Source organism: Salminus brasiliensis, chromosome 5 (assembly GCF_030463535.1).
Source record: "Salminus brasiliensis chromosome 5, fSalBra1.hap2, whole genome shotgun sequence".
NCBI classification, from domain to species: domain Eukaryota; kingdom Metazoa; phylum Chordata; class Actinopteri; order Characiformes; family Bryconidae; genus Salminus; species Salminus brasiliensis.
Window position 1 is genome coordinate 12096851 of NC_132882.1, and position 123001 is coordinate 12219851.

Below are 123001 nucleotides of genomic sequence, written 5' to 3' on the forward strand. Positions count from 1 at the left end.
AATTAAAGTATATAATTGATATAATTAATATAGCTGTACAGTGCAGTATGTAATTAAAGCTTTAACAGATTTATACATTTACGTTTCACAAAATGAGCCCGATCTTCATCCCAGGACTTGAAACCTGACCATATATGTAACATTACACCCGGTATGTAATAGTAATGAGGGGCTGGCACCGCTATAGCAGTAGTACACCTGGAAAAAAAAGTCCACTCTAGCATTACACCTCGCCAAACGTCCACTGACAGTCCCATCGGAGTGAATGAACACATGTAAAAACAGGCATGAGCACTTCAACCCTTTACAGCTGTTCTAGTGAACATTATTATTTCTCACCTCAGCCTTTCCTCTGACACCTAAGGCTAACTTCAGATACTGTGTGATGAGAGAGTAATAATAACAATCTCTATCTGCCATACGATGCTTGGCTTTGGTCCTCAGTGCCGATGAGGTGTGGACGGAGGTGCCAGGCTGTTGTATTTCTTTAGCTTATATATATATATATATATATATATATATATATATATATATATATATATATATATATATATATATATATATATATATATATATATATATATTTCATTTGAGCTGAAGGATGAGCCTACAAGAATATAAGTGCTAATATCTCCTCAGATGATGGACAGCGCTCTAGGCGAGAAAACAAGCTCAAGACGTCCAAGAGGGAAAAAAATATCTCCTGGCTATGTACTAATGAAAGTGCCGGAATTAATGCAAGAAAAAAACAACACCACATATTTCAGGGTCTATGGTATACTACACTGTTATCCAATTTAAATTCTTCCTAATCAACACCGCTTCAACTCCAGATTGTTCGGTCTGACTGCGGGACTCAGATCTGTGTACAGCTTTTTGATTGGACACACAGTTTCTGCATGGTAATGGATTTGTGCTGATTTTTCCCCCCATAGGATTGAATGGGGTGCAAGCAGGTCTTGTGCCACGATGATACCAATACAGCAGTGACACCCATCCATCTGGAATCCCATAGCAACTGCCTACCTACACCCTAGCAACCATAAAACAACACCCATAGCAACTCCCTAAAATACCATTAAAATCACCTTCGCAACCATCTGGGATGCCATAGCAATCACCCAGCAACGCCAATGCAACCAGCTACCAACCACTTAGCAACATTCTCGTAACCAGCTGAGATACCATAGCAAGCAGCAAGCAATACAACAGAAACCACATGGAATGCCATAGCAACCACGTACCAACAGCCTAGCTGGAGGTGGGAGCCATTTAAGCTGTGCAACCAGGGAACGTATTTGAGCCTGTTTGGGGCAGAAAGCCAGCGGTTTTGACCTTCTTCGGGGAACTCATGAATAATCTAATGAGCTCAGCGTCGATTGGCTGGTTTACAGTGAGGCACCACAACGGTTCACACCGAAAAAGTGCTGTCAGTGCGATGTGCGGTTAGCCTGGCCCGACTAGCTAACCGATCTCATCTGGAACGCTGGACTCTGTAGTCTGAGGGATTCTGGTTCCAGGAGAAGAGATGGGTAAAGCTGGTCGGCTAGGGATAGCTTTGAGCCTAGCACAGATCGCCGTGTTTCACACATTCGTCCTTGTGCACTGCTTTCCATGTCCACTTCCCTGACCACTTCTCAGGCAAAGCCGCGATCACAAGGCCTAGTTCAATTTCCGATATTTAGCAGAGTCTGCCAGGACCGATGGGAACATCTTGGGAATGACTGTGACAGAAAACAGGCTATATGTAACACACGGGTTAAAAAGGATTCTGGAATTGCTCTGAATTTGAATGAAGAGAGAGCAGCGTTTGAGGTTCACAGTGTGTCACCTCTGTGTACCGAACTCTCATTATCCCACCTTCCCAAGGTAAATACAGGCTTCCATTCAAGGGCCCCTTTAAAAGCCTGACGAGAACAGTGGACCTACAATCAGGGAACCTGTCACAGTAAAAGATGCTTAGAGTGGAGTTATCAATAATATCGATTTCTTTACACAGTTCAATAGGGACGTATGACTGTATTTGGCTTTTAATACAGAACAACGAGAGGTTTTAGTAGGGCTTTTAGAACTATGACATAACCCCCTGTTTGCAATTACTGTAAGCTGATTGCAACTGTTTTCCACAGCTATTAGCTTTCACAATGATGTGCTCGCGTCACAGCAGACGGAACGAGGCGCGAGTGCGTTTTCATCAGCTGAGCTGAGGCAAATACATTAAAGTAGAATAAAGTAGAAAGTGCATTTATTGAGCGATGGCAAAGGTCTTACACCTGACTTGGTGCGATAGCGTTCAGAGGGCGATATGGCGCACATATAACATCTAAATGTTGACAATAGGCCAAAAACAAAAACATACAGATTATTTATATTCAGCATTTCACACACCGTTCTACACGGCTCTGAATATAATTAACCAGGACTAATTATGCTCTCTTAGCAATGAAACGTTCAGAAAAGCATAATGTGACATGCTGTCATGACATTTATCACAGTAACAAAATTATGGTTATATTATCCAGGCCTAGCAGTGAGCAATGTTTGTTTATTTGAGCTCAAGCTGTGTCTGCCATCAGTTGGGAGATATCAAAAACACTTCCGTTAAAAGTAGTCAAAGGTATTACAGTCGTGTGCAAAAGTTTGGACACCCTGTTGGACACCCTGTTCAAACGACATGTTTAAAATGAGAAAATTGAATTTAAAGGCGACACGTTTCTGCACATTTTTATTACATAGGAGCTGAACTGAATTATTTCTATTGGTAAAATAAATAAAATAAATGTGTTGTGAACTAGGAATGCATCGATCCGATACTAGGACCGGATATCGGTCCCGATACTAACAAAATTAGCTGGATCGGGTATCGGATAATCAGTCTAATCTAAGGGGCTGATCCATTCACGGAAAACGACGGTATTCTAGGCTTCATAACTCAGGATCAGAGTAACCTACAGACATTAGACACAGATCATAGCAAACAGCAAGAATTATCCTATCTAACATCAACTATCTGCGAGTAATCCAGCTTGTCATATAAGGACAACCGAGAAGGGAGGGGCTGCTAGCTGCTCTTTAGTCTCACAGACTCCCAATTTCAGAATAAAAGTTCTGCCCAGACAACACTGTGCCGAGGTCCAGCATTATATATATATATATATATATATTTTAGTACCAAATAAATAGAAATTGAGTTTATTTATATCTGTTCATTCGTTATAGTCTGTTTTACAAAGTTAGTAAAGTAATGATTACGTCAATCCTGATGCCTTAAGTCTTTCCCAGACGGTGAGGTATATGGTTTATTAATTCAACAATGGTATCAGATCGGTATCTAGTATCATCCGATACGCAAAGTTTATTTATCGCTATCAGAAAAGGATGGATCGGTGTATCCCTATCGTAAACCTTGTAGAATCTACATTATTTTGTTAATTTTTACTATTATGATAAACTCTGCTAATACACAGTACCTGTAAATTAAATAGGATGTAGAAGCAGATTCTTCATAGACAATTTGTTCCCTCACATTCACTTAGAAAATCAACAACATATGTAATCTGACCACGGATGCCTAAACGGTTGCATACTGTAGCTAATTAGCCAGTTTCTGTTAATCACCATGTTAAGCTTGTACTTTCATAGTTCCATACAATGATCAAAAGAGACAGTTGACATGTCCAGGTCTAAAATAAACAACATTGTAATCTGGTCACTTTTATGGCCTTGTTGCACGAGCCATTGTTGAATACTGTCTCTAGACATAGCATGAAGGACCAACACTTATCTAAGGTGGAAATTCCAGGATTGTGAGTCCACCAGCTTTTACGGAGGTGCAGGGACTGTTTCAGCAAGACAGGGCATGTCCAGCTGGCCCATTTTTTTGCACAGATAGAGATCGTCCAGTCTTTTCTCTGCCTCCACCTTTTCCCCGCTATCTCACCAAGCTGAGGCTAGGTTTCATTTCACACACTCTGGGTCGGAGTGAAGCAATCTCTGTGAAGCTCGCCAGCTGATGCGGCCCGGCTTGGTTTCTTATAGGTTCCTGAGCAAAGCTGTGCCTATAGGCGAGAGGAGGAGAAAGGAATGAAGCGGAGGGGAAATGGTAGAGTGGCGCGTCACGTGGGCTCTTCATCAGTGCAAGCCACTCCCTACTCTCCAACTCCTTGCCTTCACCTTCGTGTGCCGCTGAATTAATTAGCCTCTTCCACATCTCCTGGCAGCCACAATCGCCGCTTCTCCGGCTGGCTCGCAGAGACTGGAAAAAGAACGAAGTGCTGTGCAGCGTTCACGTCAAGGGGGGATGGGGAGAGGGTGTTATGCTAGCACTTGTGTGCTGCAAACACACTCGCTAACCATGTGATTCCTTGCTAGCGTCCCCTCCCCCCCCCCACCAGACCTCACGACTTGAACCCCCTTTCCATCAGAAAAGGGAGCCCAGAGTCATTTCCATAGGTCAGTGCCCTGGCCCCTTCCCCCTTCTCACCCTTTATTGCAAAACCTTTTGTGGAGACAGATGTGCATTTGGATGTGAGGAATCAGATGGATCAAACCATGCTAACCTCCCCCACACAGTCTTATAGCCTACTCCATCACGGCTCTTTGTTCGTGTGATGGTAAAGAAAGGAAAACGCTCTCACGGACCACTAGCCCCTCGCTGATGTTGTCTAAAACATCTCTGCAAGGACGCGTCTTCTACCTATCCGCACACGGCAGACGTCAGCCAGGTGGAATGTCGTCAATAAAGCCGTAGCTATGGTTCCTGATCCGCTGCTTTTGGTCAGAATTTTCCACTACACGAGGCATTGCCATGCAAACTGTACAGAATTCCCTAAGAGCTTTCTTTACAAACACGGCGATGGCTGAACAGCTTCCTACCTTATAAATATGTGATCAGGTTTATTTAAGAGAGAAGTGGCTCCTGAAGACGCCAGCTGTTCAGCCGTTCAGAGCTACAGTGGCACAGATATCGCCCGGACTCGGTTAGTCACTGACATTTATTTCTTTAGCGAAGCCATGGGCCAGGGCTATTATCAGAAAAATGAGCTGCTTGGAGAAGCAGGAGGAACCAGACTGTTCGGAGATATCTGGGAGACGAGTGAATCAGACCACTACAGTGTCTGATGACAGGTTTGTGGTAGGACAGGAAAGAATGGGATTCAATAGCTGGCTGATAACGACCCAGCTCCCTCCGGATGGCAACAGCCGTCAATACTGCCAGGTCTGTCCGACAGGCAGCCCCGGCCCAGTCACTTCAGGCTGTAGCTTCACAGTTTAGCATGAATGGCACTGACATGACTACACACTTTCCGGGGACATCAGCGCTTTACTTCGCTGCCTGACAGCAAGTGCACCTTGTTCCACGCAAGTGTCAACCGGAGAAAGGTCTCTTTTTAGGAGACCCTAGTATAGCACCGTCAGCAGCACTCCAAAACAGACTCATCACCAGGTACGCGGCAGCGAGTGCAACAACCCGACATGCTAATGAGCCCTGAGAGAGAAAGGAGTAATAAGAGTACATTTGCCTGAACGCCTCGGTGCCAACTTTTCCACTACTCTTGTTGCTTCAGGCGCTGCTAATTGCTAGGGAGTCAGAGCACATGACAGGCCTTTTTTTTTTAATAAATACCCAGAGCACCAAGAAGGCTCTGAAGCACACCAGGAATTGTAGACCTGCCACTTGCATTGGGAAAGCTGAATGGAAAAGCACATCTTCTGTTTGCTGCAGTCAGTCGGTTGTAAGACGGGAGTAGGTGTGGTCGTAAAACCTGCAGCATTCCTTTTCAAAGAAGCCAATAAACCAAATGGTCTAATGGGGAGGCGCGCCTACGCGAGCTCCACCAAACCGGATGCTAACGTCTCCTGGAAGTGTGAAGGAACACTGTCCAAATGTGAGGCACGCTGAGGATGCTAGGGATGCATGATGATATCAGAAGCAAATCAGCATGGGCAGACAATTGGTAATATGTATAATAATAAATCAGAATGACTGCCATTAAGCAGCTGTTTAGAATAGGGATGTGCATTCTGGAGACGTCCAACATTTGAGTTAGCACAAGAATTAAAGAAAAGGAAAAGAAAAATGGCAGATCACTTTTTAAACAGGGAAATCGGTTGGGTTTCTTGTGGGATGAGTATCACTAAATAGCTACCTCTTCAGACAGGCTAACACTACTAAACAGGGCCCAGTTTCCCAAAAACTCTATGTAGTATTTAGATTAAATGTAAGACAAAGTGATTTATAAGTGATATATATGCTAAGTGATATATATGCTAAGTGATATATATGCTAAGAGGCCTTTTCCGAAAACCAAGCCCAGTACAGCGCTGACAGCTGCTGAGAACTCCTCTACATGAGACCCTTTCTCCTCAGTGGACGATGTGTCTGCATGTTCATTTGTCAAAGAACATATTTCAATGTTTCTGGATCAACTAAACATTATCTGGAGTAGTAAAGAATGAAGATACAACATTAGAGCTAACATCATCTACTGTAGTTACCATCTAGCTAACATCACTTATTATCTAGAGAAGTTCAGAATGGAGATACTGTCAATTAGTGTAGTTACCATCTGACTTACAACAGCTAGAGTAGGTAACATCTAGCTAACATCACCTATAGCAGCTGACATTAGAGCTAACATCAGCTAAAGTAGTTAACATCTAGCTAACATCAGCTAGAATAGTTAACATCTAGCTAACATCAGCTAGAATAGTTAACATCTAGCTAACATCAGCTAAAGTAGTTAACATCTAGCTGACATCAGCAAGAGTAGTAAACATCTAGTTAACATTAGCTAGAACAGTTAACATCTAGCTGACGTCAGCTAAAGTAGTTAACATCTAGCTAACATCAGCTAGAATAGTTAACATCTAGCTGACATCAGCAAGAGTAGTAAACATCTAGTTAACATTAGCTAGAACAGTTAACATCTAGCTGACGTCAGCTAAAGTAGTTAACATCTAGCTAACATCAGCTAGAATAGTTAACATCTAGCTGACATCAGCAAGAGTAGTAAACATCTAGCTGACGTCAGCTAGAACAGTTAACATCTAGCTGACGTCAGCTAGAACAGTTAACATCTAGCTGACGTCAGCTAGAACAGTTAACATCTAGCTGACGTCAGCTAGAACAGTTAACATCTAGCTGACGTCAGCTAGAACAGTTAACATCTAGCTGACGTCAGCTAGAACAGTTAACATCTAGCTGACGTCAGCTAGAACAGTTAACATCTAGCTGACGTCAGCTAGAACAGTTAACATCTAGCTGACATCAGCAAGAGTAGTAAACATCAGCTAGAATAGTTAACATCTAGCTAACATCAGCTAGAATAGTTAACATCTAGCTAACATCAGCTAGAGATGTTAACGTGTAGCTAACATCAGCTAGAATAGTTAACATCTAGCTGACATCAGCTAGAATAGTTAACATCTAGCTAACATCAGCTAGAATAGTTAACATCTAGCTAACATCAGCTAGAATAGTTAACATCTAGCTGACATCAGCTAGAATAGTTAACATCTAGCTGACATCAGCTAGAATAGTTAACATCTAGCTAACATCAGCTAGAATAGTTAACATCTAGCTGACATCAGCTAGAATAGTTAACATCTAGCTGACATCAGCTAGAATAGTTAACATCTAGCTGACGTCAGCTAGAATAGTTAACATCTAGCTGACGTCAGCTAGAATAGTTAACATCTAGCTGACGTCAGCAAGAGTAGTAAACATCTAGCTGACGTCAGCTAGAACAGTTAACATCTAGCTGACGTCAGCTAGAACAGTTAACATCTAGCTGACGTCAGCTAGAACAGTTAACATCTAGCTGACGTCAGCTAGAACAGTTAACATCTAGCTGACGTCAGCTAGAACAGTTAACATCTAGCTGACGTCAGCTAGAACAGTTAACATCTAGCTGACGTCAGCTAGAACAGTTAACATCTAGCTGACGTCAGCTAGAACAGTTAACATCTAGCTGACGTCAGCTAGAACAGTTAACATCTAGCTGACGTCAGCTAGAACAGTTAACATCTAGCTGACGTCAGCTAGAACAGTTAACATCTAGCTGACGTCAGCTAGAACAGTTAACATCTAGCTGACGTCAGCTAGAACAGTTAACATCTAGCTGACGTCAGCTAGAACAGTTAACATCTAGCTGACGTCAGCTAGAACAGTTAACATCTAGCTGACGTCAGCTAGAACAGTTAACATCTAGCTGACGTCAGCTAGAACAGTTAACATCTAGCTGACGTCAGCTAGAACAGTTAACATCTAGCTGACGTCAGCTAGAACAGTTAACATCTAGCTGACGTCAGCTAGAACAGTTAACATCTAGCTGACGTCAGCTAGAATAGTTAACATCTAGCTGACATCAGCAAGAGTAGTAAACATCTAGCTGACATCAGCAAGAGTAGTAAACATCAGCTAGAATAGTTAACATCTAGCTAACATCAGCTAGAATAGTTAACATCTAGCTAACATCAGCTAGAACAGTTAACATCTAGCTGACGTCAGCTAGAACAGTTAACATCTAGCTGACGTCAGCTAGAACAGTTAACATCTAGCTGACGTCAGCTAGAACAGTTAACATCTAGCTGACGTCAGCTAGAACAGTTAACATCTAGCTGACGTCAGCTAGAACAGTTAACATCTAGCTGACGTCAGCTAGAACAGTTAACATCTAGCTGACGTCAGCTAGAACAGTTAACATCTAGCTGACGTCAGCTAGAACAGTTAACATCTAGCTGACGTCAGCTAGGATAGTTAACATCTAGCTGACGTCAGCTAGAATAGTTAACATCTAGCTGACGTCAGCTAGAATAGTTAACATCTAGCTGACATCAGCAAGAGTAGTAAACATCTAGCTGACATCAGCAAGAGTAGTAAACATCAGCTAGAATAGTTAACATCTAGCTAACATCAGCTAGAACAGTTAACATCTAGCTGACGTCAGCTAGAACAGTTAACATCTAGCTGACGTCAGCTAGAACAGTTAACATCTAGCTGACGTCAGCTAGGATAGTTAACATCTAGCTGACGTCAGCTAGAATAGTTAACATCTAGCTGACGTCAGCTAGAATAGTTAACATCTAGCTGACATCAGCAAGAGTAGTAAACATCTAGCTAACATCAGCAAGAGTAGTAAACATCAGCTAGAATAGTTAACATCTAGCTAACATCAGCTAGAATAGTTAACATCTAGCTAACATCAGCTAGAGATGTTAACGTGTAGCTAACATCAGCTAGAATAGTTAACATCTAGCTGACATCAGCTAGAATAGTAAACATCTAGCTAACATCAGCTAGAATAGTTAACATCTAGCTAACATCAGCTAGAATAGTTAACATCTAGCTGACATCAGCTAGAATAGTTAACATCTAGCTGACATCAGCTAGAATAGTTAACATCTAGCTGACATCAGCTAGAATAGTTAACATCTAGCTGACATCAGCTAGAATAGTTAACATCTAGCTGACATCAGCTAGAATAGTTAACATCTAGCTAACATCAGCTAGAGACGTTTGCCTAATCCTCATAAAAGCGTATCCACTATTCCTCAGTCTTTAATAATGCATCTTTGGCAACATACATGTTTAATCGTAAACAGGAGCCGCATCATCACATTTCCAGTCCTGTTAAAACACAAAATCACCGTCTGGTCTGTTTATGATCTTCTGTTTAGAAGAGCCGCATGCGTAGCCAACACTGAGCTGCTGTACCCACACATACATGTTCTTCATCATATCTTCCTTCACTATCTGCTGCGGATGAAACAGAGGCGCTGAGCTAGCGCTGGGATCGTCGTGTGTTTTTTTAATGCAGCCATGTTGCAATTTGGAGCTGGATTTTAATCGAGGGGCAGAGCCCATAAATCACAGAACAACCGCTCGTCTTGAAAACCGCAGACACCACAGTCGGATCGCAGCCGGAGTATTACGAGCTGCGGAGTGATATGATCCCTCAAACAGGTAGGACTCGTCTAGGCACCGATCTGGTTCACACAGACTGAGAAAGATGACAGCTGTGGTCTACGGGACGTCCTCGACAGGGCCTCGGCTGCGCTACGAGATACAGGAAACGGGAGTCTTGCCGTGACAGTGTGGACAACAACCCCACGGCGGATGTGCGCAGATGTACGGAAAGAGGGGCTCGGGGCTTTAATGAACGGGGTACGTGGGAGGGGAGGGCTGCTTTTCCTTTTTTGTGAAGAATTTATTAAAAAATGCCTTTTAAAAGAGCCCAGCCGAAATGGTTTTAAGAGCCCAGAATGGTCATTAACTGGATGTGCACGGTCAGAAATACATGCTAATGAGGTTCGATTGTTATCTGTAAAGGAAATAAGGACACTCTGCCTGTCCTGGCTGGACAAAAACACAGATTTAGCTTCTAGACCCTACAGCAAATTGACCTTTGAGTACAGTACAGGGCCATGAATGCGATTCTAGACACCCCCCATCACCATCAAACAAAAACGGCACACGAAGGCTTGTTTTTTGCCCTTCTTGCCAAATGTTTTAGCCTTTTTTTTCAAGCAAAATTCACAGTCCCGCCAAAAGCGAGGCAGTTTGAACGCATCGATGCCCCTGAATTCAATCACAGCTGGCACAAACACAATTTCTCAAATTAGTTTTGGTTCCTTAAGCCAGGACAACAGGCAGTTTGGGGTCACGCAAATGCTTCGGATTCCTGGGTCAGAAAAGGCAAAATTACCGTATTCCCTATGTATCAAGTGCTTACTCTGGCAAGGGGGCTTTCACGGCCCTTTCTCTGGGCCTCCATCTGAACCCTGGCTCAGAGCTTGCTCCCCAGAGCGTCTGTGGATGTGAGCGTAGTAGACGTCCTCAGCATGACACGAAGGGTTAGGCCCTGCTCGTGTGTCGTCCTGCTGTCCAGACAAACACTTGCCTGGTCTTTCAGCTGTTTCTGGAAACTGAAAGTTCTTGAAAATGCTCAGTGTCGTCTAAGAGTTTTAAGAAGTGGATCTTCTAGGTTGTTAATGGGCAGAGCTTCTCCGAAGACTCGAAGACTGTGTTTCAAGGACAGTTTATCATCATCTGTATTCAAAGCTTGTGTTTTCGAGATGCTTTCCAGATGTATCATATTTTTAAAAAATAGACCCGATAGCCTGTAGCTCAATTTCCCAGCAATTTATTAACTGAATCTGAACACCTTGTATTGAATAAAGAGCACAAGGGTTGTCTCTGTGCTACATCATCTTAACCTTGATTTAGGAATTCATCATACGAAGCTTAGAATACAAATTATTGAAAGACCAACCTCAGCCCTGAGAAATAAAAAACACCATGTTATCTGCGAGAGTCTGATTGCTGCTGCCGTTAGCCTAGTGAAAGCATTCAGGTATGTTACCTACTACTGCGCCCAAAAGACCCTAAAAACATTCGCTTTGGTTCTCGCCATGCATTCCTACTCTCATCTTAAGCATTTTGAGCCATGCACAGACTAAAAGGGACACTATGTGGACGTCCTTGGTCACATTCCTACAGCCAGTGCTGGTAAATCCAATTTTCCAGATACAAAAACACTTTATATCTGCAAACTAGCGTCTAAATTGTGTTAAACTGTTGCCCGAAGAGTTCTTGAGATAAGGTTAGAGCACAACGGCTCTACTGATGTGCAAGTCACACAAGCCGAGTATGATACTGCAGAAATCAACAGCGTTAGAAATCAGAAAGGAAGACGGTCACGGCAAAAGGACCAACATACTGAGCTTTGTCACTGGGTTGACTTCAACCTCCAACGTTGTACAGACGTTAAATTTTGGTTATTTAACATCATGTCTTAAAACCAACAACATATAAACGTCCAACGACTTTTACATTTGACGTTGTGCATGACTTTATGAATTGACTTTATGAAGACGTTTAGCAGACGTTGGGTTTTGGTCACCATACCTGACAACTAAACGTTGGTAGATTAGGTCAATATGACACTAGCATGTGACGTTTGGAAGACGTTGGATTTTGGGTATTTAACACCACGACTTAAAACCAATGTCTAATGATGTTTGAGTTCACACTGTGTGGGCGTCAACATTACAAAGTTTACTTGATGTTATTATGGGATGTTTGGATTTGGGGTATTTAACACCATGGCTTAAAATCAACAAAATAACAACTAGCAACATTTAAACTTCATGTTGTGTGGCGATTAACACTAGGAAGACGTTTATCAGACGTTGGGTTTTGCTAACCATACCTTACAACTAAACATTGGTGTATTACATCAATGACGTTGGCATGTGACATTTGGAAGATGTTGGATTTTAAGTACTGAACATGACCTAGAAACAACAACATATAAACATCTAACAATGTCTGAATTTCTCATTGTGTGGACGCTAACACTATGAAGACATTTAGCAGACATTGGTCTTTGGTCACCATACTTTACAACTAACTGTTGGTAGATGTTTGACATTTGAAAGACATTGGATTTTGGGTATTTAACATCATGACTTAAAACCAACAACATATTGACATCTCACAATGTCTGAATGACGCTGTGTGGGCGTCAACATTACAAAGTTTATCTGACGTTATTAAAGGACGTTTGGAAGACGTTGGGTTTTGGGTATTTAACACCATGGCTTAAAACCAACAACATAACATCTAACAACATTTGAATTTCACATTGTGTGGACGCTCACACTATGAAGACATTTAGCAGACATTGGTCTTTGGTCCCCATACTTTACAACTAAACGTTGGTAGATGTTTGTTTTGGGGTATTTAACACCATGACTTAAAACCAACAACATATCGACGTCTATCATCGATTGAATTCACGCTGTGTGGGCATCAACATTACAACGTTTACCTGACCTTATTATAGGACATTTGGAAGATGTTGGATTTGGGGTATTTAACACCATGGCTTAAAACCAACAACCTATCAACATGTGGACGCTCACACTATGAAGACATTTAGCAGACGTTGGTCTTCGGTCCCCATACTTTACAACTAAACGTTGGTAGATGTTTTTTGGGGGGTATTTAACACATCCACGCTGTGTGGGCGTCAACATTACGAAGTTTATATGACCTTACTGTGGGACGTTTGGAAGATGTTGGATTTTGGGTATTTAACACCATGGCTTAAAACCAACAACCTATCAACATGTGGACGCTCACACTATGAAGACATTTAGCAGACGTTGGTCTTCGGTCCCCATACTTTACAACTAAACGTTGGTAGATGTTTTTTGGGGGGTATTTAACACATCCACGCTGTGTGGGCGTCAACATTACGAAGTTTATATGACCTTACTGTGGGACGTTTGGAAGACGTTGGATTTTGGTTATTTGACTTCAGAACGTTACCCAACGTCTATCGAACGTTGGTGGCCAGCCGGGACTGTTCGGATAAGCATCACCAAACACGTTTGCTGAGAAAAATGAGCGAAGCAGTGCCGGAGAGGTGTCTCTTTAACGGGTAACACGGCTCCGAGTCAACACCAGCAAACTGTCGCCAGTCTCCTCTCTTATTTACCTTAACTAGTTAGCTAGCTTAGCCAGCTAAAAGACACCGATAGGCGGTGCGTGTACGAGCTGTTGAGCCCCAAACAGTTAGCTAAGTTCTGCTCCTGGTAAATAACAGGTAGCTACAGTTATCTAGCCAAGTTACAAACCCAGCATTTAACACCACAGGAACATCGCTAGCGGCAGTCCAGCTGGCAGAGGGGCTAGCCGGGTAGGTTAGCCATAGCTATCTAGATAGCTGGCGACGGGTAGACGGCTGACTAAATGTGCTAGTGCTAGCTACCAGCTAAATATACCGGCACTACACCCCACTAAAGATGTCTAGTAACCGAAGGAAGAGCATATAGTGTCGGGATTTCTTTCTGGCTGACTGGAAAAGGTCAGATTTAACGCGAAATACCAACAAATCGTTACATCTGCTTAGCCAGCGAGCTAACCTAGCTGCGGTAACGCTGTAGTTACTACCGAGGCAGCGGTCCTCTGCGCTGTGTGTGTCGGCGTCGCTCGAGCACAATTTGCGGGTGATTAACGTTAATTAACGTTAAATAAAGTTACGTTTGAGCGTTCAGACGAGCGTATGGACGTTGCGGGACACCTTTCTAGCTATTTGGTCAAATGTCAGCGCGTTGAGTCGTGTGTTTTTACTAAATCTAGCGCTGGCTTGTGAATCACAACATCGCTTAAGTAACTACTTAGATATCCACTAGCTGCCAAACGGCAGGGGGTCGCGGCTGTGTAACGGGGATGTAACGCGATGGGTAAACTCGGACAATTACCCAGTTAACTCATCAAACCCAAACTATGGGGGGCTGGCAACTTTTGTAGTACCGTGGGAGCGTTAATCAGGACCCCCAAACTCCACTTCCACAGCGCCTCGCGGAGAGGACCGTGTGTACGGTATTGTGGCTGGGCGCTGTTGATTCCTAACCGGGCAGGTCGCCTGCCTGCCTTCCTTCCTTCCCTCTCTCTCCCCCTCTCTCTCCCCCTCTCTGTCCTGTCTCCTTCCCAGCACATCCCCCTTCTTCTCCCAAGGAAAAAAAAAACAATAAACATTCCTCGGAAAGCTCAGCTCTCTCTCTGACCTGCGCCATCTTTGAAAAGAGTCTTTGGGGCCGGAGCTCCTTGAAACAAAGAGCAAAACAACGGACTCTCCTAAACACCAAACTTCCCGGAGCAGACCCAGAAATACGGGGTCCCAGCTGCAGCACGGCGGCGCCTCACCTTCAGATCCGCCGATCCGCGTCCCGAACAACAGGGCTAGAAGCAGCAGACAACACGGTATTGCATCCATCCTTGGATCGGACTTATTCTACACTGGCTGGCTGGCTGGTTGGTTGGTTGTCTCACACACACACACACGCACAACTTCTCTCCAGCTAATGTGTGTGTGTGTGTGTGTGTGTGTAGAGAGAGAGAGAGAGAGAAGCGTGTGATAGGCTGGGACTGCCACTCCCCGCCCAGACCGAGAAGAAAGCCCCACAGCAGACAGACAGCGTTTCTCCTCCTCCCGCTGTTCAGAGCTCTCCTCTACCGGAGGATGTTTTCACCTCATCTCTACAACTTCCAGAGGTCTGACACAGAGGTGTAGCAGCTCAGGCCAGGCAGGTGGAGGAGGACACCTCCTCTGAATCTGGCAGCAGAGTCCTAAAGTAGACAGACATATCTCAGCATATTACAGAAGAGCATTAATAGCATAGATTAATCACTTACTTTCTATATTTTTTATAGTTTATTTATTTTTTATTGAAAACTTAAAAAAAAAGGCCTAAAACAAAATTCGGTGTACCGACATATCAAATTGTTGTCTTAAGATCACAAGAAATGACATAGTTTTCATGACATAGCGACTTTTGTTATCTTGAGATAACAAGAAAATAAGTTGAGATAACAAGATAATGGGACAGCAAGCTATAATCAACTCATGGTCTTTCTGCACTTCTTACATTTAACATGAAGTCATTATTTCAGGACCCAAAATATTGAGAAAATAACTCAAGATATTAAGTCTATATATAAAGTTATATATATATATATATATATATATATATATATATATATAAAAGTACTATTTAAATCTTCTAAGATTTCTATAAAAAGGTGATTTATAGAAATTATTCAATTTTCTGACAGTAATTATTTTAAGATTCTGCAATAAAAACTGCAGGTGAGGTTGGGGTTACAGTCTTCTGCCAAAGTCGACACATTTAGTTAATTTTCTAAGTGAAAATGTTTTTGTTTTTTTTGTTTTTTATTGGACAAATTGGGAAAAAATAGCATATTTAATGTGACATTACTTTTGCACAAGCACTTTTTATTTTTACTTTTTTATTATTGATAATTACATGTTTGAATGTGTGGTAGTTTTTATTAGAGAATGTGAACATTACCAACAATCCACAACACATGTAATTTGACCAAGGGTGCCCAAACCTTTGCATTCTAAAAAAAAAAAAAAACATTTGACACTTATGTGAAAACAGTTTCTTATTATCCCACATGTATGGCTTAGTGAGCAGAAATATGTCGGTACTGAAATAATGATTTATAGAAATCTTCATAAGTAATAATGAGAAATAAGACATTTGACACAGAATTATGAATAAATGCAGCATACTGAATCTGCATGTTTGGGACCAATGGTCCAACATTTTAGTCATCACATCACCTCATAAGCTAAATCATGATGTACTGGGTTCTACATTTTTAAAGCTATTTTTGATTCCCTCATCTTCCTCAGTGTGATCAAGTCAAAGTGGAGTCTGAACTCAATGGGATCATGCTAAATGATAAGGATTTGCTTTATTGTGTACAGTACCACAGGACCAGTTTGGTTGAATGTGTGCCGACCATCATCTTAAAAACATTCACTGTAGTTAGGATGTCATGGCTGAAGGGTTTTGAGTAGGCCTAAGTTGTGGGACCATGGCAGTGTGTATGTATGAGGGTGGAAATACCTCTCAAACCATGCAACTGCAGTTTGTTAATGTACATTAATACATACACATCTACTCATTCAGCAAGACCAGTAAATAGCCTTAATGGCCTATATGGCTACCTAATCTCCTTTTTAAGTTCTTACAACGTAGGCATACTTGAAACCCCCCAGCCACGAAATCTTAAATACCTGTGTGTCCCCAGTGTCCTCTTTTTTAAATATAATCAACCTGGTATTTGGATCAGATATGTTTGAGATGAAGATCAGCACACATTCAACCAGGTGTGTTCAAACTTTTGATAGTTACTGTACTTTTCTATTGCATTTCCCTGAGTGAAGCCGCAGACAGGGTTCATAGCAGTCTGATGGTTGTGAAATACTGCGAGACAAAGAACAGGTCGGCTCAGCAGCTTTCTAGATGAAAATATGATGTCTGGGCAATAATAGTAAATGAAGATGGCTGGATATTCCTTCAGCGTAATCAGGAAAAGTGTATAGAGTCTAGTTCCCTTCATTCACTACTGCCAGACAAATCAGTGGTCTGGAATGACTGAAAACCTTCATACCAGTCAATCTGTCAGGAGATAGGCCTACAAGAGCAAAACCGTCTTATAGACTAAGTGCATAATAGTTCAAGACGACCTATACAAAGACTGTCCTTTACTGACAGAGACAATAAAGCAGGCTAAGGCAGAAGTGGGCCTTTATGTGACTCCTATACTGTCCATATGTGGAAACTAAGCTGTAAAAGTAGGCAGTTTTGAATGGACTGGTTTTGTGACGTCACCTACGGCAGTTTAGACCCACCTCTCCACACTCAGGGTTGAGCAGTAAGAGGATACATGTAAGAGTGTTATGTAATCATGATAGAAATAAAATTTAAGTAATTAGATTACTTTTGCCTTTTAAAAATAGAGTGATTACAAGCAGGATTACAGCCTAAAACAATTACAGCCTAAAAAGGATCAGTACTCTTGCCTTCTTTGTTTCTAATCGAGTGAGCGAGTGCAGATGAGTGTAACAGCACCCTCGGTGGAGCATCTTAAACCATCCCAGTCTAGCGTGCACTAAGAACTAGGTGGAGATTTGAAAAAAAAGTAAGGAAAATAAAATCGCTCTCCAATGTAAAGTGGGCTTTCCAGCAGTGAAAATTCCCTCAGCTTCAAAAAAAGGCCCCTCAAAAAAAACAAAAAAACATTTGAAGGTAAGAAAATCACCATTGGATCCAAGTAGAGGAACTAGCACTTCTGTATGGTTAGCTGACTGCTGGACACATGGCTTCATTACAATAACTTGTAAGCTTAATCTTATAAATCCTCAATACCTTATGTCATCCTGACCTTCTCAAATTCTTAATTTTAATGATTTGTTACTTACGTAATCCAAACATAGCCCTTTACACTCCCCGGTTAGAAAAAACACCATACACCAGCAAACCAGACAAGTGTAAATCAGTTTAGAATATCATTTTAGATGAATATAGAATCCATGCTGGCCTAAACTGTTTCTTTCAGCCAGATGTTTGAACATTTTGTAATGAATGGATCAATGAAATCAAATCACCCAAAATCATTTCCAGCAGCAGTGGTGTATATATAGTGTAGTAGACCGGGGATTTGCTTCATGAAAACACAAAATATATTAGATATTAGATGTGGATATGAAATGGTTTGGTATTTAGTATAGACACACAGGACGGTTTCATGTGAATTTGAGCGTAACATTATTCTGTGGTCTTGACAAGTAATAAGTCAATAATAATAAGTGAAAAGAAATAATAAGATAATAAGTAATTGAAAATATATCAATAAATAATCAGACGTAATCATAGATCTGTATCTGTAATCCGTAAAGGGAATTTTTAAAGTAGCCATCCGAACCCTGTTCACAGGGTTATAGGGAGTGATTCAGCCCACACTGCTTAATGAATGAGGTACAGTACAAGGCAGCCAATCAGAACAGACATCATTTACACATCAGTTTTAAAGACACAGTAACATGAAAAAAAATAGAAGCAACTGGTTATCAACAACTGGAGCAATATGACTGTTGTACAGTATTATATCATAGATTTAATGCTAGTTATCTGTCAACTATATATTGCTAAAAATGTCAGTATACTGCGTCAGTATCACAGTATACTGGTCAACAGGATATCGTCCAGCACACCGCCTAAGTCATCACTGCAGTGCCTTATGCATATATTCATCAGGACAGGACAAAGAGCCTGACCTCCTGAAACCTCTAACTCCCGTTCACCCTTCTACGGTGACAGAGATTGATGACTGCCTATTGTTTGATCTCCGTCTGGGCCTCCTAGGCCTTGGATACAGGGGTTTGCACACATAGCATTGGCCCCATCCACTTCTTTTTTCTACTCAAAAAACCCTTGTGCTTAAAAACATAGGCTATCAACTAGGGGGGCAGGGGAGCAGTGGGGTCATCAGCAGGAAGCAGTGTCCTTTACATATTGCAAAAGACTATATTTGCCTGTCCATGGACTGTGCACCCTTAGCACAGCAACACAAACACAAACGGCAGCGCTTGGCCGATTGAGCTTGGCCAGTGGAGGCCATGGATGGCCCGGTGCTTTCATCTACCACCCCTATTTTTGGTGGAGTGGAGTGGAGTGTAACGGGGTCCTAAACAACCCCCATCCCCAATCATTGGGCTGCCATCTGGACGACGGCCATTGCGGTGTGCCGGCCCCAGTTGGATTTGAGTTCAGACCTATCAGCGTCATATCAGCTGGCTGCACATTTAGCCAAACGTTCAACTTATCAGGCAGTAATGAACCCTTATTCAAGCGTGCACAAACTGTTTACGTAAGTGCTCAAAAACAAGTAGGTTTGTGTGGCATTAATTTATTTATATTAATTTAATTATTAGTTATAAATTTCATACCTTATTCACAAAGCAGCTTAAACAGAGGAACAGTGGGGAAAATGAGAGGCTAAAATATTAAAATTTTATCATGGTTGTGTGATGTGTAAATAATAACCACAACAATGACTGGCAGTAGAAGCACCGAGAATGACAAAGTGAGCAACTTTCCGCCACATAATGTTTCTCTGAGGCCAAGAGGCAACAACTGAAATGAAAAATGGAAAATTTATTTTTAACAAGCAACAGCAATACGGTATAATATAATGGGAATACATTCCCATAATATTGACTGGAATATTCAAAACACAACAACATGTAAATTCTTATCTCTTTTGGGAAGGTCTTGGCATACCTTTGAGCTATACTGGCAAAAGCCTTTGTCGTGTCTTGCCTAAATTTGTGCCGAAAGTCCGTAACAGCAATTAATTTCCATTGTGCAATTTCTAGTGTGATATTCTAAAAAAGGAAACACTGGCTATTAGGCAATAATGGGAGTTAGCGATAAGTAGGGCAAACACAAATGTGTAAGCTTAAGGGAATATTTTGCCCTGGAGTGCCATTCTTCAGCAAAGTACACGGGCCAAAAAGATAACAGCAATCGCTGGCTAATTAAACAAATGCGCTGTGTTACATCATGAATAACAGTGCAGCAGCTGAGAGGAATTAGCTGTCTTTAAAAAGCATTGTGAGCTCTGGGATCCTGCAGGCTCAGATTATGGCGCAGTGTTTAGATGGTATGTAATGATAAGAGATGACATTACAGTTCATCCAATAAATCAACAGCTGAGCTTATCTTAGATTTATTACTGTGAAGAAAATATTGTGTGTCAGTGAAGCCTCAGGACAGACAGACGTTTTTCAATACATAGAAAAAGGCAAACGGACAAAACCCCAATCTGTACCTATAGCCTTTTGACCTTTAAGCAGCTGGACATCCTTCAAGATGCACCCAGGTGGTGGAAGGAGTACTGACAGTTTTTGCTATTAAGCAACTCAGGATCTGGTTGAATTGTAGATTTTCATAAAAAATACAGCCAGTTTTTATATATTACTTCAATTTTTATACTGAAAATTGACCAAACTATAACATTTTGTTATTTTGGATGCAAATTCAAGCAGTCCATGAGTGCCTTAAGTCTGAAACCCATGGGCATTAAAACAAGCCCCACCTTGAGATTCTTTGCCAGGCCTTACTGCAGTGGGCTGCAGTTGCTGCTGTTTGCTGTTTGGGGGTCTTTCTGCCTTCAGTTTGTCTTCTGTCTTCAGTAAGTAAAAAGCATGTTCAGTTGGGTCGAGGTCAAGCAGCGATACCATTTAAGAACATTCCATTTGTTTTGCATTCACATGCTGTTGGGTTGCTTCACGGTGTGTTTTGGGTCATTATCAATCTGTACTGTCAAACATCATCCGTTCAGTGCATCCATTTTGCAGCATTTTACTTAATGTCAGCAGACAGTATAACCTCATATCCATTAGAATACCGACTGCCTCTGTTAACAGTTGTTAACACCAACAAACACCAGTGACCCAGTTCACTTTGCAGCCATATATGTCCATGCCATGACACTACCTTCACCATGTTTGACAGGTGATGTGGTATGCTTGGGATCAATAACTCTTTTTTGATGATTTCTATTAGTCTAAACAGGCCGTTCACTGTTCTTGAGTGGTTTGCCTCTTGAGGTAAACCCTCTGTGTTTACTTTCATTAAGTAGTCTCTTGATTGTAGACTCTGGCAATGATACACCTACCTCTTAGAGAGTGTCTTTGACTTCACTAGATGTTGTGAAGGGCGTTTTCTTCACCATGGAAATAATTCTGTGATCATCTACTTCAGTAGTCTTGCATAGATTAGTTCTTTAGGCTCTTCTAGGCCCTTTGGGCAGCGCATTCCTTCTTTTTACACAGTTTTAATACAGTTTCTATAGTTCTATAGTTCTGCTTGTTTTTTCAGCCTAATAACGGCCTCCTTCACGTGCAATAACACATCTTTGGACCACATATTGAGAGTTCCCACGAAGAGCTACCAAGTACAAATTCAGCACTTGGAATCAACTTCAGTATCTTTGTCACCTTAATTTGTCATGAAATAATGAGGGATCAGATCATTGCCATGAAACTACCAATCAGTCTGCTGTCCTATTACTTTTGAGACTGAAGGGACTGTGTAAAAAATGGGTATTATTCCTAAACAGTTAATGCAAATATTTTATTAAACCCTTTGAATACATTTGATAACACTAAATTAACAGTTAAGTAAAGTAACAGATGTTGAAGTCCCTCTGAATTATAAGTTATATAGTTGCTACACTTTATTACTGTCAACAAAAAGTGGAATTCCACTGATTTGTGTCAATGTCTGCATTATTGAACAGTTAAGCTGTTCAATGACAGAGGCATTCAAAGTGGAATGAGGTGAAATGAGAGAAACATACAGACTCAGACCTGTTTACAGTGGTGGAAACCAGACATGCCTTACATAGAAGGTTATTACATGAATAGATTAGACATAAAACAACGAGTCACACCACCCAGCTTCTTCATTTTGGTATAGGAATGGCCTAACACTCATTTCTGAAATGAGTGCTTTTTTGTTTTGAACTGTTTTATTAGTCATGATCTTCATTTCCAGGTTGTGAGGTTCTCTTCTTTCGCTTTTGAGCAGAGCCACGAAGAATGTCTGAGACGTGTGTGTGTATGACTCATGTAACTTCCCCTCAGAAGGTTGTTTGTTGTCCCGAGTCTGTCGCGAGCTTTGGCACTTTCCTGTTTTGGCAATGTGCAGGAAAAGCTCCAGCCTTCCACTTAATTGCTCCCTCTCACTTGAGCCGCTAACCGACGCAGATAGCATCACTCCTGTTGCTAAAGTGTTTCCAGTGCCTGGTTTTGTTTAACTTATCGAGCGATATCTTGCTCGTGGTTAATGAGAAGTCCTGGGCTAACCCTCCCTCCCCACAGACATCTGAGCGGCTCAGCTTACGATCATTTCGTCTGCACGAGTCGCCTGCCCCTCGAAGTACACACTAGAGATAAGTTTATTTAAGCCTCGCTGGTGAGGCCGTAGACTGAGAGGAGGTAAGGACAGGAGCCCTCAGCCGAAGAAGCCTCTCCAGCACTGAGGGAGAAGCTCGTCTGTAATTTCAGGAAGTGGGCTTCACACAGACATGCAAATCAGCACAGCAGACTGTGGCAGGGCTCAGCAAATTACCCACAATTGTCGCCACACAAGCCCTCGCGCCTCCCATGTCTGTCTGATAGCCTGTCTGTCTGTCTGCCCCGAATGACTCGGCTTTTCTCACAGGTTGTTGAGGGTCATACCTCATTTATCTTTAATTAGTCCTGGTAGAATCACGAGGCTTGCTGACACATGCTCTTGGCTGCTGTCGAAGGTTGTTAAAGTATAAGTAAATGGAGACGAGCGAGATTGTAAGAAACTGGTAACTAATGGCCGGTCTACAGGCTGTTATGCTGCTCTTCTTTGCAAACAGATTTACATGGATGGTTTTCTGTCTTAATTAGCTAGAATACCGCTCAAGACATGTGGCCTTGAATTATTGTAGAACTGTAGGCTTATTATTGAGTTACTACTTTAATTTGAATTATGTATTTTAAGATGATGTATTATGTATGAATTTGAGATTAGGCCGGATATTGTAGGACTAGCATATCGCTCTCTTGTTGAAAGTGTTATAATATGACAGGCTGGTTTAGGAATTCGATCTGCAGGGGAAAAGGGGAAAACTCATGAGAATAATACAAATGGATAGTAAATTGCTAGGAAGAAGTTATATGTCAGATATATGAAAGATGTGTCTAGGGACCGTACTAAAAAACAAAAAGGCGTTGAATTCACAATTCAAACAGCTCCCATCAGGCAGACAGTATGCCAGCTAAAATGGGAACCACAACATTTTGTCCTTGGGTTCAACATTGGCCCCATATATGGATCCTCACCAGGGTCAGTGATGGGACCAGACAGGGTTGAACATGGGCCCAATTGGGTTGTGCACTGCATACAGGGTGGAAGCCTTATGAGGTTAAAGTGGGCTGTAACAATGCAAAAGCTCAACTGTGTACATGTAACAAAACATGTAAAAACACATTCAGAGCCCATGCCCACCTGGAACCTACCTGGAACCCACCTAGCCCACGTTCCACCCATGTGAGTGCCACATGAGCATGTTGACTGGGATAGGATTCCAGAGCTTCCAGGGATATTAATAATGTGGTCCTTTTTACCAAATGCAGTGGAAATGATGAATTTTAAAGTGGGGTGATGAAATAGGAGCCTATAATCAGGCCCATGCAGGTGACAGGTAAGAAAAAGGCAAAATGATGTAGCTGTAATATATATTCACATGGGACTGATGCACACATTTGAATCATGTCAGTTTAGCTCATTGCAATCTTAAAAAAATAGTGTTTATTTAAAGAAAATGATTATATAAAACATGGCTCAAAGATCTTTTGTAGCCACGCTTGATGTTTGAGTCTGAAGAGCCTCTTAATCCTAAAGAACCACCACAGAAACTCCATGTGGTGTATGCTGGTGCATTAGATCTTCAGTGAAATCTTAACCAATGATAGAGCTTGTTTAGGTGTAGCTACCTTGGTACCACAATGGACAATTGGACAGTTTAGTGTTTAATGAAGTGAACCTTTTAGTTGCTAACCAACATGTAATAATCAAGAAGAAGGCTTTCTACCCAGATGGCTTGCATTGTTTTGTTTGTTTTTTAAGAAAAGTTCTGTAATGCTCTATAACAGGGATGGGGAACAGGGGCCAGAGTCCAGCACAGTTTGTTGAATCCCCTGCTCTAACAGACCTACTAAACCTGGCAATTAATAGATGAGTTGAATCAGGTGTGCCTGAGCAGGATAAGCACAAAACTGTGCAGGAATCCGGCCCTGCAGGACAGGAATTGCCCATCCCGCTATAATGTTCCACATAGTCAGTCTGACTAGACTTACTTTGCTTTCCAAAACCTAGGCTGCTACCAAGGTAGGCTGCATTTCCCGGCCAGTACATCAGAGAACGCTGTTCCAAAGTGAAGGATTCTTTGTTTACAGCCCAGAAATGCAGCCTACATTTAGAGCAATTTGGAGGACGCAGGTGATGTGTCCTGTCCCAGGCCTCGGTTCCCCACAGTTCTTGCACTGTGTACATGGGAAAAAGGAAAAAGCAAAAAACAGCACCATGAAAACAATGGAAAACAAAGCCTCCAGAGCGAGAGAGAGTTTGTTTAAAAATAATTTTCATAACATTATAACTTAATTTGCGTGACGAAATGCAAAAGACAGCCCCTTTGTGGTGGCGGCACCATGCAGCCTGGTTAGCCTATGTTTGTTTGACCCGTAGGCTACTAAGAGGGAGTTTTCGTAGGACAGTTCTACTGAGGAGCCGCCCTACCTCAGCTGCAGCCTAGGCTTTGGAACACAGCTATAATCTGATAATCCACTACAGGAAGTGCAGGGTGTGATACGAGCTTTGTGGTTTAACTTTTATGACATTATCATAAGAGATCATTAGTTTAGATCAAGGTCAGAAGATGAAGGTTAGAAGAAACGTAGCGCTGGTATTGAAACTGAAGACCTAATATTGACATATAAGCTAAAGTGAAGAAACTGAAATATGTATCTGTCTTAGAAACAATCGAAAGGAGATGAGGTATATTCTTAAAGTGATACTCTTTACACAAGATAAATCCTTGAGATTTATCTTGAACATCCTGTTCATTCATACATTGCATTACATTTAGAAGACCTCTAACAGCGGTTGTTTTACAGCATTGCACACACAGCCCCTTTTTGCACCTTTATTTTTAAGAGGAACCTTTACCTCCGATAATAAACCCAACAGCAACCAGCCTTACAGACCTGCAGCACATGTCCAAACACCGTTTCCTTTCTGGAACCAGAGTGAGCAGTAAGTGTGGGGATTTTTTTTTTTCTTCCTCATTTTCCAGATTGCTGTTTTGACACAGGCTGCCAGGGCCCCTCCCGGTGCTCAGGTGACAGTTGGGGACACAGAGGCGGCCCTCTCTTTAAGTGTTAATGGGACGTCACCAGCTGTCCTCACAGGTAGATTCAGAGCCTTGCTCCCAGCCATCTGTGCCTGCTCCATCATTACTGGGTGAGCAGGGCTGAGAGGAGAGAGCGAGAGGGAGAGCTGGGCGAAGAGAGGGAGGAAATGGGGGATGAAGGTGGATGAAGGAAGCAGGGGAAAAGAGAAGATAAAAGGACGAAATACAGAAACCGAGAGGCAGCAAACAGAGAGGCAGATAAAGGCATATGGAGAAAAGAGTAATGAGATGTACTTTGATGGTCAAGTGAGTGGAATACACTGCAGCTGTCACTCACGTCCCTAAGGGCCACCCTCCACCACCACCTGGGTCTTTTTCCCACACTCCCACCCAGTGAAATGCATCCGTTCTTCTGGTCACATGACCCGGCTTCACATCAAGGAGCTGTCTAAGCCTGATATAGGATCGCTCTGTATGTTAAACCCCATTCAACTGCGATTGAATCAGCGGTAGTGACGCATTGTGTGGACGGTCACCTAAAAGCTGAGTCTTTTTTTTTTTAGATGATTAAAAGGATGTGGTTTATGTTCTTAGACAAGCCAGAAGATTCTCTGGAGTGGATATTTAGATATTTACAGCATCGAGCAGAAACATGCTATTGAAATAGATCAAATTCAGAGTTTTGTGAACCCATTAAGATGAAACACTTGGTAATAGTAGTTCTTTTTAATTCAGTGTAATTGATTAAAGTGACCACTATACTTTTTCTAGCAAAGTGCTGGAGGGTTTAGCAGAAGAATGCAATTGCTGAAGAAGTTAAGCAAGGTTTTTCCAGGAATCATTGTCCGAGTAAGCAGAATGTTTGAGGATGCCAGCAGACGGGGTTTTAACACAGACAGTTCCATAATCATTCTTTGGCCAGCGAAGATCCCTCCGAGATTACACACAGACATCTGAAGCTTGTGAAAGACGTTCCATGTTTGATTTGAAGTTTCATTTAAAGCAACAGACGTTAACTTACAGTAAATGGACGAGGATTGGGACACACCTATTATTCACCCCTTTGCAGTCTGCCTTTACAAACATTACTAAGAGAATGGGTGGTACTGGAATAGAATGCCGCCGTTGCAACAACAAGTCTGTTTGTGAAATTTCTTCCCTCCTAGATATTCCATTATCAACTGTGATGAGAAGCATAGCAAAATAATGTCACCAACACTCCGCCGGCTCAATAACAGTCCCACACCTCCTCTGGCATTAACAATAGCATGAAAACTGTGTGCTGGAAGCTTCATGGCATGGGTGTCCATGGCCGAGCAGCAACATGCAAGCCTTACATCATCAAACACAATGCCAAACATCGGATGGAGCGGGAAAAAGCAATCTGCCACTGGACTCATGTTCTGTGGAATGACTAATCACACTTCTCTGTCTGGCACTCTGGCAGACTGTAAAGTTTGGTGGAGGAGGGATAATACCATGGGGTTGTTTTTCAGTCCCACCGAACACTTTTGGGATGAACTAGAGATTGTGAGCCTTTTCGTCAAACATCAGTGTCTGAACTTGAAAAATATCCTGCAGACACACTCCAAAAGTCAAGCCTTTTTAGTAGAGTGGAGGCTGTTAGAGCTGCAAAGGGGGGGATTAGCTCCATATCAATGCCTATGGATTTAGAATAGGATATCATAAAAGCTCCTGTAGGTGTAATGTGTAGGTGTCCCAATATATATAGTCTATTTTTTATTATTTATTTATATAGTCTATTTATATATATAATATATATAGTCTATTTTTTATTATTTATTTATTTTTGCCTAGTGTGACCTTTTCATAGACAGAACTGGTCCCATTTGGAAATCAGAACATAATACAAAAGACAAAATATTAAGTACACTCCAAGCACACTAAGACTAAGAGCCCCATACAGAACTGAAAACCCATAACAAAAGTGGAACCCTAATTGGTGCCCTATAGAACCATTTGCAATACCTTTATTTAATGAAGTGGCCACTACATCTTTTCTAGTGTGGGTGGAATCAGCAGAAGAACACAATTGCCAAGCATGTTAAGCAAGGCTTTTCCTGGAATCACTGTCTGAGTACGCAGAATGTTTGAGGGTGCCAGCAGACAGAGTTTTAACAGTTCTATAATCATGACCACATGAACAGTCCAACAATACACAATAACAAGGAAGTAGGAGAAACTACAATAAGGCTCAGCAGTGCTCATTACACATTACCTCCATTACCCCCAAAATAATCAGTTATTAATGCCTTTTGATCTGCTTTTCTCCTTTCAGTACATTCTTAAAATAACCATGACAAAAACCATGACAAGTCAAATAACCCTTTGGATGTCTAACCTTTTAAACCCTATGGTTATTATTCAGTTATGTATTATGTTATATATCTTGCCAACAGTTAAGCTGGATTTTAAGTCCAACAGGGTTCCATTTTTGGGTTCATGAAACTAATAATTATGATAATTGAAACTGATAATTCTGATCATTTTGAGAGCAGTTATGAGGGTTAGGAACTGATGTGTTGCCCTGTGCACAGGCTTTAGGAAATGGTTTGCCTGGTGGAAGGGTTCTTAAGATTGGTGAAAAATCTTTGGTGGAGAGTCTGTTTTTAAAATGGTTCACCAAAAAGGAGAAGAGTTCTACCATTGTTACAGATCCCTCTATAGAGAACTCTTTCTGTTTAAAGTGTGGGCAAGGGACACGATCTACCTCAGCAGTTCAAGTCTAAGGACTCCTTTGTTGATAGCAACTGCTCCCCAGATAAACCTCGACCATCATTACTTTCACTTGCTGGACCAAGACCTTGTCTTACCAGGTACTTGTCACTTTTGCAAATGCTGGGAACATGGGTGTTGTTCTGTGACGAGACAGATAACTTGTTGTGCAGGATGATCAAAATGACAACAGCCTAAGCAAAAAGGGTCCTATATAATACAATAGTGAAATCCTTATTGGTGCAATATAGAATCATCTACTCCAGCATAATTTAATGAAGAGAAAACTTGTGACTTGTATGCTGAACAAGTTTTCTTGGAAGAATGTTTGAGGATTACAGACAGTCCCATAGTCGTGACCACATCAACACTCATACAATGTCAAAACACTTAATGGGAATTCTGCTGTAGCAGAGTTCCTCTTCTTGCATCCTTCTGCAGTTGGTGCAGCGTGGGAGGTAACGACATTGCCCTCCCCTTAACAGACTAGGGTTTGATTCCTTGGCCAGACAAGTGCACACAATAGTACACCAATAAGAGTCCTTGGGCAAGACTCCTAACATTACATTCTCTCACCCATGTATCATGATTCAAATGTCAGTAACATTTGGAAAAGAGCATCAACCAAATGCTGTAAATGTTCAACAGGACTTCCAAACCTTTGAAGAAACCCAAACCTTTAAGACCGGGGTTCTCTTTGCACCCTCTCATGGCTTCCCAAGGGGCGGTGGCTCATAGTTGCTGATCTGACAAGTTGGAGAGACAGCCACTCAATTCCTTCACAGTTGTGCAAGTGTGTACCAAGGCAAATCTCTGATCAGCCAGTAAATAAACTGTTGCTTTATATTGTTGCTTGTGTTCCTGCAGATGGCGGCTGGAGTTTTTAATGAGCGCAACACTACTGTAACTGAAACAGTACCTTTATCTAGCCAGCGTAAAGGCAGAAGCTTGAAATGCAGCTGTGACAGTTTTTTTCTGACAGTAAGCGAGTAACAGGTTCATTAAAACAAACCTTGTTGAAATTACGAACCTGTGACAGCAATCTCTAAGTGGAGCTTTAACACGTTCACTGATACGGCACTTGGAGGTTGTTGGCTAAATACAGGTGTTGGGAAGTGTTATGTTCATCTACTCAGTGTCACAAACTACGGAGATAAGATATTTAAGTAGTTTTACAAGCCACATACTGTAGATTTCATTCACACCAGTTCATTATTCTTAAAGGACTGTCCCTATTCCATTTCTGTATCACTGAGAATGAGCTGAAATTCTGCATAGGTTTACAGCAGCCAAGCAACTCTACAGACATTAGATCCTTTAGCTGTTTTATTTCCACCTGGAGGATTTCTTCTGAGATACTTAAAGGAGTGAAAAATGAGGCGTCTAAGCATTGGTATTTCTTTTTTGCTGGGCTCCCCCTACAGTCAGCAAGTGTAATTGGCTGAAGGACACATTTCTGGAGAAGCTGAGAGATACAGAACCGGCATCTGAAGTAAAAGAATCACATGAACTGAGGCAGTACTACAATACACACACACTTAAACTCCACACACGTTCAGGGAATAGAGGTCCCTCAGTGTAACAATACAATGTACAATGTACAATATTTTTCTAGAATCTCCTTATATTCTGATTAGGTATAAAATGCTAGAAATATAGTAAAAGGCAGAAAGGCAGATGTTACTACTATCATATGTCAAAAATAACACACACACACACACACACAGTGTTTAAAAGCTTAAAGCTCTTTCAAATGGAAACTGAAGAGATGATTGCTCAGTTTCTGATTGATAAGATCCTCGTCCTCACATGCCAACATGTTTGCATGTGACTAAAATGAATAATAACAATAATTATGATAATAATAAGCAGAAACTTTTTTTCAAAACAAAGCATAAAGGTCTATATGTGACTATTTAAACCAGCTAGGTTTAAAATACAAAGAATAATTGACTTTAATTAAAAGATTAAAAATTCTGACCCCACATGTGTAATTAAGGGTCAGTGGTCAAGCATTTGCAATTATGTGTAATTAATCTGTAAAAATATTGTTTTTTCTCAGAGCTTTTGACTTCTAATATTTATATTGTGTATATAGTGGTCATTTATCTACGTTTTGCATCTGAATGTCTTGCTATCCCTTTGCTGCTGTGACACTGAGAATTTCCCCACTGTGGGACTAATAAAGGATTATCTTATCTTATCTTAGTACAGTAATATTACTTATATATTTGGGTTACGCTGCATTATGTAGTTCTCGTAAGAATTTTCCTGCCCGCTTTACCAAAGTTACATAGCACAGTTTCTGGCATGCTGATCCCGGTCAGCCACAATAGTGACACTGTTCTCTTTATTACAGGTCAGTGGACTATTAGCATGATTTTAAAGCTGTTATTTTAAAGGAGAAAGGCTACATAAGGAGGCATTAAGTCAGTTTCGAATTTCTTAGTCTCACCAAAATAGTAGTGTAGAGAAAGGTATGTAGCTTGACATTTATAGAGTCAATTAAAAGAAGTTGATATTTGGTGGGATTCTGTCCTCCCAAAAAGTCATATTTACCTTTGCTTTGCCTCAAGTGTGAACCCAGAGTACATTGCAGAGAATGTAATGTTTATGATTAAGTTTAGGTTTATAATTGTTCTTTATTTCTTTATTTGATTTGTTTTTAGCCCTTTTAAAGCAGCAATATGTGATCATTTTTATGTGCCATAAATAGAAATCACGCAGTGAGCTCCTCTTCATAAACAGCTGTATGCATGCATTTGTTGACAAAGTGAGAGATACAGAATCCTGAAGGAAGCATGTTGACTCACACAGTAGAGTAATATTATGGGATTTTACACAAATATGATTTATTCACACAGTTCTTGCAAAAGGTCTTATGCAGCTCCACCAAAGTTACATAGCAGCAGTAGCAGCGTTCTATGACAGAGACACTACTCTCTGAATTGCAGGTCAGCGCATGTCAAAAATAACACACACACAAACACACACACACACACCCACAAACACACACAAACACACACAGTGTTTAAAAGCTTAAAAGTCACAATTTGAGCATTTTAGTTTTTTGTCACCATCATAGGGACATTTTCTGCTACTGAGACACACACACACACACACACACACACACACAGAAAAACAAACAAATATCTCTGAGGCCCCCTTGAGGACTGAGTGCAAAATTACATTTGCGGTACACTGGATGGCAGAGCATTAGAATAGATTCTTTAACTGAATTTTAGAACAAATTGAGAACGTGTGATAACGCTGCCACGGACAGTTTGCCTGTGTAGTTCACACAGTCACACTGAACGCTGCCCTGAACACAATATCCAGGCACATCTCTTCTTTATTCATCCAACTCAGTTCCAGCCTCTGGTACATCTCCACCAGAGACGCAGAAATAACAGTGTGGCCTAAATTAGTTATGATGCAACATGTCTGATACAGCCGTTTGTCTGACTGCCGGGTCTTAGAGCCTCATGAAATATTCAGTCTGTTGGTGTTTTCACGCTTTGCAAGTTACTCGGGTTCTGACACACAAGGATATGCAGAAGTGCTGCTAAACAGCTTTAAGCTTTGCTACGTTTTAATATCTAATCTAAATTTGATTTTGGTCTAATCTGACCTGCGCTTCTCACTCCTTAGTTTCACATTATCTGACTCCTTTATCATTTAATAAAAGAGAAAGACAACTCCGGCAAACACACATGGCCGTTCTTTCGTGAACTCCTGGATCAGTCATTGATGCGCTCTTGGCGATATTGTAGTAGGCCGGCCACTCTTGTGGGGTTCACTGCTGATCCAGGTCTTCTCCATTTGTGAATAATGGTTCTCACTGTGGTTTGCTGGAGTCCCAGAGCATTAGCAATGGCTTCGTAACCCTTTCCAGACTAGTAGGTCTCAATGACTTTTCACGTTTCACATCTGACAGTTTCTTTAGAAAGTGGCATCATGTGCTGCTTTTTGAGACCTTCTAGCCTGCATTGCACATTTCCAGACAGGTTCTGCTTAACCTTTTGAACCCTTTATCTATTATTTATAGTGTTTGTTATTAGTCATAAAGCAGAAACGACTATGAATTATTTCATTACAGTTTAGTAAATTCTATATTAGGGTCTATGAAACTGATGTTGATTCAGAGAGAGCTGCAGGAAGGAAGGTGAAGAACCGTAGTGTGGGTTGACAGGATATACAGGGTTTAGGGAGTTAAGTGATGTTTAGATTCAACAGGTCTGGCAGTAATCATGCCTGGCTGTAGCTTGTGAAATTCAGACCATCTGTCGATTGAATTTGCTTAACTGGTTGATATAGTAGCTTAAGGGGCAATTACCTTTTCACATGGGAGATCTTAATTATCTCAGTCCCACTCTTTACTAAGTCGAGGTAATGACTTAATTTTATTTATGCTGGATTTCATCAGCTAGGCTCTATAAGTTATTCATGCTCAGAGGCGTCAAGTAATGAAGTACAAATACTTAAATACTGTTACCTAACTTAAGTAGAAATTTTAATTATCTATACTTTACTGGAGGAATTCTTTTTTCAGACGACTTTTTACTTCTACTCTTTACATTACCAATCAATTATCTGAATTTTCTACTCTTACATTTACTCATCATATTTTCCGCTCCATAAAACACATGGTAATGCTCAGTAGAACACTTAGATGATCCTTTAATATATTTTATATTACTAAAATGCATTCATTTTCAGTGAGCAGATATGCGGCTGAAACAGCCAGCCTAGTGCATCCCGATATTTTTCAACCTTTAACATTTTATTTGAACATTATAGTCTTTATGGTTTAGATTCAGCAGGTCTGGCAGTAATCATGCCTGGCTGTAGCTTGTGAAATTGAGACCAACTGTCGACTGAATTTGGTTAACTGGTTGATTTAGCAGCTTAAGGGGCAATTACCTTTTCACATGGGTGATACAGGCTTTGAGTAAATCGTTTTAATAAATGTTTTATTGTGTGTTATTACACATGTCTTTATCGTATATTAAACATAATGATGATCTGAAACCTTTCAATGTGACAAATATGCATAAATAGCATGCCTTTGGGAAACCTGTGAGCCTGTGTCTGTTTTACAGGATAGACAATAAAACAAAGCTAGTCATGCAACGTTAATATCGACAGTTTAAATAAACATAAGAATAGCTAAAATGTGTATCATGTATCATGAAGTTGTCAGAATGTTTGTTTAATTTCAAAGACCGATAAAGTCCAGTCAGTAGGTGCAGTAAGGTCAGGACAGTCAGTTTCCATTTGTGATGCTGCCTCCATCTGGACAGGCAGAAAACTTCTCATCCCACCTGCACAATAATAACAGAAGCCAAACGGTTAATCACAGGCAGCCCACTAGAAGCACTGATTCAGGTTATACACATTATACATACAAACATTACTGGCATCATCTCATACAGAATGTTCAGCACATGTTTATCATGGTATCGATTTTTTGGGGCTTTTTAAGCTTTGGAACTAAGTTTAGTATTTTGTTGTTAATCATAATGCAGAAACTACTGCAAATGATTTGGTAACAGTTTAGCACATTTTGTGGAGTCCCACAGGGTTCTATTTTAGGGCCTATTATATAAATTCCTGTTCCAATTACTGGCAAGAGAGAAAACAAAGCAATAAAATATTAATGTGATGCTCAACAACAACTAATTTATTTCTATTAAATAAACTTGCCTGAAGGAAATTTACATGCCAGCTATACAGTTCCATACACACCTAAATATAATCTCATTTCATAGTAAGGGCATTTCCCCACTCTAACATCTCACACCAGCTTCTTTAATAAATAATTAATTGATAAATAAATGATGAGGGTTGTCTTAAACGTCTACTCAAGGGAAGAAGCTGATAATCCTGATGTAGGTCTTGAGTGGGGGCCGAAGTGTTTATTAAACATCTCCTGCAGTGAACTACAGGGGACTCCTCATCATTTTAAAGTTCTTATAAGCTGATTGATTGATGAATCTTATGCATGTACTCTTCAAAATAAATGTGCTACAAAATGTTCCTTTATGGTCCCACAGAAGAAGCATGTTTTTAATAATAATGTGTGTGTGAAGAACCGTCTAAAGGCTTAAAGACTCTTCACTTGATGTTGAAGGTTTTTCACCTTCACACGTCTCTATATGAATATGGTTCTTTTATGGAGCCAAAAGTGATCCTTTTTTATAGCACCTTTTTGAGGAGTGTAGTCTTGTTCATGCTTCTGAAAGTTTAATAGATATTTGATCTGCTGCTCAATTGCGAGCATGTCATGTCTACAGAATCCAGTGTTTACTCTCCTTTATGAATTATAGAATATGGTCACAGTCAGAGCAGGACCTTGTATCATTCAATCTCAAGCTACTTTTTAAAATTGAGAGAAACATTCCTGACATCAACAAAAATACCAGTTAGCAATGTTTGGTTCTTTGAACATTTAATCTGTCAAGTTTTCTAGGTGGTTTCTTTAACATTCTGGTGATGTTTATTCGTTTTTCTCACAACTGAATATGGGATATTTTGTTACATAGTTCATCATTAAAGCTTTTTTTATTTTCAGTGTACAGTGTATCAGAAAAATATTCAATAATATGTTAAAATAAATGCCCCAATTCTTTAGTTTGGAAAACTGTTTATGTGAAAATCCTTAAATATTATGTATTAAAATACATAAAATAAAATGTTAATTTACATTACACACATGGACAAAATTGTTGGTACCCCTTAGTTAATTAAAGAAAAACCCACAATGGTCACAGAAATAACTTGAATCTGACAAAAGTAATATTAAATAAAAATGCTATGAAAATTAAACAATGAAAGTCAGACATTGCTTTTCATTGCTTCAACATAATTATTTAAAAAATAAACTCATGAAACAGGCCTGGACAGAAATGATGGTACCCTTAACTTAATATTTTGTTGCACAACCTTTTGAGGCAATTACTGCAATCAAACGATTCCTGTAACTGTCAATTAGACTTCTGTACCTATCAGTAGGTATTGTGGCCCACTCCTCATGAGCAAACTGCTCCAGTTGTCTCAGGTTTGAATGGTCTTTTCCAGACGGCATGCTTTAGCTCCTTTCAAAGATGCTCAATAGGATTTAGGTCAGGGCTCATAGAAGGCCACTTCAGAATAGTCCAATGTTTTCCTCTTAGCCTTGGGTGTTTTTAGCTGTGTGTTTTGGGTCATTATCCTGTTACAAGATCCATGACCTGCTTTCTGACACTGGGCAGCACATTTCTCTCTAGAATCCCTTAATAGTCTTGAGATTTCATTGTACTCTGCACAGATTCAAGACACCCTGTGCCAGATGCAGCAAAGCAGCCCCAGAACATAACAGAGCCTTCTCCATGTTTCACAGTAGGGACAGTGTTCTTTTCTTTATATGCTTATTTTTTCCATCTGTGAACATAGAGCTGATGTGCCTTGGCAAAAAATAATTTTTTTGTCTCATCTGTCCATAGGACATTCTCCCAGAAGCTTTGGGGCTTGTCAACATGTAGTTTGGCAAATTGTTTTCAACAATGGTGTCCTCCTTGGTCGTCTCCCATGAAGTCCACTTTGACTCAAACAACGATGGATGGTGCGATCTGATACTGATGTTCCTTGGGCTTGAAGTTCACCTTTAATCTCTTTAGAAGTTTTTCTGGGCTCTTTTGTTACCATTCTTATTATCCGTCTCTTTGATTTGTCATCTTTCCTCCTGCGGCCACGTCCAGGGAGGTTAGCTACAGCCCTATGGATCTTAAATTTCTGAATAATATGTACAACTGTAGTCACAGGGACATCAAGCTGCTTGGAGATGGTCTTATAACCTTTACCTTTAACATGCTTGTCTATAATTTTCTTTCTAATCTCCTGAGACAACTCTTTCCTTCACTTCCTCTAGTCCATGTTGAGTGTGGTACACACCATATCACCAAACAGCACAGTGACTACCTGTAGCCCTATATATAGGCCCACTGACTGATTACAAGATTGTAGACACCTGTGATGCTAATTAGTGGACACACCTTGATTTAACATGTCTCTTTGGTCACATTATTTTAGGGGTACCATCATATTTGTCCAGGCCTGTTTCATGAGTTAAATTTTTTAAATAATTCTGTTGAAGCCTGGTTCAAAATCAGTGCTGGATTTTCATTTGTTCATTTCCATAGAATTTTTATTTATTATTACTTTTGTCAGATTTAAGTTATTTCTGTGACCATTGTGGGTTTTTCTTTTATTAACCGAAGGGTACCAACAATTTTGTCCACGTGTGTAACTTAAATAAAAGTTTCTTATCCTGAAACCCTCACTCGGGTTTTGCTCTGTAAGCTTATTAATAAATCTGTAAGAATTATTGGTTCTACTGATACTGTTCTACTATTTCACATTTCACAAGTGAAATCTACGGCTGTAATAATGAAAGTCTGCTACAGTTACAGGTTAAAGGTAAAACACCACAGTTTCCTATGCATCTGCAGGCTGCCGTGCAATGAAACTGTCTTGTTTATCTTTAGCACCCATCTAACCCTCAGAAGCCTGTTACTAATCTGATCGGCAAGTTTCAACTTCATGCAAACCTATGTATATGGTTTACAGTTCCTCGACCAGCAGTCAGCACTTCATGTCCATTCTTTGCTTTGTGTTCTTTATGTTAGCATGCTCTCAGCCCTCCACAGAATGTTGCTAAGCTGCTAGTTTATTTAGAGCTACAAAGTGCACTACAGGCCCCTGTTGCGCAGCCTCAGCTTCTGGCTTTTGCTTTCGTTTTACTTTTGTACTTGAAGTAGTTTTGAAACCAGTACTTTTACACTTTTACTGGAGTAACAAGCTTAAGTTGATACTTCACCTTCTATAGAAGTCTTTTAAAACCCTAGTATCTACACTTCTACTTTGTTCATGCTAATAATTGCTTTAACCAACCAAATTAACTTTATGCTAGCTGACTTTATGCTAGCTTTAATACAGACATTCACTTTATGCTACCTATAATATGTGTATTGCAGCAAGCATATAGGACATTTAGTTGTGTATTGTACCTAGCATAAAGTAAATTTAGATATGCAAGCTAGCATACAGTGAATTTTGTTGTTTTAGCTACCATTGAACTTGTGTATTAAAGCTAGCAAAACATATTTTATCTTTCACAACTACATACACTTTTTGCTAGCTTTAAAGAAAGCAAAGTTCACTTTGTTAGCTTTAATACACAACTAAATTCATTTTGTTAGCTTTAATACACAACTAAATTCATTTTGTTAGGTTTAATATACAACTAAATTCATTTTGTTAGGTTTAATATACAACTAAATTCACTTTATGCTAGCTGTAATATTCAATATACAAATAAACAATGTAAATACAGCAGAAACCAAAGTTTCAGTAGTACTTCTTGTGTTCACTCAGTCTTGGACATTGTAACATATGTTTCTTCATTATCACCCTTTGGTTCTCCACATTGGTTTGACTTCTGTGGGAAAAAAAGGATGAATCATTATAATTATGCAAATGTGTTGATTGATCTGTTGCTGTGGTTTAATCGGATCTATGCCTTAAGTGAGTCTTAAGGATTCTGTTGAATTGTAGTTAGCACTGGTGGTGGAGGTGGAGAGGATGTTCCTTTTTGGGTGCATGTAAAACTGTATGTAAATAAGTGATATAATACGTTAACTTAAACAAAATGTAACCTTTAATCATATTAAAACCATGTCACTTCATGCTGCAATGTTATTTTTTTTAATTAACAATGCAAATTGCACTCATTCTTTATTCTTATGAGTGAGGAATGTCTGAAAACTACCGCTGTTTCCAGTTGGTTAGTTTACCACTTTGGACATATGTGGTTTTCTCAGGAAAATGGCAAAATGCTGCACTAATGTATCAAACATAATCAGACTTAAATGATAAAAGAAAGATACTTCACAAAGCCATTCAAGCTGTTCTTACTTTTGCTGATGATTTTCTGCGCATGCTGACATAAATATTTTCAGCCCTGTTTTGCTTGGAGGATGTTTTACATTGGCCTTCTGAAAAAGGTATTAGACGGTTGAGTTACATGTCGATCATGGTATCGTTATGCCCTGACCAGCTTGAGTCAAGTGAAGAATTAATATTGAATATTGAAGATATTACTTACTTCTTTTAAGTAGCAGGATCAGAATCACTGCAGCACAAGCTAAAACAACCACTCCCAAAATGATCAGCCATCCAAATGATTTTCTGTCAGTGTCTGTGTGTCTGTAACAGAATAGACTTTATATGCAGAGCAGATTTTACAGAGGACTGCTTATAAAACTGCACTTTAGGTTTCTGGAACAATACAGATACTCCAGCCACACAAACAGCCCATAATAACAGCAAGATTTGTAACCCTCAGAAACCCAGGCATTGATTTCCTTGACATATCTTCATATTTTTATCATAGGAAACCACTGACAAACAAGTATGATCTTTTTACATATTGGGGTCTAGATGTTTGTTATTGTACGTATAAACCATGTTACTTATCCACTTCCTCTTGGTCAGGAACCTGGTGGGTCCAGAGTCTACCTGGAGTCACTGGGCACAAGGCAGGACTATTCCCTGGACAAGGCACTATTCCATCACTAGTTACTACACACACCTCTTCACTTGTACCTACAGGCAGTTTAATATACACTAAAATAAAAGATGCTAGAAATGGTTCTTTGCATGATTGAAGAGAATGTTTTTGGGTCTTTCAAATGTTCTTCATACTCATACTTATCTCTTTGAGAAACATGGTTTTTAATAGAACCAAAAGTGGTTCTTCTAGGTATCATTCAAATAATAATTTGTAGCACCTTTATTTTTAAGGGTGTAACTAAGCCAGCTAGGCCTACCATGTGCTTTTGAGAGGTGGGGGGAAACCCACAGGCTTAGTACACACTAAGGTGCATTATTCAGTAACTACTGGGACTTCTGTACAAACTGGTGGGGCTATTCTTTGGTAATATCCATAACCAAGTCCATAGGCTTTTCAAGGGTTTAAACATCTCTTATAAAAATGATTCTTCAATGGCATCACTCAAAGAAACCTTTCAGGCACCTTTCTTTTTAAGAGAGTAGTTGACTGTGAAGAAAACATCTAAATATACTAGATTCTCCAGTATATCCATATGAAGACAAACCAAAATGTTTACATGAACTTATTGTTGGTGTTGCTCAATGTCACTGCTCCAGGGGCCTGGGGTTGCAGCTTCAATCCTTGCTCTGGTCTCTTCCTGGGTTAAAAGGTTAAGGAAGTCAATGTAAATGACCAGCTTCAGATCTAGATATGTCCTTCATAGCGAATGTCAGCTGTCTTTGAGATGGACATTGTCCTGTGTGAGTATACCACATACCCACAAAACAACCAGCCATGTCCAGAACCATTCTTTCTCCCCAACTTTAGTAAGCCAATTACCCAACCCGCTTGTTAGTACTCTCCCCCATCACATGTAATGCTCCCAAAACTAGGAGGGTGAGGACTGACACGTGCCTCCTCCAACACATGGGCAACCACCCATTGCCTATTTGCAGCCCTGATGCATTGGCTAGCACATGCCTGTCCCGGCCAGCATATCCCATCATACCACCTACCCACCCAGAGAAAGCAATTGTGCTCTCCCAGGCTCCAGTTGCTAATAGCCGGCGGCATGACTCAGGATTTGAACCAGTGACCCTCAGATTCGCTGAACTACTAGGGGGCCCCGTACTTTACCAATTTAACGGTTCTACATACATCTGTGTTACAAATATGGCTGCTTAATGGCATTCCTCAAAGAACCCTTTCTTTTGAGGAGTGTAAGCAGAATACTGTTCAGATTGCTTGCAAAGTACAGTGTGGGGCCTAAATTCGGTCTGTTTTAGCCCACACAACAGTGGTTTGGTTCTTTTCTTCAAATGTCAGTCTGTCAAGACTGGGTTGATGTATGAAGTTTGCTCCTTTTTTGCAGTGGATCTATGAGCTAATGTAGAGTGCGTCTAAACAAGCAGCGAAAGCTTGCAACCACCAGGTTAATGCCAGACAAACTGCTTGCCTTATACACTTTCCTCATAGCACATCACACTGTTAAGTAATCTCAAACAGACTTGTGTGGTTGCATATGTGGTTGAAGTTCAGACTTCGAGATAGCTGCATATGCAGTGCGCAATCCATTACAATCTTACAATCCATTTTCTGCATCAGCCTGTCTGGTAGAAGAGTGTGGTGGACTGAAGGGGTCAGTATTTTACCTGTCCTTGGGTGCCGTTGTCTTCGCTGGTGAGTTCTTTATCACAGAGATATGAACAGGCATCTGTAGTTCCCCCACTGAACAATAGTACCAGCCAGTGTGCTCCATCATCAGGCTACTTATGTTAACTATAAGAACTCCATCTGTTTTGTTTAGTTCAACTGAGGCTCCGTTTAAGTTTCCCAACCTCTCCTTGACACAGTCCCCGTCAAGCTTACACCACTTGCTTGCTGCGTCCTGACCACGATGATAGCAGGAAATTGACAAACTGCTGCCCTCGTTGCCAGTCACTGTCTGATTCTTTACGTAAAGTTCACGATCTGAGGGCATCAGATCAGAGTTAGATAAGCTCAGACAAAAGACACTCCACAGCTATTTTACACTTTCACTGCTTCTTATTTCTCTACTCCTCTTCTTATGTACGTCTCTTTAATGCTGAATAATAGAGAAGATACAGAACAACCACAGGCCAACAGATAAGACCCCAAACTGGTAAAGACATTATACCGATAAAACCTCACCTTTTGCCACCTGTAACTCAAATCTGGTTCCTTCATCAGACACATGATGTATTTCGATACAACACCAGTAATGACCAGCTTCAGACCTGGATATGTCCTTCATATTCACACTGAATGTTCGCCGTTCTTTGTCGTCTGAGATGGACATTGTCTGGTGTGGTTTTCCCTGGTCAGAGTACACCACATATTTACAGAACCACCAGCCATGTCCAGAACATAGATACTTTGAATAATGTCCATATATTTGATCATATAAACAAGGGATTTTAATGGACTGTCCTTCTTGTACAGAAACCTTTTTAATGGTGATGATCTGAGCACCTGCAGGGGCAAAGACAAAAGGATAAGTCTGCTTTAGTGTACATTACACGCAAGATGCACCCATTACTGACACAGGTGGTCAGCTGCATCTTCTGGAGTGATGGCGATCCATCCAACACCTTTGAGATGCATTGGAGGGGCATTTGTGATCCAGAACTAATCAACCTCACTGATGCTCTTGTAGTAAAATGCAAGCAAACCCTCACTCTCTGTTATCCCGGGTGAAGCCTTCCTAAAGCAGTAGAGGCTGTAATTGCAGCAAGGGTGACCAAATTCTCTATTAATGCCTTTGATTTCAGCAGTTGTCTACAAACATTTGGACATACCGTGTAGCACCATAACTTGGAATCAGCCAGAATTAGGAGTATTTTTTTGGGCTGTTCATTTCAATGCATATACTGTACTGTATATTTGATCAGTTTTGGATATGCATTAAAAGTGAACAGCCCAAACGAGACTTCCTGTTTGAGGAGTGACTATTATAGACAGCATTCAGTTCTCCAGAAGTACTTGGACAGTGAATACCACAGAAGGTCCACTTTTGATTCCCTAAACAGCATTTCAGTGCATGGTTCTCTAAAGCACTAGTTAGATGGTCCAATAAGAGCAGAAGTGTGGACTGTGTAGGGGTCTTGAGTGTCACTGCATGAAGAACTTTCATATAATGTAGTTCTACACCCTTATAGAAATGGTGAAAGAACCATTCGAATGGTCTTGTCGTATCCTGATGGTCTTCTCTTCTTATCTTGTTTGGGGGCAGCTGTGGCCTAATGGTTTGAGAAGTTGGCACAGGTTCAGTTCCCTGGACCAGCAGGAAGAGGAGGGTATGGGTGAGGTGCCCTTGAGTAAGGCACCTAACTATTCATTGCTCATTGGGCACTGAGGTGGCTGTCCAACACTCCAGGTATATGTTCTAACGGCCCTGTTCATCAGGGTGTATGTGTGTGTGTGTGTGTGTGTGTGTGTGTGTGTGTGTGTGTATTCACTGCCATGGATGGGTTAAATGCGGAGGTTGAATTCTGTTGCACTGCTGTGTGTAATAGCTGTGAAGTGTGCTGTCTTTTCTTTTTCTTTGCTGTCATTTTCTTTTACAGCATCGACTAAATGTCAGTCCCTTAACCCCTTAACACAGAAAGACTAAGACTAAGCTGTATTACTTAGTAACTACAGGGACTTCTGTACAAACTGATCGGGCTATTCTTTGGTAATATAATAACCTGACCGTAGGTGGGCCATAGGTGTTTTAAGGGGTCAAATAACCAGTGTTGCCTGTTTCACTGTGGATTAAGCTTAAAGGTTTATTTCTGCCACTCACAGACTACACCCACCTTTCTTTGGGCGACGTACTGCCTCCCCTTTCTTTCTTTGCATTTTTGGTAACCAGATTTTTCTTGCAACATGATGCATTTCTCCCATCTCACCGTAACTGTGTCGAGGGCTCAAGTGTTCACAACAAAAACTTTTTTTGAGGGCAGACTGAACTATTTCATGTAGAAACCAGGTAATGCAGAAGCTCTAGATATTTAGTTTTTTGCCAAACAAGAAAACAATGAAGGATAATGTAATATTTTCTATGAATTATGAAAGTTTAAAGCTAAGATAAAAATATTGAAATTAAAAACTATGAATAACGGCACCCCTTGGCTGCAATATTACAATAATTAAAAGGTAAACTTCAGACATGAGAAACAGATACAGTGGTGTTCCCTTCTTTTTTCATTGTGCAAACTGAGCTTGTTGAATAAAGGCATTACTATAGCACAGTAAAAAAAACACTAGAACTGAGAATCATCGCAAAGTGAGCAGAGCAGTGATGTCTAGTTCATATGGAAGATTACTTAATTTATTAATAAAATAAAATAGGAAAACCACTACACAACTCATAAGGCTCACATCTAAAACCTCACATCTCCAGAGGGGAAAACATCACATCACAGAAGCCCAAATCAAGTCATTTGTGACCAGTTCTGTAGGTCCAGTCATCACCAAATGATCACAGTGTGAAGGTCAGCCTGAGCCGTGAGTAACATGACAGTGTTTATTAAGGCTGATGTAACCATTAGTCGCTGCATAAACTAAATCAATATTAGCCAAATTAGCACCGCCATAGAAAGACTGAATCATGTATCTCCTACCTGAATGGTTTATTATGGTGGAAATCAACAGAAGGCATAAAATCGTCATCATTGCAGAAGAGTGCAGAGTGTAAGAGTGCAGCATTTGATTTTCTGCTTCCTTCCGTGTAGGCTTGACTCAGACCCTACCCACAAAAGAGCATGACCCAATTTAATATTTACTGTTTACGTACAGTACGCATCTGCACTGGACATGGGTGGTGGCACTGTACACATACATCTGCATACTTTCAGTAATCATTCAAAATCCACCACGCTCCCCATCCCAAACACCACCAGGAAACCTGCATCGCTGAGGGGTGGATGCTAATAAAATGAACAGGGGCACGCAGCAGTAGAAACATGGTTGTTATCATTATAAAATAAAACTGCCATAACTAGAATGCAGTGTGTTCTTGTGGTATGACAGGAAGGCGTGTCTTATGTGAGCACAACAATTGCCCAGAGTGGTTAAAAGATGATATCTCAAGCAGCTTTAGAGCAGCAGACAGGTGGACATGAACTAGATCAACAGAAGGCTGAGACTTAAAAGCTGTTAATGAGATATTCCAGCACTTTCCAACGTATGCTTTATCTACAGCATACAGTTAATTAACGTGGTTATTAAGCATGAATATTAATCTTCAATTCCTTTACATTTACATTGAAGGCATTTTGCGGTGCTTCACTGTTCACTCAGAAAAATCCCCTTAGCTGGTTTGTACTCAGATCCAAAATATACCTCTATGTCTACTTTTACAGAAAGCAGAAGATTTATTATTGAAGCCAGCGGGCAGCTTCTTACCCCATTAAGGCCGTCGTAAAAAAGCCTCCTGATTTCCTTTATATATTTATTTATTTTATTTATTTATTTGACATATTTGTCACATTAAATGGTTCTAATGAAAAAAGGTCATATTACTTAAGGAAAACATGAGGAACCTCAAAATAAGACAATCTTTCCAGCAATGTGAACAAAACATTTTAGCCCTTCACATTGCTGGAATGATTCTATGACCCCGTTCACACTTGGTCACTTCATTGACCCCCTTCACACCTGGTCACTTCCTTGACCCTGTTTACCCCTGTTCACTTGCGCCTTGCGACATGCGTCTCTAGTATCAGGATTATATCAGGGCAAGGCCAATCTACATTAAAATGCAGGTGTAAACACACTGAAGACTCATTGAAACCAGATACAAATGCTGTCACTCAAACCACTTCAGGAGGTGGCCTGAGACCCACTCGAGCCACATGTTATAGTAGTGTCAACACATCCGTCTCTCCGAATCACATTCCACAACCAAAACCCCGTCTAGTACAACCAATACACCAGTAACAAAAAACGTCGCTGCACAGTGACAAAATAGGCATATTTCATCTCACACGGATTGGATTTCAGTCTGACAAACCGGAGATGCTTTGTCTACCCAGTGTAAACACACGTGGCTAAAATCTTATCAGTTTGGGAGGTGTTGTGGTGAGACTGTGGCAATTTCATGTACATTGTTCCACATAAATGCCGCAGACTGGAGTGGTGGTGCCCTGTTCTATTGTTCAGAAAAGGTTTTCTTATGATGACTCTGGCAGGTGTTGCTGCACAGTAGAACAGGGCACCACCACTCAAGTCTGCGGCATTTATGTGGAACAATGTACATGAAATTGCCACAGTCTCACCACAACACAGAGGAGTAGCCTAATTTCTCATTTTAGTTTCTGGCCATTTCTGGCGTAACTACAGTCATGTAGAAATGGTTCATTATGCATACACGCCTGCATCAGTTAAATAGTCTATAAACTAGCTTGCTAACGTTAGCCGGCATCTAGGCTATTTGATTCTTCCAGAATTTGAAAGCAATAACAGAACTGGACTACTACATCATTACACCTTGTATCATTATTTACACATAATGTTTGATAGTTAATACACCCTGGTGTTAGAACAATTGTTCTCTTCATTTCTAAATGAACCAATAAACCAAACTGCATCGATACCCTGGATCAGTTAAACTAGATGCATCCAGGCTTTATTGCTGTCAACCCTGCTGAATCTTAGCAGCCCTTACATAGACCCCGTTTACACCAGGTCATTTCATGTGACCTGTACCTGGATTAAATCCTGTTAAGCATGGGGGTGCATCGATCATGTTTTGGGTTTGTGTTGCAGCCAGTGACAAGGGGGCATTTCACTGGTAGAGCTTAGAAAGGATTCAGTTAAATACCAGCAAATTCTGGACGCGAAAACACTGCTGTCCTGTAATGCAGTATTCACTTACTATGTGTTGCACTAGTTCGAGTGGATCAGACACAGCAGTGCTGCTGGAGTTCTTAAACCCCTCAAAACAGTCCACCAACCACAAATATCCAGCCAACAGCATCCTGTGAGCACTGATGAAGGACTAGAGGATGACAGATGCAGAGCTTCTGTCTCTGACTTTACATCTACAAGGTGGGCCAGCTACGTACGAGTGCCTAACAGAGGGGACAGTGAGTGGACACTCCAGTGTTTAAACACTCCAGCAGCACTGCTGTGTCTGATCCACCCGTACCACCAGCGCAATTCACACTAACACACTCGCCACCACCATATCAGTGCCATGACCCACTACCCAGGTACTACCTGCTCTGTGGTGGTCCTGTGGAGTCCTGATTGAGGAGTCCTGATTGAAGAACAAACAAAGTTAAAGGAAGCTAAGAAAGTATGCAGAGAAACAGATGAACTACAGTCTGCATTTATAGAACTACTAAGTGCTTCTTTATGTGAAGTGGAGCTGATTTAAAAGACAGTAAGTGCAGAAACAAGTAGGTGGTTGTTACGGTGTGGTGTGGGGTTTGAACTCAAGTGCAGTTAAACTTTGTTTTATTATTATTATTAAATGAAACTACCCCTCTTATGGTGTGTGCTTGAACTCCCAACCCTGGTAATGGGAGCTCAGTGTATTTCCACTGCGCCACCACAGCTGTGAGAGGTGGCAGTATAAACACTGATCATAAGCAACATAGAAAAACGGCGGGAAAACAAACAAAGGAAAAACCAGGAGTGATGTTTACTCAAACTAAATACAACTCCTCAAATGCTTTTCTCTTTGAACTTCAGCTTCTCTTTACTGTTCACAACTTAAACCCACTGTTACCGTTCGCCCCTCTACAAAGGTGCAACGGGGAAGTGTGTTTGGCTGGGTGTATTTATACCGTGCCACACAGGTGGGTCTGGTCAGCGTTGATTACCGCTGGGGATTCTGGGGCTTGGAGTTCTTTGCTCCAACCCCACCAGCTTTCATACTTTGCTGGCCAGGCCCCCTGCTGGTGGCTGACGGTACATGCTGCCTGCTCACAGTGGTATTAATGTTATGGCTTTATTAGAGATTCAACTTCCCACCTTCCACAGTGCAGGTCTCAACATATCGTGATAGTGAATTGTGAACCCGATAGTGTGGATCAAAGCGTGAGCTGAGTGTAACGTTTAGAAGACCTTTTAGAGGCGGGTAAAAGACTAAGATTAAGGTAAAGCATCAACTAATGTAAAGGATATGATGAATTGTGCTTGCTATGACCAGGTGCATGAAATAACAAGTACAAAATAAAAGTATTTTTTGACCTCATGTTGACTTTAGTTGAACTTCTCCCAGTAACCGTAGCAAGTGCTTTGAGAGGCTAGAGGCTAGAGGCTAGAGACCTCATCTGCCACCCTGAACCCGCTGCAATTTACATACAGGTGGAACAGACCCACTGATGATGCTACTGCCCTGACTCTGCATACTGCCCTCTCCCATCTGGACAAGAAGAACATGTATGTGAGCGTTCAGTTTATGGACTACGGTTCAGCATTCAACACCATCAGACCTGTACTGCCAGTAGTACAGCGTATCAGTCCAGTCGCAAAGCATCTCACCGGTCCAATCGCACAAGATACCTTATCACGCCTTCACCCCTTAAACACACATTCTGCACCCTGTGCTAACTTACTTGCTGGAACTGTGACCTCTGCTCAGTCACACTGCACCCACCAATGACTTTTCTCCCCACTCTCACTACTCTTGAATTCACACCTTATCCAAGGTCTTTATGTAAACAGTGAGGTGCACATCTCTGTATTTCACAGTGTACATTAAACCATTTAAAACAGTGCAACAAATCATGTATAGTGTGTTTAGTGTGTATATGGTGTGCATAGTTTATGTATAGTGGACAGTGTATAGTGTGTATAGAGTATGCAACGTGTGTGTATATATATATATATATATATAGTGTAGGTATAGAGTGTGCATAGTGTAAGTATAGAGAATGTATAGTATGTATACAATGTATATATAGTGTGTATAGTGTATATATATATAGTGTAAGTATAGAGTATAATATATATATATATATATATATAGTGTAGGTATAGAGTATGCATAGTGTAAGTATAGAGTATGTATAGTGCATATATATAAATAGTGTAGGTATAGAGTATGTATAGTGTATATAAATATAGTGTAGGTATAGAGTATGCATAGTGTAAGGAGTATGTATAGTTTGTGGACAATGTATATATAGTGTGTATAGTGTATTTATATAGTGTAAGTATAGAGTATGTGTAGTGTGTATAGTGTATTTATATAGTTTAAGTATAGAGTATGTGTAGTGTGTATAGTGTATGTATAGTGTATGTATAGTGGACAGTGTATAAAGTGCATGTATAGTGTATGTATATATAGTGTTTAGAGTATTTAGTGTGTATGTATAGTGTAAGTATGGTGTATATATTCTGTATTTGGTATATATTTGTGTTTTTATGAGTGTGAAAGATTTTTCATATGGTAGGTTTTCATTCTCCTGTACAGCTGTGTTAATCTGACAGTAGAACTAGAATTGTGCTAGACTCACTCCCTGTTTAATCAGGCTGTGGTAATTTTAGCACAGTGAGTGCATTATTATAACTGCCATATAAACACAGGATACACAACATTACTGCCAGGCAACAACCTTGTATCTCCAAAATGGCAACTTTACAGGAGAAGAAAAACCTTCCAGTCAATGTTAAAAGATCTGATTCCATTTTGAAGCTTTTCTATTGGTCCATTGATCATGACATTTTGACAGTGTGCGTGAAGAACAGCTGGTAGATTCAGTGTTAGTCAACAAATGAAAAATGGAGATACAAATCAGGTCCTTTCTGAATGCAATATAAAGCTATATGGGCTTACCACAAGCTACGATTTGGCAATATGAACACTTTTATTATTATCTTATAAAAATACACATCGGTTGAGTCGGTAACACAGAAACAGACACACAGGACAGCACAAAGCTCCATTGGCTGGGAATGCTACAGAGCTGCCTAAGCACGATAATACTGTTAAAAAATTGGAGACCCTTCGTGTGACATAGGCAGAGAGACAACATGTAAGCACACAGACTGGACACATAATACAAAGCTTTCTGTAAAAACACTTCATAATTGTCATCATGCAGGAATACGATTTTAAAAATGGCACATTGTGATTCTGACCTTCAGATCAGAAAACATTTCAAATAGAACATTTAGCTTTTAATCAACATCATTTTTTTAGTTTCTGCAAAGCTTCATATAAAAAATTCTTTACATATATTTATATTTATATATTTATATATAAACTGTATAAGCAAGGCATACTGTTGTAATTACCCACTTGTGGGTAAGCGATATGATTGTCATATTCATTAACATGGCTGTAAGTTCCTCCGTTTAGGTCTATTACATTATCTACAGGGAGGAACGAAGAGTGATCCCTTTTAAATTTGCCTTTCAGCTAGGGGTGGAATCTTAGCCTTATCTACTTCCACAGAGTGCTTTTAGTCAGCTCCTCTTCGAAACAATAGGAAACTCTGATACGTTCAACCACGCAGTGGAGTACCTGGTCCACAGAACTAGAAATTGAACTGAGCACCATGGCCAGAAATTTGCTCGGAGAGGTCGCTCCCCTGCTTCCATCTCTTTCCTCTTTTTTCTGATGCTCTGCTCTACCCATGGATGATGTGCTGTGAAACAAAATGAATTAGCGAGATAATTCCAACACAGCTTACCATTATAAAGCAATGCTGCGTTCAATTAAACAGCCTGCAATGCAGAGTCCGTTAATGATTCCTCAGAGTCCAGAACTCTGCTGTTTTAGCATATTCAGAGTGATTGCTCTCGTCAGCTTTGCGCTTCTTTTGATTGTCGAGGCGACGCGGACCGGAGACGCTTCCAGTAACGAAATGAGTAGCCCACGGAAGTTCAGAGGGCAGTAGCGAGGTCCCGTTGCTTGGCAACAGACGTTGAAGAGCGTGGGGGGAGGAGGGGGGTAGCACTTGTGTCTAAGCATTCCATGGGGCCCTTCCTGAGAAGGACAGGAGGAGCATGGAGAGGAGGAGACAGAGGGAGAGAGAGAGGGAGGAGGAGGAGGTGCTGGAGGGGGCGGCCGAGCTTACGGTGGACAGCTTTAGTTCGGACATGAGGAAGGCGGACAGGGGCACGTGGGACACCAGCGTAGGGCTTCCAGAGTTGATTAGAGAGTCGATCTTCTCAGCCTCTTTGCTGCAGGCTTCAATCTGAAAAATTGAACAACAAAAAAAAAGGCTTCGGTCAATTTTGACAGCGGTCTGACAGACATCTCTCCGGCTCCACCATGAGGACTGTTAGTAACTGACAGTATTTTATAAGTTTGCTTACTGAGAGATAACTAAGCTATTTGTGAGTGCATTCACACCTATTTTATACCACTGAACCCATTTCCCTTCATATAACTTTTATATACAGTCAGGAGAGCAGAGCGTTTAGCATCATCCGTTAAGTAAGGTTAACTGTAACAGATGGAGGACTGAAATTAGCTTCCCAAACTGAGGGCAAAAATATACAGGACTACAGGAAAAACAATGAGTGAAAAAGGCTGTTAATCCTCAAGAGACTGAAGGAACTGAAATACACTATACGTACAAAAGTTTGTAGACACCTCCTCCTCCACAGTTGCAATAGGGAGTCTGTTTTCCCGTAGCTGCAGTAACAGCCTACGTTTTATTTTTTATTTTGTTTGTCGAATTGTATTCCTATTTTCTCCCAATTTGGTACTGCCAATTAACCCACCCGTTTCTAGCTCCCCCTAACACTAGCAATGCTCCCAACACCAGGGTAAGGAGGGTAAAAACTTAATGCATAGCTCCTCCAATACATGCAAAGCCAGCCTCTTTTGAGGTCAGTGCGGCATCACCGGTCAGCCAACACGCTCAGAGGAAAGCGTAGATAATGGATTGTTAGTTATAGAATAGTTAAGAGCAAAAATGCCACTCAGACTGTTGGCTGGAGCTCCAGCACTCTAGAGAAGTCAGTTCCACTGCTCCACAGCCCACAGTGCTGCGGGGCTTTATACCCCTCTATCTACCGGATGGCACTGGGCAAGGTGACTTTAGACTCATGCATGGCTGCTACAGAGCGTCCTGTTATATTGGCAATGCTTTTCTACAGCAGTTCAACAAGGCAGTTGCTGTCAGTAATTGCTGTGTCAGTAATGGGTGAACTGAAAGGGGTGTCTGGATACTTTTGTACAAGTAGTGTATACTGTATTTACATGAAACCTGTAGGTGAAATTGAATCTGTGGATTAAAAACTGTGTGGGCAGATACAGACTCTTCTCGTTGTTTATTTGGGGAGGTTTTGTTGTAGCACTGTGTTAAAGATGACCTCACCATGTGGAGGCTGTACTTTATTATTAACTGTGAGTTTGTTTACATGAGAGGAAGACAAACAAGACCTGCTTTATCTCCTTTTCCTCTTAAAGACGATTAGCCACACTACGGCACCCTGGAACAGAGGGGGTTAAGAGCCTTGTTCAGGGGCCCAACAGTGGCAGCTAAGCCAATTTGACAGTCAGTCAAATTCTCATATAATGTGGCTTTAATAAGTCTGTTGAAACTGTAACTACATAAAAATATTTGTGTCAGTGACTCCCGTACTTTCTGAAAAGTTTTATGGTGTTATTTTAGCTACAGAGGTGTCATGCTAATAAAGTACATTTACATTTAATCAAGCTGATATTTGCTGTTTGTTTGGTGTTTGACCCACATGCCCAATTCATTCATGCCCAATTCATCCTATCTTTTTTTAATGCGTACATTTGGAAAGGCCATCTGTTTCAACCATAAAAGTTTAATTATTAATTACCGGCATCATTTTTCTAGAATTTATTTCACGCCACTTTCTCCTGAGCGTTTTTTTTGTAGGTGGTAGGTGCTACATTTAATCTGTGGCAAAGATATGTAGGTTGATTTTTTCTGGGAAAAAAATCATGCTCAAATATTTTTAAACATAAATGTGTTAGGCTGTGCTCCCCAACATTCACATTTCTTCATTTGCCAGATGCTTTTATCCCAAACGTCCTTCAACGAACAGCACAATCCAAGTGTACAGCTTTGACAAGAGCCAAATTCAATTCCTTCAAGTGTTCTGTCCTAGAGGCAAGACTAATTATTCATTTCAGGATTAGTGTAAGCTGGAAGAGAGGAGCCTTCAGTGTAAGGCTAAAAGCTACAAGTGCAGACAGGATAGACACGCTGCACAGTACAATTATAATGCATCAAAACACAGTCGCATGGACAGTGTCCCACTATCGCACAGTGCAACCCACTGGCAATTGTAGCTCATGCACAGACACTACATGATCAAGAATGGGGGGATATTTTTAGGTAGAATAAACAAATGTCTGAAATATGATGCAAGAACAAGAAACTGTCCCCCAGAGGGTGAAAGGAAGACACATTAGTTTTGCAGCAGCAGGTCAGCCTGTATACTTTTAGTGAAAGCAGCTACTGGGAACTTCTATTCATTTACCTCCTATATAACTAGCTCAGGGCAGAAAGAGTTAACGTGCTGAAGCAATTCCAAGCCAAAGCAGCTTGTCATTTGCAGAATGAAGTTACTGAAAACTTTTGAAAGCAAAGAACTACACACACACACACACACCTGCAGTGGTGTGGGCTGCTGGTCGACAGGTACGATGAGGATGACGATTTCAGAGTCGATGCTCAGGTAGCCGAAGATATCACACTGAGGAACAGAAATGTGCAGCCGCAGAATCCTCAGAATGTCGTGTACCGTTACTGGCTGATTCCGGTTCAGCTGAAAACACATATGCACACCATTAAGCCAGGCAGCATTGAAAGTGTAGATCACAAAACAGGAAAAAATTTCTTGAAGCACAGGTTCATTTATTTTAATTATTATTGTTGTTGTTGTTTGTATTAGATAGTAACACTATCTGTCTGATTAGATAGTAACACTGATCAGATGAAAATAAAACAGTAAATATATAATATCCAAATAACAACAGAGTACAGTCTGTTCTGTTAGTGATAACAGAAAAAGAAAGATTATGGGGCACAGGCAGCGTTATCATTTGGGGACGGTGAGCAACTTAAATTTAACTACAAGCTGGACCAAAAAAAAAAAAAAAAGACATATAACAAATGGTTCTAGAAAACGCTTGTCATCCTTATCACATACTTGGAGGATACATTACTGTTCTGTGTTTAGACTCTGGTACTCTCATTTCCTACTTTGTGGTGCGTTCGTAAAACTGTGACCCCTGATGCCACCTACTGTTTACCTACTGTTACTGAAATTAAGACGCAGACGAGACCGATTGAGAACTCTGAAAGATGCTTTAGATGCTTTTATCTGTCAAATACAGATAAAATAGAAAAAAAACCTCAAGGAAGAAAAGAAAAAGACAGAAAAGAAAAAAAAGAAAAGAAGGAGAAGAAGAAGAGAAAAAAGAAGAAGAAAAAGAAGAAGAAGAAGATGAAGGAAAAGGAGAGGAAGAAGATGACGAGAAGAAGAAGGAAAAGAAGAAGAAAAAAGAAAATAAGGAGAAGAAGAAGTATAAAAAGAAGAAAAGGAGAAGATAAAGGGGAAGGAGAAGAAGATAAAGGAGAAGAAGAAGATAAAGGAGAAGAAGAAGATGAAGGAGAAGGAGAAGATGAAGGAGAAGAGGATGAAGGAGAAGAAGAAGTTAAAGGAGAAGATGATGATGATGAAGGAGAAAGAGGAAGATGAAGGAGGATAAAGGAGAAGAAGACGTTAAAGAAGAAGATGATGATGAAGGAGAAGAAGAAGATAAAGGAGAAGAGGATGAAGGAGAAGAAGTTGTTAAAGGAGAAGATAATGATGAAGGAGAAGAAGAAGATAAAGGAGAAGACGAAGATGAAGAAGAAAATAATGAAGGAGAAGAAGAAGATGAAGGAGAAGATGATGATGAAGGAGAAGAAGTTGATGGAGAAGCTAAAGGAGAAGAAGAAGATGAAGGAGAAGAGGATGAAGGAGAAGTTGTTAAAGGAGAAGATGATGATGATGAAGGAGAAAGAGGAAGATGAAGGAGGATAAAGGAGAAGAAGAAGTTAAAGAAGAAGATGATGATGAAGGAGAAGAAGAAGATAAAGGAGAAGAAGTTAAAGGAGAAGAAGAAGTTAAAGGAGAAGATGATGATGAAGGAAAAGAAGAAGATAAAGGAGAAGACGAAGATGAAGAAGAAGATGATGAAGGAGAAGAAGAAGATGAAGGAGAAGATGATGATGAAGAAGAAGAACATGAAGGAGAAAATAATGAAGGAGAAGAAGAAGATGAAGGAGAAGATAATGAAGGAGAAGATGATGATGAAGGAGAAGAAGTTGATGGAGAAGATGAAGGAGAAGAAGAAGATGAAGGAGAAAAAGAAGAAAAAGAAGAAGATGATGAAGGAAAAGATGATGAAGGAGAAGAAGATGATGAAGGAGAAAAAGAAGAAAAAGAAGATGATGATGAAGGAAAAGATGATGAAGGAGAAGAAGATGATGAAGGAGAAGGAGATGACGATGAAGAATTACCTTGGCAAAGACATTCATCTGCTGTTTATTCCAGAGGATCTGCAGCATTCCAGCACAGACAGGACAGCATGCACCTACACAAACACAAACACACACACACACTAGTTCATTTAAAAACATGAACTTTATTAATGTAAACTAAAAGATGGTGTGATGCAGTGTGTATTAAAAAATCATGCTCCTGAATTGCTCTGAGACTGCCCAGCACTATGCTCCATAAAGTGGTGCTACTGACCCTACAGAGCAGACTATAACTGTACTGCTAGTGAGTGTGTGACGGGCGAATACACTGACCAGGTGGGGTGACTGGGTTGCAGCCCTCCGTGGAGAGAGGAGGGCAAGGCACTACGTTACAGCCAGAGTCAACCATGAACTCAGACACTGCTCCCACAGCATGGCAGAGGTCATGATAGTCTACAGCCACGCGGTCTGAGAACGCCTCACACACCGTGCTGTACGTCTCGCCGTTTTGTCCACAGACTTTCTGACGTACCCTGCAGGCATCCTGAACACACATGCAACACACATAGATTTAAACAAGGCACCTGACAATTAGGCAAGCAAAGATTATTTCCTAAACAAGGATCGAGTGACCCGTTGCTTATTCCCTTATGGAATTTCTGTACTGAGGTCTGGTTTTCTGGACATTGATCAGCTTTAGTTTTGGACTGAACTGTCCAAAGCAACATTTTGCCTTAATCTGAGTTTGGGAAACTAGACCAGTGAGTTAAGGACATCTTAAAATATATACAGTCATGTGAAAAACATTGTAACACCCCAAAAAAAAAATGACATTTAATCTTCTTTGTAACAACTGTGAGAGGTTGAGGTGATAAAACTAAACCCATGGAACTGAATAAATTATTTTTAAGAATTCTTTGTAAAATGTAATTAAAAGAAATGCAGTTTATTGTGTAAAAAAATGGTAGGACACTCTATTCTCTAATAGCTGGTATTTCCCCTCTCACTAAAATAACCTCAACTAGACACTTCCTGTTTTCCGGACAGTGGAACGAATCCCTTCTCAGACTCCTCTGCATCTACAACCTTCTTTCTGAAGGCCTCAGAGAGCTCTTTGGATCTGGCCATGGTGATCTTCACTCACATCAAGAGTAACCCAAACAAAATATCTGAGGTTTAAATAAGACAGGCTCCTCCAGAATCTTCTCTAACCATGTTCTGATCATCTGCACCTGACTAATTTTAGGCTTTTGGAGTCGTAATAAATGTGGGGTGTCCTCACGTTTTTCCTTACAAGAAAACTGCATGTATATCAATTACACTCAATGACGAAAAGACAATAACGCGTCCAGATGACAACCAGCCACCGCCGCCTTTGTTTGTAGTGGTGTCGAACGAGAAACCTGGACTGCTATGGACTGGAACCATGTCGTCTGTAGTGACGGATCCAGGTTCTGTTTGGGATCTGTCTGAAGACGGTCAGGTTCGGGTATGGAGGCCTTATGGTAAGCCCTACAATGGTGCCACACCGCCCCAACTGCAGATGTGCTGATCTGGGGAGGCATCACCCCTACTAGAGAAATGTGCAAAACATCTTGCAGCCACATGTGTTGTCTCTCATTGCAGGGCTTCCAACAGGCATTTAACAAGATAACGCATGCCCACATAAAGCACGGGTTTCCCAGGAATGTCTCCACCAGATTGCAACACTTCCTTGGCCTGCCCGGTCTCCAGATTTATCGCCAATCGAGCATTTATGGGACCAGCTGGGGTGCCAGCTTCGGCAACCTAGGGAGTGTGAAGGATCTAAAGGCCCACCTGCAGCATCTGTGGGCTGCAGGATGCCATACGGAACCTGTATGCCTCCACTCAACAGTCGTCCATCTTGTATCCAGGCTAGAGGAGGCCCAACAGGGTACTAGAGCCACCTTTCAATTGGACAGTTTAGTGTTTACTCATATTTCCTCCATCTCTTAAAATTGTTCAAATAAAAAAGTATTAAAAATATAAAAGTTGTCATGGGGCGTCCAATGTTTTTCACATGACTATATAAACATTATATGCACTCTATATTGGGGACAACATCCCGCCTCATCCCAAAAGTATAGGATGGAGGACCATCGTTCCAGAGAACACAGTTATACTGCTCCACAGCTCAATGCATAAGACAATAATGGTCAATAAGTTCATATTTATCTGCTCCAGAGAGTCCTATTCTATTGACAATAATTCTCTACAGGGACTAGACAAGCTCTGTGTGTGCCTTTGCATCTGTGTCAGCAATGGGTGCAACTTACAGTATTTAAATAAATTCATTAGAAGGGGCGTCCACAAACATTTGGACACACTGCGTATATAGATGGTCTGGTTTTGAAAGCTGAACAAGACATACCACATCAGGTTGTTTATGATATATATAAAAACCCTTCAACAGGGAAACTAGACAGTTTCCTTTCACGGGACACTTCAGTTCAGTCTTAATCAGTGCTGGGAAAATCAGCCGTGTGTCATGCAGTGTGGCAGCCCCTGAGCGCGACAGATGACGTGCAGTATTTAGTTAATGAATCAGTCTTGTGGTGGCGAACAGACTGGCAGAATGCCTCTCCCTTTAAACGTGACTGCCAACATGTCCTTGTTAGCTGGCCTGCTGCCTTAACTGAGGTGTTTTAATGAGCTAGTAAATGATCTGCCTGGTTTCCACCACGCCTGACCTCAGGAAACGTGGAGCCAGTTAACAGGAGCAACCTGAGCGCCCGAAACGAAAACCTACACTCTGTAGCTGAAGTGCTGACAAATGATTCTAAACAGAGCAGCATAGGACACACGGAAAACTGAGACAGGGTTGAGGGCGTTCGTTTGGTGGACAGCGCTAGTTTGGTGTATGAGTTAGACTGTTGTTTTGTGGGGCGCTCCATCTGATCCCATCCCTGAGAGGGCCTAAATGATCTAAAGGCTCAGACTGAGGTTAACTGGCAACCTGATACTCAGTGTTTGAGGCTGTATATCACAGAGTTACCCAGTTCCTTCAACTGAAGGATCATGTCAGTTTACCTACTCTGTGAGTGTGTGTGTGTGTGTGTGTGTCTTAAATGTCTTAAGACACGCTTAAATTACTCAACAACTCCCCAGTCTATTATAAAGAGGAAGACACGGTATACACTGTATACACACACACACGTATACATCCTGTGTAAAAAAAAAAAAAACACACTCCACTCATTATACCCCCACAGCAGAGCACTAACTTAGCAAAACACACCCTGTAATGAACGTTCTTTTCATCAGTAAACACACTGTGGGTTGACCTTGTGGTCAGTCGGCTGTTTTTAGCTGCAGGTAAATGAATGGTCTGGCCCTCAGCAGAAGGCAGTAGTTAATGTGGTGGACGTAGTCTTTTGACCCAGCCGCTGGAATCTAGGGCCCGAGGTGAGAGGCCAAGTACACGCTGGCTTTAGGCTCTGTGGCTTGCTCTGCTGTTATCTGCTACAAAAGAGCTCCCCCTAGTGTCACAGCAGGAAAATAACATGTCACTGTCACACACACACCATGAAAGCATTTTCTTATTCGACTTATTTTATTACATTATTTTCATGATGAACGGGCCAATATAGGTAGTGCTATAAGAATCATATCAGTATTAGCAGATTTAATGGCATACAAATTGATATTTGATGATGAGCAGAGGGTTTAAGTAGCGTCGTAATACTGCACTAAATATCTGCATTTAATTTATTTGAATAAGGGATGTCTGGATCAGGTCATTCTGCCCCCCGATTGAATTTGAGTCTCTTAATGCTGAGTAACAGTCGATCCTGATCCGATCCGATCTCTGTGTTTGTATAAATAATACAGTCACTCAGTTTAGATCAGATAAGCTGCTGATTAATGCATTCAGTAAAATCCCTTTGTTTTTAGTATCAGTTTCTATAATAAGACATTCTGAACTGATTGATTTAGTTTAGTCAATGACATAATCCAGTCTGACTCTCCTCACTGACCAATCAGCTCCCAGCTCCTTTACAACACTGCTGTCAAATCACTCTGTGTGTGTGTGTGTGTAGTGGTACACACTCTGGACTGATCTGTTGTTGTTGGTCTACTGGTGTGTAATAACTGGTTTATAGTGGGTGAATGTGCTGTGATTCGGGTTTCTATAGCGTGTGTGTGTTAGCATTAGCGTTAGCCTCCACTCAGTTCTGAATTGGCTCTTCAGTGCTGGTATAAAAACAGAGAAAGGCCTGCGGTTCTCCTGCCTGTAAAGCAGAACGTTTCAGTTATAGTTTTATAAAGTTTCAAATATTATGGTCTGTTTTCATGTTCAACTGTAAAATATCTCCCCACTGCAGACTGCAGATTTACCCTCTGAGAACATCCTTACTGCTTCCGGCTGGGCAATAATGCCCGTTAATGGCACCTTGAGGCCACCAGATGGCGCTCTGAACACCTTGGTTAACACAAAGGCTCGGAACTAGATCGGGACTAAAGCAGCTGTTTCTCATGTTTCTCCATATACTTTAATTAAAATCCTATTTTCTTATTGGCATTTTCTTTCCAAACATCATGTCATACTATTTCTGTCTTTATTTACAAGATATGATGTATCAGGTTTGGGCTGACTCTACATAAAAAGGCTGGCTCAGATCTTACTCCTATCCAGTTCTGTAACAACTCTAGACTGAAATACCACATGCTCACACGAGACAAGGTCATGATGTTCCTGTAAGGTAGAAGAGTGTTTGAGAGCTTTGAGCATGAAGGCCAACCTTTTAGATGCTCAACTTAATTAAAAATAGCTCACTCTAATAGTAAGCAGTTTTTAAACTGGAAATATCAGATCAGCATCAGTTGATGATCAAAGTGTCAACATCAATATCAGTGAAGTGGCGCTGTGCCATCTCTATTAATTATCTATAATAATTATGAAGTAACTGAATTCTGAAAGGATTAATGTGTCTGAAACCCCTCCTCCTCCCAATCTAACATCCAATTAATTACTATCTATACCTTATGAGTCCATGACAAAGTTTCTTCTTAGAGAAGCCACCTCTTGTGTTTTGTTGTGAGTCTTGGTTCCCTCTGACTTTGAGGGAATTTCCCATTGTCACTGTCGCCATTGGCTTGTGAAAACTCAGACCCGGTTTTCTGTAAAGCTGCTCTGAGACAGATTTTACTGAATTGAACTCCAGACCAATGTTCCCAGTTCCCTTCCTCTTGCAGTCTCCTCCTACATTATCATACACTGATGTCATGGTCTGAACACCTAAGACGTTGATTTGTTATTTGTGGTAATTACTTATAGTCTCCCGCAAAGTGTGAAGACTGGGGCTTGGCTGTTGTCTTGATTCATGTCCACAGAGCTGATGATTGGTGCCATCAGGCAATCAATATTGTTAATTTCTCTTTGTTTGTTTCATGTTTTTCATCACATGAAATGTATATCCTGTCCCCACAGGCAGCACTCAAGATATGTACTTCAGGGGGATGCATGCGACACTGACCAAATCCCACTAAAATATAATTGAGCTAAAGTTAATGATTAATAGTTAATGAGTTTAGGAAGATATTAATATCAAACACAACATGCAGAACCCCTGGCACACATGTGCAAATGCACACAGACACACAGCTTGTCTAGTCCTTGTAGAGAAGTATTGCTAGAAGAATTGGACTCACTGGAGCAGATGAACATGAACCTATTGGCACCATGTCTAATACCAGGTTGGCTGGAGGGGTTGTGCACTGAGCTGTGGAGCAGTGGAACTGTGTTCACTGCAATGATGGATGGTGCTCCATCCAATACTTATGGGATGAGTTGTGGATAAGGTGAAGTGGTGATCATCCAACACCCTGACGTCACTAATGCTTACACTCTTATCACTGAACGCAATCAAATCCTCAGAGCAATGCTCCAAAAAGTTTGCCTGCTCTGGACAGTAGAGATTTGAATACCCTTGATTCAGTCTTGACAATAAATAAGCAGGTGTTCCACTACCTTTGTCCTTACAGAGTACTTATACTACCACATTTGTTCAGTTTGAGCTGTTAGAGGTAGCTCCTCGTGGGCTTTAACACATGCTTTACAGACTACTGGTATTCTCCTAAGCAGCTTCATGAGGAACCTACTTTTCCAAGGCTTCCACACAAGCTGAGACCTTTTCCTGCAGAGATTCTCCTAATTATTTAAATTAATTGTTTAATTATTTCTAATACTGAAATCATTCCATGCTTTAGATTAAAGTGTATTTAGGATTATGAAAAACATACATTACACTCAGTGGGGTGTGTCCCACTATTGACTACTACTGCACACAGTAGAAGCCAAGAGCTGCTGAGACAGTGATATAAGCTGTACCTGGCAGTGTCCCATGTAGGCCAGGGTCTTGCCCCGCTGGTAGAGTAGACACAGGTTAGCGTGCTCATTGTTGTCTGTGTCGCAGGCCGGATCCAGCTGGTTTGGGTCACAGCCAGAAGGGCGGCTCACACACTCGTACTGCAGACACGGATAGTCGGTCATGTCCGTCAGACACACCCGCCGCTTTGGGATGCACCTGAGAAGAAGCGAACATTTAAATACACTGCTGTCCTCAAGCAGGAATCTCATTTATCCATTTATAACATTAAACACTCTGAAAAATGTATGTGGCAGCGTATCTGTCCACATAACTATTGTATATAGGGCATCATTAGCGTAAATACGCTTAAATCCTTTCCAGGATCTCAGTAATATTTCCAGGACATTTTTAACAGTTTTGGTATTTTGCATATGTTTGTATTACTGGAAATGAGTCTCTAAATTTACATGCTTTCCATGATTTTCTAGAATGTGTGGGAACCATAAATTGTGTTTGTATCTACCTGCAGTAGTAGACATCTTCTACTGTCTGGTGTATATGCCTACAGTCTCTTATTATTGTTTTTATTATTATTATTATTATTGTTGTTGTTGTTTCCTGGAGGAATCTGAGTTATTCGTTTTAGATAAGGAAACCCAGTGTGACCAATGATTCCTCAGACCAACTGTCTGGTCTGTCTGTCTACTCTCTCATTTTATAATAAATATTATTATTTATTATTATTTTTACTCATATCAAATCAAATCACTTTTATTGTCACGTCACATTACACAGGTGTAAAGGTGAGTGAAAAACTATGCATTGTAGTAAAACAAAAAGAAACACTTATTTACAAAACACAAAATATTGAATATTTACAAATTCACTTATACTGTACATATACACACATTATACATTATCTCTATTTACTGTATTGCACTGGTAAAAGCAGTTAAATGCACAGGTTTAATATATAATGAATGTTTACATTATTTACAAAAGGTATACCTGAATTCAGGTGTAGTGTGGGTGTGATCAGGTGTAGTGTGGGTGTGGTCAGGTATAGTGTGGGGGAGATCAGGTGTAGTGTGGGTGTGGTCAGGTGTAAGGTGGGTGTGGTCAGGTGTAGTGTGGGGGAGATCAGGTGTAGTGTGGGTGTGGTCAGGTGTAGTGTGGGTGTGGTCAGGTATAGTGTGGGGGAGATCAGGTGTAGTGTGGGTGTGGTCAGGTGTAGGATGGGTGTGGTCAGGTGTAGTGTGGGTGTGATCAGGTGTAGTGTGGGTGTGGTCAGGTGTAGTGTGGGGGAGATCAGGTGTAGTGTGGGTGTGGTCAGGTGTAGTGTGGGTGTGGTCAGGTGTAGTGTGGGGAAGATCAGGTGTAGTGTGGGTGTGGTCAGGTATAGTGTGGGTATGGTCAGGTGTAGTATGGGTGGGGGAAAGTCTTTGTGGGTGCAGTGTAACTGTGCATAGGAGTTCCAGTCGAAAGTGCAGGGTGCGGAGTGTGTTTGTATGGGGAGGTGGTGTGAGGTCCACAGTTCATTCAGCAGCCTAATTGCTTGAGGATAGAAGCTGTCTCTGATCCAACTGATTATTATTATTATTATTATTATTATTAATAATAATTCTAAAATGCCATTAGTTCCAATATGTCATTTTCCTCAATTTGTTGTTGCTGTAGAATGTACACACCACATAAATATCTATACTGTTACTAAAGAAAGGAAAAAGTTGCTACATTTTTTTTTTACAATTTGCAAAACCATAGAACTATTCATGATACACTTTATGAGTATGAGAATATACATGAAACTTATAAGAAATAAATATTTACAAAATTAGCCCTCAGTCCTTAGCCCCAAGACACACGGCCACTCTCTCTATCAGACATATGAAACTTGGCTCCATGGCAACCAGACTCAGTAAACTCGGCGCATCAAGGTCGGCTCCATAAAAGCTCCTCAATCAGGTTTCTAACAGCAAGGGCTAACCATTTTATCGCCTTGTTTACAAAAGAACAAACAACGCAGCAAAGCTTCTTCTTTGAACACTGTGCCAGGAAGGCATGTTATGAAACATGCTGTTGGCTGTTACATAAGACACATTCCAAAAGACATTTATCTTCGAGGGAGGGATACACAATTTGATGTGCTCAAGAGCTTTGTGAGACCTTCTCTAGAGGTTGCTGGGAAAAAGCTGCAGACATTCTGCTAGTGGTCCGAAGCTAGTGGTCTAAAAACTGATGTCAAAGCACGGCACAAATAGCCAGTAGATAATTAGATAGAAGTACACAGGGACAATCTGTTTTTTAATGTCATATGTAACCCCAGTCAGATTTCACACTGCATGAGGCCCACCCAGGAGAGGAACAAGTATTAGCATGTGGCTAATGCTAACATTCAATCCATGGCGCCCATTCCCCGAAAGAGTCTGATCCCCTGAGGCAAAAGGGCTCACAGTCCAGCGGGAACATCCGGAGGAAGGGTTAGAACAACACGCTCTCTCTGCGTACACTCCTCCAGGCAAAATTAGCCTGGACTGGGGGGAAGCCTGAACATCACACCTGAACAAACAATGAGGCTGGCTTGTCCAGGATTAGCATGAGAAGTCAGAGGAAGACGGAGACCAGAGTGGAGGAAATGCCATGAAATCAGCTTCACTATGAACTGTGCTGGAGTGACTGATCTAACACTGGCAGTCTTATATCTGCACTTCTGAAAAAGATGCCTTATGATAGTTATATATTTAATTGCTATAATTTGATAATTAAGCTGTTAAACTTCACTTTTTAATGTTAGAATAGAGAAGCTGAGAGAGGCTTTCTGATATTAATGTGCTACTGTGTGCTGTGTGCCGTCTACGCTACATATCTGCAGAGCACTTGTATTGTGTGCCCACGACATCACAGCCTTCCCCAGACCATTACACCACCAGCCTGGAGTGTTGACACAACAGGCTGGGTCCATGGAGGCATGCAGTAGGCACCAAATACTGACCCAACCATCTGTGTGAGTCTTCAACTGCCCCCCCAAGCTGAGCCTGTGCCCACTGCAGCCTCAGCTCTCTGTTCTCGGTTGACAGAAGTGGTCTTTGACATGGTGTTCTGCTGTTGTACACCATCCGTCTTACAGTTCAACATGTTGTGAATTATCAGAAACCTTTCCGCTCACCACAAGTGTACAGAATAATTATTACTGAGTTACTGAGGCTTTTCTGTCAGCTCCAACCAGGCTGGCCATTTACCACTGATCTCTCTTTTATTGCCCACTGGATGTTTTTTTCTTTATGGCACCATTCTGAGTAAACTCTTGATGGTGCTGTGCTAAAAAATCCCAGGAAATCAGCACTTCTACACACTCAAATACTCATACTTAATATACATTCTACCAGCCAAGGCTCTTTCTTCTTTAGCTCCTCACGTCATACGCTTCCATGGACAAATGGCTGGTGGCTGTTCTTAATAATCAGTGTAATTATAGATGGAAACGGTGTGATTGTGGTCCTAGAGCTACGTGACCCTTACCTCTGGTTTCTCTGACAAGGATTTGGGGAGCAGGGCTCTGAGCTCCTGCAGGAGCCAAACTTAAACTGATTGTCCTGGAAGCCCACACAGCGAGCCACACATGCACTGGGGTATGTACGTCCATTTCGGGCACACACGGGAACAAAGTGATCAGGGCAGCCACATGGAAGGCCTACATGAGACACAAGAAGAGAGAGAGAAAGGTAAGTAAAAGACACTCTAGTAGGTGGCCCAACTGGTGGCATGCTTTATGAAACAGATGCAGTGCGGCGCAAAAGTCTTAGCTAAGCTATATTTTAACACAGTTAAAATGCATTTATCATGCAGGGAATGTGTCTTCTGATAGTAGATGATGCTTATAGAATTATCTGAGCAAATGAACACTTGCTGTTTGGATACATCAGCTTTAACCAGAAGTACTGTAAACTGAAGCAACCTTAATCAAACACACACTCACCTATGAAGAGGTGGCGGTCCTCGTCTGAGTGTTCTAGGCTGGGGCACTTGCGTGAAGAGCAGATGGTTTCTCCAGCGTAACAGGAGCATGAGTCACAGTCCTTCTTGAAAGATTCTCCATGAACTAGAAGATACACACCAGCAAGTCAGTCAACACCAATCAGAGCAGTGCCTTGATATGAGTGACAGCCTCAAATTGCTAAATGTCTTAGAGCAGCTCCAGCACCAGAACAACTCTGACTATATGTATAGATGTATTGTTGGAGTAACTGTCTCTACTGCCCAAGAAAAGGCCTTTTACTTGATTCCAGAATATTGCAGTCATGATGTTGGATAATCACCACCCTACCCCAACCCATCCCAAAACTCCTGGTCAGAGCACCATCGTTCCAGAGAATAGAGTTCCAACACTCCACAGCTCAATGCTAAATGGGCTTTATACCCCTCTAACCAACACCTGGCATTAGATATGGTGCCAGTAGGTTCATGTTTATCCTACTGTATTGGCAGCACTTCTCTACAGGGACTGGACAAACTGTGTGAGTGCATTTGCACATCTGTGCCAGCAATTGTTGCAAATTAAATTTATACACTTTTAGAATTGAATTCATTAATTAGAAGGGGGCGTCAACAAAATATTTTATGCATAATATAATTTAAAAAAATTAAATATATATGTTTATATATAAAACATCTAAAAAGAAAAGTAGACCAGCTTTGACAGTTGCATAGATGCATAGATTATTACAGCTTTTTAAAGTGTCCACTGTGAGACGCAGCAATTGTTTTTCAACAAAAGCTGAATCTTTTTAGCATATATGGACAGCTTGAAATTCACAATACATCCGCAGGATTTTGGAATGTCCAGAAAATAAGTCAATTTCTATTCAGAAAGGCAGAGAGTGTCAACACTTACTGAAACAACAACACTCACAAAAACAAAAAATCTAATTAGGGTAGGCTACTGCCACCCACGCCCACTCATGGACTTTAGTGTTTTTACTCTTATTCATGTATAAACTTTTTAAAGAACTATTACTGCCTCTTCTTCTGAAAAACCACACAGAAGAAAGTTTTTCATCAACAGCACAAGACAAAGGAGTTTAGCAGATGAAACAAAAGGAACCAATCAACTAAGCGGAGGAACTGCATATCCCACTAAAGCTGATGGCTAAGTCTTAGTAAAGCTGGTAGGAAATCCGCCTAAATGTGTCTCTGCCACACTCCCGCAATACGGCCCTGTGCTTCCTCTGAACTCTGAAGAGAGGAGTTAGAGCAGAGTGTGGCGGTCTCCACAACTATTTCTCGTGGGACCTGATAGAAATCCCCATAAGATCACTTCACTTTCCTTACTTAACACTCTAGAAGCAGGCCCATAAGCCTTGCTAGTCCTCGCTTAAGCAAACCACATCTGTCTCACATAAGCCCAAGATGGTTGACCCCCTTAGAAGAGGAGCAAAAATAAACATGAAAGAAAAAGCAATAAACTCATTCAGGTTCAAACCAACCGGCATTAAACATGTTGTGTTTACAAAAGAAGCATTTATGAGCATCAGTAATGGTAAACCCCTGTCTTCAATTACAAGAAACTCGCACTTGAGGACTTGCACACTCGTCTAAAGGCAGTTTCTTGTTTTCAGGATAGAGTTTTCAGCTGGATATTTGTTTGCTTAGAAGACAGACTTCACAGCAGGTATCCTTTATGTATTAGAAATAAAGGAATGCTGATTATTGCTAGTTTGTGTATTGTGTGTGTGTGTGTGTGTGTGTGTTTGTGCCTCCAGGAGACACATTTCAGCTGTTGTTGACAGTGACACCATACCACTAGGCGGCAGTCACATAAGAGAGCTGCGCTCAGGGCTGATGAAAGACTGATGAATCACACTCATTTATGGCACCACTGGGCTCGTGTCGAGGAAGGACGAGAAGTCCCTCTGGAAGCTGCTCAGTGACATTTTGGGCTGCCCAAAAAAGAGACCACAGGAAGGAAATTCCAGCGTGTGGTGGCTTTTACTTTCTTCGTTTAATGTAGTGTTTTGCTAGGACATTCTTACAGATGCAGGAGAGAGCTGGGGGCTACGCTCGGTCTAGGCCTTGTAGTTGTCTTTCCTTGAAAACCAGAGAGAGCAACCAAACAGCAACAGATGCACACAGATCTTAAAGTCTTCATGCTTTTTATCCAAGATAACTCTTGTTTAATCCTCAATGAATTAACTTTCCTTTAACCCCTTAAACAGCCTATGGGCCACCAGCAGGCCAAAGTGTTGTTACAAACTTAGTTTACCAAGCAATAGCCCCACCAGTTTGTACAGAAGTCCCTATTGTTGAATGTGTGAAATATTAAGGGGTTAAACACTTACAGTCCTAACCTACAGTCAGAAAGTGTAATTCACGCTTTTAGCCACCACTAAAGGACATGTTTTTCTGGACGAGCTGAGAGATTCGATTCCCGGGCTTGGCAAGCTGCCACTTTTGGGCCCTTGAGCAAGGCCCTTTACCCTCTCTGCTCCCCGGGCACTGGAGTTAGCTGCCCACCGCTCTGGGTGTGTGTGTGTACTCACTGGCCCTAGTTCACTAGTGTGTGTGTGGGTGTTCCCTACCACCGATGGGTTAAATGCGGAGGACACATTTATTTACAAATACGTGCACCTTTACCTTTACCTTTTACCTTGAGATCCTATTGTGTCCAACTGGCTTCTCCTAAGTTTCATACTGCTGCTAGCTGTGTGCCAAGCCTGGAGTAGTCAGTGTCAGTGGAGCATGATTTTAAAGCTGCTATATTAAGGTAACAATGCTCCGCAGTGTTGCTTGATGCTCTGAGACACATGAGCCTATGGCCACCAGGCCCAAGGTCAAACACTGCCTAAAGGAACATGTAGAGCAGAGAGAGTGATGGAGCTCCATTCCATACCTTTGGGAGTTTGTGATCAAGAACTAGTCATCCAGCATCAGTGCCTGACTAATGCTGTTGTGGTTAAATGCAATCAAATCCTCACATGAATGTTGAAATACAACCCAATCAAAGAAAATCAAGTAAAAAAAGAAACCAAACGAAAGATTTAAAAGATGGACTCCTTTCTATGGACTCTACAACAGAAAGTCAAGCATGTCTCACTTTTCCTCTGTTCTCCGCTGACGCAGGTTTTGGTCGTGTCCACACAAGGCATCTCAGCGCAGTTCTCCAGGCGGCCGCTCTGCCCACAGGTGCACACCTCGTAGCAGCCTACTTGACCACTGCGCACAGGAACCTGGATTCGTGCCTCCATGTGGACCAGGAACTCAGAGGCTTCGCCCAGTTTGCAGCCTAGACAGATTTTCCATTAAAAAACAAAATAAAAATGAATAAATACTTTTATTTAAAGAATCAGTTCAGTAAAAAAAATTATATTTTGCCCAAGTTTCCCCAAATATACTCACAATCCATTAAGATCTTATTGGTGTCTGAAGTTTGATTCTTTAGTTTTGCTCTGGAGTTATTTTTTTAGTTTTGCTTTTAGTTATCCTTTAGCATCACGTAAACATCCAGGCTATTTCAACACACTGAAATGACTGGAGTACAAACTACACATGCCTTTATTGCCCATGCATTGGTGTTAAAGACTAGACTAAGTAATGTAGGAGCGTATTGCTCGCATCACAAACTTTGGCAACTGATCCGCGGTCCACATGCATGCCGAACCATAGAGGACGATTCGTAAGGGTCTACGATCCGTCACAGTACTACTATCTAGCACTATGAACATGCATAAACTAAGCAAAATCCGGTTTTGTTTTTAAAACCAGACAAATCTCTCTTTAAGTAGGATGATATTTTTAGTGGACAGTTTCAGATTATTGAAACTTATATTTGGACTCTTGTCCACTATGTCCTAAGTCACTGTATAACATGTTTTTAATGGTAGAGTCAATAATATGACTAATAATAATAATAGTATTTTATGTTCTTTACAGTGAGACAACCCTGTAGTAAACATACTGATTGCTTACACACTGAATCAGAAATTGTGTGTGTGTAAGGAACCTTTTTAAGAATCTTAAGTTGATGAAATGGTTGAAAAGATTTTTTATGCTCAATTACAAACATGGTTCTTTGTTTTTAAGAGTGTACTGCAGTCGGCTGCTTCTCTATGTGTGAAATATGAGTGATAAGAAGCCTAACAGGCTCTTACCAGGCACACAGAAGTAAGGCAGGCAGTCTTGTCCTGGGTGACAGCCCTTTCTGTTCACTTCACACAGGTGGTTGCTGGGACACGGGTTGGGGTTACATGGATGGATCACCTCTTCAATGATGTTGTCAAAGGGGCTGGGAGCTGAGGACACCAAAGGGATTTTACACAAAGATTCAATTCATGCTTGCAAAGAGAAACAGAGTGAGTTTAAGAGTTTAAGTTTAATACAGTTGTGCAACAGAATGTGCAGAGCGAAATGTAGCTCAGCGTAAATTTCAGTGAATAAACTCTGGAAATACATGTTTTAGAGAATGCAGTAATGACAAGTTTATATATTTCTGTTATTTAGTTCTGTTTTGCACACTAAAAATATTTAATATACATGTTATATATACATATATAAACATATATAAATATACATATTTAAGTAAGCCACTGCTAACCTAGAAAAAAGGGCCTACTGTTTCTAATAGGATTCTATTTTTAAACAAATCAATTCTACTGGCAATATATATATATATATATATATATATGAAAAAAATCTGAAAAAAAAAAATACTGTGTTAAACCGCCACTTTGATACATATTTTTGGTCATTCCACCCAGCCTTAAGCTAGAGCTAGGAATTTGAGAGACTCACTGAGGTATCTGTGTAGAGGAATGCATCTCTCTGGGTCATCAGTAGGGGACAGAAGATCACAGATGCGCTCGGGGGTCTGCCCTTCTGGGAAGCGCGAAAAGTCCCCACAGTGCGTCAGGATGTCCACACAGTCTGACCTGAGGGTACACACACACACACACAGAAATATGATACTAATGACATTATCCATCCAAAGATGCAGGCAATTGCTGACCTAAACCTCGAGTCACCTCTCCTGAAGATCAAATACAAGGCAATGGTTTGCAATTTGGAATATCGTACAACATGTAAACATGGAAAACACCACAGAAAAAACAGAAACATGAAAGATCATCACACAAGACAAGACAAGGATATCAGGCATAATTAAAGGCATGTGCCAAATTGATCATATAAAGCCTTGTTTCAAGTATAACTGCGCAGGACAGAATCACACCAGTTCTCTGTGCTCTTGCCAGCCTGGGTTCGAGAGACAGACATATCAGCACTGCCTCCGCCTCTGTGTTCAAACGGGGGAGATGAAAGCCCGCTTCCTGTTGACTGTATACACTATAAAACGGCCTCATGCCTGGAAACGCATGGCAGCATTTGAAGGCCTTTTTTTCTGGCCTGTTTTCAGCTGTCACGAAACGCACGGCAATCCCAGCCTGACTCAACAAACCTGACGTCCCGGGGAGCAATTTCCGCCCCCCCAGCCGCTTGTCTGCCGTCGTCTTTTTCACCCACACCGATGCAGGAATGCACGCAGCTTTTGTTTCTTTGCCCAGAGTCAGGCACTGGAACTACACAACACTGCCGTCTTCAAACACATCTGGCATCCGTGGACACAAGCCAAATAGGTGAGCGTGAAAAATGTATCCACATTCATTTCTTCAGTCCTGTTCAATTCCAGTACGTACAGCACTGTTTACAGCAGCCGCTGTCACCGAGCAGCTTTACAGAAATGCATGTCCAGAGTAATAACGTGCATTCTGCTTCTACTTCTAGTCCTTGACATACACTGTATGTCCAAATGTTTGTGGACACCCCTTCAAATGAATGCATTCAGCTACTTTAAGTTGCTCCCACTCGCAGCTTGTCTAGTCCCTGTAGAGAAGTACTGCCAGCTGAATAGGACATATTGGACCTATTGGCACTATGCCTAATACCAGGTGTGGGCTAGAGCGGTTTACAGTCCCCCAGCATTGAACTGTGGAGCAGTGGAATAAGTTCTCTGGGATTATGGATAGTGCTACATCCAATACTTTTGGGATGAGTTGGGGAGTTGGGGATTTCCTCACAGCAATGCTCTTAAAGCTAGTAGCAAGCCTTCTTCCCTGGACAGCAGAGGCAGCTACTCCACCAAAAGCTGGGTAAACTCTCTTTTTAATACCCTTTGAAGAAACAATGAATGAGCAGGTGTCCCAATACTTTTGTCCATATAGTGTGTCATATAGGAAATATGTTTACATTAAAATGGTTGACCTCAGTGACAGTTTTCGATTTTTAGACAGGCTAGATTTTTTAAAAAAAGGACAAGCAACTATTAAGCAATTATTATTATTATTATTATTATTACTATTATCATTATCATTGTTGTATTTTTCTTCTTCTTCTTCTTCTTCTTCTTATTATTATTATCTTAGTTTAGCTTAGCTTAGTTTATAAAATGCTAAAATAATTTCCTTGTAATTCAACTTCTCTGTAATTTTCTAAATTCTATCATTTCAAGGCGCCTTAGTATAGAAAACTGCATTTAACTTGCTATAACCTCAAACCCTGCTGTCTCTTCACTGACAAGAAAATCCGGCATAACCAAAACGGAGATGTAAAACAGGCCAGATCTCATTTTATTTCCAGCCCCAAAACGAACATACACCCGACCCACTAGTAAAAGCCCGTACCACGCTGCAGCGTGATAAAACAAGATTCAGGAGCCACTTCAGGAGAATATGGTGTTTTGATGCATTTCTGAGACAAGCACATCACATGCTAGTTATGTTAATGCCGGTTGCTACATAAACCAGGCCCTGTGACCATAGAAGGGTACGTCAAATGAGACAGTTAAAGTTAGGGAAGTGAGTGGGTAGGAGTGCTAGGCTACTTCCCTAGCCGATTATCTTTTACAGTCTCTTCTCTCCAGCGTCTGCTTACTCAAAAAGAAACTGGACTCCCTCAGACCAGAGCCAACTACAGATCAGAAGGGGAACTCAAATGCACCGTGCAAGGAAGCCAAGTCTGCTATAGCAACCGCAAAGATTGAAACACACCAAAATAGCACAGTGTACATTGTAAAAATGGTCAAAATGATCTCAGGAAAAAAAACAGTGGTGGTAACAGACAACTGAACTACTGAACTCAACTCAGGACTTAAAATGAACCACAGTTTTAGGTGAATAAATGCAGAATAAATGCTCATTACCTCATGAAGTGATTTTTTTGAGTGTGTAGCAAGAACTGGGGTGGATCTCTGACTCATGAGGGCTTAGTTAGAAAAACACAAGAAGGGACAGGAAGGGAGCCTAGCTGAAAGCCTTCAACACAACTCATGTGAGCATGTAAGAATATGCGACTGTCCACAACATCCTGAATAAACCGCTTCTCCAAGCATACACACTCGGAGGCATGCCGGGACAGGGCCAGCGGAGGCGAGATGCTGATGGATGTATGAGGTCACGCCCTGCCATCACTCACTGACACGGGCCTTTGTCCCGAGCTGCTGGAGTCGGGGTGGTTCTCGTCAAAGAGCGCAGAGACATCGTTCCAGAACATTCTGCAGAAGAGTTGCGTGAGGACGACTAATCCTCACAGTGCCGGAGCGCCCGCCGATCGCCAACCCGACAAGCTTTTGCTCCAAGTGTAAATACAGGTGTGATAAATGCAAACAAAACAGCGAGCGATGCGCCTGTGTGTGAATGAAACTGTCAGGTGGAACATCTCTCCAGGCTGTCCTGACAGCTCTCTGCAGCACACGTCAGCCAAGGCCACGGCTGTCAGCTCCTAAGTGTGTTTCTGTCGCTCGGCGATTCTAATATCCTGCTGGTATGCTGAGACGAATCCGGAGCTTCGAGTGAAGGGCTTGCACTGCTTACAGCAAAGCGACTGCAGATCAAACAATCTCTGAGCCTGGAAGATTAACCCAGCCATGACTCACTCACGCCTCACGCTCAAACAGCTAAACCAAGCAATATCCTCAGCGTCTCCATGTGGAGACAGGGCCTCCGTAATTACCGGAGCACTTTGATTAACTAATCCAGTCCTTGTGAAAACAAAAGAACAGTAATTGTTAACTCTAAGCCTATTTTATATCAGATGTGGCGACCAAGCTGCATGCCATGTGCTATGCAATCCTATTTTAACAAATAGGAATAAGACAGGGGTGTCTTTTGAAGGAGTTTTACGATTGTAATGCTTTCACAAAGCACACAAATATGCTCTGGGTCTATTTTTTACAGTGTTCAGCCCACGCAGCCCAATATTTAATTAGTATTGGACCTCATTTAGAGGTTCTTTAACCTTATAAACTCTGCGGAACAACCAATAGTTCCTGTTTTTCACCCACTGTTAAAGTCATGGAGCATAAGGGGTTAATATTCAATATTATAATACTTAATATAATACATGTCACCCTTAGAAATATAGGTTCCTGAATTGTTCTTGGTTAAAACATACAGTAATTTCATTGTTTTATGTGAATATTTCCATTATGTAGAGGTTCCTTAATGTTTTAATGTTTAAAGGCCTCAGCATAACGTAAAGGCTCTATATTCATTAAGGAAGGTTTATTAGAACTGAATGTCCAATTTAAGAACCATTTAGGAACCTAGAAAAACCCATGGATGGAGAATGTAATTAAATACACGTGCATTTAATTACATAAGTCACTATGAAATGAATCATGTAATTAGGTAACTAAACTTGGACAGCAAAGGAATTATAATAACCCGACTTCTAAGGGTTAATGTAATCCCAAACTACTAAAGAAGCTTGTTCATGCTTAAATGTGTGTGGCGTAAACACGGCTACAGGACGATTAAGAAGATTAAGCTCAACACAGCTGTCCAGCAGGGCTGAAAGTGAGGTAATACATACTTGCAGATGACACTGCCTCTTGATTTGCTGTAGCAGGGTTTGATCTGCAGCGCGCAGGCCACAGCCTTCCACATCTCGGGCCGGCACTTCCTGATGTCCAGAACAGGGATGTTCATCAGAGGCATCCGGATGGTTCCATTGGACCACAGTTTGATGTCATTCATGGCACCCTGGTCTGATTGGATGTTGCAGCTCCGAAAAAGCTCTGTGGGCCTGAAGACATGCGAATAAAAGAGACGTTAGACAAGAGTCTACCAAATTTACCACATATAACGGACCATTCTTTATCCCATCCGTGCAGTGAACACACACATACACACCAGTGAAACACACACAGTGGACAGTGAGCACATGTGTCCGGAGCGGTGGGCAGCCATTGTTGTGGCGCCCGGTAAGCAGAGAGGGTGAAAGGCCTTGCTCAAGGGCCCAACAGTAGCAGCTTGCCGAGCCTGGGTATTGAACCCACGACCCTGTCATCAATAGCCTGGAGCTCTAACCGCTGAGCCTCCGCTCCATGTCATTGTTGTGGATCACAGCACAAACCGAAGGACGAGCTTTTTTGTACTCACTTCAAATGTGACATTAACTTTTTTTGACATTTTCTCACTGTTACTTTTTAATACAGTGCTAACAGACAAGGGTAAATGTCATGGTCAACTGCTATTTCCTCATAGTTAGCTGTATTTTGCAACACAGCTTCATGCTCATCCATGATATGAAGAGCAGGTTTTAATTATTTTGCACAATTGTTTGAATTGCTTGTAAGTGCTGATGAGTGCAGACATCACAACATGGAAACGGCGCCGAAGAATGGACAACCCTATTTGTCTTGGCATAGTTAAATAAAGACAGTTATTGACATATCGTGAACCTCAAACACTGATGTGAATAAGCATAAGCAGGAGGGCTGTAAAAACCTTCCCCAAACCAATCCCCACAAGGCTGTTTCACAACAGCCTTGATCTCATTAATAGAATTATACCATACACCAGCCCATGTTCTTCTGTGCGAGCTATCGTGGTGCCTTGCTGTAAACCAGCCGAACGGAGCAGAACTAATCAAATTAAACATGAGTCCACCGAAAAAGGGAAAAAGGGAAAAATGGCTTATTTAATTCCAGGGCCAAATTATAGGGTAGGAAATGAGCGTGTAAAACCACATTTGGGCATTTTTCTCTTTCAGCAAAGTCACATTCTCCCTATATAGACATCAGAGAACAATCCTGAAACCTGAATAATGCATTTTATGAGTAATTCTCATGACAAATGATAAATACTGGGACTCTTTTATGGCTATGGGTACAATAATAACTAATAATAATAATTAAACATACATTCATTTTGATTGATTAAATTGATTTATTTGTTGTTACTGTAACAGATACATGTAGAAATGTGTAAATAATATCTTCTCCTGATTATACTTTGAATACTCTATATACTACTGACTAAAAAATATTTTAAAGCTAATTCATAAAATATAGCATGAATACATTTAGTGGTTTACGTTGTTACATTAAAATAAAGAAATTCTACAGGCAAAATCACATTAACTCTTAATTCCAATAAAAAATCAATGATTTATAAATAACAAAATGCTGAAGGAAGAATAACCTTTACTGTCTCACAGAAAATGCCAGTTAAACTAGTTAATTATATTATTAAATATATTATATAGTATTTATTATGGTTTGCTTGCATGCCGATTATGAACTGCTTGGGGTCTGGCCCCATTCCCAAGGCTACAGTGACCCTAATACTGACCCACTTAAGAGTTGGAGAGATATTGTTTTCCAAAAATTAGCAAGAGTTATTGCAAACTGACAGAGAAAACATGTTCATTTGTATTAAAAATGTCCCCAAATGTTTGACAGGCAGTGTAATTCAGAGCTTTTTGACGGGCAGTGTAATTTAAAGCATGCTTTATGAAACTCCCATTCTGTCTTCAGCATATGGTCGCTGCCAATGTCCCGCTCCAGACAGCCGCTTTTTACTGCCACTTGTCAGGGTTGAAACGTGCCCCCAAACCACACCGCACTCAACACAAGCGAAGGGAGGCTTCCGGAGGAAACCTGCAGCAGAGGGAGCCCCACTTTCTTTAATGATCCACCACAGCGAGCTCCTTTTATGTAGGCAGCGGTGGGTAAGGCCGGTGCCACGGTGGACTGATTTTCTGCACTGAGGTTGCAGAGCACCGTGGGAGGCTTACCCTCGGTCAGAGAATGGTTTGTTTACTATGTTTCTTGACCCCAGGAGGCTTCTCCTTAACCACTGAAGGGTGGGGCGCAGACTCATTTTGGTAAGAGAATGCTAGAAACTGACACCGTGGCTGGGAGTTCCCCAGAGAACAGCTCACATTCTCTCGAAAACAATCCGCTTTATGTAGATTTTTTGCTTCTAAAAGCAGAGAAAGACTTCAAAGGGTGAACAGTTGGTTTATTTTATGTTTGCACTGACCTTACAAAATGTATAAAATTGAGGAGACTTCTGTAGTAAAAAACTTTAAGATAAAATGACCTTAAATTATCATCTCATTACCCTTCACCCTCTGCGTCTAAGTGAGGCTCCGGCTGAGACTTCCTCTGCCCATATCCTGCCCTTAGGGAACTCAAATGGCATCCTCATACAGTGCTGAAGCTGATATCTAGCCCAGTGGGTGGCATCTGCATGCCTTTTCCTTCCATCATTAAATGGTCAGGGTGGGTTTTTTGATGCTGTGGCGTAGTCCGTGGGGTGGCCCTCACAGCACACAGCACTGCAGGCATGCCCAACACTCCGCACCACGTTTGTCCCCAGCACTTTGTGCTCTGTTTGTGTTCTGCACCAGCGCCAAGTCACCCACAGCGCAGGACGCAACAGCTTTTGAAATCTGCAGGGGTGCCCACCAGTGCAGTCTTCCCTAGGAATCCTTCAAAGGAAATCAAAGCCAGGGTTTGTTTGCCTGACCTTTGAATCCCGCCATAGAGGCAAGAGTGCCATCATCTGAGCGGAGACTCATCAACCTTGGCCAGTCTAAACAATACTCAGAATACCTCAGATTGCATAAAATGCCTCCTCCGCCACAAAACATGATATGTAGACAATGCAATGTTTACCTTCTATGGGCTTTTTTACTTAGGTAGCTGTTCGTTCTTGGGGTCTTGGCTTTGGCCTGCTGCATAGCATTAATATCACCACCAGTTAACCCAGTAATGTACTGGTTTGACAGTGGCGTAGTCACAGTTTGTCTCATTTTAGTATCCCTGACCATCAAAATCCATCATCACTGGCCACTGAAGGTCTGTCCTCTGTCCTCTGAAAGAACCCATCTCTGCTCCACTTTCAACAAGCCACATGTGAAGGGGAACTCACAAGAAACACCACATTTCCTCATCTGACCATGGATATAAAGACACTGCTGCAAACTCACTGTCATTGTTTTACATGGCTCAGTCTTATGACCTCAAAGAGTAGGGAGGATCCACTGGGATTGGTGTGCTGGGCAATAGGGAGTGTATGCGAACCCACAAACTATTTAGCAAGGGCAGAATATAGCTGTCCTGTGCCTTTCCAACCTTAAAACAATGCTGAACCGCTCCCACCATAATAAATCAAATCAGCAAAATAACCCTGGCAACAGACAGCCATGGAAAGATGGATAAATGGCTATGCATATCCATCTGTTCATAAAGGACTCTTCAATTTACTGTCAGACAGAATAGTTAAGACACTGCTATACTATATGTCCAAATGTTTGCGGACACCCCTTATAAAGAAAGTGCTCAGCTACTTTAAGTTGCATCTATTGCTGACACAAACGTGCAAATGCACACACACACACACACACAGCTTGTCTAGTCCTTGTGGGGAAGTAATGCCAATAGAACAGGACTCTCTGGAACAGAAAAACATGAACCCATTGACATAAAGCCCCCCAGCATTGAGCTGTGGAGCAGTGGGACTGTGTTCTCTGGAATGATGGATGGTGCTCCATCCAATACTTTTGGGATGAGTTAAGGAGTTGGAGATGAGGCGGAGTGGTGATTATCCAACATCCTGACCTTAATAATGCTCCTCACAGCAGTGCTTCAAAATCTTCAAAATGCTCATCTCTACTGTTAATTTCCAAATTTCTATATTGTGTACATTTAGTGTATACATTATTTATTTACATCTTATTTTTATTGTTTCATGTGAGCAGGCAGTTTCTCTTCTAATTGTACCATGTAGGACTACTAATGTGACCAAATTTGATTGGATTTGATTTAGTAGAAAGCGATTTCCTGGCAGTACTCCAGTTACTCCAACAAAAGCAGGATGAACTTGTTTTAATATCCTTGATTTTAGAAAAACTAATAAACAAGCAGACGTCCTGATACTTTTGTCCATTTAGTGCAATTAAGGAAAACATAAAGCAGGAAACCCTTTTGAGAATATGCCACACTGCTACAATATTTCTATAATTTAGGACTCTGGGTTTCTGCTGTTTGAGTTTAGGAAACAGTTGAGAACTAACAATCAAACAGTGTTTGACAACTCTCTGTCGATAGATATGCACATCAGTCATTAAAGTTGTGGTTTTTAGCTCCTTAAAGTGCGTACTGGTCATAAAACTTTCCTATTGGCCTGGCTTTACTTCTGACAGGTAGTGGTTGAATTGCAGTTGGCCTCCAGAATGCACAATTTAGAGTTTTCCTTCTCTAATACATGTGATTAAATTCCCAGAGGACTGTTCCAAACTTATAACTGGGCAGTACTGTGGCCCACCAAGGCTTCAAATGTTCAAAAATGGTGATTCATTATAACTGTGTGTCACAACTCTGTTCTGTTACCTGTTATTGAAATTGGTGCAGTAGGTGAGATCCTTGCAGCCCAGCTGGCATGGTTCCCTCACGTCTGCCAGACAGGTTATGAGGTCAGTCTCCACGGGGTTGTACTCACACAGCTGGTCAAACTCCTGCCATGTCTGAGTGCCCCAGTTGGTGCTGATCTCCTGGCACATGTCCCTGGTGGGAAAGGAAAAAAAGGACTGTTTTAGAAGATACAGAAGTACGGAACCATGCAAACTTTAAACATGAACCATTTAGGTGGCATTTTCTGTCCTTTCCTTTAATTATGTGATTTCTCAAATAGCAGTTTGTCACAGAGGAAGATACATGGGCAAAAGACAGATAGATAGATGGGATTTGTTGAGCCAAAATGTATACTTTTGGTATTTGTGTGTATCAGTAACTCCCATTTTGAGCAAGCCTACAAATCAGCACTGTCACTCAAAAGCCTTGTACCTCTAAAATGGCAACTTTCACCAACTCTCAACTGCCACATCATGTCAAAAAAGTGAAAAACAGCAAAAAAAATGGAGCTACAAGGTTTTTACGTGACATTGACCAAATGCATAGGACTATACTCCTTTACATTTCAGCCTTCTGTGATTATAAATCTGACTAAACCAATCAGTAGAGACCATAAGACCTCAAAAATGTTATTGTGCTCATGCTCTCGCTCAGAAGCACTTAGTGCATCCAGGATTAACAGCAGAATGGTACAGTAGCAGAGAGAAAGCTCCAACTCTACATGATGACTCATTCAACTGTGCACAATGTGAACATGTGGGTATGTCTCAAGTATTCTGGGAACAGATTTGAATGAGTTAAAAGGGACAAAGGCAAAGGCTCTGAATGTATCTCTGAAAATACATTAGGTAAGATGAGCTTAAGGCCTTAAGTCTGCCAGTAAAGCCTCAGCTACTTTTTCTTTTTCTCCAGCAGCCTCTCTCTTTCACTCTTGATTCTGCAGCCAGAACAGCTAAAAGATTCACTCATTTCTCCCAAACTTCAAGGGCCCCTACTGGCACTAAGTGGCTGTGAACTGACCTGCACAGTGAGGTATTAGCTTTGGAGCAGCAGTGGAGCTTGGCGCAGTCCATCTTGGCTGTGGGCGAGGTTTCTGGGTCGCTTCTGGCAGGAGGGTGAGCACTGCCCAGGAAGCACTGCCACAGGGGGTCCTGAGGGAGGGGCTGACTGCCACACTCATTGATGAGACCCTCCATGATCTCATGCTCCGTGGTCATGGTGCGCAGGATGCGTTTACATGCTGTCTGGCAGTGCGCCTCCTCTGCACGGTCACAGCAGTACAGACCTAGGGCAGTGCATACGGTTACAGTTAGGAAAAAACGACATGCCAAAATGGACAGGATAAGCATTCTCTAGCACCAGGATTTGGAACTACTGGCATAAGAGGAAAAATTCTGGAAGAATTTTCAGGATAGGTAACAAGCATTTGAGACATCTGCATTTGTATTTTTCTATGAAACAGTTTAGCACTGCTGTAGCTCATTAGGTAAGAGTATAATTACATATCTTACAATGCATACAACTATTCAAAGACAGGGTGAAAATAATGACTGAAAATTGTATTCTACCAATGTAATATACATCTGTGATTGTTAATCTGATTAAACCAATTAGTAACAAGACCTTGTTGGAGTGCAACCAATAATACAGGCAGCTGTGTAGAGTAGCTAATAGGAAGCTCCAATACCACAAAGAAAGATAAATGTATGGATGCATGGATGGACGGATGGATGGATGGACAGATAGATTTTGAATTTAACATATTGATCAATTTAATTATACACAATGTGAACATATGCTGGGAGTTTAATTAATTAAATAGGACAAAGTCACAAATATATAATGAGCATAATATAAACACTAGAAGTATAAGAAAACATCCAATTTATCCAAAGACTGGTGGCAGACAGTGGTTAATTTTGTGTTGTGTTTAAATCCTGACTGTTGTACTCTGTCTTTAGATCCCACTGTTCTGACTGCAGTTTTACTCAGATTTTATGGATAGGGTGTGTTTTTTTTATACTACGATAGTTTTCCTTAAATGTGATTTTAAAAATATATCACTAATATATTGTCTTGCTTACAAGCATTACATTAGTTCATCTGAACAGAGTAGGCTCATATTAACTGTATACTAGTTGATATTAGATTAAAGGTGTTTTTTGCTGTGAGAGTGAAAACTTACTGTCGATAGGACTCCTAGTTGGATAGGATTTGGTGTAGTTAGCAACGCAGCCAATGAGCTGTGGGCTGATGCTCTGGCAGTACTGCTTGACGGCGCTGATTTGGGAGCTGGTGGGTGAGGAGTCCGTGCGGAAGATGGCCTGGCAGTACTCGCGGCAGTTAGTGTGTCTCCCTGCATAGCTGCAGCATACGGAGCCCACTGGCAGAACAAAGAAGCAGAACAGAGACCACTGAATGTTAGGTTCCTGCAGTTCCCAAAGCCAGAGATAACTCATATGTACATGCTTAAAAATACAGGTGCTACAAGGGTTCTTTGAGCGATGCCACTTTTGGTTCCATAAAGAAGAAATATTTTTATTACGATTATTATTAATCTTTATTACGATTATTATGTACTTCTTCACACTCACATCTCTTTTTGCAAAAATGGGTTTTTATGGAAGCAAGAATGTAGAACCCTTTGTAGAACCTTTATTTTTAACAGTGTAGTGCTGTCAGGACTACTCGAATGTGACAGTCGTACTTTCACGCATGCACAAATGTCAGTTTATACTAATTGTTTCTAATAACTGGGAAATTACACATTAACAATACATGTAATAACAATGTAACTACTGCTGATGAATTTGCTATTACAAGTGGATGACTGTAGTCCATGTATTTACACAAGAGCATCCCAGTAGCTGTAACAGGAAAAACAGTGATCTATATAAATACAAGTATCCTCATATTATTACACATGTAAATGCACATAATATAGAGAGTATGCCATTACAGCTATTGAGATACACCTGTGTATTTACACCTGTGTAAAACTGTAGTTTACCTGTAACAGTGAATACATCACCAGTAGTCACACCACTGTTGCCTGGATTATTAGTATGTATTTCTACAGTTATTAGAGACACTTTATATAAAGTGGGACTCAAACATGTCCACTCACTGCAACCCCGAGCTGCATATGGCCAAAGAAACAGATCAGCCATGGGCCCCAACTTCAAGTTATGCGCCATTATGCAAAGGGCCACATGTCAGGCCGTGCAAAAGTCTGGACAGGAAACCCATGACTGACACTGTCTGCAGGGCAACCCTCTCTCTCATATGAACACAAATAAGCATTTCATTCACTGGTCAGCTCAACAGCAGGCTAAATTTCAGCAAGATTAGGGTCATGAACTCGCCTCGCAGGCATATAGACATGACTTACCAAGCAGAATGGTGTCTCTTTTCCTTTTCCCATACATTGAAGTGCGCAGAACGCACACATTAGTATGGACAATATATTTGTATAAAACCGGTCAAATTAAAAGTACAGTAAGATGAGACTGGTGGAAAGTATCTGAAGTATTTGAAATATGTTTTAGATGTTCAAATACTTACTTTCATTTTTGGTGATACAGCTGTAGAGCGGTTTCTGCAGGAGAAAAGAAAGAGAGCATATTAAATACAGGCAGTTATGCACAGCTGTATGTTACACACAGATAGGAAAAGGAATTCGTTATTTTTCTGCTTTGGCTTAGAAGTGGGCAATTTAGCTGTTTCCAACAGAAATTCTTTTTTAGGGAAAGTTTTATGGCTTCAAAATGTTTCATAATGTTCTCTGTGAAAAAGGAAACTGCAAGAGTTTAGCAAAGGGGCCTAAACAGACTTATCAATATCTCAAAAGCTGCAAAAACTTCCACTGGAAAAATAGCACAATTTACACACGAATTCAGTGCTACATAAGATTTCCCTCAGGTGCCACTTTGAAGAAACACAAACAGCATGGTGAAGAGGTATAGTTGGGCCAAGGAGGAGATGAGAGTGCTATTAAAAGAAATGCTGCCACTTTTTAGCTCTTACAGAGAGAAAGAAAGACAGGAAGAGATGGCTACTGCCTTTCTAAATGGAAAGTGCGCAAACAGCTCTATTTGGCAGAGAAACATCCATTCAGATGGCTTTATTTTTTCCAAAAGTGGAAAAGATGTTTTACTAAAGGCCCAACTAAGCACTAACCACTGCAACAAACAGTATCTAAAAATGCAATGATATCTGGTGTCAGACTATTCATTGTAAATTTATATGCAACTGTATATTTTTCTATTAAACATTATCCCAATTTCGACAGGTGTACAGAATCAAGCACATACCCGTGCAGTCTGCCTTTACACACATTAGTGAAAGAGTGGGTGGTTCTAAGGAGCTCCAGCCTGGTTCTGTAATATGAGCCACCATTGCAATGGCAAGCCAGTTGATGAAATTTCCTCCCATCTAGATATTCTAGCATTCATTGGAGTGGTATTATTGAAAAGTGGAACCACAGCGACTCAGCCACCAAGTGTCAGACCACGTAAAGTTACAGAGCGGGGTCAGGGCCGAGTGCTGAGCTCAGAGCATAGTGCAGAAAAGTCTCCAACGCTCTGCTGACTAAATAACTGCAGAGCTTCCGACCTGCTGTTAGACCTGCAAAGGGGGACCAGCTTTATATGAATGCCTATGGATTTAGAATGGGATGTCCTCAAAACTAAAAGCTTATGAAGATGTAATGTGTAGGTGTCCCAATATTTTTGACCACACAGAACTGACATATATAGAGCATTTTTTATAACCACATATTCAGATACATTCTTGTCACAACTGGCTTTTCTGAGCAGTTTGAGTGGTTTCACTGCAGCCACAGCAACTCAAAGAGACAAATATTTTATATTTGAATATTTGGAATATTTTAATTGATGGAATTTAGTAACGTTCAATAGAAAGCTTCGTTTTTTTATTTTTTTAAATGTGGCGTTTTTTCTTTCAAACCTTCTCAAACCTTCTCAAACGAAATGATTCTCATGATGGTGAAAATGTCCTGAATCATCATGGTGTTATATTTTTGCCATATCGCCCACTCCTTTTTTCAGTCTTCTGTTTAACAGGTTCTTTCAACATCAAAAGACGAGAAGATAAAATGTATGGACACGGTTCAAACAGCTCTCTGCCTCCTCCTTCGACTTCTGCTTAGATATGTCAAGAACTCAAACCTCCCATTATATTATTTTTGTACAAAATATGTAGTATAAGCTCACAGTGAGATACCACTTAAGCCCATGTGTTCATGATCTTTCTTCATGCTTTTTTTCAAACACCACAGCCTGGTCTTATTTCAGCTCCGAGGCAATAACTGGCCATCAGCAGAGCACAGACTATGAGGTTCATCAACCAAGTAGCTGTCTTCAAGTACTACATCATGATCACTCTGGTCTCGGGGCATGTGTGCCCTGCCTGCTCATCAGCACTTTACTTTGAAATCCTCACTGAGTGAAAAGTCTTGAGATTCCTGTCAGAGCTTCGTAAAGGTTAGCCAGCAACGTTGCGTGCTTTGGCTCGGACCGAGGCTCCTCGTAAAGTGGAGGGCGTGAGATGAAAGCGGCCCCAGCCTTAAAGCGGGAGGGAGTCCGCTCCAAACCAAACATTATGCCTGCTGGTTTGTTTGTTTGTTTGGACGGAGGAGATTAAAAAGAGGGGGGGGGGTTAAACACACAGTGCTAGGTTGTGCACTAGCTGGGGTATCGTAATGAAAAATAAGACTTTAATTTTTTTTCATGTTTTCTCAACATTTCCACTAACACCTTAATTCCAGCTATATTGGATCGTAACGTGTGCAATTCATATCCAGTCAGAACAAGGAAATTGTATCCCTCCAGAGTTCAGCTAACAGGAAATTACCTCATAAGGCGGACAGGGAAAGCTGGGCTGGAAATAACGCTTTTATCGCTTGACAGCAATAAAAACAGATATTAAGCTTGTACCACTTTTCAGACAACAGAGTACACAGCAATAAGCCCTCCAGTCAGGCCAAACATAAAAAGAAAGTTAGCACTAGTCATAAACCTGGAGCTGATCAGAAGATAAGAATGTAGTCTGGTGTACTGTCCGGTTTTTCATCTCAAAATTCTACTAGGAACCAAGTAATCTACGGTTAAATGTTATGGCCAATCTTGACTAGACCCACATATTCTTTGACCTGCAGAAACCCTTTTTGTAGCATTACTTACATCAAAGCATAAATCAGAGCCATAAAATATCTGCAATGCTTTGAAATATTCAAAGCCCCTCAGTTTCCCTTTGGTTAATTATTACCTGTTACAGTCCCTGGTATGTACAGCTGCACAGAGGGCTCCCCTTTTCTGCCTATATCTCTATGCCTTGTTTTTTCTAAACATCTGCATGACCACATGCAAACTTACCTCTGTGTCTTTTTTGCATACTTTTGTGATATCGTTCTTAGAAGATGCCTGGATCAAAAATGCAAAAAAAAATATATAGATATATATATACACATGTCAGAGCTCACATCACAGGCAATAGCAATAGACATGAACAACCAAACACAACAGAAGTGACATCAAGAATTGTAGAGAGGTTGTAGACTAGTCAGTACATATCAGCACAACAACAGTGGCTTGCTTAGGGTAATGATAAATATCCCAGCCCCTTCTAGTCTTGGCTGCAATACATTCAGTTCATTTAAATAGACACCAGAATTTTAATGGTCAAAAGACAAAACTCAAATAAGTGCCAGATTTTCTTAACACATGGATTCTGTTAATTTTATATACTAGGCCTAACACAATTGTATCTGGCATCAGACAATTCATTGTATTTGCCGATGTATCTCTCTCTATTAAATTAATTATATAAATTAATTATTAAATACAAAATACAATAAAGTAAAATGCTTATCAGTAGGTTAAAGGCCAGTCACCGAGACACATAGAAGAATTTAAGTTCAATTTAAAAAAATGTATGTTATTAACTAATTATTATAAATCTCTAAAAAATAATAAAAATAACATAATAGACAGTGTGAGTATAGGCAAAAAACACACACAGACTTATATAAAGCCTCCTAAATGTGTGTGTTATGTGTGTGTGGGCATATATGCATATCTATGTATTTAAGATGAATAAATATGTACATTTGTACAGTTCATGCGCCCATATTAACTCCTAAGCAATAATAATCACACAATAAAAAGACACAGGAATGTGCATATGAAACAGTTATGACATACATGAAACTAAGGGAAATGATAATTAAATAACTTTTTTGTATTAAAAAATATTATTTTAGGAACTGCAAAGCTGTAAAGCTTTGAATTTCCTAAAAATATTGAAACTACTACACTTACTACTGAACATCAGTGCCAAATGTCAGTCCTTTTAGAATGACATTACACCTTACAGGCCTCTCAGATCACTATGGACTGGTCAACTAGCCCAGTAATTCTAGTGCTTAGAATTAGGGCCAGGCATGAGGCAGGCTAAGGCAGCCTTTAGTTCTTGCTGCCGGAACCTGGTCTCAGCTTCCAGACAAATTCAGTGTTTTACTTCCATCTTGTTTTTCATGTTTCTATTTTGCTCGTATTTATCCAAGACACCCTGACTTGTCTTTGTGTAAGAATAACACTATATAAATAAACCTGTCTTGTCTTGCCTCTAAGTAACTAAGGAGTTAGAGGGCTTTGTCTACAGTGAGCTGCAGGTCGAGGAATCATGATTTGTAATTCTGACATTATTTAAAATGTGTAGAAGATTTTAATGCATTTCTGTAAAATGTGTAAAAAATGTAAAAAATGTAAAAAAAAAAAAATCATCTTAACACCTTTAACTAAAACTGTCAGGGTATCCCTCCTTCATACATCACTTACCTGTTTGCATTCCCTACGGCACTCTGTTGAGATGGCCAGCTCACAGCAGCCCAGACCGACCCATCCATCTGATTTCCTTGACGCTCCTATAGACAAAAACAGCAGAATTGGTACAGAGTGACAGAACGCTGCTCTCTCTCCTTCATCTGGAATTCACCCCGAACCCTTCAAACAACATGCTGCTGGATTCTGTGAAGCACAGTAACACACGCACATTACTTATGACCCTCAGCAGCACGCTCATCACCAAACCATTAATCTCAACAAACATTTTGCCCAACATGTTTTTAATGTACTGGGTTCGGTTCTGACTCCTTTCATGGTGAACCTCAAAGGTCTGGACCAGTGCTTTAATGGGCATTGTTAGATGGAGCTTGATGGATATGAGCTATGATATTTGTGCATCTGGGAGGCATTAGGTCTTCAGACAGTCTAAAGCCTCTCTTATTCTTTTAAGACCGGTACATAGGAGAAAACACAGGTGGGCTTAGCTAACACCCCTCCACATCCCGTTGAAGAGCGCTGGCTGTATATCTTACCAGGTAACGTAGAGTTGATACAGATCCAAAGCTCAGTCTGCAAGAAACAAGAACAAGGTCTTATAAGGTATTAGAGACGCACATCAAAGACATGTTAGCAGAGGACGTGAAGGATTTCTGCGCTAAAACTAAGCCTAGATCTGGACTAATTCTGTGGTCAGTGATGAATCTACATGAAACTGGTCATTTTAGGACATTACTAGACTCACATTACAATTATTTATTCATTCATTTATATATTTATATTTTTATTTATTTGAGATGTTTTTGAGTCTACCAACACTTTGTAGAGGTGAGGTGAGACGGCAGTAGTGGGTTATCTTTTAGGAACGTTCATGCAAACAGTCGCAACTTCTACATTAACACACAGTACGGGCAGTGCAGTGTAAACTCTTAATGTATCATGTTTGGAAGCCAGTTTCTGCCATATTGAAGAAAATATGTCAGAGGTTTACACACACTCATCATGTCATGGCAATATTGGGCTTTTAATTGCTCCTATGACCTGTTATTGTTCTGGGGCAGAATGAGTGTACAACATACATCCTATAGAAAACAACCAGAATTTGGTGCATACATTTTAATTATTTAAAATTTAATAACTGACCACTTGGACAAAGAAAAGGCCTTCTTGAGGACGGTTTTATGGTCAGATGAGATACAGTCACAATTCTGAGAGTTATGTTTGGAGGAGTAAAGGTCAGGCATTCAATCCCAAGAACACTGTATTAACTGTTAAACATGGTGGTTGTAGCAACATGCTCTGGGGCTGTTTTCCTACTGGTGGAACTGGTACACTGCACTAAGTGGATGGAATAATAAAGGAGGGCTACCTCTGAATTAATCAGCATAACCTCAAACCTCAGCTAGTTAGTCAAAACTTAGACACAACTGGGTGTTCCGATAGACCCAACAATGACCCCCAGCACATATCAACACGTATAACTGGGGCAGCATCGGATAAACCAGTAGTCAGAGCACTGGGTTATCGATGATAGAGTTGTTTGTTTGATACTTGGGTTCACTAAGCTGCGACTGTTGGGCCCTTGAGTAAGGATCTTTAAGTGAAGGCGGCCCAGGATTGTGTGTATTTGTGTGTTCACTGCACGGATGTGTTAAAGGCGAAGGCCAAATTCCATCTGTGTCCAACGCAAATAGTGAATGTGGTTGTCCTTGTCTTAGTCTTTGTTGTTATCTCATTAAGGGTGGTTGTGGAATGGCTAATATGAAGCCTTAGGAATGGCCTTCCCAAAGTCCTGACCTCAACCCTATCAAAAATATGTGGACTGTGCAAATCGTGTCTGTTCCAGGAAAACAACAAGTTTTGACAAGAAGAGCAGTCAAATATCCAACCACAATTCTGACAGAAGCTTGTTAATGACGAACAAAAGTTTCTGGTCCATGTGCAGCTTGCTAAGGGACAATTAACCAACTATTAGGTGTGCCAATGTATATGTTTGAGCCTATATTAGGGCTGGGCAATTCATAGAAAACTGATCAAAACTGACATTCAGAACCTCTGATCTACGTAATCTTGCGCATATCGTTTTTTTTTTTATTCTGTTAGTACTGACCCCTTAAAAACATACTACAGCTTGTGTAGTCATGGGACTCCTTACTACCCAGTCCGTGACATGAGAGGAATACCAAGCCAACTGAGAAACTTGAGCAGTTTCTTTAATCGTTCATAATCGTAATCGAGGTAAAATGTTCAATTAATCGTGACACTGATTTGAGGTCATTTCATCCAGCACTACCCTACATGTATACATTTGGATTCATTAAGAAAATCCACTAAATTAAACATCTATTAAACATGGATGTTGTAAATCATTCTGTCCCAGAACAAGCACAGTTCAAAAAATCACTGAAAGCCCAATATGGCCAAGACATAATAAGACAATGGAAACGTCCGACTGCAGCTGTTTATAGTACATCGCCACTTTTTAATACCAAAATAGGGTTCACAATAGCACAAAATGTTCCCATAGACTTTATTGATCCCCCAAAAATGTGGTCCAACTACGAGTTGGCATGGGTTACCATGAGAGGATTCACAGGGGTATTTTATTTCATATGGCTCCTGGACTCACTATTTACATCTGCAGAAGATCAGAAACTGCACCTAATTTTGCTATGAAACGGTTGCTTGAAGACTGTGCTGTATATGTACTGTGCATTGCATTCTCACACTATGGAAAATAGTCTGAACTTCAAGATTAAAGTCTGATTATTTGAACAGACTTAACTGAACTGAATCAAGCTGCACTGTGAGAGTGTAAACAAACACAGAGGAGGAAAAGCGGCAAGGCTACATGCAGCAGAAAGCAAATTCAGTAAACTCTTGCCACTTTGGCAGGGCTATTGCTCTTTTTTTTTTGCTAGCGACTGTGTTTTTAATTTCAGCCGGGTTCCAGGGCGACTCTCACTATGACTTGAATATAATTAAAAATATATAAATCTGAGAAACTAAATTAAAAGTAGTAAAAAAGCCTTGTGGCGGGACGGTGTTGAAAAATGAGCTGAAGCTTATAGGATAGTGGCCGCTGTTTCTCATGTGACGCAGGCAAGTGCGCTGACTTGCAGAGGGAGCCCATTGTGGCAAAGCCACAGGCTTTGACAAGATAATCAACCGAATAAACAGGATATTGTCTGAGGTTCATGCTGTACGTCACTGTGAATACTCCTTCGTGTTCTTTGGCTCACAAAAAAAGGAGCCCCTGTCCAAAACTATCACCATCATTTGTGAAGAGCAGACGTTAGAGAGCAGAGCACAGGGACTACAGAGGGTCTGCAAAGAAGAAAACATTCTAAATTGGGAGTATTGTCTTTGAGCACCTCCTCGCCAGTGTGTGGCTCTTCAGATCACACGTAGCTGTAAGGAATGCTGAAAGAGATTTCGAGCGCTCTGCTTCTGCAGCGCTGCAAAACCACTTCCAAAACCCATTTGAATCCATTTGGGCAAATTAGTGCAGGACACATGTCCAAATAAAATAAAGCGTTCCACTCGCCGGCTAATTAGAGGCTGACTGTAATTGCATGCTGCTTGTGCCGGCATTCCAGGTTTGTAATTAGGGATGATGATGGAGGACTTGAAGCTGTTTTCCAGCCTTCATCTTTCATACTTCTAACCCTGACCAGGTGAGACCACAGCGCCCGCAAAATAGAATCGGCGTACGGCGAGCAAGAATGGCCACTGTTTAGGACTTCCTGTGGTGTTTAGGCCACAGCTTTAAACGTCAACCACAATTTAAAGCTCAGCCTGAGGAGAAGACAGGAGGCTCAGCTTACCATAGACTCTGAACAGTAACTTGGTAGACGCTGGTAAAGGAACCTCAAATGGGATTCGCTTCTGATACTTGAAAGCTGTGGGAAGGAAGAAGAAGAAAAAAGAGGGTTACGATTTCTGATTACTCAACACCACTTAAAAGCTGATATCTTAAAGTGCCAGTTGTGGTGAAAATGTACACAACTTTAGAGTCAGTCAGCAAAGACATGTTTGATGTTCAAAGCTTTGTTCTCTGGAGCTACAAGGCTGAAGTACGGCAGTTAACAAGTAACTGAAACACGCACCTCACCAACTAGCACTGTGCATGCCTAAATTCTCACATATTTGCTTTACATTTTACTGAGTCATTAATAAACATATTTACTTGAACTCTAATATTGTATGCCATACTGTTAAATAAGCATGGACCTATGAAAATCTACAATTTTAAGTTTTAAAAAATCTGAATTTGAGATGCTAGCTACTATTGTGAACACAATGTACTTCTGTCCACTGTATACAGTCTGTACAGTGCTAACTAGTGGGTCTTATCTTAGGAAGGATACTGGGTTCAGGTGGGGGTGGGCTTACAGCACTGCGGTATTACAGCACTATATCACCAAGCAAGCTGAACTTTATACGTAGCTACTTTCAGTTTCACTATAGGAACTTATATGTCTTTAGGGGTGGGTTGGCATCAAAAAGCTTCCCCAAAATTTGCTGTCAAGTAGTGGTGGACTGGATGCTCAATGTTTAGGAAATAAGTGCTAGGTACGTTTAATAAGTGCTAGCCAGATTTTAGCTGTGTGAGTGCTAGATATGTTCGGTTATGAATGTAAGTGCTACCTGCTTTAACAAACTGATTTAAAATGACCTATTTAATATATTTGTATATACACTGAGCAGCCATAACATTAACACCACTGACAGGTGAAGTGGACAGTACTGACTATCTTCGTCTACAGTGGCATCTGTGAAAGGCTGGGGTATATTAGGCAGCAAGTGAACAGTCAGTTCTTGAAAGTGTGATGTGTTAAAAGCAGGAAAAATGGGCAAGCATAAGAATCTGAGACACTTTGACAAGGGCCAGACCGTAGACGACTGGGTCAGAGCACATCCAAAATATGAGGCAGGTCACCAAGAGAGTTTGTTTTCTGGTATGTAGTGGTCAGTACCTACCAAAAGTGGTCCAACAAAAGACAACTGCTGCTGAGTCATGGGCACTGCTGCTAACGTGTTGGTGCCAGATACCACAGGATACCCTTCAGGGGTCTTGTGGAGTTCATGTCCTTAAACAGCCAGACATATGTACTGTATGTGTAGGGATCTAATATATACATATATATATATTCTGGAGTTGGGAAAAACGACTGGCCATCATAAAACCGGACCAAAAGAAAAATTCCCAAACCTCCCAATGCCCAGTCCGCACCTTTCTTTCACCCCAATCAACGGCTGACCTTGCTGTGTTTCAGGGTTGCCAGGTGCATCAAATAATCTCCCATCCGATAGTTTGCGTAATAGCATCATCAATACAAAGCAAAAGTGCTTTACTCTGATTACCTTGATGTTTGACATAAAAAAACATTTCTGTGTAAATCTGACAGATAAAAAAGAGCATTAAGAGAGACGTTAAGTGATGTCACATTAATCCAACGTGGTGGGAAGGTGGTCTCATAAAGGGGATTGTTTCTGTCATTTGTTATGACTGGGAGGGAAGGCCTTCTTTCACATTCCCACTCAAATCAAGTCTCCAAGTACAAGCTCCCATTACTTGTTAGTTAAATTAGCCTAGCTGTGCACTGCCACAGACCTTAACTTCAGGAATCAAACCCAGCTGATTGAGCACATCTGGGGTAAAAGGAAAACTGGGTACATTAGATTTCTCTTCCAACTGTTGCCTTCAGCAGTAACATTTCACAGCACAGTGATTTTAAATATCATTACAAATATTGCTTTCAACAATGTAAATGCTCATGAGTTGTGGTTGTCTTATTGTGACAGGTCCTCATGGAATTAATTATACTTTCAAGGACCCACCATGAGAACGTTTCACACAGCGCAGTTGCAGTAAACAGGGAAGCTGAGGACGCTCCCGGATTCTCGTGATTGTGGGCAGAAAGCAGAAAACTGTTTTTATTTCTGCCCTTTTGCAGCGCTGGCCACAACTGTTTTGGAGCCTATCTCTGAAACCATCTCCAAATGGCCGGATCCCACACTTTTCCAACACTATTCCGTCTGAGGCCGGAGAGTCTTGCCATCTCTGTCTTACTCAAACCAAATCAACTGGCGATGAGTGTGAGTCTGAGCAAGACCATGTTATAGCCATTCTTTAATGTCACAGAGCTCTGGGAACACATTATCTGCCAACACATTCTGGTTTGGAAGCGAGGAGCAATATCAGCTCTGTTGATTTATGTTTGTGTGATGAAAACCAGTCTCAAGAACAACTGCCACAGGCGAAAGGCTGTCATAGTTGCTTTGAATTTGTTTAGGCAGCACTGGGTGTTGAGGATTACTCTGAGAAAATATACAGTGTGAGAGATTAACTACCATTCAAACACCTGGAAAGCTTTGTCATTTTTCTTACCTAAGCACACATCTGTCAAAACTTACTTAGGTTTCAATGCACTCACCTGTGAGTAATCTTGTGGGCTATAAGGTAGTAAAAGTTGTGGTTTACATATTTCACTCAAGTAAAAGTATAAAAGTGCTCCTAAATGTACCTAAAGAAAAATATATATAAAAAGAAAAAATATATTTATATATAGATATATAGATATTTACAAGCACTGAGAGTTATGATTGGTGGAACTGCAGAATCATCTGTATCATACACACGACATGTTAATCTCTGTTTTCCTTTAGCTAATGCCAACTCGTATCAGTAAAATAGTAGTATTTTCTCATGGATGGTAAATGTGGTATTATATTGCTTTCTCAGCTCTGATGTCCTGATAATGTGATTAATTAATACTCTGTTCCTGTTGTTTCACTTAGGCCTTACTTTAAGTGTATTTTTTAATTAATGTTTTTATTCTGCCTCAGTATTTCTTTGCTTTTTTGGCATCTCATGTTATATCAAATTAAAAGTAATCTGAAACTATATATATATATATATATATATATATATATAATTTTTTCGTGCTCTAAAATCAACAGCCCCTCCTCTCCCTACTGTTGAGTTTTTTAACCTCAAAGTAGCTTTTTCCAGATATTTTCTGGTTTTAAGACACTGGAGGTAAAGATACAGCTCACTAACTATTGATGCTACTGACCTGGTGAGACTGATTATCCATATTATTTATGGCTATATTAGTTGTTGACATGTATGTTGTCAGCCATGTCCAGCATTGTGCACAAACAAGCATTTGCAGCAGAAGCCTTTTGCTGTTCTTTCTCAACAGGAGGACCTAAGAAGTGTCAAAAGCCCTATTCAGTCGAAATTAGTTTACATGGAGAGGTGGGGTGATGTAATTATCACCTGTGTATCTCAGTGTCTCAGAATTGTTGGGAATTAGTCCATAACGTCATGTGAAAAAGGTTTTCGCTGGTTTTCTGAAGTACAGAGACGCTCAAGACTTTTGAGATAAGCCACATTCTACTGAGTCTTGTTATCCTGTGCAAATCAGTCATTAACACTATAGCTGTCCTGTGCTAAGATTAGCATTAAGAGCTATGTTATACACCAAACAGCCACATGATTAAAACCACCCCTTAATACTGTGTAGCTCATCTTCATGTCGCTAAAACAGCTCAGACTCATCAAGGCCTGAACTCCACTAGACCTCTGAAGGTGTCCTGTGGTATCTGACACCAGGATGTGTAAAGCTAATTCCATCTGAATAGGATGGCTTTTTACTACATTTTGAAGCATTGCTGTGAGAATTTGTGACAAGAGTATTAGTGCGGTCGGGATGTTGGATGATCACCAACCCACTCCATCCCCAACTCCTCCCAACAGTATGATGGAGCGCCATCATTCCAGACAGCACAGTTTCACTGCTCCACAGCTCAATGTTGGGGGCTTTATACCCCTCTAGCCCATGCCTGGCATCAGGCATGGTGCCATAAGTTTGCTTCAGAGAGTTCTATCATACTGGCAGTATTTCTTTACAGGGACTAGACAGGGTGTGTGTGAGCGTGAGCACATCTGTGTCAGCAACCAGTGCAACTTAAAGTAGCTGATTGCATTCATTAGAAGGAGTGTCCACAAACATTTGACCATATAGTGTAAATACTCTCAAATTAAAGAAGGTACTCTGCACTTTAACACTACAGTTGTAATTGAACCTTGCTGGGCTGGAGTAAAGCGCCAAAACACAGACAAATCTGCACCAACGTCCGTGTACTTAACAGATTATATGACACCAAAGCCTAAATATTGAGATCAAAATACATTCGGGAAGGAGAAAGACGTGAAGCCACACTCTACATGTGCAAATAATAACAAGACTTCCACACGGTATTAAATTATGCGCATTTGCTGACTAGCTCATATTAATTAAGGTGTCTTGTCCAGGCTGATGTATGGTAATTTCATACAGTCTGGAAAAACCCCCACAGCGTACACTTAAAACAAGAGCAGCTGATGGGCAGTGATTTCTTGGCGGCTCATCAAAGGGAACCTGCTGCACGCTACAACAGAAAAGGACCAGAGGCTCTGCGAGCGAATGACCTATCCAGTCCATTTAGAAAAGTTTTTCTCTCTTTTCCTTTTGGAAGGCTAAATCAATGGCGGGTGCCAGGCAGAACATCTAAAGAGGGCCGTCCTCCTCCTTTCACAGGGCTGAAGGCCTCGTCTCATCAAAGCTCCAGGCTTCCATTAAGATGAAATAGCCGGGAGATTATGGCCGCGTGAGGCGGCGGCGGCGCAGCCTGGAACCTTCCTCTGTCTCTCTCTCTCTCTTTTTCTCTCTCTCTTTCCCCCTTCAGAAACGCTGGTGCTGCAGACCCGCCTTAACAAGGTGTCATTATTGCCCTAATCTCTCTTTTTTCGGCCCTGCCTTTCGTGCTGTCAATCTCTCGGACTCTGTAATTTTCCTCTTTCTGCCCATTCCGCTGTATTTCCTGTCCTGCTGGGATTTCATTCATTCTGCAGCGTTGTCTATGTCTTTGCACGCTCTTTTCGTCACTCATGAAGAAAATCACAGTGATTTATCTGCCAACATAACACACATCTCTCTCCCTCTCTCTCTCAATCTCTCTCTCCCTCATTGGCAGGTGCAACCATGGGCACAAGAGGGATTCTCTAGGCCGGTCTGTTGTCACGACAGCCACTGTAGACTGAATGAGCCTTCACTCTGAGTAGTTGAGACGGAGGGAGGGGGGGGGCTTCTGCTGGCAGAGGGCTGAAGGTTAAAGTAATGCCACTGGCCGCCTGTTTCTGATTGCCCAAAAGAGCCCTTTCAGATGTCTCTTTCATGTCTTTTGGGGCTCAGGAGACAGACGCGAGTCTGCTTGGCCCCATCACATTCTCTCTTCCCCCCCCCCGCAGTAAATAAAAGTAAGCCAAAGAGCCCTCACCTGCTCCTCAGTAAAGCAGGAGGAGTGAGGGAAACTTCTATTCGTTCTTTCTCTCATCACCCAACTTCAAAGAAGGGAGGAAGAAAAAAAACAAAAAAAACAACCAACAAAAAAACCCTTCTCATCCAAACAGTCTATATATTTCTAGCAGAGCTGACACTGAGCGCCTTGTTCAGCAAATAAGGTTTGCATTCTGTGCTCTGGCTAATGCTCCTTTCACTGCTCACATCAAGTGATGGAGAGCGAAATACCCACATACCGAAAAAAAAAAAATGTATTCATCCAGACCTGCTCAACAAAGAACTAAAGAACCGCACAGCTCTCAAGACGGGCCAAGATTCGGAAATTCACAACTGGCAGTGGGAGTAAAGGACGAGTAAGATGTAAAAAGCAATGCTTGTGATCATGCCTCATTTCTGGGCTGTGAAAGAAAAAGCTTTTGAGTTAAATATTTGTTAATTAAACAAACAATTCATTAAAACCCAACTCAAACCTCAAAACAACCCAGAAGTCTGCAGTGCTCCAGAAATCGCCAATGTCAGCTTTACCTGTGAGAATAAACTCACATAGCAGTGCTAAAAAATAAATACTTAAGCCACGCGTACACTGTACTCATACACCATTTTACACTCAGCATGACTCTGAAATCTGCAGAAATGTGAACCTATGTATAGAGGGTGTACATGTCACGTCACAGGTGGCGGGAGTCACTACAGTCACGGCCGCTGGGCGGGAAAAAGCCACCTGAGGGGCAGCGTTAGCTTCAGCAGCATTCAGTGAGAATGCTGCTGAAACACAAAAATGGGAAAGAGCTGTTGTGCAATTGACTGTACAAACAGATTCAGCAGAAATTCAGAGCTCTCCTTATCCAGGCACTGAAATGAGTGGGAGCTCACTGAGTGGTCATGTCACGCTCTGAAAAGAGGTGGGGAAAAAAACAAGCCAACCCCGCCATAGTGTGGAATTTCATTAAAAGGGAAAGCAAGCACATCTGGATGAGCCAGTCTACTCTACTACTATTCGTTTGAGCTTTGTGCTCTCAGATATGAGGCTTTATCCTAAAAATGTGTGATTTAAGCATCATTTATCTGGAAGTTATTGACTACATATCAATGTCCATTAACCATAGCTGCCTTTAACTTGAGTAAATAACTGCTTGTTTCATTCGTTCATGTATACACCTCAATCAGAATAGACTAATATAAAACCAATCTGGTTGGACGTGTGTATAAAACCTGCTGGACACACGTTTCAAATGATTCCAACATGTTCTTGTCCTGTGCAACTTCAAAAGTTTCAGACAATTTGTAGCTGTATTTGCAGGCATATAGCCTATAGCAGTGCCATACACTGATCAGCCATAAGATTAAAACCATAATACTGTGCAGGTCACTCTCCTGCTGCCAAAATAGCTTGGACCTGTTGAGGCGTGGACTTCACAAGATCCTCTGAAGGTGTCTTGTGGAATCTAACACCAAGATGTCTTGGGTGCCCTAACCCTGTCGCTGGTTCCTTCCCATGAGCACTTTTGGTAGGTACTGACCACAGGATACCGGGAACACCCCACAAGACCTGCCTGATGTCGTAAAGACGCTCTGGCCCAGTTCTCCAGTCATCTCAGTGTGGGACTTGTCGAAGTGGCTCAGCTTATTATGCTTGCCCATTTTCCCTGCTCCCAGGGGACAGTGTCCAGGGAAAGTGATGGGACAGTGTTTGTAACGATAGGGTTCAACTGAGCCCATGCCCACTCTGAACCCCCATCTGAGCATGTTCGCTGGGTAATATGTATATCCCACCCTACGGCAGGAGCCATTGTGCTGAGATCACAAAAAATAGTACACTGTTTATTGTTTAATTTTTGAAATTCTGAATAAAATATAAAAAATAATGGTTGTAGCATCTTAATCAGCTCATTAATATGCCAAGTGGCAATTCCAAACTAGTGACCATGAGTGTATGTGCACTGCTTACTTACCTGATCGCAGGCTTCCCTACACTGAGATAACTCGGCAGCATGATGGCAGCAGGAGGGGTCTATAAAAAGAAAATGCACACACACAAAACAAAAGAACACAGAGGTTAGTCCCATTTAGACGCTTTTATCTTGAGCCCGTTGAGGGCAAACGCATTAAGCAGCACTCTGAGTCTATCTATGGATCATCAGTCCCATGTATGGTTTCAGGCATTTCAGTTATTTATCACTGTTGTATGTTTGGTTATACTAAATATTAAGGGTCTAAAGATGCACTCAAACATAATATCACAATCCAAAAACATGACATGTCCTACACCACAGTCCACCTGCCTCCCAGCTATAGCCTTATTAATAGACTGTGCAGACTGTGTGATACAGTCATAATTTTTCCTCATTCAAATGTTGTTCGAAATATTGTGAGAATACTGGATCAGGAACCCACTATCATGAATGTGAAAAATTGTCAGATTAATAGTTGCTAGGTCATTTATAAATACTGAAAATAATGAGTCTGCAAATCAGCTTTAGTGATGAGTATACTGTCTCTCCATTGACAATTTATCAGCTACACACGTCCCAAAAAATGAAGGTGCTTCACATGGTTCTTCGAGCGACGACAAAGAAGAACCTCTTTTGTTTCCATAAAGAAGAAATCCACGTCAGATTCATGGTGTGTTTTTAAAGCACAGAATTGTTCTCATCTCCACTCTTATAAAGGTTGGATCCCATTGTACTCATAAACTACACTGGTGAACGTCAGAATCCTGGTTGGTTGTAATTGAGATACATCAAGTGAAGGTTCTTTAGACCTTTAAAAGGCTCTTTACGCATCTCTATTACCAACATGGTCCTTCCTTGAACCGAAAGTAGTTCCTCGAAGAGCGTAGTTAATGAAATGTAACAGAATGTAAATGACAGTGATGTTAGCATCCTGTTTCAGCATCACTGTTTAGAAACGTTCTTGTATTAATAGGAGAGGAAACGGTTGTTTGGAAGGAGAACACACGATTAAAGCACTTCTTCAATGTTCTCGTCTCTTCCTAAACGTGTAAACACATCTTGAGGTGGACAACTGTGAGGTGAAGTTGGAAAACAAACGCAAATACAAACACACACACACACACACACACACACAATTGCCCTATTCTAGGAAAAGCAGCAGTGTAAACAGAAGTGCAGGTTTAGCGCACCCTGGAGAAAGGCAGCACATGCAGGGATCACAGAGGGCATGCTCTCCGTGTGTCGACCTCAACAGTTTGCTTATAATAATCACAAGAGGGAGTCGAGCCTTTGAGGACCTTGCAAAAACATATTCTCATCTCCTCCAGAAAATGTCATCATTATCAGACCGGTGTGCTTTCATCTCTGCCCAGCCTCGGCCGTCCTCCATTTGTGTCCCGTCCAAAGGCCGAGCCTTTCATCAGCGCGATTCGATCCGTTTCTTTTCTTTTGTTCGGTCTGTCTTTACCTTTCTCCCGTCTCCCCCTCTGTCGGTGCGGGTCAGAGCGCCACACTAAAGTCATGACTCAGGGCAGATTATGAAATTTCTGAATATGTGATGGGTGTTTTAACCACTTTTGCCAATGGAATATCCATATTCACATCATTGCTTTTTTAATTTTCCAAGATATCTATTTTAAATATCTAATGAGAACAGCAAATAAGGACGGGTTAAGGCCATTGCATGCAGCTAGCATAGGAGAATGTACCAGACGACTGTTTGGTCGACTCTGTTTGATTTTAAGGAGGGTCTCTCTCTCTTGTCTTACTAATTGAAAACTGTGAAAAGAAGAAAGACTACTGCTGATCTTCAGCATTGAGAAAAAAATACTATTTTTTACGATATATGATATTTATTGCAATATTTTGTCATGTAGACAAAATGCACCAGCAGCATAAAATCAAATATTCTCTCAAAAAAATCACTACACATCAGTACTGTGATTTTTACTTATGCTTCACTATATGAATTAAGTAAGACTGATAACACTCTTTGTAATGAAATGTGCAGTTAATCAGTGTTCTTTAAGCACTGATGATATCCAGGATACACTCATAAAAGCATATTGTGTACCACAGTTACAACATTTATCACGATACGATAGAATATTGTCATATTGCCCAGCTCTACTCACTCATACTCTATTCGTATAACCTACAACACTGGTTCCCAAGTTCGGTCCTGGAGGACCCCTGTCCTGCACATGTTTACCCTACTCCCAACACACCTGATCCAGCTTATCTGGTAGTGTAGCACAAGGAACCATTAAAATGTGCAGGGCAGAGGGTCCTCCAGGACCAGGGTTGGGAATCGCTGACCTACAACAGTGATAAGAACCAAATATTCACCAGAATTAGGAATGATTTTAGCAATGGCATTAGAGCAGGTGTATTAGGTGGCTGAGAAAACCAGTATGGAGGAAGGATGTATCGCTGTGGATGTACAGATGTACAGGTGTGAATGGGTACAATGAATATGTATTGTATCCTATCACCCAAACTACTTTCGAAGGTGGTCAGACCATAGTATTCTTGCATTCTCGATAGCAAAGCATCCCTCACATCAACTGCGTCACTGCCCCAGCCGGAAAATACACAAGCAGTAACAGGAGACGCATTTAAAATGCCAAGTGTGAACGGCTATGCGTTTTGGCAGTCATTTGTGAATGGATCACCCGAGACTAATGTTAATGTCAGGTGTGAGCGGGGCCATGGTTTCAAATGCATTGCTACAGGCTGTTCACAGCCTCTTGTTACAGTGTTTCATTGTACTGTACAACCCTGTATTAGTATAAGGACAATAACGTTGAATTGAGTTAGCCGCTAAAGTGGTGCTTTCTTGACCAATACAACACTACCAGTTGACCTCCAGTGGTCAACAATGGTGCTTCAACACCTCAGAGAATGCAATTCCACTTCTCCACAGGCCAATGCTGGGGGGCTTTACACCCCTCTACCTTACGTCTGGCATTAATCATGGTGACCTTAGGCTAGTTCATCTGCTCATGAGTGTCCCATTGTCCCATTAGGCAATGCTTGTCTTTGTGGATTCCACAAGCTTTGTGTGAGCAGATTAACACTTCAGATAGTACCGGGTGCATGTTAAAGGAGCCGTATTCACTAATTAGAAGGTCTGGATACTTTTGGACAAGGAAAGATTCAAATACTGTCTCTTTAAAGGCCCAACCCAGAGGTGCCTTGCACTGTGTCAGAAAGGCGAGTGAGCGGCTAAGTGCAGCGCTTTAGCGACTGCGATGTGTTCGGGGTCAGGGGATCTGGAGAGACTTATAGGGGCCTCTGGAGGAGTGCTTCTGGAAGGGCTCTGTTTAATGTCACAAGGGGGTATGAGTCCAAAATATCCAGAAAGCCTGCAAAAGTGAGACAGCACAGGACGCTTCTCCTCTCAAAGTGCTGATAAAGGAGACGCCGCTCTGTAATGAGCCGACAACAGTGTGAACAAGGGAGCGTGTATGTGTGTGTGTGTGCACAGGTCTGAGGTCACGCTCATGGGACACACAGTTAATCTGTGCTTTTCTGAATTTGAACATTTGTAGCACTGTTGTTCTTCTGGGGTGAGGGACAGATCTCCATTGTCTCTGAAGTCAGCCGCTAAATGAAAGCAGTTGTCTTCTCTGATGGGTTCCCGACTCTTTGAGCTGCTTTCATGGCGAGCTGTAAAAAACACACGGTCGCAGTGTGAGGCAGGCACACCAGCAAAAAGCTCACGCATCTTCAGACACATGGATCTTCTGAATCTAACCACTGCTCGGCTGCAGATAAGACAAAGTGCCAGGAAGGGGGTGGGGGGTTGGGGGATGCGAGCGTGACCAACAGAAGTAAAATAACCAATGTCTGGAAAGTGTACTAGTGCATTATGTGCCTTTTATAAAGTGACTTCAGTTGAATATTAGCTTCCAACCATGAGACATTTAAAGACTGGTTTGATTAGATGACTTCAGTCCAATTTATATGAAAGATGGAGACTTTACAATAAATCACAGTCTAAGGTTTACAGTAAAAGGCCACCAAAACTGAAAAGCACTTGTATGGGACCATGGGAACACCCATCAAGTCCCATGTGCTATTGCAGATGAACCCCTCTCCATGTCTAAATCTACTTCTTGATCAACCCCTTAGAAAGTGGGCAGCAGTCCCTAGATGGAAAGCAGATTCCAGGTCAGGTCTTCTGAGCAACTCTACTGTGAAGCCAACATGTGCTAGCATTTTGGGCTTACTCGCTACTGTGTCCCTGTTTTTGAAAGAATAGTAATAATGCCACCCGCAAGCCACATCAAAGGAATTCCCCTCTGTCACCCCCCACCAGTTCGCCCCCTCTAGTCCCGACCCGCTTCCCTCTTTGACCCCCCTAACTCTTCCATGCTAACATCTCAACCTCTTACCGACTAGCTACAGCAGGAAGCCCCCCTTTCACCCCTCCCCCTTCCGAATGTACTTTCCCAAAGCATGTTTTCAACAGTGGGAAGAGGGGTTCAGGCCCGGTTTGGGCGTTACGGGGAGAGGGGGCGTACTAGCTGCGGCCCCTCACACATTGGGTGCGTGTGAAAGTGTGCATTTGATGTCCAGAGAACCAGGCATCTCTGGCAGAAATTAAAGCCAACTTAAAAGGGCAGCTATTTGACAGGCCCGACAAAGCTGATCAAACACCAATGAGAACCAGACGGCAGGGGCTGAAGGAGCAAACAGGGGTCTGGGGAGGCTTACGGCAAGAGGCCGTGGCGCTCCGGACCCCGAGCAGCTTCCACGGGCAGCCATGCTAGCTCTGGATTACATTTGGGCTCAAAGACTGAGCATGAGGAAGAGCAGACCCTCTGGCCCCTGACTTCGGGTTTGGCTCACGTGTGTTCAATCCAGAGAGGAGGACCAAAAAGGGAACCGGCTGTCAGAGAGGACTTCTGTTCCCGTCCCGTCTCCACTTCAGCTTGCAAAATCCAGGCACTTGCATTCCTTCGCAGGCCGTCTGGTCAAAGTGCCATGCCCTTGAGCAACAGAGGGCGAAGGTTGCAAATGTCCTACACATAAACAGACCACTGTGTGCAGGGCAGCAAAGGGGACATTCTGAGCTGGTAGCATCTACTAGCAGTACAACCGTTCACCAGCATTTAGCCAGCCAGCCAGCAAGATCAGTCCACTGCTGAGCACAGAGTACTTCCGCCAATTGCCTCTGTGATGGTGTCACCTCAGTCGTATTACCTACAGGACCCCCTGTCCTGCACATGTTTACCCTACACCCCAAACACACCTGATCCAGCTTATCTGCTAATTCACAAATCCTTCCTGAGTGTTTTTAGAGCAGGAAACCACTAAAATGTGCTGGGCAGGGGGTCCTCCAGGACCAGGGTTGGGAATCGCTGACCTACAACATTGATGAGCCGGCCTTTATTAATATCAGTGCTGGCAAAACATAGCTGATATTACGCATATCTGAGACCATTCCATCATCTTTTCCTTTGGTTAGGATTTGCATAGCTGAAGTGTAAATGAGAAATTTCTGCTCACAGTTTGGCCGAGGGCAGCGGGGCAGTCTGTGGTCTCTTTGTGGACGTCGCCCAGCTCCCTTAACGAGCTGCCATTTTAATGACACAATTGCAGGTGCAGTGGAGCATTCAGGCCGAGTTGCAGCTCCAGTCTTCGCCCCGTTCGCCTGTCTACGTCCTTTTGTGCTCCCGGCCCCGAGAGAGGAACGCTAGGCATTCAGCCCAGGCCAAACAAATTACAGTTGCCGTGGAAATTGATAAAAGCCATGGCAACGATGAGCTCCTGCGGTAGTGGTGTTTGTGTGTCCTTTTTGCAAATGAAAAAAAAAACATTGTGTCCTTTCTGTTTCCTATTCAACCGCGCATTACTATGAGTTCAGAGGGTTACGTTGCACTAGACGGAATGAATTGCCCAGTGAACTAGGACACAGCCCACTGTGCGATCTTTAATGCAAAACGATGGTCACACACAGGGCAGCTAAAGTGCTCATCAGGATGCTTAGTGACAGGGGGCCCTAGTGGCCACTAATGAGCAGAAAGACAGAAATAGAGTCCAGCAGAGAAGCCCACTCCACAGTACCCACACTCACAGAGGGAGATCTGATTGTAACATCACAGTACAATGTAAAAACCCCAGTAGCTGGCATCACTCAAATCCGTTAGATAGAGAATGACCACCTAGACTGTGTTTGCTGTCTCCGCATCATTTATTTTTTTGTTGTCTTCCCATAATTGACTTGCTCTCCCAATAATCACTAACACTAACTATCTGGACAAAACTATTGGGACGCCAATGAAAAAATAAAAGAGTTCAACCTGCTTTTGTTGGCGTAAGTAGTCTCTACTGTCCAGGGAATGCTTTGTAATAGATTTTGAGACACTGCTGTAAAGATTGCATTGATTGCATTCAGCTACAAGACTGTTAGTGAGGTCAGGGTGTTGGATGATCACAAGCCCACATCATCCCCAACTCTCCAGCTCATCCCAAAAGTGTTGGATGGAGCACCGACCATCATTCCAGAGAACACAGTTGCTGGAATGTGTTTTTCTGCTTCAGAGAGTCCTATTCTATTGGCAGTACTTCTCTACAGAGACTAGACAAGCTGTGTGTGCATTTGCACATTTGTGTCAGCATTGGCTCTAAATAGATAAATGCATTTCTTAGAATGGGGGTCCACTGGGAACAAACATCTGGACACTGAAAGAACAGCAAGGCTATCTGGTAGGACGGAAATAACTACATAAAGCTAGGCTAGCCTACAGGGCTGTAGGTCATCTAAAAGATGTAAACCAGCCAACAAAAGCAGGACTTATCATTATATCCCCCATACGCCCACCATACAAGAAAAACGTTTCATTCTGATAACAGGGTTGTAAATAGGTTTGCCAATCCATATACGCTGAATGCAAATAAATCCTCATAGCAATGCTCGAATTTGGAAGAACTCTACTCGAACAAAAGCTGGATAAACTCTTTTTGACCAGGTGTCTCAATACTTTTGTCCATGTAGTGTAGCTTTAATAGTGATGCAGATGTAGAACTAGACTATAACAGTACATTAAAGGTTAATCCAGCAAGTCAGCAAGCATTACTTACTGATTCAGTGCAATAAGGACAGGAGTCGGCCTGTGGATGACTCACTAAAGGGCAGGAGTTGTTGGACTGTTGCTGCTACTTAGTAATACCATAGAAAACAAAGCCAACTGGCTTCTTAGGTTTTTGGAGTGAGGGAGAAAAGTCCCACGGGAACCCACACACACAGCTCCTGGCTTTCTAAGAAGATGTTGCAACAATGCTAACTGCAGAACTGTAGATGTCCTTAGTTGTGTCTTTTTTAGAGCAGAGATTTTGGTCATGTACTGTAAGTCACACATAACGAACATATAGGCTAGGCTGGTTAAACACACCCAAAGGCCTCAAAGAGCAAAACATATGGTAACCTTGAGGTCCTCTGAGATTGGGTATAGAAAGAAAGAGGGGGCAGCTTGCGAGCAGATGTTGGGCCTCAGAGGAAGCTAATACAGTGACTAGGTGAGAGGGAAGGCTGGATATAGGGCTTGCTGGAGGGCAGGAGAAAGGAATGGGTTAATTTGGCTTTTGCATGGTCAGTTTTTAAGCGTTTAGCCTAGTCATGAACTCCACAGCATTCTGAATGGAGATTCATTCAAACTCTAGTCCAAGACTAGGGCTAATTCCAGCCTATTAAACAGTTAAACCCTATAATACCCTGCAAATATGTTATTATTCAAGTAAATGATTTAGTTTAAAGTATGTTTTTTATTTATCATCATTTACAGTCTAGAAGGAAGGCCAAAAAGTGGCAAAACTGATTTACAAATGTATGATTTCGGTTTATTAATGAAGCACCCATTCCGAAGACTGCCTGTATTTTTTAATTATACCAACAGTTTTAACTGACCCAAACATTTACTATGGTGTTCCTCACTTCCTTGAGTCATCAAGTCAAGTGACCACAAATTTCCCATTCATTTTCACCAAAAAGAAAATTACTGGGGAAAGTTAACAAACAAACAAAGGTACAGACTCTCTCTCTGAATGCTTTAAGAGATAACCTAGAAATGCAGTAGCGTAGCACCAGTCGTATTTTTATTGAAATGATAAGGATACAAGAATTACAATAAAGAAACATGACTCAGATGAGAATAACTGGCTTGTCTTCAGAACAAAAGAAAGGACGAAAGCAGGGCGGGAAAAGAACAGCGAGACAGAGGACCTGAGGATTCTCAGCTGGAAAGATGTTCTGGACAACTCCAGAGATAAACACTGACCTAAATCAACAAAACCAAATAGTGATAGTGGCCAGCATGGGGTTTGAGGTAATCCTTTCAAGCTGTCAAGAAGCACACATGGCCACTCAGAGGGGGGGTGTGGGCTGACAATGGAGGGGCAGACAGCTGAAATGACCAGGCTCACTATGGGTGCGAGTCACTCAGTGAGAGCTCAGTGGTAATGTAATGTGGCCACAATGGCTGAGGTCACGTCCCACCTGACAGTTAAAAGGAGCGAGAGTGAATAATGCCATGATCTAGAAAACATGAAAATCCTATAAATGAATGAGAAACTGAATGTTGTTAAAGCATTTGTCGCTGTACAGTGCACAAATACATAAGCTGTTTTTAAGGTGCAAATGCTACATACTCTTGTGTCCTCTGCATTTAACCCATCTGTGGTAGTGAACACACACACTAATGAACTAGGGGCAGTGAGTACACACACACACACCCCCAGAGAGGTGGGTAGCCAACTCCAGCGCCCGGGGAGCAGAGAGGGTAAAGGGCCTGGGTAAAGGGCCTTGCTCAAGGGCCCAACAGTGGCAGCCTGCCAAGCCCGGGAATCAAACCCACAACCCTGTTATCGATAACCCGGCGCTCTAACCGCTGAGCCACCACTGCCCCTATCATGGTGCCACTGACTGTAGTAGGGAGAATAGCATAGTTGAGGCTATCGAGGCTATTCCAGGCTCAGCATGCCAGGAACTGCATTATGTGAAATGGACAGGACAATGCTCTCGAATACTGGGTAAAGCTGTGTAACCTGAGTCATGTGTGTGTAAAATCCTGTAATATCCACATGCCTCTTTCACCTTCAGTGACGGGTGTGTATCTCTCAGCTTGTCCAGAAAGACTGCAGTGGTGGCCTTAAAGCACGAATTACACTTCCTGCCTGTAGTGGGAGCCCAAGAAATAAGAAATGCCAATTCTCACATAATACTTTCTTTACGTCCTGTGTAATTAAGTCAAAGTGAAAATTTACATACCCATGGCTAGGCCCACACAGTTTGTCACAGCCTTTTTTTTTTTGCAACCCTAAAACTGCCTGGGTGGCAAGTGCTGTGTAAAAAGACAAGCTACACACCACCCATCATCATCGCACACACTTCAGATGAGTATTTTCCTAAAAGACGCCACCTCCTCCTCAAGCTCCATCTTCATCTGTCTCTGTGTGGCGCCATCCGTTGAGCGTATGGACCACATGGCAGCTCCAAAGCAGCCAGCCTCCCTGTGATGCCCACATGGTGGGCGGTTATCAATCAGGCCAGCGTGACACGTGCCTTCCTCAGCGTGAATGGGACATCTGCCACAGCAAAGCCGTGCCGTTTCCTCCTGCAAATCCTAGGGCGGCTGCTGCCACGTCTAGCAAAAGAGACCCTGCACTACCTCACTGGAGATTAAAGATCACAGAGCTTCTCGCCCAGCAGATGTGGCCTGTGTGAACACAGTGATCAGCCTAATAGCACAAGAAGGGCCTTTAACATCACACAGAGTGGGTTTCAGGGGTTTTCATCCCAGAGATCATAAAGCCATAGAAATGAAATCTGTATCAATGATGGGTACAATGATGGGTGGGCTCTGAGTGGGCTCAGCAGCCTAATACACTACCACTACAGCCCGGGGGTCGCGAGTTAGAATACCGAGCCATACCGCTTTGCCATCAGCAACTGGAGTCCAAGAGAGCACAACTGACCTGCCCAGGGTGGGTAGATGGCATTCTCTCCCCTCATCAGACTTAAGTGATGTTGGCCATGACACAGGCGTCTGTTGGCTAGTGCGACAGAGGTGTGGACATGGTGCTTCACATAATGCCACAATTTGATATTTGATTTTTATATCAAAGATGTTTTGATATTTTATGACATATGAATATACATCATATTCACTTTACTGTTTTTATAATCCTACAGAAAAAGGCATAATACAGAAACAAGGGCAGCTCTGGCCTATAGGTTCGAGGAGCAGGCTTGGGCCTAGAACCAGTAGGAAGTGGGGGGTAGGGGGAGTGAAGGAACACTGCTTTCTCCTCACCAAACTTTCACAATCTTAAGCAAGGCATTAAAGTGGCAGCCTACTACTGCACATACACGCATTGCAACAGTGATGGTGAGATGATATATTGTGCAGCCCTAATATATTCAACAAACTGGACCAAATAAAGCACTCAACATAGCGCTAATTACACTGTTTGAAGTTGAAGAAACACTAAACAAGGAAGCCAATACCGATCCCACTCTGTTCTCTTTACCTCAAAATCAAAAGTATACTCTGCACTAGCATAATGTATATCGTTGATTGTGTATGTTAAATTCTCCATTAAACTAAAAAGGAACACATTAACATTTAATGTAAGGAATATATTTAGACACTTTAAGTATGTCAAAGTGCATTTTGTGAATTGTTACAGCCTTGCTAGTGACGGGCGATATGGTAAATATACTATATCACAATACTATAGACATTTCCACGATACAGGCAATATTTTGACAGAGACAAAATGCACAAGTGGCGTCAGATTCGTACAATTCTCTCTCTTGCTATTTAAACACTGTCCTATTCTTAGTACAGCGAGTGTACTAAATCTGCTGCACTCCGCCCAATTACACAGGACTAATTACGCTCTTTGTAATGAAACATGCGGCGCTATTTCCGCACACATTACGCCCACTGTAGGTTTCTAAAAAGCATATTGTGTATCACAATGACAAAATCTCACAATCACAATAGATAAAATATCTCTTAACCCTATAATTTCATCACAGAAGTTAAATCATATTACCATCTAATTTATAAGGGCTTTAAGCGCACTAATAGCTAATTTGCCAGTAATAGCAAAAGTGTAGTGTAATTATATTTCTTGTGTGCAGCTCATTGAGAAAAGCAGAGAAAGAGCCAAAAGTGCTGATTCAAAAGTTTCAATCAATACCTCATTGTTGTCTGTAAGTAGAAGAAGGGGTATGATTATGATTGGAAATTGCAGAAAAATTATATGCATACTATGCATGCATTTTTTTTTTGTTGCACTTTTGCAATGTGTTGCCAAGTGCAGAATCAATAACGCAATAAAAATGTGAACTGAAGGTAACTGTAATTCCAAATCAGTACGTAATTAGTACTATCATTGTGTATGGAAAACGACAGTCCCCAACTTAACGTGATTGACGTGGCTAATCATATGTGCGTTTGTCATGCATATGCCAGTGTCTTGCGGAAAGGACACTGGTTTCCACATGCCCTCTATCTATAGACAATCCACACAGTCCATATCTGCGCAGTATGAGACTGTCCTTAGGCCATATTCCATTATTTTCATATATAATTACAAAGCCCTTTTCCAAAAGGACTGCAGCTATGGGCCGAATTTCATCATGTAACCACACTGTTTAAATATTCTAAGTACTCACTGCAGAAGGGTGTGTGCAGCACAGCCTTTCCAGTTCTGAGGTCAGATTCAAACATTCAGTCATAGGTCTGTCTGTTGTGCTTATGGTGGAAGTAAGTAGTTGCTATAATTAAGCTGTACAGTACTGACTGCAGGCCTGGTGATCTGAACAGGCACTGCGGCATTATAATCTTGCTCTGTGGTTGCCACTGCTCCATTGCCCCGAGAGAAATTTATTGGACGCATCCTTCATTCGCTTTGTCTTGCCAAGGTGTCAGCGGCAATGGAGGTCTGGCTGGGACGTCTGCTGGGCTTAATAAGAGGGTGCGTTTACTGGATCCAGGCCACCTCTCCTTCAGAGCCAGCACGAGCTGGTCGCAGTTCGTCCCGGGCCCGCAGAGCATCAAAATGTGCTTCCCATTTTCCACCATAAAAAACAAGAGGATTCGGTTGCAGACAAAGCCGGAGCAAAGGGATATTTACTCAGTGACAAACAGAGCCTGAAATAGACGCTCTCCACACAAATGTCGTCGGCCGGTGAGGAGTGGAATTTTTAAAACGGCTCAAAACTCGGCACTCGTTTCCTGCCAGGACATTTCCTGTTTGCGTTTTTTTCCCCTCCTCCTCCTCCCTCTGCCTTTCTTCCACCGCTGGAGCGACAGCCACTCTGCCTCTTGGCTTCGTTTAGGAAGATCGGACAACAATGCTACGAGCTACAAATTCAATAGCCTTTTTTGCTCCTCTGTGCCAAGAGAAATGACCACTGCCACCCATTCCCACTCATCTTTAGAAGCTGCAGAGTCGTAAACATGTGCAGCGTTGAATGGTGGATTCTTGTCTTCTGCTGGCTCCTACATTCCTCAATGGCAGACCAGTCCCACTTGGGGAGAGCGAATAATGCCTCCGGGTCGAAGGCCACTTCCTGTGCATTAATTAATCGGCTTCTGACATGAGTGGGGACGGCTGGGTGTGTTTTGATGGAGAGGATAAAAGCAATGTTTGAGTTTCGCCAAAGGCATCTGTTATTTCTTATTACCTCTGATTAACTCTCTGAGATGAGATGGCTGAATATCAGTGGCTGGGGGACTATTCCTTTTCTGCTGTAATAGCTGTAATTCCAGTCTTGGATTGACTGAGACGGACATGAGAAAGAAATGTGAAACATCCAATATTTTCACTCGTTTGGCTGAAAAGAGGACCTCGGTCAGGAGCATCTTCACATACAGCATTATCAACACTTGAGCGTGCCAGCTGTTTCAGGATCAGATGTCTGACGCACTGGACACTTTTAAGAAAAAATTAAGGACAAAATTCCACACGGGCCGTGGATCTGTAGAACGCCTGACGAACCCTGAATGGCTTCAGTCTTTTCCCATCAATTAGAGTCACAAGGTCGAAGCCACAGCATTGTAAGTGAATGCTTCAGTGTTCCGCAGTCGCTCAAGCTGGAGACAGTGGCTTGAAAAAACATCACCAAAGGCTCATAATAGCATAAAATCGGAGGATAAACAATCTAAGCAGTGGTCAATTACTGAATTGAGTAAATTCAAGTGAATTCCTCACAATAATCTTGAAAGTCTCAGGGAAATAGATGCTGGCCAGGGTGAACCAAAGCCGTGGTTTTAGAAGGCCATCTGCCAAACGACTCGTCCAAGGTCAATGCATCATTCAGGGAGGATCTGAAGAGCAGAAGACAGACTACAAACATTCCAAACACGGCCAACACATGCCAGTCATCTGTGCAAAGCGGGCCGCTATAAACTGTTTCAGTAGTCCTTCCATTTCGTGAGAGACTGAAGTGAAAAAGAGAGGCGTCTGTAGTGAGATCAAGTATGTGGCTAAAAAATGTAATCCCTGTAATCCCTCTTTGGAAACATTAATTCAGACAATGTCTCACCAACGTAATATCACCACTACTTTTTATCAATACACTTTTAAAAAAATCGATTCGTTAGGGAGGCACCAGTATGGGAATTGTGTGCCGATGCTCATGTCCGATACATAAAGACATCCATACGAAATGCAGAAATTGGAGCTACATAAAGCTGGATTAGCAATACAGAGCAATAGCCCTGTGTCTAGGTGTGGGGCTGGGAGTACTGCTACATCTAGGATTAATAATAACAGCAAAAAGCAATACGGATGCAGTGATATGTATATCTGTACCAAGCTATCCCAGTACGGTGCATGCAGTCATACAAGGAACAGTAAAGATTGGATTTGCATGGTATTGTGGGAATTGTAGTGGATTCAGGAGTACTGCTATAGTAACTATAGTTGTTTTCTTTGACTCCCCGACGCTCCACCTTCTCTCCCTCATTGAGAGGTTTGCTTGTTGCTTTTTTCCATTGCCTTAAACTTGGACTAAAGTGTAATTAATCTAGTAATAAAAAAGAAATTAAAAACCTAAAAAAAAAAACATAAGGCACTGACACAATTAACTGAGGTTTGCTGGTTCAAATCCCAGGTCACGTCGCTTGCCATCAGCAGCCGGCCTCAGAGAGAGCACAATTGGCCGTGTTCTCTCAGGGGTGGGGGTAATGGCACTTCCTCCGTACATCACTCCTACTGTGATGTTGGTCAGCGTAGGCGTCTGTGGTGTAGTATCGGAGTTGGGGAGCTGCACTGGATGCTTAGTGATTCTGCATGAAGAGAAGTTAAAAAAGAGGCAGTGGCTGGCTTCACATGTGTCGGAGCTAGTCTTCACCCTGTTGGGGGCATTGCTAGTGATGAACAGAGACTGGATGATTGGCCTTCCCAGAAGCTACGTAATGTGTGAAACCTGTCGCTGAGTTTTGAGAATGTCCTAAAAAGGTACAGTGCAACTTTAACAGCTTTTTTGATGCACCTCATGGACCTGGGTTGTAACTCCCTCCCTCATGTTTAACAGGCTGAGAATTCTCCACAAGTGGGATAGCCAGCCAATAAGTGTTCGAATAGTTTTTAGTGCTTCGTATCAGTGAGACTGTGTGTCCTTGTTTACATGGGCTGGCAGCAATGAGCAGGTTCAACCAGTGCATCTCATCAGCCGACTCTCAGTCTTGCTAAATTTTGCATGAAATTTAAATAAATCAGTTTCTACTGTCACTGGGGGCTGTTTCCACGGTAACTCAGTTAACTGTCGAAAAAAAGACATCAAATATCAGATCAATACCAATAGTGACGTTGTTTGCATGGTTCAAGCCAATGGTTGTGTACCACCCAGGTTGTGACCGCACACATGTGTACACCAGGTGTGTGAGATGTAAAAGATGATGTGTGGACTGGTGTGGGTGTGTGTTATCCAAGCTTTGAAGCACCTGGGTTCTCTGTCTTATGCAACAGATGTCAAGAACCCACCAGCCCTCATCCTCACAGCAGAACCACATCACTTTCAACTTGTCTTTCAACAGAAGAGACACAGAATGGACGTCTACCAGGCGCTGGAAGGAGGGGAAAGAACTCGCCGAATGAATGCCAGTAATGGTTCGCATATGTTCAGGTAGAGACAGAGGCTGGTGGGCGAGATGGACTTGCTCAAAGGATCGTCTGGCGAAGGATCAAACGAGAGACGTGTCCTCCCATCTTACATAAGAGCAGCTCCTAATCCTGACAAGCTGAGGGACTGTGTCAAAACATCCAACCTATAATCACTGGTGTAAACATGACATGATAACGAGCACGCACAGCAATCGCAGGCGAGCTTTAAAGGGTTCCTTTTTTTTCCTAATTTTCCTTACTTTTTTGAATAGGGTTTGCCGTAGTATGTGCACACTGGAAAAATTTTAAAAATGCACTGTTCACTCCTGGATTAATACAGTGCATATATGGAAATGCAACGAAAGCTAGAATATTTACATATTCAGCCTACAGGTGTACAGCCTACACCCATTCCCACTTAAGTTACAGGGAGCGTTTCAGACTGGACTGCTTTTTAAATGAGGCACAATGCAGCCAATCAAGGCAGCCAATCAGAACAGAGCACATTTACATACATACATCTGTTTACTACACTTCTAATGAAGAATGACTGCAGAGACGGTGTGTTTCTCCTTTCCTCTGCGATACTGATTTTGCAATTCTGCAGTTTGAGTTTTCCTCAAAACCTACCTTAATATTAGCCATTTGTAATTGAATCAGTTCATATGAGCATCTATCAGACTACTCAAACCCATCAAACACTACCACAACACAGGGCAAAGCATACAGCTACAGGAATGGCTACAGCTGTGTTGCTACTGTGCCTTTAAGACTGACATACGTGAACGAGCTCTGCTCTGTTCGGCTGCCCTGTACGTCACAGGATGTGCAACGTTAGGTGCAAAGTCACATTTTTGTTGTTTGATACAAAAGGAAAGTTTCCACTGTTCCCATTTTCCAAAACATGTCCACCAGAGGCAGTGAATATCTACACAATATGATTTATTTTACTCCCATCTTGGATGCATGGAGTGCATTACCAATAACATGACATATTTGATTACATTTACATTTGTGGCATTTAGCTGATGCTCTTCTCCAGAGCGACTTACAAGGTTGCTCGTATTACAGATGTGGGCCAATGTAATCTTGCCCAAGGACTCTTATTGGTGTAGCGCAGCACAGTCACCCAGACTGGGAATCGAACCCCAGTCTCCCACATGGTGCAATATCTTATTGGTAGATAGTGGTGTTATCTGTTGCACCACACCAACCACACCAAACACCAAAAGTCAATGGATCATGGTAACATGGTAAAATCTGATGAAAATCCCCAAATTTCTTTATTTACTAAAATTTTTGGGCTTATACTATTATGCTATGATTGCTTTAGGTATATAAACCCACACATGCTATAAACGTCTACTGTAAAGTGCTATCACCAGTATTGACATTGAAATAGACCCCAGTCACAAACACCTTGTATCTCCATTTTTGCTGTTTTTTAATCTGGCAGTTGTTTTTAACATTGTGTTAAAAAATCACAATGAATGGACCAATTAGAAAAGCCCCAAAATGACCTTCATTAAAAATTAAGTTTTTTTTCTTCTCCTCTAAAGTCGCCAATTGAAGATACAAGGTTTTGGTGGGACAGTTACACGTCCCTCATGAGTCCAGTCAGAGTGTCGCCTACAGTTTAATGGTCTTCAGATTATTTTGGAAAGATGCTCAACCAAGATAAGCGTCTCCAAGCGGCAAATCTGCATGCTGTAAAACGAAAGCACTTGACTTCAGTTGGTACAGAGCAAGTTCCACTGAATAATGTAACAACCTAACTATATCAATATAACCACAAGGAATTAGAGCTCAAGGCTGCAGACTACACTGACTAATTCATTCATACAACAAACGTGGAGCACAGAAGGAACTGATATTGTGCTTGACCATGGAGAGAATACATTATTTTCAATCGCAGCTACAAAAACAACTGCATGTAAAACTGGGTGCTGGAGCGTCTTTGGTTATCCCAAAACAGCCCTTAGGTTAAAGTGGGATTTATAGGCTCTGACACAACATGAGGAATGCTACAGAACTATGACATGAATTTGGTGTGAGACCCCGAGTGCCACCTCTGTTTACCCGCACTTGTCCTGAGTCCTACTTGAAGGGGGCTAAATTGGTTACAGCTGCTTGCTGAGGAGGACAAAAAAGAGCTTCAAATAGGTACAACATGAGAAGCCGCTTGAACAGACAGATGTGGTTCCCTCTGGTCAAGTTAGAGGGGGAAAAGTCTCTCACTGGAGAGCAGGGGGCAGGAACGGGTCGGGAAACCGTGATGTGGAGTCAGGCAACTCAGCACGAAACCAGTAAGACTTCAGGATTAGGCTATTGCAGGCAGGACCACACTTACATTTACAGCAACTGGCTTACGCGCTTATCCACAGCGACTAACATTTTTAATCATGATACACAGGGAGGAGAATGTGGTGGTAGGTGGTAGGTCTTGCCCAAACCCTAGACTGCCACGAGAAAGGCAGTGTTATTCCCCACTATGCTGTATTGGAGCCTGGATAGGGGAAAGTAGAAGGCCTATATATACACTGCCTATATATATTTAGGCATATATATATATATATATAAATAAATAAAAGGCCTATATATAGACTGCCACGAGAAAGGCAGTGTTATTCCCCACTATACTGTATTGGAGCCTGGATAGGGGTAAGTAGAAGGCCTATATCATACCAATGATAGTTTAAGACCTTTGCAGTTTAAGACCATTTATAGCATCACTTTTGAAAGATAAAGAGTATTACATTCATGACATAATTAAAAAAAAGCTATTATATAACGCCCTTTAAACCGTTTGTTGTTGGTAGGGGTGTACCAACCTGGAAATAATGCCGATATCCGATCATTTTCATGCACGTATCTGCTTTAACCCTGTTTAACACTCCAAGGCTTATTACACACTAAGGTGCATTACTCAGTAACTACAGTGACTTCTGTATGAACTAGTGGGACCATAGGCTGTTTAAGGGGTGGATTTTGTGAGTCCAGATGCCCTTTCTGGACAAAGTTATGAACACTCATGATAATTACACGTTCGGCCGTCCAGACCATAGGCTTTTTAAGGGGTTAACATTCATAAAGTATAAAAAAAACTAGAGCTGTGTCCGAAACTGTGCCTATTCACACTCCCCTATATGAATATCCTGATCACTATATCGAGCTCTAGCATAGGGAACTATTTCAGACACCTTGTTACGTATGTGAGCTCAACATTGGTCTTCGATCCAAACCGCACAATGCATTATGGGTATTCAATGTTTAACAGGGTCCACTGTTTGGACACTACTTACTGCGGTGCATTGTGGGATTGTTAGAGTGCACTGAAAAGTCTGCAAACCCCCAAAGTAGTGCACTATATAGTGAATAAGAGCCAAATGCAGTAAAATTATGAAAGACTGCAGAATATTTTGCTCTTCTGGACTTTAATAAACATATATTTAAAAAGCGTTGTGGTTGGTGTGGCGCAACAGATAACACCACTACCGGCCAGTGAGTTACCACACCATGTGGGAGATTGGGGTTCGATTCCTGGTCTAGGTGACTATGCTGCGCTGCACCAATAAGAGTCATTGGGCAAGACTCTTAACTCTGTAATATGAGTACCCTTGTAAGTTGCTCTGGATAAGAGCATCAGCTAAATGCCTAAAATGTAAATATATATATTATTTTTTGCTAGTTTGAAATACTTAAAAACTTAACATCTAAACATCTTTAATTTAGCGAATATCGGCCAATACTGATATGAACCCGATGTCACTGTGTGCCAGTTTTTGAGATTTTAACTCAACTTCGAGCACTTTTCTCATTAAATCAAGGACCTGTCAGCTAAACACGATGCCTGTGATTTTGCCGGGGGGCTTCCGGCTGTATTTGCAAGACGTTTACAATCTCTAAAAGTAAAAAAAATTATATTCTCTCCAGAAACGTTTTAAAATCAGCGATGTTAAGTTTTTCAGACCCTAACCCTTTTACCACAGATCACCAGTACTTATCAATGTTTTTTTTTTTTAAAGCCATGCCTTGTATGATTACTGCCAACCACTAAGCATGGTGGCACAGACACACGCCTGAGCAGGGATGCAGGCCCATGTGCAGCAACACTTCGGTGCCAGTCTGACCCCACCATTACCACCACCACCATCACCACCACCACCACCACCTTCACCTACATGTGAATAAAAACACCAGTCAGTGAGAAAGCTCTTCTTAGCCCAGCCTGCCATTTGTTTTACACCATACCCCAGCTCCAAATGGTGAAACCAAATGGGGAAAGTCAGAGGTGTGACAAACACAGTGTGTGTGTGTGTGTGTGTGTGTGTGTGTGTGTGTGTGTGTGTGAAATAAAGCCTAAGTGAATAAAACAGAGCCTGATACTGGAGAAAATGAAAGAAGCAGTGTGTAGTGCTCGTGTGTCTGACTACACTGGTCTGGTCTAGGGTACCGTTATTTACTCCAGTCGGCAGTAGGCGCCAGTGCTGAGGGTTAGCTAGCTTTAGCCTCCAGACCCGGGCTAGCAGCACATCTGTGAGCACTTTTTGTCATTTTATCGGCTTACAAAAAGAAACACAAGAAAAGACGAGTGTTCTCAAACTTTTGGGGGCTTTTGCAGAAGTGTGAGAAGTGTGTGTGAGTTCTGGAGTGTGTGTGAGTGTGTGTGTGTGTGTGTGTGTGTTCAACGAGGTGTCAACACAGGGTGAAGCTGCTGAGACCGGGACGAGGGGCTGGCTGAGGCAGCGCTGTAACGGTCACCGAGCCCCTAACGTTCACGGTATCTCTGTCAAAAACAGCATAAACGGTCATTTCCCTGTTTTTTTCATTTACTAATCAATATCTGAAGTTTTTAGGTTGATGTTTAGAGTCTTGTGAAGGGTAAAATTACATTAATTTAGCTATCTAGCCCGAGCTACAGGGACACACCAACAGTGACCGTTAACGGTCCCGGACCAGCACTTGGGTCTCTGTCAAAAACCCAGAAAAAGCAAAAAACCCAACTGTTTACTAATTATTTTAAGCGTTTAGGTCCATTTTAGTGTCGTGTAAGACGTAAAACTACGATAGATCAAAAGCCGGAGCTCCAGGAACCCATCAACAAGTTTAAACCCAGCAAAATAAAAGTAGCGTCCGGACTCCAGGGATCCAGCCGCCGCGCTGCTCCAGCGCCGGCCGTAACAAGCACACCGGACCGGGTGGGGGGGGGGTGGGGGGGGGGTAGGGGGTGGTAGGGGGGGGTGAAGCAGGGGCAATAATAAAAGTACAGCAGACAGCGGGACTCACCCTGAGCGTACGCCAAGGCGCAGAAGTTGCAGGCGAGAAGCAAAAAGACTATCTGAGAGCGCACACACATCTTAGAGTTGTCCCGCAGCGCATGGTGAACTCAAACCCAAACGAGACTGTGTGGCTCCGACCCGCTCCATGAGACCGAACGTCCCCGGGGGAAACTCAGGCTGCATGAGCGCGGGGCTGCGCCGCTTCTCCTCCACACACAGGCCGCGGCGGGCAAGACACGGGGAAAGCGGAGCGCACCGGGCTGAGTGGAAGCGAACTGCGCATGCGCGGGTCCAGCTGGGCGAGAAGAGAAGGGGGTCCGGAGAGGCAGAGCGGCCATGGAGGAAGATATAGAGGAAAAGATGGAGGGGAGGGGCAGAGGGGGGAGTGGGCGGGGCGGATAATTAGATGGGCGGGGCAGGTCAGGGGGGTGAGGTGCAGGGAGGGGTGAAGTAGTGGAGAGGGAGGAGCACACGGTGCATGTGCAAGTTTAATGGAATATGGATTAAGTTGGATCCAGTTTATGATGGAGATTATAGAAAAGGATGGAGGCAGTATGCAAATAAGGGTTCTACATAGTACTAAGGGTTCCTCAACTCCAGAGGATCTAGAAGAACCTTTTAAAGATGCAAGAAAGCTTTGAAGCTTGGGTTGTCTTAGTCCTATATGGATCCATTGCCTTTACTACACAACCCATGAGGAACAGCTGTTTTTAAGGATGAGAGGGGAAGATAGATAGATAGATAGATAGATAGATAGATAGATCACTTTATTTATCCCACAGGGAAAGTCAGTTTTTACAGCAGCAAAATCAAACAAGAGAGCAGCATGATAGAGGCATAAAAGCGTAAAAAGTGATTGTAGTGCAGTAATAATAATTACATTAATATAATGTAATATACAGAATGAATTATGTGTAATGTAACAGTGCAGTAACTACATTAATATAATGTAGTGATGTAAGGCATCCTGGGGTATCATTACAGTATAGAGTTTTAAAGTGGCAGTGCAGAAGAGTCAGAAGGATAGGAGGGAAAGGGGGTGGAGCAAGAAGAGGACGGTAGGGGACAGTAGAGAATATGGGTGACAAATAATACCTGCTAATGCACCGTGCCAGACAAGTCTCTGTATATATGGCAGTATATGGTAAGGAGGTGGAGATTTCACTACACCCTGGTGGGTGTTTCACAACTCAGTATTACTCAGTTAACAAGATACATTAAGCCTAAACTCAAGCAAGTCTAACAGAAGGTGAAGTGAGCTCCCCATATTTACTTATCCTTAGTAAACGGTGAAAAAACTAAAGACATTGACAATAATTATTAAAAATAACATTCAATACTGCTACTTCATCAATAAAATCAATAGTTTAATTAAAAAGCCACTTCAATTGACAAAGCACCTTTAATCCATTAATTCACACATATACAATCCTATTAAAGAGTGATTATTTGGCTAAAATAGAAATATAAAGGGTAAACCGCTGCAGTTTAAAGGCCGTGCTGCATTTATGAATCCCAGCGCAGAGACGGCCATAACTGAATCCTCACAAAGGCGCTTATGTTCCCTCATAAGCGAGTCCCTTATATAATGCCTGAGGCTGTGGTCAAACACTGCTATGACCATTAGCTGCAGAATCTGCAGAAAACTGAATTTCCCTTCAATACTTCAGCTACTTACTCATATGACCTTTGACCCCTGACTAATTTCTCAACACCATGTGGCTGGAGGACAGAGGAGCAGTATACAGACACCATGGACTTCTTTCATCTGCCTCAATTTAAGCACATTGCACCTTTTTTACACTGCATATTATGTAGTCCATATCTAGAGCCAGGATTCGTGTCTAAAATGGCACTAAATGAAATTGAGACATTTCTGTATGGTACGTCACTGAACTAGAATAGCCAAGTCTAGTCTGTCTAGAATAGCAGTTAGCATTTACTAGCAGGCCAAACAAGTTTGCTATAACATAACATGCCCTGTTGGCCTAGCTGAAAGCCCCCCTTGAAGCTCCAGAGGGTCCAGTTGCACAAATAGGTATTTTTGCCCTGTGATCATTTTCCCCTCCGAATGCCACTGGATCCTCTGATTTAGGGTACGAATTTGCATATATGATATATATGACCTGTGGTGAAGGTAGGCATGCTTGATTTTTTACTTTTTTAATACAGAAGAAAAACAATCCATTATAATTCGTCATGTACTGTGATCATTTTTTAATTAATATTATGACATTAAGGCCCATTTCTGGGTTACCAGCTGCAGTAAACTATGACTAGTACATCATCAAATCAACCATTATTGGTGACATACTCAGTCATAAACAATACAGCTAGTAGTGAAATGCTTTGATGACCGTCTGATAGAAGACAAGATGAACATACAAAGGATAAAAAAGGAATATGTATTGATAATAAAAGATAAATAGAAAGTGTATACAGAAAAAGACATGTATAAATATAATAATAATGCAAATAGTCATAATTATTTGGATATTAACAGTAATGCACATCTCTCTTCATTTTCCAGTGTGAACACACTACTTGCACTTACTTGGCCTGGCTACTACCCTTAACAAGTACTGGATTCAGACCCAGGCCTAGACCTTCAGTTTCTGATATTAAATCAAAGTAGCAATATTTCAAAGACAGATTCCTAATAGATTTGATTAGATACACATAGATATTCATTTCAATATGTGTTATATAAACCACTACCCTGCCCAAAATAGGGTAACATTTTTTTCATAGGCCTCTAAATCCAAATGTAGACCCACATTAATTATCTTAATGACACGTTTATTCCAGTTGTGCACTGCTTCACTAAATGGGTATATTTTGGGCAGAGAGATAATTACAGAAGGTGTGCCCCACCTAACCTTGGCTAAGAGAAAAGCCAACTTCATAAAATTACTTTTTCAGGCCTCTGAATGAGACTGAATGCAAGTGAAAAAGAGTCACGTTCAATTTAATTAAACGTGATTTGGTCACGTGGACCCACCTACGTTTAGGCACGTACCGTCACATCCTGTGTAGTGCTATAATTACAGCTCATGGCTGAATCGGGTTTGGATTTTTGTTGTGGCTATGAACAGGCTCTGACTTGAAAGGGAGGAAAGAGGGTCAGGAAGCAGCGTTGATTCTTCAATATGGCTTACACATGTCGCTCACCCTCGGTGGACCTGGGACTGTCACAAATTTGGAGCGTGGACTATATTTAGACGGAGGAAACCGCACATGAAAAGTCAGCCGTATCCCTCATTAGACCTTAACAAGGCGGAGACAGCTCTCTAATGATAGCGCACATGACTAATGAAAGCAGAGCAGACTCCTTCTAATGGAGCTGAAATGTCACAGCCAGTGTGAGCGGGACAGAGCCCATGCTGGGGGCTTTGAAAATGCAGGGGAACCCTGAGAGCAAAGCAAAACATAATTTACACAATACAGATTAGTAAAAAATAGAGATCAAGAACAAGATAAGGTTTATATTCAGCCCAAAATTGTAGAAAGTAATTAGACTTCAAACTAGCACAATCACAAGTGTAAGGAGTATCATTACTACTTGGGTGCAAATCCTTGGCGGTCTATGCCTGCCTGAGGTCTGGAACTCATGGACATGTGACAAATGCTGAGGTTCCTCCCTTGAGATGCTTTGCCAAGCCTTTACTGCAGGCACCTTCATTTGTTGCTGACATTCCTTTTCTTTGCCTTAAAAAATTGCTTTCACTTGCTTAAAAAAGTTGCTTTCACATCACATCATCAATAAACACTAGTTACTCAGTTCCACTGGCAGCCATACATGCCAATGCCATAACACTACCTCTACTGTGTTTGACAGATAATGTGCTACGCTTTGGACCATGAGCCTTTCCTTTCTTTCGCCACACACTGTTCTTTTCTTTTTTTGGTACAAGTAAACCTTGGGATGTTTGATTTTGCTATCTAGCCAAGTCTAATCTAAAGTTTCTGTCCTTGATGCTACCAGTGGTTTGCATCTTGATGTAAACCCTCTGTGTTTACTTTCATGAAGGCATCTTTTGACTGTAGACAATGAAAAGCCTACCTCCTTAAGGATGAAACCTCAAGGAGGTAGCCTACACCTGGGGATGAAACTGTTGTCAGTAAACTGACCAATTACTTTTGAACCTATGATAAAGGAGGGACTGTGTGTGGTGATGTACAGAGAGAAAATTACATTAACATTAAACAACCACATTGACCATTTGTGACGGGCACAGATGGAATTTGGCTTCTGAATTTATCCCATCCATGCAGTGAACACACACATACACACCAGTGAAACACACACAGTGGACAGTGAGCACACGTGCCCGGAGCGGTGGGCTGAGAGGGTGAAGGGCTTTGCTCAAGGGTCTAATAGTGGCCTGGGTATCAAACCCACAACCCAGTCATCAACAACCGGGAGCTCAAACCGCTGAGCCACCACTGCCTCACTTTTTAAAATTGTGTCATCGTCCAAATACTTATGGACCCCACTGTAAGTGGGTGTTATTATGTAGCAGGTTCGGGCAGTGACAGGAGAACAGAAGAGACTGGAGCTGATAGCTTTTTTATTTAAGGCCAAACCAAAATGATATATGAACAATATGACCTGTCAATTAGACTTTTATAAATATACCCCACTAATCTCATTCTACACCCAAAACCCACCACAACAGACAAGGATTGGTACATTTTTATGAGTAGAGATGCCCCTATAGTTTGTAGAATGAGCATTAACATCACATCCAGTCTCCAGACCTTATCTTTCGTAGGTAGGAAACCACTAGATGGAATGACATGGTTAAGATTGATCAATGCGAGAGAGGTGTGTTGCCTCACACTGTGGTAGTGAATACATGCAGTGTTTTCAGCTGTGGCTGTGGGCAATGGGATGTTTGTTGGTGGGTGACATAAGAGTGTGGCAGTGCCAGTATGAGGGTGGTAAACCTCACCAGAGTGGCCTCAAAAACAAGCATACCTCATGCCAGCTCAATTGCCACTGCCAACCATTTTGAAACTCCAGCTCCCTCCAAACTCTATGTGTTACACACTGATTTTAGGAGGTGCAAACTTGCCTATAAAATGACAGGCCATTGGATGAAATCATGCCACATTATTTCAAGACTTGCCATCGGCACTATTTTAAGCTCTGGAAACATGTTCATGGAACACAATGTTGCGACACTCCAGGCTAGCCCGAGGTCAGCCACATGCGTGCCTTTGTACCAGTGTTTGTAAGCTTCCTTCACATATTCATGTGTAAAATATCACAGTTACCTCAATGAAGCCTGGTTTTCTTGGAGCTGGATTA

At 41.6% G+C, this 123001-nt stretch overlaps 2 protein-coding genes across 3 annotated transcripts in view; both read right to left on the minus strand.

The window, feature by feature from the left end:
• The window catches only part of tgfbr1b (transforming growth factor, beta receptor 1 b), a 73178-nt gene extending 58329 nt beyond the window's left edge, over positions 1-14849 (minus strand). The window contains exon 1 of the mRNA XM_072679390.1: positions 14720-14849. Coding sequence (XP_072535491.1) covers positions 14720-14789 — 70 coding nt within the window. The 5' untranslated portion in view covers positions 14790-14849. The remainder of the gene's footprint in view (positions 1-14719) is intronic.
• A 33628-nt stretch (positions 14850-48477) lies between these two features.
• On the minus strand, positions 48478-118004 carry reck (reversion-inducing-cysteine-rich protein with kazal motifs). 2 transcript variants are annotated; one of them, XM_072679393.1, is made up of 21 exons: positions 117695-118004; positions 97280-97338; positions 89802-89876; positions 86511-86547; positions 85972-86057; positions 84508-84555; positions 81677-81710; positions 80298-80495; positions 79133-79397; positions 78092-78265; positions 73282-73494; positions 69211-69347; positions 68571-68711; positions 67517-67705; positions 64403-64525; positions 63946-64117; positions 60447-60642; positions 54428-54638; positions 54134-54207; positions 52236-52391; positions 48478-49831 (listed from the first exon to the last, which is right to left on the minus strand). In XM_072679393.1, exons 1-21 carry the CDS (start codon positions 117762-117764, stop codon positions 49598-49600), a joined length of 2892 nt encoding a protein of 963 aa, XP_072535494.1. In that variant the 5' UTR covers positions 117765-118004; the 3' UTR covers positions 48478-49597. The 2 variants fall into 2 exon arrangements, with proteins under 2 accessions (XP_072535494.1, XP_072535495.1); XM_072679394.1 differs by lacking the exon at positions 117695-118004 and adding an exon at positions 108972-109657.
• Between the last annotated feature and the right edge of the window lie 4997 nt (positions 118005-123001).

Excerpts from the sequence above, each read along its gene's own strand:
- reck (XM_072679393.1), bottom strand. The coding sequence starts at position 117,764 with ATGTGTGTGCGCTCTCAGATAGTCTTTTTGCTTCTCGCCTGCAACTTC. Across the intron at positions 64,526-67,516 it reads CAGCGGAGAACAGAGGAAAA|TTCATGGAGAATCTTTCAAG; the intron begins GTGAGACATGCT and ends TGTATCTTCTAG. Across the intron at positions 60,643-63,945 it reads CCTTGTCAGAGAAACCAGAG|GTGCATCCCAAAGCGGCGGG; the intron begins GTAAGGGTCACG and ends GCTTCTTCTCAG.